This window comes from Enoplosus armatus, chromosome 9 (genome assembly GCF_043641665.1).
Source record: "Enoplosus armatus isolate fEnoArm2 chromosome 9, fEnoArm2.hap1, whole genome shotgun sequence".
Classification (NCBI taxonomy): Eukaryota; Metazoa; Chordata; class Actinopteri; order Centrarchiformes; family Enoplosidae; genus Enoplosus; species Enoplosus armatus.
The window spans coordinates 933,714-1,059,720 of NC_092188.1; the positions used below are offsets into that span (position 1 = coordinate 933,714).

At 44.5% G+C, this 126,007-nt stretch overlaps 12 protein-coding genes across 12 annotated transcripts; 5 read left to right on the forward strand and 7 right to left on the reverse strand.

Annotated features, from left to right (window-relative positions):
* Nucleotides 1-12,424: 12,424 nt before the first annotated feature.
* LOC139289889 (sodium bicarbonate cotransporter 3-like) lies at nt 12,425-37,783 on the forward strand. Its single transcript, XM_070911549.1, has 25 exons — nt 12,425-12,543; nt 15,534-15,615; nt 16,139-16,279; nt 16,370-16,508; nt 17,028-17,188; nt 17,405-17,593; nt 19,160-19,278; nt 21,035-21,192; nt 21,572-21,659; nt 22,531-22,677; nt 22,771-22,874; nt 23,746-23,920; nt 24,010-24,143; nt 31,578-31,823; nt 31,953-32,058; nt 32,520-32,681; nt 33,558-33,671; nt 34,708-34,869; nt 34,969-35,220; nt 35,706-35,774; nt 35,864-36,037; nt 36,124-36,255; nt 36,337-36,428; nt 36,510-36,617; nt 37,012-37,783. The coding sequence occupies exons 1-25, from the start codon at nt 12,487-12,489 to the stop codon at nt 37,091-37,093; spliced, it is 3,393 nt and encodes a 1,130-aa protein (XP_070767650.1). The 5' UTR covers nt 12,425-12,486; the 3' UTR covers nt 37,094-37,783.
* Nucleotides 25,650-28,095, reverse strand: LOC139289683 (complement C1q-like protein 4). Its single transcript, XM_070911293.1, has 5 exons — nt 28,043-28,095; nt 27,699-27,787; nt 27,336-27,386; nt 26,298-26,426; nt 25,650-25,933 (listed from the first exon to the last, which is right to left on the reverse strand). The coding sequence occupies exons 1-5, from the start codon at nt 28,093-28,095 to the stop codon at nt 25,650-25,652; spliced, it is 606 nt and encodes a 201-aa protein (XP_070767394.1).
* LOC139290028 (complement C1q-like protein 4) lies at nt 28,101-30,081 on the reverse strand. The gene is made up of 4 exons (XM_070911717.1): nt 29,943-30,081; nt 29,333-29,383; nt 28,855-28,983; nt 28,101-28,384 (listed from the first exon to the last, which is right to left on the reverse strand). Exons 1-4 carry the CDS (start codon nt 30,079-30,081, stop codon nt 28,101-28,103), a joined length of 603 nt encoding a protein of 200 aa, XP_070767818.1.
* A 1,263-nt stretch (nt 37,784-39,046) lies between the features above and the next one.
* On the reverse strand, nt 39,047-44,342 carry LOC139290694 (ectonucleotide pyrophosphatase/phosphodiesterase family member 7). The gene is made up of 5 exons (XM_070912533.1): nt 44,096-44,342; nt 42,317-42,462; nt 40,886-41,509; nt 40,149-40,371; nt 39,047-39,120 (listed from the first exon to the last, which is right to left on the reverse strand). Exons 1-5 carry the CDS (start codon nt 44,340-44,342, stop codon nt 39,047-39,049), a joined length of 1,314 nt encoding a protein of 437 aa, XP_070768634.1.
* Nucleotides 44,343-45,873: 1,531 nt separating this feature from the next.
* Nucleotides 45,874-47,522, forward strand: mrps12 (mitochondrial ribosomal protein S12). Its single transcript, XM_070912457.1, has 3 exons — nt 45,874-46,023; nt 46,817-46,867; nt 47,073-47,522. Exons 2-3 carry the CDS (start codon nt 46,819-46,821, stop codon nt 47,453-47,455), a joined length of 432 nt encoding a protein of 143 aa, XP_070768558.1. The 5' UTR covers nt 45,874-46,023; nt 46,817-46,818; the 3' UTR covers nt 47,456-47,522.
* Nucleotides 47,523-47,667: 145 nt separating this feature from the next.
* LOC139290050 (zinc finger protein 420-like) lies at nt 47,668-54,434 on the forward strand. Its single transcript, XM_070911742.1, has 10 exons — nt 47,668-47,680; nt 48,037-48,124; nt 49,717-49,808; nt 50,242-50,936; nt 51,140-51,424; nt 51,730-51,862; nt 52,496-52,797; nt 53,286-53,348; nt 53,453-53,639; nt 53,833-54,434. The coding sequence occupies exons 1-10, from the start codon at nt 47,668-47,670 to the stop codon at nt 54,432-54,434; spliced, it is 2,460 nt and encodes an 819-aa protein (XP_070767843.1).
* Nucleotides 54,435-56,747: 2,313 nt separating this feature from the next.
* Nucleotides 56,748-63,989, forward strand: tmem116 (transmembrane protein 116). The gene is made up of 11 exons (XM_070911743.1): nt 56,748-56,828; nt 57,885-57,931; nt 58,549-58,612; nt 59,155-59,286; nt 61,605-61,709; nt 62,217-62,266; nt 62,389-62,472; nt 62,727-62,862; nt 63,060-63,204; nt 63,326-63,405; nt 63,819-63,989. Exons 1-11 carry the CDS (start codon nt 56,748-56,750, stop codon nt 63,987-63,989), a joined length of 1,095 nt encoding a protein of 364 aa, XP_070767844.1.
* A 3,398-nt stretch (nt 63,990-67,387) lies between these two features.
* On the reverse strand, nt 67,388-71,143 carry LOC139290682 (cyclic AMP-responsive element-binding protein 3-like protein 4). The gene is made up of 9 exons (XM_070912522.1): nt 70,966-71,143; nt 70,135-70,275; nt 69,766-70,039; nt 69,349-69,473; nt 69,183-69,272; nt 68,831-69,006; nt 68,468-68,552; nt 68,019-68,112; nt 67,388-67,695 (listed from the first exon to the last, which is right to left on the reverse strand). Exons 2-9 carry the CDS (start codon nt 70,270-70,272, stop codon nt 67,388-67,390), a joined length of 1,290 nt encoding a protein of 429 aa, XP_070768623.1. The 5' UTR covers nt 70,273-70,275; nt 70,966-71,143.
* Nucleotides 71,144-75,796: 4,653 nt separating this feature from the next.
* On the reverse strand, nt 75,797-77,224 carry LOC139290052 (uncharacterized). The gene is made up of 4 exons (XM_070911744.1): nt 77,146-77,224; nt 76,606-76,750; nt 76,019-76,127; nt 75,797-75,922 (listed from the first exon to the last, which is right to left on the reverse strand). The coding sequence occupies exons 1-4, from the start codon at nt 77,222-77,224 to the stop codon at nt 75,797-75,799; spliced, it is 459 nt and encodes a 152-aa protein (XP_070767845.1).
* A 1,062-nt stretch (nt 77,225-78,286) lies between these two features.
* Nucleotides 78,287-88,418, reverse strand: LOC139290053 (gamma-aminobutyric acid type B receptor subunit 2-like). Its single transcript, XM_070911745.1, has 19 exons — nt 88,170-88,418; nt 87,359-87,496; nt 87,070-87,270; nt 86,852-86,953; nt 86,565-86,630; nt 85,637-85,825; nt 85,051-85,293; nt 82,892-82,952; nt 82,614-82,694; nt 82,326-82,476; nt 82,100-82,232; nt 81,540-81,642; nt 81,270-81,385; nt 80,774-80,884; nt 80,230-80,457; nt 79,946-80,056; nt 79,734-79,836; nt 79,082-79,187; nt 78,287-78,488 (listed from the first exon to the last, which is right to left on the reverse strand). The coding sequence occupies exons 1-19, from the start codon at nt 88,416-88,418 to the stop codon at nt 78,287-78,289; spliced, it is 2,694 nt and encodes an 897-aa protein (XP_070767846.1).
* Nucleotides 88,419-89,280: 862 nt separating this feature from the next.
* Nucleotides 89,281-92,073, reverse strand: rpp25l (ribonuclease P/MRP 25 subunit-like). Its single transcript, XM_070912387.1, has 2 exons — nt 92,011-92,073; nt 89,281-90,912 (listed from the first exon to the last, which is right to left on the reverse strand). The coding sequence occupies exon 2, from the start codon at nt 90,910-90,912 to the stop codon at nt 90,235-90,237; it is 678 nt and encodes a 225-aa protein (XP_070768488.1). The 5' UTR covers nt 92,011-92,073; the 3' UTR covers nt 89,281-90,234.
* Nucleotides 92,074-96,505: 4,432 nt separating this feature from the next.
* On the forward strand, nt 96,506-121,187 carry LOC139290271 (collagen alpha-6(VI) chain-like). Its single transcript, XM_070911996.1, has 38 exons — nt 96,506-96,581; nt 96,907-97,494; nt 97,735-98,292; nt 98,642-99,256; nt 99,527-100,081; nt 100,776-101,327; nt 101,956-102,534; nt 103,512-104,066; nt 104,156-104,532; nt 104,634-104,712; nt 105,041-105,186; nt 105,466-105,558; nt 105,941-105,994; nt 106,438-106,509; nt 106,997-107,023; nt 107,182-107,226; nt 107,788-107,841; nt 108,396-108,458; nt 109,913-109,978; nt 110,474-110,527; nt 111,167-111,202; nt 111,330-111,392; nt 111,985-112,047; nt 112,752-112,814; nt 112,903-112,965; nt 113,062-113,112; nt 113,573-113,608; nt 113,719-113,781; nt 113,874-113,936; nt 114,100-114,135; nt 114,222-114,258; nt 114,460-114,471; nt 115,484-115,977; nt 116,446-116,542; nt 117,568-118,221; nt 118,309-118,390; nt 119,821-119,906; nt 120,251-121,187. The coding sequence occupies exons 1-38, from the start codon at nt 96,506-96,508 to the stop codon at nt 120,424-120,426; spliced, it is 7,383 nt and encodes a 2,460-aa protein (XP_070768097.1). The 3' UTR covers nt 120,427-121,187.
* Nucleotides 121,188-126,007: the final 4,820 nt, after the last annotated feature.

Below are 126,007 nucleotides of genomic sequence, written 5' to 3' on the forward strand. Positions count from 1 at the left end.
TTGAAAATGCACAAAAGAACAGGAGGATGGAAACACACCTATTGAGTCATAACTATCAGAAACCGTCAGAATTACTGAACACATAAGAATAAGAAACTTTATCAGAAGTTCCTCTTGAGTTTGATTACGTTTCTCGTGAGAATGTTTCTTTAGGTCTTGTTTGCTTCTTTCTTCTTTCATAATGAAGAGAAATTATGAGATTTATACTGAACATGTAACATTTTGGGAAACTGCCTTGTGTGGTATTTTCCTGAAGAAAAAACATTGAATAAAAGACTCTGGGGGGAACCAGAGGAACCTGTGCTGCTTTGTGGGAACAACAATGACTTTACTGTAATGAAATAATCTGTCAGGATTACAACAGCAGGAGGGAAACGCCACACAAACATGAAGCTGCTAATCACAGATAAGCTGTTTAAAAGGTCACTTTACTGTGAAACCGTGTCACCGGCTTCATGTGGCTCCTACAGCGTGATTTAGTCCAATTTTTAACAATTCTAATTTTCTTTCCCATCGTCAGCTGAAAATGCTCTCAGTGTTTCCCACAGGACTGGGACTGTGGTGCATTCAGGGCCTGTCTGACCGAGTGGGAAAAATGACCTCCCTGCTTGTTTTCATAGACATATTAATACAATATTCATATTTTTCAAAATGTTTGTGTTCGTTTGATTTTCCTTCAACTTACGTCTTACTTACATCTGCTTCACTTAATATGCTGTATTGTAGCAGGAGACGATGGGATGTGTGCATCAACATACATCATTTAAGTGGTTATCCTGGATATTTTATGTATGTGTGTATAAATGACAATGTGGAAACAGTGTGGCAGTGTGTTGGTGTCTCTGGTAGTGAATTATCAGCTGAGTCTGCAGCTCTTCTCAGCTCCTGGTCTACCTGTACTGGTTCACTCTCAGCTCCCGGTTTACCTGTCCTGGTTCTCTCTTGGCTCCTGGTTTACCTGTCCTGGTTCTCTCTCCGCTCCTGGTTTACCTGTCCTGGTTCTCTCTCAGCTCCCGGTTTACCTGTCCTGGTTCTCTCTCCGCTCCTGGTTTACCTGTCCTGGTTCTCTCTCCGCTCCTGGTTTACCTGTCCTGGTTCTCTCTCGGCTCCCGGTTTACCTGTCCTGGTTCACTCTCAGCTCCCGGTCTACCTGTCCTGGTTCACTCTCAGCTCCTGGTTTACCTGTCCCGGTTCACTCTCAGCTCCTGGTTTACCTGTCCCGGTTTACCTGTCCTGGTTCACTCTCAGCTCCCGGTCTACCTGTCCTGGTTCACTCTCAGCTCCCGGTCTACCTGTCCTGGTTCACTCTCAGCTCCTGGTTTACCTGTCCCGGTTTACCTGTCCCGGTTCACTCTCAGCTCCTGGTTTACCTGTCCCGGTTTACCTGTCCCGGTTCACTCTCAGCTCTCACAGCGTCATGTTCAAGGACAAAGCTGTAAGAATCTTGTCTTTGCTGGTATCCAGTGGTTTAACTTCTCACCTTGCTGCAGTGATGTAAAGGTGTACTCCAGGACCCTGTGACATCACTGTTGGGTGTGGTTACTCTCTGAAGCACCTTTGCTGGACTACACACCGTTTGTAATTTGAAAACTTCACCAAAAGCAGGTAAAAAATATTTCTCATTTACTTTGTAATATTTTTATGAGCACCAGCGTGCAACAGGATTTTTAAATTTTTTTGCAGAGCAGCTCTTTCATTTCTGTTGAGCTTTGCATTGTGGGACAACAGTGTCCATGAACGCCACTCTCTAAAGTCCAGTGATTACAGTCTGCACTTCATTTAGTCTTTTTTCCTACATACATGGAGAATTAATTTGCAATTGGAGCCTAATTCAACGCACATTTTATGATTTCTGAAACAGGAAACACTCAGTTTCGCTTCGTTGTTCTTGTTTAGCTGACAGTCTATGTGTATCTTACTGAACATTGTTCTTGGAACTGTGTGAAAGTACACTGAGAGCCACTAAACTGGAGTCAAATGAGTGGAATGTATAAACATACTTATAATATAGTTTGAGGATTCAGAAACATTTAAAAACACAAAAAGTTATGACATGATTCTGCACATTGATTCTGCACTATTTTTAGGTCAGCAATCAAATTTAAGTAAATTTGTGGCATCGAACAACTGAACTCCTTCGTCCAAAAGGTCAGATGTCTTTGACTTTTGTCCGTCCATCGAAGCCTGCATTCAGATGACTCTCAGGTGGATCTGATCTCCTCATCGGAGGCTCGTTCAATGAACTCAGCTTGCAGCCGGTGTTCACCTGTTCTAAATATGGCTGCGCCTCAAGTTTCCAGCAGGTCATTGCTCACTAAGCAGCATTGTGATAGTGGGAAACATGGCGTCAGAACTAAGTCAAAGTGTAAGAAGTCAAAGTGTTATTCTGAGCAAAGAGGGGCTTTCTCAGAAACACTTTGCAGAAACGGGATCAGTTGTATCCAAAGCTCGATCAGGCAGACCAACAGTGACCACACCATCAGAAGATCAATACGTCAAGCTTAGTTCCCCGAGAGATAGAAAAGCACCTTCATCACAGATACGCAATCTGCTAAATAAAGAACGCCACACTCCAATCAGCAAAAGGCCTGTCAAAAGAAGGCGGTCTTGTAGTGGTCTCAGAGGACCAGCAGCAGTTTCTAAACCACTTCTCAGAAGGGGAAACAAGGCCAAACTCTTGGGGTGGGCTAAGAAACAGCAGCATTTTACTGTGGATGAAGAAAAGTCCTATTTACTGATGAATCCAGGTGAGAGACTTCTGGCAGTAACAGAAGGGTGTATGTAAGGAGACGAGCAGGAGAGAGAATGATACCGCAGTGGATCAAACCAACAGGGAAACATGGTGGTGGGAATATTCAAGTCTGGGGGGGTTTGCCTACTCTGGAGTTGGACCCCTGCAGTGAATCGACTACACCCTGACCAAGGAGAAGCACCACTCCATTGTTCAGAGACATGCTGTACCCTCTGGTCTGCATCTTTGTGGAGAGGGATTCATACTGCAGCAGGATAAGGACATGACATGAACATGAGCTGATATTATCATTTGTAATGAAATAGAAAATAGAAGTATCTTGAGTTTTGGACCCCACTGTGTGTGTGTGTGTGTGTGTGTGTGTGTGTGTGTGTGTATATATATATATCAGAGTTTGTATCAGTCACTTGATTATATTCTTTCCTCCTTTTAAGTATTTTAAATGTTCTTATCAATGAAATAAAGCAATATTGGACTGTTGGACATCTGGAATGACAAATAATTATTAAACGTATATATTTTTATATCTTATTATTTATTTTTCTTTTATTTAATGTAATTTGTAATATGTAAATACAATGCAGCATGTTCTAAAAAAAAAATTATTTGTCGTGTATGCGTGCATGTGTGAAAAATATAAATTAGAAAAAATAAACAATAAACAATAAAAAATAAATATATGTAAAAATGTCAAATGTACATATGTGACAGTTTAAAATAAATCTATACAACATAAATATTTAGATTTAATTGATAAAGACTGGCTTGAATGAGAAAAAACTCTCGTGCATCGTTACCGGTTTAGCTCCGCCCATTACACTTTCCGGCTCGAGGATTGGTAGAAGTGAAATGATCGCTGCCTCATCATCGGAGAACTGAGCTGTCAATCAAAAAGAGGCGGGCTTTGCAGCTGGAGTTAATATATTCCAGGCAGCAAAGTAGTGGAGAGAAACGTTGAAGAAGAAAGGGAGCCGGCGGCAGCTAACCTGGATGAACTGTCACCTCCTCGAGGAGAGAAGGAGGACTTTTCACAACGTTTTGTGAAAATGGCGGAAGACAGCAGCGAACAGATGAGACCGCTCCTCACATCTGTAAGTTCCCACTTTCCTCTCAAGTGTACCTGTTAGCCGGCGGCTAGCGACTCTTCAGCGGGCTGTGAAATATCTCAGAAACGGAGACTGAGAAGAAACTGGAGGCTTTTTCCTCAGATGGTGTCTGCTGTGAGAAAAAGCTCTGTGTAAACTGATGTTTAAAATGTCAGTTTGTGGACGGAGAACTTCTCAACCCGGTTGGAAACAGCGGTTGGCAACCGACTGCTTTTGTTTTTAAGGCACCACGCTTATGCCAGGAAGTGAAGTAACGATGCGTGCTTGTTTGTCGTAAGAGTGCATCTTACGGTACCCCGTTATAAAATGTGCTGATTCTTGCTATCGATGCTACTATTAAATCTGTGTAGGTTCTGAAGTACGTTGAAAAGCTAAATTTGACTCCTAAGTAGCTACCGTTACATTCGGCATGAAGCATATCCACCCAGCAGTATTCTTTTTGATAATATTTCAACTTTTCTGTTTGCTTGTTTGTTTCCATTCCTATCACTCTCTCTACCACCGAAGTACACCGGTCTGGGTGGTAGCAGCGCCTAGTTTGGCCTATTATTAAAGTTCTTATTTAAATACGGGCTGATAGAACTCTTGTTTACTTGCCGAACATGAGATTTGCCTGTAATTGATCAGACAAGTGATTTAAGTTGTTGTACAACGTTTCCAGTTTTTCCAGTAAGCACAAATACATGAAATTAGCAAATTAACTAATGGAGTTTCGATTAGATTGTTAACAATATCACTTCTAGGGTGTTAAAGAAGACGACCCAGGATTAAGACACTTTAACATCAGCTTGTTGAAGTGTCCTTGAGGAAGGCTGTAAAGCCCCCAAAAACTGTAGGTATAACACGTGGAGATGAGTGTGTGTTGTGACGGGATGGAGTGATTCACATCATCCCTGGACAGCAGCGTGGTCTAGTCAGCAGGGAGAAGCTGGGTTGAGACTCTATCAAGCAAATGCCCCATTAAAGTGCCTTTGAGCAAGGCACCTGTTCTAATGATGCTGACTGAGGCGGTCCTCGCCATTATGCTGGATGCTGCTGTTACCATGGAGACAGAATAAGAGTCAGTTTAGTTAAAAAGCTCTGTGAAGTTTTATTGAAAAGGTTACTGAGTAATGCTCACTGAATAGAAAAGGTGCTGTTCACAGTGACGACGAGTTACATGGCAAACCTCAAACAGATCGAAAGCTATTTAATGTCCCTTTCAGACATGGGCTCTCTAACACTGCTTTCTTTTTGGCCTGTTAAACATACATGTAGGTCTCCGTTACATCATAATAACTCTGTTCAAACATGTCTGCACTGTTACAGATTGAGTATTTGGCTCCTGGTATACAAGACTAGCATTGTGTGATTTGCGCCTGCAATCAATAGTGTGATTAATTGTCACATTTACCTTGTTAAAGATAAATTGAAGATATCTTTTTAAAGACACCTGTGTATTAATACACCATTAGATTCTATGTCCTTGCAGTGGAGGATGTGGCTGAAGTCGGATCAGCAGTTAGACCCTTTTTAAAGTTTAAGCAAATTAAAAACTACTTGCAGAGGACAGACTGAATGAACCAGCTGTCCTGTCAATGTGGGAACACCAGAGCCTGGAAGTGTTTAAAGGACATTAAGGATTTTGCTCGTTGGATGCCATTTAAATAACATTAGGTGAGAAGGACATAGGTGTGTTTTGGTAGAGGTCTGTGTGTGTTTATAAAATGTGAAACATGCTGTTTCTGATAGTTAAACCAGAGGAGGAATAATAGAGATGTGTGATGTGAGCAACACTGAATTCTGACATCCAGGTTGGAAAAATACATTCACATTCACACGAGTCCGACTCTCTTCTTTCTCACTGAAGGAGAGCAGAAGTGTAGAAAACATCCAGGAAGCAGCTTCTCCTGTTCAGCCGGCACTGACTTCACTTTCACAGGTTGAATATGACAAAAGCCTCCGGCTGCAGACGTTCATTCAGTGAGAAACTTGATGGCAGAACAAAATGAAACTTGTTTGTTTGTGTGTCTGAACTCGACCAAAGATCCTCTGTGAGGGAAGAAGCTCCACTCCGTAACACATCTGTACAATCTGCAGTGTTTCTAGCTCGATGTACCAAAGGTGTACCAAAGTCAGTAGCTACAGCTGTTGATTCATTATGTGTAAATATGATATCGGATCAGACTCGGTCTCAGCAGATACTCGATGGAGATCAGAGCCAGAACAACTTTATCAGACCATCCCTAAGAAATATGATCTTGTTGTCATGGTGTTTGTGTTTGCTGTGGGTGAACAGGGCCTGTAAACAAAGCCTGTGATTACTGGCTGACTCTTCTGACAGTTGCTCACATGAAGCAGTCTGAGGAGGTTTAGAGGGGCAGAAGACTCTGTGGTGGAGCTCAACTCGATGCAGCTTGTAGGTACAACAGAACAATTACAACAGCATGATCCAAATTCCCCTTTAAGTAGCTTTCGGCACGTTAAACTTGGACTCTGATTTGCAGGTTTGTGACTCCCGACTCTCTCTGGTCTTGTTTGTTGGTCTTGTTGCTGGTCTACAGTCTTTATCACTAGCAGATGTGTCTTTGTAAGCAGGCAGGATTCCTCTGTAACACCGCTCACCATTTAACTTCCTGTCTGTAAACTGAGGTGAAGCTTTTCACTCTCTCCATTCAGATCGCTCGCGGCTCTGAACAATGCGACGCGCTGATGGAGCGGGTTATTGTTTGGTGCAGATGGAGGCGGAAGTGGCAGCTCTCTGAAGGTTTTCAGCTCAACAATAACACAACGTTTATTAGGCTCTTTGATCCAAAGCAGTAGCGTCAGGTCAAACATCGGTACAGGTGGTCCTCAACCCGGCAGGGTCAGGGCCTTTTGAGTTCAGTGGCGTTGAATGTAGAGCCGAGGGAATGAGTTAGTCATTACAAAAATAATCAGCATTTACATATATGAAAGACAATCAGAGTGTGGGGAACCTGCTTCACACATCCAACAAACCACAGACGGTCCGCACACAGCTGATGATTTCATCCAACAGCAGCGTTTGGATCGAACAGAGGTCTTCGTCCGCAGAACAAGCCACATACAAACACATTCATCAATCTCCTCTCAGACTGGACCAATCAGAGCAGAGCTGTCTGATACTCCATACTCACATCATCCCATTGAAGGGGAAGGGGGGGCAGGTTGTGTTCTCCTACCATTTATTTCCCAAATGTCTGTAATAAAAGGGAAGACACCTGTAGAATACTGCAAACTCACACAGACGCCACCTCAGTCAAAGGAATAAAATCCCATAATTCACACCGCGTAGATAAACAGATAATAAAGTGGATAAATATACAAGTAGCCTATATGAGGGGATATATGTCGGGGCATGAATGTAGATATGACCATCTGTCAACTAGGACTGCAATTAACAAGAACTTTCATTATCGATTAATCTGCTGATTATTTTCTTGATTAATGGTTTGGTCCATAAACAGAACATAGTGAGTAAGGTCTTGTTTTGTCCAACTAACAGTCCAAATCCCAAAGATACAAACTCTCATGGAGACACTTTCGATATGACCTCAAACCTTCACATTTCTCTACTGATATCTGCTTGTACTTGTACTACTTATATGCAAATAGCTGCAACAACAGCTACATCAGACATCAAGGAAAAGTATCCAAAAAGACTGCAGTCAAACAGCGTGCAGTGTAGCACCAGAGCGTCTATATTTAATCAGATCCTTTACTTCAGTAAAAGCACTGATACCACACTGTGAAAATACTCCACTACAAGTAAAAGTCCTGCATTCAAAACCTTACTGAAGTAAAAGTATGTCAGTAAGTAAGTATGTCCTATAAACATGAAAAGTAAATGATGGTTTTCACTGGACAGGACGGGGATGAAAAGTGACTGAAGCTATCAGATAAATGTAGTGCAGTAAAATGTACAGTATTTCCCTCTGAGATGTAGTGCAGTAGAAGTAGAAAGATGCATAAACTGCAACTGCAAGTACAAGTACCTTGACCTTCTGGAAATCATGATCATCATGTTTAACATGTTATCGCTCACCTGTTTGAACCCGCCCACAGTGTTTGATTGACAGGTGCGGTGGCTGGAGGCTGAAATAACAGGAATGTGCCTCACTGTCGCAGGGGTGTACAGGTGTGTACAGGTGTGTACAGGTGTGTACAGGTGTGTACAGGTGTGTACAGGGGTGTACAGGGGTGTACAGGGGTGTACAGGTGTGTACAGGGGTGTACAGGGGTGTACAGGGGTGTACAGGGGTGTACAGGGGTGCACAGGTGTGCACAGGGGTGTGTTGTCGAGGTGTCCCAGGTGACTCGTGTTGACGTCAGCAGACTCGTCCTCAGGTGGCCCGACGCTCTCTGGTGGGCTGTTAGACTGGATCCTGTCAGGATGGAAACCCGGTCTGCAGGGAAACAGAAGAAGAAGAAAGTGTAGTGAAAGGACGACTGGTTCACGTCATCGTGAGAGTCTTCCTCTACTATTTTATTTTACAATATCCTACATTAAACCAGTGAAGCAGTTTGAATGTGTTTGACAGCAGATCAGCTCTGAGGTTTCTATAATAATTAATATATTGTCCTCTGGTCTTTGTGTGAAGGATTAATCTTAATGATAACAAACGATTCTCTCCTCATTTAGTAGCCTTCAGATTCTAATGACCACATGAACCTTCTGGACAGACATGTGTGTGGTGGGGGGGGGCAGTGGGACAGTGGGACAGTGGAGTGTCTGTGGGTAGTTCACTGTCTGTACTGCCAGCGGGACAGTGGAGTGTCTGTGGGTAGTTCAAAGTCTGTAATGACAGCGGGACAGTGGAGTGTCTGTGGGTAGTTCAAAGTCTGTAATGACAGCGGGACAGTGGAGTGTCTGTGGTTAGTTCACTGTCTGTAATGACAGCGGGACAGTGGAGTGTCTGTGGTTAGTTCAAAGTCTGTAATGACAGCGGGACAGTGGAGTGTCTGTGGTTAGTTCACTGTCTGTACTGCCAGCGGGACAGTGGAGTGTCTGTGGGTAGTTCAAAGTCTGTAATGACAGCGGGACAGTGGAGTGTCTGTGGGTAGTTCAAAGTCTGTAATGACAGCGGGACAGTGGAGTGTCTGTGGTTAGTTCAAAGTCTGTAATGACAGCGGGACAGTGGAGTGTCTGTGGTTAGTTCACTGTCTGTAATGACAGTGGGACAGTCAAGTGCCTGTAACAAAACAATAGATAATAATAAAGTTCTTTTGGTGTTTTTGGCATCAGCACCTCCTTCTGGATTGGAGGAGGGCCGGCCCTGATTTACATGTGGCCCAGAAAACAAAGACAGACTAATTAGATTAGAGACAGAGAAGCAGATATGTCACTGAGTGTAAATGAAAGTTTTATCGGGATGCAAGACTCTTGAAGTTTAAATGGGGTCTATGTTTAAGATGTCCTGATCTGACACATCTTTGTGATGTCCCCAACTTTAGACCCGTATGTGTGTTGTGAGAGGTGGTGTGTCATGTGGAGGCTGTTTGCCTGCAGCCGACCTGCTGTATCCCATGATCCAACAGCTCTGCTGTCTGATGCAGCCAGTATCAAACACTGTAATGTCATGGTGGCAGAAAGGTGGGCTCTAAGTGTTGCTTTAAAGTAGTAGTAGTAGTAGTAGTAGTAGTGATTCAGCCTGCTTTAGTGATTAATTCCTACAGTACCCAGAATGCTTTTCAACAGCTCTGACATAAGAGGTGTGAAGAAACATATAAACATGCATCACCAACAGCTGCTTTATGGGATTTTTCTTTCCTTTCTTTCTTTCTTGGATGTTTTGTCTGACTTCCTCCTATAGAGGTCACACTGTAGCAGCAGGAAGGAGAGACACCTGGTCTCATTATACATCTGATCCACATCATTGATGCACTCATAAACAAAGACACATGTTGTAGGCTGATATGATCAGGTCATATGTCTTCCCTCAGTTTTATTGTCTGGATTTATACGGACTTTGTTCTGCCAGAACGGATCAACACTGGCTGATAAAAAAAGGAAAGTTTGAACTGAGCACTGAGAGCCCGCCGCTGCTCTCTGATCAGCTGATCTCACAGCCAGTTAGTCTATTGTTGACCAGTGACCTGAGCTCACTCTGGTTAATCTTCCCACAGTTCCTGGTGTGTTCAGTAGACGCTGCTGCAGTCCAGATGTGGTTTCGTGTGGTTTTTCCTCTCTGCTGGTTCTCCTAATATGGGAGCGTCGCCACAGACTGGAAGATGTCTCTGCTCTCTGGGGAGTCCTGGATTATACTGTGTGTGTGTGTGTGTGTGTGTGTGTGTGTGTCCATGATATTTCAACAGCATTCGGTTCTTATAATACTGCTGAAATAAAATTAAATAAAAAATAACCCTAACCCTGCGCAGCTCCAGGTGTTCTATCCCAGAACGCACTGCTTCCTGTTTCCCTCCTCAGATCTGTTCCACCTGCTCCGAGGACCAATAAAAATGGTTTGTGACTCGATTGTTTGGACAGATTTTTATCTTTTTAAAAAAAATGTGAACCACCTGCTCCCTTAGAGTGACCTGTGGTGTCAAAATAAAGCTCCTCACATGAGGCTGTTTAATGCGCCCTGATCACAGTACTATGCTAAACGCCCAAACTCTGAAGGATGTTGGATCATCCAATCAGCTTGCTTGACACGCAGGTCTTCGCTACGTGTCGTTGAGATTTAGAAGGTGTGTGCGACATTTACATGCTTCTCTCAAGAAACATAAATGTAGTTTGTTCTAGTCGCTGCCTCTCAAACTCATCACCAACATTTTAAACACGTTCGATGTTTCTGATTGGAGCGTTGACGTCACATGTGCGAGCAGGAGGAATAATGAGAGGGAGTTTTCTGCACCTCTTCATCTGTCTTGTTGAGGAAGCTGCAGGTGGAGTTGAACAGTTTTCAGCTTCTTATCGCTCCGTATTCTCATGTTTGATGAGCTGCACCCACTTTTCACCGTTTTGATCAGGCGTAAAGTGAGACACCCAGAAATAAGAATTACAGGAACTAAAGATGTTTCTGAAACGTAGAATCGGGGTAACTACTGAGGGTGATCAGGACAGGTTTCCAAGACTGATGCAGTGTGAGTTTGAGTGGATGGGACAGGTCTAGTTGTGGTCACTGTTTCATTGGTTTTTGATTTTGTGTTCATCATCCAGAAGGACGTCACCACCACTAAAGACTGCTGTATTTAATGAGCCGTGAGCTTACTTCCTCTATAAGTCACTCCATGTGTAGTGTCAGTTTGAGGTTTGGCTGTTCTGCTCAGATTAGATCTTATGTTTTTTTAAGTTTGCTCAAAAACCAACAAACTGAACTAGATTACAAATACTGAACCATCTGAATGTCTGTTTCCCCTTTTTTTGCCGCACTGGCATTCTAACTAAACCTCGTCCCGTTGCACTGGACTCTGCAGCAGGTCGCACAAACTGTTGTACCAGTTTGTGTTCTGATTTATATTTAATACGAGTGAGAGTGAACCAGAACAGACAGCTGAAAGTCATTAGAGACTCGGCTGATGATTCACTACCAGAGACACCAGCACACTGCCCGTGAATACATTAGTATTATATAAACATCTTCACAGCCCTCCAGGCCTGTTGAACCTCTGAGATGCTGCAGGAGCGAAGTCGGACTGAACATCAGTCACATGACATTTACAGTTTTTCTTGTTCCTGTTGTGAGCCTTTTAGAGAGGAGGAAATGTAAAGCCTCCTCCTGTCATGTGTTTAGATGCGCTCTGTGCTCATGTTGTGGCTTGTTGTTGTTTCTTATTAGAATTCCTGAGCCGAGCTTTCATTAACTGTGAGGCACGAACGGGGAGGGACGAGGATCTCCAAAGAACTGTTGCTGTGAAACCCAAAACTGCATACTTTCAAATGTTGGAACAAACAGAAGCTACACAAGCAGAGAAACATGACCGTTCCCACAACTTCACTCGTTTATGTGAACTTGGTTCATTTTTTGTTGGACTTGGGACTTGCTGCAGGATTTGTTCCTGACTTGTGGATCTGACTTGGGACCTGTTGGTCTTGACGTGTTCTTGACATCAGATTTCTGGTTCTTGACTTGGGATTTTGTTCCACCTTTATAAGATAATACTAGTATGAGTTGCTGTGAGAGTGGAGAGCCTTCTGTAAATGTACCGAAGTATCAGAAGTATCTGAGGGGGAAGTGAAGTACTAGTTGGAGTAATTCAGAGTTATCAGAAGTATCTGAGGGGGAGGTGAAGTACTAGTTGGAGTAATTCAGAGTTATCAGAAGTATCTGAGGGGGAGGTGAAGTACTAGTTGTAGGAGTATTTCAGACCCGCCCCCTGCTTTTTGTTCTGTTTTTTTCTTGCTGTGTCTGCAGACTTCAGGCTCTCTGGTCGCTCTGACAGTCGCTCAGTGAAGCAACAGCTCTGCTATAAATACATGAATGATAGTCGAGGCTCAGCTGGCTGCTCAGCGTCTGTATTTACATACTGAAGCTGCTGTCGACAGTCGCTTTGTGTCTGAAACTCACAGCTGCTCTTCAGACTTCAGGCTTTCTCTTGTTTTGGACCTTTTCTGTTTCCGAGTGCTTCTTGGAATCTGAGGAGAATTCATTTGACGCAGTCGGCTGAGTTTTGGACAGAGCAGCTATGGGAGAATTTTGGGGAGATATTGCCAGTCAGAGGGTGGCCAGAGCGATGTCGCTGGTATGTATCTGCTGACTTTGTGTCCCATATTATCGGACCGAAACAGAGGCTGTGAAGTTTGTGGTCGGGGCCTCATGTGGCTGTTTTGTGGTAATAACTGCACACAGAGGAGTTTAAGCAGCGTTAACATGACTGACGTGTTGAACTTCATCAGGCTCATGAAACATTTGAGGAAATGAGTGAAACAGGAAAAGAGTGACGGATCACAACTGAACCCACGTGTGCAAAGACGAAGTAGATCCACAAGGCAAACCCTCATGGAGATCCTGCCTCTGGCAGACATCAATGCAGAAATGATAAATCTGCCAATTCTTTTTTGATTTATTAATGAATTAATCATTTGGTCTATCTGAAATATGCCGGTCAGTTTCCCAGAGCCCAAGGTGACAGTCCAACACCCAGAGATGTTCACTTTACTGTCAAAGACCAAGACCAAGAACACCACCAGACTGTCTGTCAGTTGACTTATTGATTAATTGACTCATTTCAGCATTTCAGCTCTACACAGATCTGCCACAGAGCTTTACAATCTGTGCAACCTGCGAACAACATCAGACCCACAACGGACGTACAATACATGTCAAATATACAAAGTGGACAGAAACGGTGATAATATTAGGTTAAAAATGCACAAACGTTACCAAGTAAATATTACGAGTAAAGAGTTTTCTGTAAGTGTTAAAATCCTATTAAATCTTACGGATAATAGTAACATTTCTTAACATGTTAAAAATATTTTTAAATTTAACAGATATTAGGACCTCAGTAGTATATTATCACAAAATAACCCATATTAACGCTTCATGTTTTGTCTCTGTAACAGTTGATAGAAATCACTTTCCATAATTTATTTAAACTCTATCAAATAAAAGTGAACTGGTCTTAAACTCTGTAACGTCTGGTGTGATGAGACCTGAGACTCGAGCAGAATCAGCCTCTGGGCTCCGGACGTTTCCTTCTTCTGCACGTGGAAACTGTAAATCTGAAAGCTGATCTTTGAGTCCGGATCTTCCTCTTCATCAGATTCCTCCGGGCCAAATGTTATTTTTGGTATCTTTTCAACTGAATGTCACACCACGTTATCTCTGCTGGTCTCTTCCTGCTTCAGCGCTGGAAGAAGTACTCGAGTCCTTTGCTTAAGGAAAAGTGACAATACTCAACAAGTTTCAAGGAAAAGTATAGAAGTATTACCTGCCAAATAGTACTTAAACTACTTATCACAAGTATTCACTATGCAAAATGGCCCCTTTAAGAGTGTTGAATTATGGGTAATGATTTATACACACAAGTTATTATCGTGTTCAACAAGTTAAAAATATATTTTCTGGACTTCAGGGGCTCCTGTTAGTACATGATGACCTCACATAAACCCCAGCAGAGCTTCAACCTGATTGGTCTAATCAGCAACGTGACCGTAAACACCTGTGAGGGTCTGTGGGGCCTTTAATCTGTAACAGTACATCAGATTTCATAAGTTGTCAGTAACTATAGCTGTTAAATGTAGTGACGTAAAAAGTACAATATTTCACTCTGACATGTAGTGGAGTAGAAGTATAAAGCAGCATAAATTGTATACTAGTTGTAAGTACCTGTTGTACTTGAGTAAATGTACTTTCACCGCTGCTGTGGTCTTTGTGTTAGCTTCTTTATTTAGTGAATTATTGTCGACACATGGACGTCCTCTTCAGACAGCAGGTCTTATTGTCTTCTTCAGTCACAGGAGAGAGAACAGGACTCTGTTCAAACTGCACATATTATATGATATTATAATATGTTTTCTTTTTTTAACAAAAGTGTGAACAGAAAGAAAATGTGTTGGGTTGAGTTTCAGTTTCTGCTGCTGTGGGTTTCTGCAAACACGGTGAAATGCAAATTAAGTTGCACACCAGAAAACACGTGACTTGGTTTTATAGTCAGCGAATCCCAACAGTCCGATTGTCACGATGTTCGTCCTGTCAGACACCTTCAGCCAAAGACATGACTTCATCTGTTTATCGATTTGTCAAAATAGTTGCTGATTAATTCATCAACTAAAGCCCCACTGGGGCGGGATGAACACCCCACAGACAGGGACTAGATGAGGTCATGATTATGGGGGACAAGGTCCAAGTCTGGAGACCTGTAAGTCTAAAATGTGTGTTGTGTTTTTGTGTACACACTCTGATTAAAGAGCTGAACTCAGATCAGTTCATGATCACTGAATAGTGTAAAAGAAGTGAAGCAGCAGAGCACACGTCTCTCCACTTCCTGTTGGTCGGCGTGGCGTGTGGTTGCTACGATAACAGACGCTGTGATGACAGGAAGGGAGGAATCCTCTGAGTCCACCGCGGCGTGAGATCTGTATTTGACCTGGATGAACCGGGTGGATCCGTCACTCAGCTGGTTTGGACCTGGACAACACTGGTTCCTTCTGTCATCTCATCAAAGTACTTTTCCATTTTATTTAGACAGAGTCCTTGTATGGCTTCTTGTGGTGAGACATTTAACATAATGTCAACAATAAATTCCTCAATGTAGTGTGTTGTGTTGATGTTGGTACTGATATGTAGTTGTGATCGACCCTGAAAGTCCTCTTGAAGTCTAATTTCAGTCCTGAATCACAATCTCTGTCTGTCCGGGTTCAGAGCCAGAGCTGTTTCTTTAGGGTTGTGTGTGTGTGTGTGTGTCAGTGTGTGTGCGCGCTCTGTCAGCATGCTGCTGTACAAACAGACAGCAGGCTGTAAGCTCAGATTTACAATCAACCAGCGTGAAGCTGCACTTCCTGTCTGACACAATCCACACACGCCAACATCGCAGCGCTCCGTGTGTGCGTTTCTGACTTAGGCTACCTTCAGGGACACATTTCAGACTAAAGACCAGTTCTTTGGGGACAGCTGGAAAAAGCAGATGTTTTGGTCAGTGGTTAAGGTTAGAGTAAGTCTCCAGAAAATGAATGCAAGTCTATGTAATGTCCCCAAATAGACCTAAGTAAACGTGTGTGTGTGTTGCAGGGGAACGATGAGGAGGCGGTGCTGGACCAGGGGAAGACCAGCTCCACCCTCTACACCAACTTTGAGAAGGAAGAACTGGAGAGTGAGTCTTCTGGTCACACTCAGACTCACACACTCTGTATCTTCTGTCTGTTTACAGTCAAACAGAAAGTAGCAAAGACGACTCAGTCTGTGTTTATACACCTGTACGAGTCAGCAGGTGAGTGTATTCACAAAACACAGAGGCGTCATGTAATATGAAAACACGGGGTGATCAGAAGCTGTAATGAACACTAGCGGGACTCGACAGGACTTGGTTTTAGTGACCGTTACAGCGGCAGCACCAACACAGTTGTCGGTGCATGACACTCGTTTGAGTGTGAACAGAAAGTACAATATATATAATGACAAACTTTAACCTTGAAGTGTGTGCTGATCCTAACCACTTCGTGAAGATCAAACTAACCTAACTTTTGAGTGTTTGGGAGTGATGAGGCCCTTTTTTTTAACTGTTGTTCCCACTTTGGACAAGACGTCTTCTGACTGTACTGTTCTGAGGATCCAGGTGGATTCGGCCTCCTGTGTGTTTCAGACTGAGCTGTTTGCTGACTGTTCCTCTCCGTCAGGTCACAGAGCGGTGTACGTCGGCGTTCACGTTCCTCTGGGCCGACAGAGTCGAAGGCGTCACCGTCACCGAGGACACAGACATCACCGGAAACGACGGGACCGTTCAGACCGGGAGGACGGGCGAGAGTCGCCCACATACGGTCCGTCCAGACTCGGTGACGGGGATTAATCACACGCTGATTATCACATATTGATTATTCCATTAAGAGTTAGCTGTCGTGTCCCTGCAGACACGCCGTCCCAGAGAGTCCAGTTCATCCTCGGGACGGAGGACGGCGACGAGGAGCACATCCCCCACGACCTGTTCACCGAGCTGGACGAGATCACCTTCAGAGACGGAGACTTCCAGGAGTGGAAGGAGACGGCCAGGCGAGGACACACTCAACACTTGATTTACATTTATATATTCAGGATCCTCCAGCCTGTCTCGTTGAATATTCTTCCAAACTTAATCCTGTTTCCTTAATCCTTAAGATCCTTCTCCTCTGTTCAGAATAACACACAACGTGACTTTGTTGTTATTGGTAATCCTCTGTTCTTTGTACAGGATAAACCTTTATTTATTCAGGATTTATAATTTGAGCCTTGAATACGTTTCACCTTCCTCCAGGAGTCTTTGTCAGTTCTTGAAAGGTTTCCCTATAAACCCGGTGGATGTTGTTCTGATATTTTCAAGTCATCATGTGTGACTAAATCATCTTTATTTTTTCATGGCCTGATTGTTTTAGAGCAGCAGTCAAACTGAACTGAGAAACTTGTGTTTCTGGATAATGAGAGTAAATATGATCTGAGAGCCCGTGCAGCAGAAATCAGGCTGAAGAATTCTTTAGAGGCTGGAAATGTTTTGTGCTCTGTGAGGTGAAGTTAAGTCTGTATTTGTCGTGTCAGGTGGCTGAAGTTTGAGGAGGACGTAGAAGACGGCGGTGAGCGTTGGAGTAAACCGTACGTGGCCACGCTGTCCCTTCACAGTCTGTTCGAGCTGCGTTCCTGCATCCTGAACGGCACCGTGCTGCTCGACATGAGGGCCAACACCATCGAAGAGATCGCAGGTCAGCATGCTAACGGACAATGCTGTCGCTGCTGCTGCTGCTGACTGGACCGTCACTAACTCTGCTCTTTGTATGGCCGTGCTGCCGAGTTATTTAATCACATGTCAGGGAAGCCGAGCAGGAGTTATCGACGGAGTAAGACTGATGTACGGTGTGTGTGTGAGATCATACATGTAGCGTGTCAGCTAACCTCATGTCGTCCTTCCTCACCTGCAGACATGGTGATTGACAGCATGCTGGCGTCGGGTCAGCTGGAGGAGGGCGTTCGAGAGAAGGTGAGGGAGGCCATGTTGCGGCGTCACCACCATCAGAACGAGAAGAAGCTGAGCAACCGAATCCCGCTGGTTCGATCCTTCGCTGACATAGGCAAGAAACACTCCGACCCCCATTTACTGGAACGCAACGGTGAGACCACAGCGCAAAGTCACCTTTAAAGTGTTCATCGTAGATCTGCAGGAAGGCTCAATATGAATTCATCGTTGCAATGAATCCCAGACGTCATCCAGCAGGAGGAGAGGCGGCTGACTCTTATTGTGACCTTTGATTATCAGGTCCAGCTGAAGATGACAGAAATCATTTAAATACATGAAATCAATGAATTACTGACGGAAGTTATGAGAAAAGATATTTGAGCATAAACAAAAACATGTTTTTAATTATGAAGCTTCATTGGTCACAACAAAGATTTTCACTTACAGTTCGTAGTTTAGTAATTTTGGACTCCTCTGCTGTCACCTCTAAAGTAGTTATAATAAAAACTCTGATCTTACTCGTGCTTCCAAAAGTTACCATGAGCTGTGTCATTAACCATAGCGAGTTAGCGGTTCAGCTAATGGTAAAAATCATCTTTTCAACAGGCTCAAACTAGATAAAACCAAATGAGCTTCGATGGCATTTGAAACTGTGTTCAGTGTCGTCTCTTTCTGATGGTGATCGTGTTTCCAGCTCTTTGGCTTCAGCCTCGGTAACGGACCAATAAGGCACATCGGAGAGGAACGTTGGAGCTATTAAGTTTTCCTTTTTGAAAAGATGAGGCTGATGATGCATAAATGAAAACGCACAGAGGAAGTTAACTTGTCAAAGAATAGTGTCGTGTGAATACCTCATTTCTGACTAATGTTCTCTCATATTTTAATGTTTTCCTGTTAAATCCAAGTGTCTCATGTTGATTTTGTTTTCAAGAGCTCCTTCAGTGTTTTTGGTTTCAGAGGTCGTCTCCCCTGATCGGTTGAGGTAACCGTGACAACGGGTCTCTGATTGGTGCATGGCATCGTGTTGGCATGGTATCGCTGTAGACTGACGCGAGGCGGGTCTGCGATCTGAGTTTAGACTCAGTCTGACAGTCGACGATCGTCTGCTGCATGAGTGTGTTCCAGTTTTATTCCACTAAAACAAACGTTGTGTTCTGAACGTTACTTGATCCTTGAACAGAGACTAATGTGAACTGAACAGTTAATTAATAATACGGTTTAATGTTTACCGGGAGTCGTGTTGTTGTCCTCAGCAGTCGTCCGGTCTGTTTCCTGCCGGTCAGCACTAACCCGCACCGACCTGCTGAGTCAGCCAGCTAATAACCAGCTAATGATCAGCTAATGATCAGCTAATACCATGTGGCGAGTCTGCGTTTTAATATCCTGTGTGTGTGTGTGTTGATCAGTCAGCTTTGACAAACAGGAAACATTATTTAAAAAGAATCTCATGAAACTGATTAAAAAACCTTCAGTCAACCTTTGTGCAGATTGTAGATTCTGCCTGTTGGATCATATTTAAAGACTCAAAATAATTCAGCATGAGTGAAAAGTCGTGACAGTTCACCTGAGACCGGCAGCAGGTGGTCTCGTGGTCCGGAGGATGACTCATGCTTGGTGCTGTATCTGAAGACACCATCAAGATTTAGTCAACAAACAAAGCGGAATAGTTTCTCCTCATTTGTTCCTGTCCCATGTATGAATTGACTTCCTGTCTCTGCAGGTCTGCTGGCGTCCCCTCATTCGGCTCCAGGAAACCTCGACATCAGCAAGAACGGCGAGAGTCGCATCAACGGCGGCAACGGAGGCAGCCGAGAAAACAGCACCGTGGACTTCAGCAAGGTAAAGACTGCTGCTGTCTCACGTCAAAGATCCCGGGGGGGGGCGGTCTGACTAAAGGATCATGAGTTTGAAGGTGGATCTGATAATCTGGATCACACTGGACAGGGTTTCACAGTGACGAGCTACAGGAACTACAGAAACTACAGGAACCAGCGCGATTAGCAAGTATTCTGATAATCGATCGATTGGTCGTTTAAGTCACTTTTCAAGCAGAATGCCGAATGTTTGATGGTTCCAGCTTCTCAGCTGTCAGATTCTGCTGCTTCATCTTTTCTTACATGAAACCCGTTCAGACTGTTGGTCGGGCAAAACAAGACATTTGAAGACGTCATCTTGGGATATTCTTTACCGTCTTCTGACAATTAACAGGCCACTAATCAAGAAACGAATCAGCAGATAAACACAAATAGTCTGATTGGCCTGTGTGAATCGTGTGTTCACTTAATGCTCTCAGATGTTGCTAATACGATGCTACATCGCAGTGACTGTAGAATATGTATGTATTTGTTAATATGTTATGTATTTTCTAACCTGGTATCTCCTCCGTCCTCTTTAATGTTTTTTTACCAGAGTCCATGTGGGATCACAAAGTACAGCTGAAAAACTGAACTTACGAAAGTCATTTCTCCTCCATGTTTCTCTACAGTGATGTCACAGTGATGCGTCTGAGGTGTAAGCATTTGAGGTCAAAGTTCAGTTTGGTTGAAGTGAACAGTAAACCTGGTTGGAAACCAGCGCAGATGCGTTGCTGTGGTTCGTGTGGCCGCTTTGTTCATCAGAGATGTCCTTGAAAATGTAAAGAGAGTAACTTTAAATTATTAGATAGAGAAAGGACAAATGGATCTCATAATATGGCAAATTAAAAGGAGCAAACTGAAACTGAAAAACATGAAATGTAAAATAGACATGAGTAATTCTTCAGTGAGCAGAGCCGATCAGTGTCCAAGTTATGTTTATTTATTCATTTACAATCTAAACAAAATCACAGCACAACAATGTTGTTCTCTGAAGCGTCTTTAAGTAAGGAAAACTTGAATTTCAACTTGAGCTAAAGTTACAGAAAACCAGTAAACGAGCTGCTTTCAGTCATGTGACTTTGAGTCTCGTCAGCTTCTGATTGGCTCCTTCAGGGTCACACTGACCAATCAACAAAACTCTGTTTGTGTTTTGGAGGAGGACTCGTTTGTTTCTCAGCAGGACTGCGACTGTGTTTGTTTGCTGCCGGCGGCCGGCAGGAAGCCCGCCGTAAGTCTGTTCACCTGTCAATCACCGGCTGTCGACCAATCAGTGGCCTCTCTGTGTTGTGGCTCATCGTGGTGCTGCTCTGTGTTCATGCGTGTTTGGATTCTGTTGTTGTTCAGTGTGACTCCACCATCAGCTGTGAAATATGTTTTGTGATGAAGATTGGCTGTTGTCATGATGTCATTATTGATGATAACCAGCAGATTAATCGATCACAATCATAATAATTAATTAATTAATAAACAGCCCTAAACTGAACAGCAGACTGAGGTCGTGGTCTGTTAGAGAGAGCAGCAGGTTTGATTCCTCGTCTCTGTGTCAGATCAGAAGAAACTCAACCTGCTGCTGTTACCTGAAACCAGCGACTCACCTGAGCTGAGTGACAGCAGCACGTTCAGTGTTTAGACTGACGCTCCAGACTGCTGCTAGCGCCCCCTACAGGCTGCAGTGTTCATTACAGCCACAATATGAAGTGATGGGCAGGTTCTAGAGTCAGTGTGTGTGTGTGTGTCAGGTGGACATGAACTTCATGAAGAAGATTCCTCCTGGTGCAGAGGCCTCCAACGTCCTGGTGGGTGAAGTCGACTTCCTGGAGCGGCCGATCATCGCCTTCGTCCGGCTGGCCCCCGCCATGCTGCTGACCGGCCTCACAGAGGTCCCAGTGCCCACCAGGTGAACAGCACTCACACCTGTTGTTAGCAGCTGGTTCTGGATCAGAACTGAGTGTATGTTTACATGAGCTCAGGATCCAGTGTTGTAAAGTAACTAAGTACATTAACTCAAGTCCTGAAGTAAAGTACTGTCTTTCTAAGGTGTTGATATGAGACTGTTGTGTTTCAGCCTGTTCTGCTGTTTTAACAGAAACATGTGATTATGTGGCCACGAACAGGATCCTTCAAAAACGTGGTTAAAACAGTTCAATTACATGTTTTTTATTTTCCAAACATTTATTCATTCATTTTGATGACTTTCCTGATTTTAATGTGGTCACATGTTCAGCTCTTAAACTGACGTTTCTGTGGATCAATGTGTGGACTTCTTGTCCGTCCAGGTTTCTCTTCCTGCTGCTCGGTCCCTTTGGAAAAGGTCCACAGTACCATGAGATCGGACGCTCCATGGCCACCCTGATGACGGACGAGGTGAGACCAGCTGAAGGTTTAATCAGACCTCTTTCACAGAGAGCTCTTAGACTCTTGCTGTTTATTATTTGTTCTGTAGACATGTTGCGCCCCCTCCTGGAGGAGAATCACTCAGACGGTGTTAGTTGTTGAAATATTTTGATCTGCACCAGAGTGTTGCAGGAACAGACAAGTCCAGATCTGTTTTTTAAACTGTCCATCCTGGCTGGTCCTTTGTCAGCGCTCTGAATTCAAGCAGAACATGAAGACTTTAATGGAGATTTATTGAAAGAAAAATGTATTTATTTTCCTACTTTAGCGTTCTTTTAATGGTATTTCAGTTACTCTTTGTTCAACAGGATCTCCTGTCTTTGCACAAGTGGTTGCAAAGTTGTTTACAGGCGAGCCGCTGCTTGTTTACATGCTTGTTTACAGACGAGCCACTGCTTGTTTACATGCTTGTTTACATGCTTGTTTACAGGCGAGCCGCTGCTTGTTTACATGCTTGTTTACATGCTTGTTTACAGACGAGCCGCTGCTTGTTTACATGCTTGTTTACATGCTTGTTTACAGGCGAGCCGCTGCTTGTTTACATGCTTGTTTACAGGCAAGCCGCTGCTTGTTTACATGCTTGTTTACATGCTTGTTTACAGGCGAGCCGCTTCTTGTTTACATGCTTGTTTACATGCTTGTTTACATGCTTGTTTACAGGCGAGCCGCTGCTTGTTTACATGCTTGTTTACATGCTTGTTCACAGGCGAGCCGCTGCTTGTTTACATGCTTGTTTACATGCGAGCCGCTGCTTGTTTACATGCTTGTTTACATGCTTGTTTACATGCTTGTTTACAGGCGAGCCGCTGCCACTGACAGACTTCTTCTCTCTCTCTGGTAGATCTTCCATGATGTTGCCTACAAGGCGAAGGACAGGAACGACCTGCTGTCGGGGATCGATGAGTTCCTGGATCAGGTCACTGTGCTTCCTCCGGGGGAATGGGACCCCAGCATCCGCATCGAACCCCCAAAGAGCGTCCCGTCTCAGGTGAGACCTCCAGCGTGGCAACACGAGACTACAGTGATGATCCCTGTCTGACCTGAGTTCAGCTCTGTTTCTTCTTCCTCTGTCTCTCTGCAGGAGAAAAGGAAGATGGCGTGGGCCCCTAATGGCTCCGCCCACTGCTCTGACATCTTCAAGGAGGCGGAGCATCAGACAGGACCAGAGCTGCAGAGGACAGGGAGGTCAGTCCTGCACGCTGTCTCACTGTACAGGACTGTGAGAAGGTCACGTGCTGTAAAAGGAAGTGGAGCTTAAACGAATCGTCAGCTCATCCACGAAACAATCAACAGAATATTAATCAGAAACGTTTTGATTAGTGGTTAATCAATAAAAACTTTATATCTTACTGAATCTCTTCAGTCTGTTAGTTCACGTGATGAGTATTTTTCTCTATTTGGACATTTTACGAGCTTCTGTGTTTTAACACCTGACTGTAGATTAACTGTATGTTTTTCACTAACAATAATACTCTCTTCTCTTTTTATTATTGCTCTGCATGCTTATTAATCAGCTCAATAACTTTGAACGTTTGATCTCATATTCTGTTTTTAACATCTGTCAGAACAGCTTCTTGGTTAACGCTGCCGCATTCACAGTTTATTAATGTGCTCTGGCCCTGTCAGATCAATCAATCAAAAAATCTATTAACTGATCGGTCTAAACAATAAATCTGAAATCAATCATTAGTTGCAGCCCTACATGTAAGAACACATGCATTGAGATGTGGCGATTATAGTTTTCACTATACTACTACAACTATTATTATTATTATTATTATTATTATTATTATTATTTTCTAGTTTAGAAACAGGAAGTGATTCAGAGTCAAATATTCTGACTACCATCAGCCAATAGCAGGCCTCCAAATCTGAGTGTCAGAGCGGCATCATCACAGCTTCATGCACGCTGTGTCGTCACTGAGTACGAAGCTTTAGTTTTCGACCTTTTCATCGACTTCTTATCCGACGTTTCCTAAATGAAGTGTTTCTTCTGGGTCAGAAAACGACCGAATGTTAAGGCGGATATTTTAAAACGCGTCCGTCTGTCCGTCAGGATCTTTGGTGGTTTGGTGAACGACGTTCGGAGGAAAGCTCCCTTCCTGTGGAGTGACATCAGAGACGCCGTCAGCCTGCAGTGTTTGGCGTCCGTCCTCTTCCTCTACTGCGCCTGCATGTCGCCTGTGATCACGTTCGGAGGTCTGCTGGGAGAAGCCACCAAAGGAAACATAGTAAGGACGCGATGATGAAGAGCTGAATGTTTCCTCTTCCAGCAGCCGTCCAACACCAGTGACTCCTCCTCTTCTTCTCTCTCTGGTAGAGCGCCATCGAGTCTCTGTTCGGGGCGTCTCTGACGGGCGTGGCCTACTCTCTGTTTGCTGGTCAGCCTCTCACCATCCTGGGCAGCACTGGTCCAGTTCTGGTCTTTGAGAAGATCCTCTTCAAGTTCTGCAGGTGAGTTTTAGATTGTTGTATTGGTACTTCGTCGTAAATATATATATATATATATATATAGCGCCTTTCAACCTTCACGGTTCCCAAAGCGCTTTACAGCTAAGTCTCATTCACACATTCACACACATGCAAGGCATGTGAACTTAGGGTTCAGTGTCTTTCTCGACATGACGGGGGCAGCCGGGGATCGAACCCCCAACCCGCTCTAACCAGCTTCACCTCCCGTGCGACACCCAGTGCTAACCACTGCGCCACCATGCCGCCCTCGTACAGTCGTGTTGCTGCAGGCGGCCTCTGTGTGCAGCTCTGACCCCCCCTGCAGGCGACGCAGGTGGGAATTAAAAGTGAAGCCTCTGCGATGTCATTAATGACCCAGAAAATGAGATTGTGTGTTTTTAGAAATGTAGTTAAATAAGAGCTCAGAACAACCAATGAGGCTTGAGCAAAGCGGCACAGATTATCATGATTTATGGGATTTTGGATCAGATATGTAATTGGCTTTAGAGGGATTGTGCACTTGTTTCCGGGAGCTTTCGGAGGGGTGGAGGAGTTTTCTATTGTTTTATTTTTCTGTCTGAGGATTAAAAAGGCTTTTTCTGACGAAAAAGTTTTGTAACACTTACATAAAATCCTTTTTTTTTTAACCTGCTCCATTTCCCACCAGATTATATCATACTCCATTTTTTTCTGTATTTTAAAACTCAAATATTTCCAGGAAAATACGTCAGTGTCACAGTTACTAAAGATCACAAAAACACAGTTAATGATCTTGGAACTATTTCCATTTAGACCCGAAACACTCGATCAACTGGAAAATAATCCGAAACTAAGCCATTAAAGTCAAAAATAGCAAAGATGCCCGAGTTGCAGCTTCTCGGATGGATTTGCAGTTTTTCTTTGTGATTTATGATGATAAACAGAATATTTTTGGGTTTTAGACATTTTGAAGACATCATCCTTCACTTTAAGTAGTTGTAACACATTTTTCTTAAAGTAATATTGGTGGATAAAACAGGACAGACAGCTGAATGTGTACGTAGGAATATAATTGTTTTGTTTGTAGAAATGTTGGTGCGGTCTGTGTGGAGCTTTCAGCTCACACATTCTTCTGGGACACTGAACAAATATTATAAACTCATGTCTTGGCTCAGTATTGTTTAAACTCACAGAATAAACTGTCCAAAGACACCAAACCTGCGAGGCTGGATCTTTGGGAAAATGTGTGATGTAGCGCATGTAGATGCCATTTGATTTAATGGTGCAGCCATAAAAAACTGTCTTTGGGTTTGAAATATTCAGAGAGCTGGAACAAGCTGGTTTCTTTTTTTATTTGAACTTCAGATGTAGTTGTCGAGGTCTCATTGAACTCCGTTCAGTCAGCAGTGATGTAACTCGTACAGGCTTTTACAAGATAAAACGGCCTGTCAGTTGACGATTAAAGGTCTTCACGGTCGAGTTGAGGTGAAGGCATCAGAGTCCGTCAGAGAGTCCGCGTCGTGGTGGTCCTCACATGGGGAACAGCAGGAATCCGCTGAAGGTGCTGTGGTGGTTGCTGTTGTCCCAGATCTGAGTGTTCAGCCACAGCTGCAGGGAGAGTTTGTCGCCCTCCTCCAGCAGCAGGGTGGCGCCGTTGGACGCCGTGTCGCTGCCCTCGCCTGACGGCTGCTCGTGGACGATCAGCTGGATCTCAGCGTCATTTTTGTAAAGGACGGCGCTCATGGGGAAGTCAGTGGGACTGTTGGCTGTGAAGCGGATGTAGTAGACTCCACGAACAGGTGCTGTGAACACACCTGGAGGAGGAAGGGTTAATAAACAGTGAGGTATGGCAGGTGAGAAGGGACAAGGAAAACACAAGTCAGTTTGAATTCTAGACAGGCTCTTATTATTTGGCCCCTTTGGGGCAGCAGAGCTAACATCTTCAGTCCAGTATTTACACATCCAGCAGTTAGAGTCCAACGTTCGCTCTCTTTTCTGTTTTGATGTCTTTCAATGTTTTGGATGCTCCAAAATTAAAATTATATATATAAAAAAAAAGTGTTGTCACTGTAAAATATGAAAACTGATTTTCATATTATGTATTTGTTTGATGTGAGACACAGGGACAGTTAACTGCAGTGATAGTTGGACGTTGTGTGTGAGTTTGTTTTTAGTGACCTGTCTCAGAGCTGTACGCCTGTCCGATGTTGGTCAGGACGTCTTTGTAGACGAGTGTTTTGCTTCCCGATGTCGTCTTCTGGAGGCCGTTACCTCCGAGAGAAACTGCAAACGCCACCTTCGGTACGTCTGAAGACAAACGGGAACAAATGAAAACAAAGATTTAAAAGCCTTTTAATAGTAACTATAAGGAAACTGAGGACCAGTTTAACTCAACAGAATAAATACTTAAGGGTTGTTATCCAGCCAGAAAACAGTTTTGAGATAAATGATCTCACTTATATAGCACTTTTCAACCTTCACGGTTCCCAAAGCTTTACAGCTAAGTCTCATTCACCCATTCACTCACACATTCACACACCAATGGCGACCGAGATGCAAGGTGATCGAACCCCCAACCCGCTCTAACCAGCTTTACCTCCCGTGCGACAGTGCTAACCACTGCGCCACCATGCCGCCGAGATCCATAGACTTTTAATTTGAACTGTTTTCCACAGAAGAAATAATCCCAACAAGAACTGTTCGTAATGTTTTTCTGGATTATCCAAATAAATTAGTTTACATTCACTTCTATTGTATCAGATGGAGGCAGAAATCCCAGAATATGGACAAATGGAGAGAAAAACAGAGTGCGTTTTTAAATCTTCCTTTTAGGATTGAATTAGGACAGGGTTTATTGGGCATATTAAACTATATATTAAAAATACAAAGAGTAAAATAGTAGTTTTAGTTTTGCCATTATTGTAAGAACTGATGATGTCCACAAGATGGCGCTCCTCCTCCTCCACAGTTGACACCCAGTTATTAGTGCCAGAAAAGGAAGACCTTGGTGCAGCCCTCTGCCCACCATGAATTTATTGCTGCTATTAAATCCCAACAGTATCTTATCTAATCGTGGCGGCTGGTGGAGGAAGCAGAGCTTTTACAGCAAAGAGGAACAACGGTAACAGGTTTGTTGTTGGTCAGAGAGGATTACAGCTAATGCTGCTACTTTGGTTTAGACAGAAAACTGTTCATATATTTAAAGGAGTGACTGACCTCTCATCGCCTTCAGCTCCCTCTCTGTGGACTCCAGTCTCTCTTTGACACCTACAGACACACACAGAAAACCGAATCAAGTGATGAATTTATTTATTACATATTATGCAGTCGTGTTTTATCAAATCCTCTTAGAAAATAATGTGCTTTGAAACTGCATTTAATCCCAGAAGTAGCAGTAACAATTAGTAATCCAGTAAAACCAGACCAGGCTGACGAGGACCAAACCAAAGAGTCGGATATGTTTTTGAGCATTTCATTTAATCCTTTATTTGATTTATATCTTTGTGTCTGTCACTAATGTAATGAGATAAGTGTGGGGTACAACCAGTGAGGAACAAAGCAGGGTTCATTGAGTCTTACTCAGGTTTTCTGTCTGAAGCTGCGTCAGTGAAGCCTGAAGAGTCTTCAGCTCAGCTTCAACATCAAACTCTGTCGGAGGCTCGTCCACCCTTTAACACCAAGAAACAAAGACAAATGTAGGAGGCAGTCTGGAGTAAATGTTGAAGGGTCGGCTTTGGTTTTACTTGACCTAAACCTGCAGTGACTGATGTTTTTGGCCACTTGGAGACAACAGAAACAAACCTTCTGTTTTGTATTTGCATGCTGCCACTTGGCTGAATAATCATAAGATTTATTGTCTTTATATATCTGTAAGATCAAGAACCACCAGCAGCCTGACGTCCTTTAAGAACTGTCCTACTGACAGTTTGTTCATGACTTTTAAAGACGGCTGCCAGCCAATCAGAAACACTTGCATGGTCCTCACATGGAGAACAGCAGGAAGCCGCTGAAGGTGCTGTGGTGGTTGCTGTTGTCCCAGATCTGAGTGTTATGCCACAGCACCATCTTCAGCCTGTCGCCCTTCTCCAGCATCAGGGCGGCGCCGTTGGACGCCGTGTCGCTGCCCTCGCCCGATGACTGCTCGTGGGCGATCAGCTGGATCTCATTGCCATTTTTGTAGAGCACGGCGCTCATGGGGAAGTTGGTGGGACCATTAGCTGTGAAACGGATGTAGTAGACTCCACGAATTGGTGCCGTGAACACACCTGGAGGGAATAAGAAGAGTATTGAGGAGGAACTGAAACGATGTCCCATTATCCTGAAATGGAGAAAAATGGACTCATCTTTCTTACTGAACTATCTTGACAGGTTTGTGAGACAATGGTGATATTCCACAGGTGTCATTAAGTGTTTCCATCCACCTGTTTTTATTTGCATTTTCAATTTACGCAAACATGAACCTGAGTGGAGACGCCGGAAACTAAAGTGTCACATTTCCATCAGGTTCTCCACATGGTTTTCCATCATTTCAGCTTTGACTGGAGCTCGTTTAATCTCGTTGTGTCCTGTTCTTCCTCTTCTGTGATGTTTTAATGGCAGCGACTGGAGAATTGGCTCCACCAGCAAAATAGTGGATGGAAACGTGCCTTCATTTCCTTTTTTTTTTTGCCAAATTTCTGAGAATTCTGAAAAATTTGTGCTACATCTGGATGGGAACTTGAATATTGTGTCTCACCTGTGTCTGCGTTGTAAGCCCCGCCCACATTGGTCAGGATGTCCCTGTAGACGAGGTCTTTGTTTCCAGACGTCGTCTTCAAGAGGCCGTTTCCTCCCAGCGAGGCAGCGAACGCAACTTTAGGCGTTTCTGTACAAAAGAAATTCCTCTGGTCATCTGTCTTAAGTCAACGTGGAGTTTTCAGGCGCGTCACATTTACAGATATACAGGTATAAATATCACAATCTCTTTTTTTCACCAAATCCAGAACAGGATTTGTTCTTTTAACATTTACATAACATGTTGTATGTTATTCATTATCTCCATTTATGGGTGTCCGCAGAAGGATTATGGTTGTTAACATACATTAAACACTTATATATCACATCTGTTTACAACTAGATTATAGTCTGTTATAAACCATTTGTTTGACGTTTATATACTGCTTGGAAATGCTACCTGGGGGGTTAAGTGTTTGCTACTTCTTGAAGTTTCTCACCTTTGACTCTCTTCAGTTCTCTCTCAGCCCCCTCCAGACGCCCACTCATCGCTGCAAACAGTTAAAGAGAAGCACATTTAAAAACCAACTGGAACATCTGAACTCAGTCCAGCAGTCAGTGAACATCTGCGTCTGGTTCAAGACCACGTGTTCACAAGGATCCCACTGAGGAGCTCCAGTGCAGCCCGACACACTCTGAATACAGAGTTGAGGTCTTTCAGACGCCCCTGGGCTTCTGCAGTAAAAGTCCTTTTCATTTTCCTCATAGACAGATGAGATGTGACTGATGGTTCTCTCTCTTTAAGTCTTTGAGGGACATGAAACTCTCCTGGTTGAAGTCTGTGGACGTAGAAGTTAACTACGACTCTCGGGGAGCATTTCGGCAAGAAACATCCTAAGCACTGAGCTTAAAGTTCTGTAACGTGCGCCGCTAACTGTTAGATATTAAACATTAGCGGCTTCAGCCCAAAACTTCAGGTTCGGGTTATCTTGAGGAAAGTATCCTGTTACTTCGAGTAAACTTGAGACGAATCATTTCGGTTTGTTCATGTTCGATGAGTAGAATAAATATTCAGAACAGGTCCAGGTGCGAGCAGAGACGCAGCTTTACCTCGTCTCTCGGCCTGCAGCTCCTCCAGGGCGGCCTGAAGCTTCTTCAGCTCAGCCCGGCTGTCGACAGGCTGAGCTGAGCCGAACCGAGCCAGGCAGGCCAGGGTTAACAGCAGCAGGATGGGGAGACACCGAGACATGATGAGACAGGATGAGGAGGACGGAGAGGCTGCTGCTGCTTCTTATAGAGACCCTCTCTGTGGGTGTTGGTTGACGTGCTATAGTGTCTCCTGAGTCAGTGTTGACTCTGTACATCAGTGTTGACTGAGAGCTCTGAAAACACTGATAAATATGATAGTGCTGCAGGCTGAACCCAGGTCAGCAGGGAGACTCGGGTCTGCAGAGCTGCATCTAAATACCATTTTAATTTTCATGCCTTTATCGCACACGTAAACATGACACGTTGCTAACGGGACAATAACTATGAGACTCGCGTCTCGTCACTGTCTGTAATTCATTGGTCTGTTGAGGATCAGTTTTTATTCCAACAAGATGAATAAAACGTGGCGGTGACGCACAGCTAAGCTACGATAGCTTCCTCTATACTGTACCCCCCCCTCCCTCCCTCCCTTCTGTAATGCAGCAGGCAGAAGAAGATGTCTGATGATGTTTGTATTTCTTGAATTTCTGCTCTCTGAATAGTCGTGACCTGTAATGTCTTGACTCTGACCTTTGACCTCGTGACTGTATGAGATGTTCAGTCTCTTGAGCTTTTGATGTCCATCCTCCTGTAGATCACTTAGTGTTACTCAAACACGACATAAACAATAAAAGCTGATCTAATCATCTGAATCACAAATCATCCACCAAAGGGTGCTCTGACTTTGGTTACTGATTGGTGGAGCATTGATCAGGTCAGTGCGCCGTTATTGGTCTCTCTGCTCTCTGATTGGTTATTTTTGGAGGTCAGGATGTCTTATCTGCAGCCTGCAGGTAACGGACAGACCACTGGACCCTCTGAAGTTACTGTAGATGTTTGTGATAAACCAGGCACTAACAGAGACATCCTGTGACTCTGTGGGGAAACATGTTAATGCCTTCATAGCCTTTTCATTCTCTGCTCACTCGGTTCAGTTAAATTAAAAAAAACTTTTAGAGGAAACGAGTGCAGCAGCAAGAGATGGTGACAGCTTTCAAAATAAAACCACCTCATATTCCTGCTGATCATTTTCCAACTGATGGATTCGTTTTTAGATTGACCCTCCAGGGAGATGATCCAGTCGACGTTTAGTCACCTTCATTTTTCATCGTGTCCCTGTTCACAACTACATTACCACACAAAACCAAGTACGGTACAAAGATAAATAAAAAACACCTCGTGGTGCATTGAAGTTCCACAATCCAACATTTGAGTCAGCTGCTGAAAAGCATTGTAAATGTAAAGTTAGCCTATTTTTTGTTTTTAAAAAAATGTCCTGGTAGGTGAAAGATGATGACTTTCACAAGAACGTTTCAAGTCACAGCGAGTTGATTTAGTTAAAAAGTGAAATCTGAAATCGATCTAAAAACTGATGCATGATTTGGAGAATGATGAGCAGTGAAGTCAGCTGTTTGGGGTTATGAAGTTAATGTGGCTCCTTCTTTAAACACTGATGTAACTGTTCTTGTCTCATTGTCCCCTCCCGTCTGTCCTCAGTGACTACGGTCTGTCCTACCTGTCCCTGCGGACCAGTATCGGACTCTGGACGGCCTTCCTCTGCCTGCTGCTGGTCGCCACCGACGCCAGCTCTCTGGTCTGCTACATCACCCGCTTCACCGAGGAAGCCTTCGCCTCCCTCATCTGCATCATCTTCATCTACGAGGCTCTGGAGAAGCTGGTCCACCTCGGGGAGGTCTACCCCATCAACATGCACAACCAGCTGGACAACCTCACCTTCTACACGTAATGCAGGACCAGCAGCAAACTGGTTTCTGATCTATTAGCTGCTGTGAAGCTCATTAAAGGTTCAATGAATCGATCAGTGAAAGAAGTGTGTGTGAACCCGACTCACCTGTTGCTGCTCTGTTGCAGGTGTCGGTGTTCTCCACCTGCCAACGCCTCAGCTGAAGTCCAACAGATGTGGAGCAACAATAACCTCACCTTCGAAAACATCCAGTGGGAAGAGCTGAGTGTGAAGGTGTGTTTATTACTCCTCTTCATCAAACTGTGTGTGTGTGTGTGTGTGTGTGTGTGTGTGTGTGTGTGTGTGTGTGTGTGTGTGTGTGTGTGTGTGTGTGTGTGTGTGTGTGTGTGTGTGTGTGTGTGTGTGTGTGTGTCTTCTTTGGGCACACTATGACTTTCTGGCCTCAGTAACTGACAATGAGGGCTGTGGCTGCAATAGGCTGAGACACCTGTCAATCAAGGCAAACGTACCTTTCTTTGCTTGAATTCCTCCTTAATGAAACAGTAATGTTGAACGTCTCCCCTCAGACTGACATGTGAAGAAGCTTTGATGTGTGAAACCTGTAAACCCGACTTTGTATTTGTAGCAAGAAGTCGGAGGTTTTCTCATTCACTTCAGTATAGTCAGATTACAGCAGCATCTAGTGGACATTAGAGGAACTGCAGCCCTCGACCTAAACGCTTCTCTGTCTCCAGGACTGTGTGGATCTACAAGGCGAGTTTGTCGGCTCGGCCTGCAGCCATGGCGGCCCCTACGTCCCCGACGTCCTCTTCTGGTCCGTCATCCTCTTCTTCACCACCTTCTTCCTCTCCTCCTTCCTCAAACAGTTCAAGACCAAGAGATACTTCCCCACCAAGGTCTGTGAGGAGGAGGACGTCTGTCAGCTTGTTAAAATACACCGACATGTTGTCAGCAGCTCTCTGAACTTCTCTGATGTCCCTCAGAGAAACTCCTCCACATTTATAGAGCTGCTGCTGACACGGGTCACATGTCGGTCATATATCAACAATTATGTTGTGAAATGTACAAACTTGAGTTTCGTGTTCTGAACAGTCTTTTATATACACAAGTTATGATCTTGTGCGCAAGATAAAAACTATATAATCATTCAGTATTTTGGGGTGAAGATGAAGTTAGGATGTTGGATTTTGATATGAAATGTAAAAATAACCTTTTGGCAAACACAAATACAAACATTCACACAAGATAATAAATAATATTAGTTTTTTGGATTTTACCAAAACTGAAATTATGCAAATTATATTCTTAATGTTCAACTTGTTATTCAGTTCTGCTGAAACTCATCTGATCACGCGTTCAGCAAAGGAGAGAAAGAACGATTAAACATTGTTTAGATTGTGTTCGACAGTCACATATTCTGTGTCAGCTTGTTCCAACAATTCACTGATCTCTTTTTCTTATATCTGAAACATTTGCCTAAACTTCAACTGAACGTGTTTGGTCTCTGTAGGAAACAATGAGCTTTTAAAAAGTGGAACTCTGTCGCGTCCAACGGGGATTAAAGCTCCTGTGAAACGACTCTGACATCATCATTTTCTGCTGTAATTACAAGTTCTTTCTGCACAAAACTGAATTTAAGAACAGGACTTCGATCATAGGGAGCTCGCAAATACACCAGCACCCGAATAAATAAGTGTTTGGTTGGAAATGATCACATTTTATTTAAAGTATAAAAGAGGGAACGTGTTGATAAGAATGTTTTGTGTCTGCAGGTTCGATCCACCATCAGTGACTTCGCCGTCTTTCTGACCATCATGATCATGGTGTTGGTGGATTATCTGGTCGGAGTTCCTTCACCCAAACTCAATGTACCCGACCGCTTCGAGGTAACACCTGACCGACCTGAGTGTGTTTCTGTAAATTGGTAGACAGTATATTGATCTCATTTCTGTGTCAGGATTAACATTAAAGAGGATGATGATGAAAGAATATGAAAATCTAATTACTTTCTTACAATTCTAGGTTTATAGTAGTAGATTGTGTTTCCTGATGAAAAGCTGATCAGATTTAGTTTTGTTGAACGAGAAGCCTCCTCAGCAGCCGTTTGCTCGGTGTGTTAACAGGTCAGAGGTCAGCTGCTTTATTTGAGTTTTCGGGTACGATGGTACATTACATAACATGCACAGCTGTGACAGTATGTTTGTTTAGGCCTGTTTCTTCAGTTACTGCAGAGCAATGAGCTTCAGTACGATCACACACAAAAACGTTTGTGGCCCCAAATACTCACTAGAGCACCAAATGTGGATTCATCCGCTGCTGAAAGTAGTCCCCACAAATGCACCATTTCCTTCTGTTTGATTAACGTTTGTTAAAAACTCCAGTGAGCAGCTGTTTGGATAAAATGACTGAGCCTTTTTTTTTTTAAATGAAGCTACATATTTGTGAGATGTTCAGCAGAGCCACAGACAGGAAGTCAGAAAGTACTGAGGACTCGATTGTTGTGGAAATTACAACCTGCTGGTGGCGCTAAAGGGAATGTTATAGAATCACCAAAGTCATTAGAGTTCATCCTCTGAACACTCTCCTGACATCTCAATAAACAAACAGTCTGTTGTCCCCTAGAGGCTGCACCTTGTATTACAGCCACAACAAACAACACACTGACTGCTGTGTCTTCAGGTTGCATCCGGGACAATAACTCCGTGACGTAGCTGTTCTTGCTGATGGATGACAGATAAAAGAAGGGAGTGTATCTTACTGCTCACAGAGTGAAAGAACATGAGGTTCAGATTGAACGGATTCAGTATTACACATCTATCAGCTGGGATGCTAACAGTGATGGAGCGACACCACTCCTGTTCAAAACAGTTGTTATAACAGTGTTGTTATAAAGTTCTAACGCTGCTGTCTGTGTCTGTTCAGCCCACGTCCAACACTCGAGGGTGGCTGATCTCCCCGCTGGGGCCGAACCCCTGGTGGACGCTGCTGGCCGCCGCCGTCCCTGCTCTTCTCTGCACCATCCTCATCTTCATGGACCAGCAGATCACCGCCGTCATCGTCAACAGGAAGGAGAACAAACTCAAGGTCAGGACGAGTGACGGCTCGTAGGGGACTGCAGGAGGAGAACACAGACAGGTTTGTCTCTGACAATGAGAAACGTCCCTGTGTGTGTTTTGGTTGCAGAAAGGATGTGGCTACCACCTGGACCTGCTGGTGGTGGCGGTGATGCTGGGCGTGTGCTCCATCATGGGCCTGCCGTGGTTCGTGGCTGCGACCGTGCTCTCCATCTCCCATGTCAACAGTCTGAAGCTGGAGTCGGAGTGCGCGGCGCCGGGCGAGCAGCCCAAGTTCCTGGGCATCAGAGAGCAGAGGGTCACCGGCTTCATGATCTTCGTCCTGATGGGCTGCTCCGTCTTCATGACCTCCGCCCTCAAGGTGAACATCACACCTGTGGTCCTCACAGAGATAGAGAACACCCAGAGTGTCCATGTTTGTCTGAGGGTTCAACTGCTTTCAGCACTGCTTGACGAGAAGTTTTCAGCTTTTACATTTTAACTTTTTAGCAGTTACACTTAAACCTCTTTCAGTGCTTCAACTCCAGTGTTCACACTTTAAATGAAATGGATTTTACCGCATAGACTTCAATTAATAGTTGGGCTGCTGAAAGGAGTGGAAGTGTCATCTGAAGTGTAAACACTGAAAAGATTACCGACACTCCATACAGTTTTCATACTTAACCTGCCATTTTAATGTATTTACTTATTTACAGTATTTACTTGTAACTGTCCTGACACGTCACTTTAATTCATTGTTTACACTTTATCTGCCACTTTAACTTCGTTCAGGCTTCTACTCCAGCTGCTCCATCAGTTCTCTGTAGAAGATGTTTCCCTCTGACTTTAAGTTGTGTTGTCCTTCAGTTCATCCCGATGCCGGTCCTGTACGGAGTCTTCCTCTACATGGGAGTGTCCTCACTCAAAGGCATTCAGGTCTGTCTCTGTGTCCGTCTGTCCTGCTGCAGCTTCATCAGTCTGTGTTTCAGTGTCTCTGATGTCTTGTCCGTCTGTCCGCCCCGCAGCTGTTCGACCGGATCAAACTGTTCGGCATGCCGGCCAAACACCAGCCGGACCTGATCTACCTGCGCTACGTCCCTCTGTGGAAGGTCCACATCTTCACGGTGGTCCAGCTGTCCTGCCTCATCGTCCTCTGGACCATCAAGGCCTCGGCCGCTGCTGTTGTTTTCCCCATGATGGTGAGACAGACAGAAAGACAACCAAGAGAATATGTTGTGTTTGAGTATTAATAAAACACAATAACGCATCTCTTCTGCTGCTGCAGGTTCTGGCTCTGGTGTTCATCCGGAAGCTTCTGGATTTCTGCTTCACCAAGAGAGAGCTGAGCTGGCTGGACGACCTGATACCAGAGAGCAAGAAGAAGAAGGAAGATGACAAGAAGAAGAAGGAGAAGGAGGTGAGTGGCTAAACTGAAATCTTAAAACCAGTGAGACTCTGCAGCTCACTGACACGACTGTGTTGTTTTTTGTTTTTCAAGGACGCTCGGCGGATGCTGGAGGAGGCGGAGGACGATCAGCCGTACGATGGAGGAAACGTCCTCAATTTCCCGATCAAAAACCTGAAAGGACGGTGAGTCGATAACATGAGAACACTGAGCCCTGTTAACACACTCTGCAGCAGGTAGTAATGTGTGTGTGTGTGTGTGCGCAGCGTGGACCCATCAGAGGTGAACATCTCAGATGAAATGGCCAAAAGCGGCATTTGGAAGTCCGTCTCCATGAACTCTGACAGCAGCAAAGCTCTGAAACGCAGCAACAGGTAAACCTACTGAGGCTCTCTGTGATTGGTTCACTGACTCTGAACTGAAGTGTGTTGCACAAGACTGTAGTAAAGTCCAGATCCAGATCCAGATCCAGCACACTGCAGGTTGACTGGTAGAGAAATAATTAGAAAATCGAAGTCTGAACAGATTCTACATCAGATCTGAGTCACAGTGTTTCGTAGCATGTTTCGGGGGGGTTCCTAAAATGTTAAGAGGTAGTTGTCAGGTTGTCAGAGGTGGTTGCTTGGTGGTTGGTGATGCTTGGTTGCTCGGGTAGGTGTAGGTCTGTGGTTGTTCAGGTGTTTATGTGTTATGTGTTAGAACTGGTATTTTTGACAGATCATTGATCAATAAGATGTCTCAGCTCAGTCGTTGTCTGGTGTCTTCCAGCCAGGAGAAGCTGCCGAGCGTCCAGATAAACGTGGAGAACGAGGGCGGCCGGAGAGTCGTGGACGCTGAGACGTCGCTATGATCCACCGCCGCTCTGCACCACCAGGCGGCGCTGCTGGAGGACGAGGAGGACTGTGGCCCTCCGTCTTCTCTGAACTGAGGTCAAAGGTCGTGGGAGGACCAATCAGGTGTCACCTCGGCGCGTTGTACTTCTCATCCTGCGTTTTCTCGGACGAAGGTGAACGTTTTATTTTCTCATCGTTTTATGGTGAAACACGGAGACTCCACCACTGAGAGCAAATATGGCCACCACTTATGGAAACAGCTTCCTCAGGTTTCTTTGGTTGGTTTTCACTCTGGCGGTCTCCTCTGCTGCGCTGTGATTGGCTGCTGAAGCGTTGAACGGAAACACAGATTCAGTGGACGCCTGATTTTCCAGACTAATGATCTGAAAAACACCTGAAGTTTAATTTTATCGTTTTAAATGTTCTGTTTCTGCTTTCATGAAGCAGGCGAGGCTCTTCACCTCCGACAGGTCCAACGCAGGAAGGCGTTTTTATTTAATCCATCATGCTGATTTAAGTTGTATATGTGTCTGTGAGTGTTTCTATGTATGTGTGAGAGTGTGTGATCACTGTTGTGCCTCACCTTGTTGCCTTCAGTGGCCGACTGAATGATGTCACCGCCGCTGTCTTCATAGTTTCCTCTTAAAGTTTCAATAAAATCAGTTTGGTGACGACGATCAGAGTCTTTAATAAACAATGAAATCTGACTTTTGTTTGTTGAAACTGTGAAAACTTTCTGTCTGAGGACCAGTTCACTCAGAAGAATCACTTTTGTACTCTGTATATTTTAATCAAAGCATTACGGGCGTCTAGTGGAGTTGCAGCAGCACTTCATTTGCTGCAACACAGCTGCATGTTTTTGTGGAAGCGTGAAAAGGTAAAAGCACTGAGCTCCTTTGCAGTCTTCTGCGTGAACGATTAGATGTTTCACTGAATTCAAAAAGGCATCATTTCCACACACTATCAGCCTCACTGTATTTACCACGTTTCTGTTCTCGCGCCGTTGTCAGTAAAGTTCTTCCTCAGCAGACGGAGTTTACTCAGTGACCTAGTTAGTAAGTGGACCTTGAGCACTGCAGTAAATATATATAATGCTTCATATGTGGGCTCCTGCATTTTCCTCAACAGATCCACTGACACTCGTCTCAAAAATGAAATACAAGAGGAATATTATGGAAGAAAACATTTTTAATTTGCAGTATTATTTACTGCAGGCTTACCAAGTATTTTGCTGTGCAGCTGTATTATATAGGAAAAAAGAACCAAAATATAATGTACACTTTAATATTATACTATCTTACTACTATAATACTTTAGTAATACATAAATTCAACAAAATGAAAAACAGATTCAGATCTTTTACTTAAGTAGAAGTACCTCAGTAAAATGACTCCATTACAAGTGTGTTAGTTTATGAGTCATATCTTTAATTTGTACACAAACAGAAGCGTAAAAACTGTAGTTTTACAGAGTGTTATGTGCCAGACTGTTACAGGCAACCAGCATAGACTCCAGGAAGTTACTAGTTAATAGTCCAACACATAACCCCCCCTGTAATTTTTACACACTTTATGAATGGATTAACAAGATACAACATGTTAGTTTGTGAGCTTCAGAGGTGCTGGGACAGAGCCAGGCTAACTCTTCCTACTTGTTTACAGTGTTTATGCTAAGCTAACCGGCTGCTGGCTGTAGCTTCATGTTTACCGTACATGAGAGTGGAATCAACATCTAACTCAGACACTGAATTTGATTTGTTTCATAAATCTGCGTCAGTATAAACCAGTAAATTACTCGCAGCAAAATAAAATAGACAAACATACGATCATAAGTTAGTATAGTGTATAAATATTACACAGAATAGTTCACCTAGATAATGTTGTGAAGTCGGACCACTGTGATGTAGACGAGATTAAAACCCATAAAAGCAGATGTTTCAGATAAGGTGATTGAGGCTGATCCTGGATCTGTTACATCACAGTGAACATGGAGAGCAGCATCGACAGCAGCAGAGCGACAGACAGTCGAGCTCTCTGTGATCCACCTGAAAACAAACAGACACTTCAGTGTTCACGCTGCGCCACATGAAGTACTCATGAATTCATAGTACTGATTACTATTGTTACTACTAAGTGAGACGTGTTCCCGGAGTTTGCTACCTTCATTCCAGTATAAATCTATCACAGACTCTGATATTATCATTTAAACCCTCCACATTTTTAATAAACAGCTATTTATTTGTTAGCATACAAAAAAACTACAGCTCCCATGAAGCTTTATTTGTAAGCAGCATTTTACTGTTGAAGCTGCTCAAGGTGGCGCTAGTTTAACTATTTAAATACAGTTAGCTAGTTTTAACCACTTTATATACAGTTAGCTAGTGTAACTATTTTATATACAGTTAGCTAGTTTTAACCACTTTATATACAGTTAGCTAGTTTAACTATTTTATATACAGTTAGCTAGTTTGAACTGCTTTATTTACAGTTAGCTAGTTTGAACTGCTTTATATACAGTTAGCTAGTTTGAATTGCTTTATTTACAGTTAGCTAGTTTTAACTACTTTATTTACAGTTAGCTAGTTTAACTGCTTTTTTTACAGTTAGCTAGTTTTAACTGCTTTATTTACAGTTAGCTAGTTTTAACTACTATATTTAACTACTTTATATACAGTTAGCTAGTTTAACTGCTTTATTTACAGTTAGCTAGTTTTAACTACTTTATTTACAGTTAGCTAGTTTAACTGCTTTATTTACAGTTAGCTAGTTTGAACTGCTTTATATACAGTTGGCTAGTTTGAATTGCTTTATTTACAGTTAGCTAGTTTTAACTGCTTTATATACAGTTAGCTAGTTTTAACTACTATATTTAACTACTTTATATACAGTTAGCTAGTTTAACTGCTTTATTTACAGTTAGCTAGTTTTAACTACTTTATTTACAGTTAGCTAGTTTAACTGCTTTTTTTACAGTTAGCTAGTTTTAACTGCTTTAACTGTTTGAACTCTCATAAGACTAGTTGTTCTGAGGACACCTCAGTATAAAGTATTTCTGACCTCGTGTCAGACTCACCACTGTGCAGCAGCAGGTTCTCTGTTACAGCCAGTGATCCGTTGTGCGGCGCCGGTTCGATCTGCAGCAGTTTACACATCAGAGGGTAGATGTGGATGCTGTCGAACGGCTCGGACAGGAACTTATTCTTAAAGTCAGGTCCGAAGGCCCTGAAGATGGTCTTCATGTCCATCTCTCCGTTATGGAAGCCGTGATCGCCTTTGTTGACGTAGACGATGATTCTCTGGTGGGAAACAAACAGATGAAGAAACAGAATTAGAAAACGTTGGCTGCAGTTTCTTCTTCCTTCTGTTCTTCCTTTGTTTTGTGGCTTCTTTGACCTCTGACCTCACTGACAGTTGCTTATGTTGCTGCTGATCTACAACTTGTGCCACCTTCAAATGGAGCTCTAAGGTTGAGTTCAGTATATGATGGTGTTTAAGTAATTTTCCAGGAGAATTCCCGTGAATGTGAAATTTTAAAGTCAAACTGAAAGTTTAATTGACTTTGTTTGGTGGCCTATCGGTTAGGACGGCGATCATATAACGCAATGTTTCCGGAATCCGGTCTGGGACCTTGTTGCTCCGTGTTTCTCTGTCCCCTCTCTACTGTCGACTCAATTATAAAGACAAAATGCCCAGAAACATTCTTCATCAGAGAATCAAACTGAGAGGATGAAGACTAAACCAACATAAATCATTTGAGGTAAAATGATCTGATGCTAAGCGAGGGTTCAGGGTAAAATCCAGGAAACTCACAGAGTTCAGGTTGAATCCCAGATCTGCGATGATCACGATGGGAGGCAGGCGCTCACTTTTGGCCAGATGGAAGCTCTCAGGAAGCTCGTTTTTCTTGTAGACTGTCAGATTGGGCGCTTTGGACAGAGCGTCGAACACCTCCTGTTCCATCCCCGGCCGCGGCGTCAGGATGCCGAACCCACCATAGTCAAGGATCTCAAAGCTGGCGAGCTTGAGTAAGTTCAGGTATTTGTTGAGGATGATCTCGTCCACCTGCGGTCGCTTCTTGACGGTGGTCATGCCGTGGTCAGAGGTGATGATGACGTTCAGGCTGTCGGTCAGGTGATGGCGATTGATGGCCTCCCTCAGGTAGCCAATGGTGCGGTCAATCTGCTGGATGATGATCTTCCTGTCCGGGTGATCCGGCCCCTTGGCGTGGCCCACGTTGTCCGGCTCGCCGTAGTACAGCGTCACCAGGTGGAAGTCTTCGTCTGAGAACCAGCTCATCACCTTGTCGATGTTCTGCCGCCACTCGATCTCGTCGTCGTCCGGGTGGCCAGGCTCCTCCACCAGCACTCGGTTGACCGCCTGGCCGCTGTAGTTGGCTCCGCCTCCCGGGTAGTAGAAGGACGCGGTTTTCAGACCCTGAAACCACAAGAAATAGAGAGGAACAAGCTGTAAACACAACACTGGCATGTTGCAATTGTTTAAGTTAACACGGGGCAACATGATCCTTCATGTGGAGTGGTGTTTGTGTCACCTGATGAATGGAAGTCCAGTATTCTCTCTCTGTTAGCTCCTGACGGAAATATCTGGCTCTTCAGCTGTTAAATCATCCACCATGTTCTCCACAGGAGTTGCAGACACTATTTGGTTTATCTCCAACCTCTCAAACGGACAGTTACTAAGAGTAAGATCAAGAACCGCCAGCAGTCTGACGTCCTTTAAGAACTATCAGACAGCAAATGTTGGATGTTTTTAATAACTTAACTTCAACTCAATGAAGACAAAAACAGAACTTTGTGTTCGGGACATTGAACTCATCAGAACTTTAAGAGAAATTTGATAACCTGGTTTGATAACCTGGTTTCCTCCATTAAGTAGTCTAGTGATCAATTGTTAATATAGAAAAATTGACATGATGATGATTCACAGCTGCTTTCAAAATATATAGTTTAATGTTTAAAAAGGCTCAGTAATTTCTTAAAACAGCTGCTGCTGTAGTTTTTATCAAACTAACAGGAGGAAATAGTGCCTCTGTTGGGGACTATTTTCAGCGGCGGATGAATCCACGTGCTCTAGTGAGTATTTGGGGCAGCAGGACGGTGTGTGCGGGACTGAGTCCAGATAAACTGCAGTGTTTATGGTATTCAGTTCACTCATTCAGTTGAGTTTTAATAATTTTATTGTTTTAAGATAAGTTTAAACTGATCATCCTGATCGATGACTCACCTGGTTCTGAGCTGTGATCCATAACGGCAGAGCTCCCTTGTCCCACCACTCTGATCTGCTCAGAGTCTGTTTGTGAGGAACTTTTAGGTTCGTCTTGGCGTTAAACATCATGTTGTGGACGACTTCGTGATCCTCCACCCATCTGCCTAACAAACAGGAAACAAGACAGGAAGGGTTTCATTTCAAAGTAAAACTTCTCCCAATGAAAAGCTCAAAATGAACAAAGTCATTAATCAAATATAAGTTCAGTCCTCTGTGGAAAAGATATGAGCCTCTGTTTGAGACATTATTAAAATGAATGATGAACTTCCTGTATTGTTTCTAGCTCGTACAGACGGTTTAGGTCTCCATCATACCAAACAAACCTCTGAGATATCGGTCTGGTTCCTGCCTCCACCTCGATACAGTGGAGGTGAGTGGAATTCAGTTATTTAGAATATTTAAATTACATTTAAATATTTAACAGCAGCCCTTTCCTGGAACACTGTCCCTGTTACTCTGAGTGTGACTTAATAAAATAAACAGCAAGATGAGATGTGATTTCAGGACAATAAATCATATTTTGCTTCTAGAGGACAAAAAACAAGTGAAGGACATAGACACGGTGTGGATCTACAGACTGATCTGGGTTGTGGGAGGAAGTAAACTTGTATTCACACACTTACATCATATGTCTGTTAGCTTTCAATCGTATCACATAGTCTTCCTCCACAGACTGAAATGCTGTTTCCAAGGTCGAGAACGAGTTTCAGTGTCAACATAGGAATTGAAATTTGAACATCTACAAAAGATGTTGCTGTTGAATTGTTGGCCGTCTGTTAGTCTGTCCACTTCTTTTTCTTTGCTCCAGACTGAAACGTCTCATCAGCTGCTGGATGGACTGTGATGAGATGTGGTTCAGACCTTCATGGTCCCCTCAGGATGAACTGTAGTAACTCTGGTGATCCTCTGACTCTTCATCAGCGCCACCATCAGGTCAACATGTTCATGTGTCCAATACTTTGGTTTATGACCAAATACCTGTTAGCATGCTAACACGCTAAACTAAGGTGGTAAACACACGCTAAACATCTTCATGTTGGCATTAGCATTGTGAGCATGTTAGCATTTAGCTCAAAGTGCTGCTGTGCTGTCGACATTTGTTAGTATTATTATTACTATCTGCCTCCACCTGTGAGTATGAATATATTCTGTGTGAAGTTAATTATGTTTTATGACGGAGTGGAGATCAACATCTTCTCTCTGGTTTTCTTGTTGTTTATTTTATTATTATTTATTTATTTTGACTGTATTTAGTTTCTGACCTTCCTCTTGTTTTTGTGTTTTATGAGACTTGGCTGCTGTAAGATTGCAATTTATGGAAGCAATAGAATAATACATAGGAAAAAGATTAATAAAATCAATACATTCAATTCGGATCCAAAAATTCAAGTTGAGTCAAAAATATCCAGCTACTTCAGTGCAGTAAATGTAAAGGTATTTAAATTTCAGCATTAAGAATTCAGTTGTTTTGTAACGTTCACAACGTTGTGGCCACGATTTGCTTCCATAGACATTCCCCTCGGGAGTAAAAACATATTTACAGGTAGTGCAGTTCAAATTTAACATAAATTATATCAGTAGTTGTGGTAGTGCTACTGCGTATATTACAGTTTCTAATTGTCATTTTAATTGTAGAAGTGTAGATTATTATTCAATAGATAATAGTGATAACAAAAGAAAAATCATACATCATTACAATTATTCATATTAATTACAATAGAAATGCTGCAGTGTTACCGGTGATGGTGGTGAAGTGGGACGGGGAGGTCATGGTCAGCATTGGGGGGGTGATGTATTTGGCCTTGACCCCGTCCTCTACCAGCTGGTCCAGGTTCGGCGTGTCCACGTCCTGGTCGTAGTCCCACCTGAAGCCATCAAAGGAGATGAGCAGCAGCTTGTTCCTCTCCGCTGCCTTGCTCAGCGGCTTGCCGGCAGCGCAGGTCACCGCTGTGAAGACCAGGAAGAGCTGCAGCCTCATCTTCATCTTCACACTGACTGACTGCAGCTCAGCCAGGCTTCACCTGTCTGCACACCTGTCTGCACACCTGCAGCTCCTCCCAGTTTAATGTGTAACTGTGGTTCTGATAGAGATCTGCTGATCTGCTGTGAAGGACGAGACCTTCGACTGGAAGCAGAGCTCAAGGGGATCCTTATCTGGGTGATTTCATCCATCATCATCAGTAATCAGTGGACACGGCTGATAGCTGACCTGAAGTCTGACTCAGTCCGGCCTTTTATTAATGTGATACAGCAATAAGCAGCTGACACATTACAGGACATGATCCACCTCATAATAACGCTTCACGTAAGGTTTCCTCATAATACAGAACTCTGATGAGGCTGCAGCCAGAGGTCACTCTGAAGTGTTCACATGATTGTCGTGAACTACGTCTGGGTGAAAACTAAATGAAATGGTGATAGACCAACTGGTCAGAGTAAATTCTTTTAAGGACAAGTCAAAGAAAGCTCTGATAAAACCCAGTAAGAGTACCTTAAGTTCATTTTTGACTTCTGATTTATTTTTTTTTGTCAAAGTTCAAGAGGTTCATTCAGTGGATCTGACATGTTTTGTATTTTTCTGGTTAAACACAGCTGTTGACTGAAGCAGTTTGAATAGTAAAACTTCATATTTCAAAATAAAAAACTAAACTGTGCAACCCTGTCATACTTTTGTTTCCTGTTTTATGATTTTAAACTGAAGTTATCTGATCATAATATGATGACACTGATAAACCTTGATGCCAGATTAATGACCCTGATTACACAACTCATTAGCAGTTTGAAGGCAATAAAACCTTGAAGGACAGCTGATGGAGGGCCAGCCGCCTCATCATTGTGTCTGTCTGATTCAGAATATCAGGCCTGCTTTGCAGCCTTATTGTGCATTTGTCCGGCTAAACTGCAGATTTATACTTTATCAGAAGTGTTTTCAAACAGTATTTTAGGACTAACTGGTTGGTTTTGTAAATGTACGTCTGGTCAACTTCCCCCGCCTGCAGAGCTTTTCTACGGAGACTGTCTCCCACTCAGGATGGCCTGGGGGGGGGGCACCTCCTCCTCTCCTTACTGCCCCTAGAGCTGTAGCCAACCAGGAGCCCCCCTGTAAGAACTGAGGGGCTCTTTATTATTCAGCTAAAGCTAATGGGACCATTCAGCTTTCTGAGTTGACAACTTCAAGTGGATGTTAATTCTCCAAAATTATGGAAGCATGTTATAGATGCTTGCTTCAAACAAGAGGTGATTTATACAGTTTACATTTGTGTAAATATTTGAGGTAGAAACCTGTTATTTACAAGATAATCAACCTGTGAGTCCTGCATTTAGAGTCAAACAATACTATTGCTGCTGTGGATCGTTGTACATTTGTTTTCAAGTAAAACCATAAAAAAATTCAATATCTGCATTTAAAATATTACATTTAATTAAATGCACGCTTCTTATTTTGGTGGGAGAGGACAAACGGAAGCACTTTTGTATTGACGGGGTTACTTCCGGTACACAGGAGTTCATGTTGCTCACGTTATGATGTGAAGTCCATGGCTGGTTTTTCAGTCAAAGTGCGATAAATATCTTCAAATTAACGAGTTATACATTCCGTTTAATCTAACCGGATATTCTGTGACAGTCTGACGGTGGCGGCTGTCAGTCCGGGATCCTCTGAGCCGGTATGTAGAGCGATAAAATGTCAGGTCACCTCTGTGTTGGCTTCTGTCGGTTAGCTAACGTTAGCATTAGCATGTAATCTTTTAACTTTCGGTAGATTTGATAGTAGCTGCACATATGCGGTATCTTGCAGCGTCCCTGTTTGGTTCAGTTCTCATCAGGTGACACCAGACTCCATTTGCAAAATCTGGAATTTCAGACCATCTTACTATAGAAATCATCAGGGGTCACCTTTTATTTCGGCATGCATGTGCTACACCAAGAACATCTTAATTCACGTCATTTTCACATTTTAACACAGTGTCACCAGTGTGAACTGTGGATTATCATGCCGAATAGTGCTGGATGACGTTCATTTATATTATACATATGTATATGTTCCACCAGCCGTTGTACATTTGGGTACAGTCCAGAAAGGGTTTTAAAGAGAGTTTGGTGCAAATCCTCAGCATGGATTGCAGTGGGGATGGTAGGAGCTGATGTGTATTTTGGGGGCCTATCAGAGTGCTATTATTGTCCGATTTAATTGTCAGTAAGAATGTCCTTCCTTCCTGTGTTGGTGTCGACTTTATGGCAACTAGACATTTTGGAAACTGTTCCAAGCTCTTGGAGACTCTACGGTGATTTTGCAGTTTGTAGTCTTTAGTGGTTTTGTAGTCTTCGGCAATAACCTGCAGTTGTTGTGAAGTTCTCTAAACACTTGACTTGTACAATGGGAGCAGAAGCTAATGAACAGATTCCCTCTGGCTGTTGTCACATAGTTTAAGCTTTATAATCTCTGCTGGTTTGTTTCAGGAATGTCTTCATTATGGAGCCTGAGACCAGTGCTGACATCACTGTTTCAAGGTAAGTTTACACACCTGCACACTTTCACAGAGTCTGCCTCAGGTGCAGAACCATGCAGGTGCATGCTGGTCTGTCCTGGCTGAAGGTGGAGGAGAGGCTCAGGAATATCCTTTACTATTACAAAAGTAGACAAATGACAATTGATTATATTAAAATCTTGTTTCTTTAAATGTTTAACGTGTAAATGACTTTTCTCTCTCTGCAGCGTCCCAGCATGCCTCTGCCTGGACGGGTCCCATCCTCTCCAGGACGATGGCCACCCTCAACCAGATGCACCGGCAGGGGAAGCCCAAAACACCTCCTAAATCTGTCGGTGCCACATTTAGCCGTCCCCAGCTGAAGGCAGTGATCCTGAAGACCATGATCCGAAAGCCCAAGAAGCCCAACTCTGCGAACAGGAAGTGCGCTCGAGTACGGCTGTCTAACGGGAAGGAGGCGGTGGTGTTCATCCCCGGGGAGGGACACAACCTGCAGGAGCACAACGTGGTGCTGGTGGAGGGCGGGAGGACGCAGGACCTCCCCGGAGTCAAACTCAAAGTGGTCAGGGGAAAATATGACTGTGCTCACGTGGTGAAGAAGAAACAGTAGACTGAGAGGACGCTGGTGCGATGGAAATGTGTGCTTGTCTGTTGTTTAATAAATACATGTGTTCTTACTGACGCCATCACGTGGGTGACTGTCTCAGAAGGGAAGTCAGATTTTTACTAAGCAGATACATCACGTACAATATATGGCCAAAAGTGTGTGGACACCTGAATAGTCCACCCAAGTTCTGGCTCACAGTCAAGTCAACTTCCTATATGGAGCTGCTTTGTGCACGGCGACATCGTCATGTTGTAAGAGGAAAGGAACAAACACAAACATTTTGGTTTATTATATTTCAAAACTGGCCATTTCCCCTCTGTATGATTGTAATATTTTATTCTGACTTTGGCAAAGGGCTGGGTAATTTTATATTATAATACAGTATATTGATATAAGTGGCATTATATCATGATAAATTAATACATATTAATAATTCTAATTAAAAATACATAAAAAAACTAAATGGGTTATTGAAGGTTGAAAGTGATGAAACACGCGGCCCTGTAGAGACCTGAGTGTGTGGTCAGCTCATAACATCCACAGAAACCTCTCAAACCACCAAACTGCCCCCTGTGTTGTTGCAGTGTATCTTCCGGCCAGCGGCGGCAGCACTGAGCGCAGTGCTGAGCCGCTGCTGGGCGAGGAAGACGTGTGCGCCATGTTTGATTCTACGTAGAATTCACCTGCTTTTTATCGGAGTAAGTTGTGTTTTTGCTACTTTAGCTGCCCCTGACATCGACGTGAATAATCCTGACAGGCCGATGTGGAGTTCGTGATTTCTTCGGCGGTTCAATATTTTCAACTTTCATTCTAAAAAAAACCTCAATTAGCATTTAACGACAGAAATGAGTGTTTCGCCGGCGCAGCCGTCCAGGACAGTGTTACGTTGTATGACGCCTGCACCACAGCTAGCTAGCATAGCTAACATCAGCCAAAGTCAAAGCAGTCGTCTCCTCCTGGAGGATTTAGGAGACGTCAGTTCTTTGGACCGTTTTGGCGCGTTGGTCTGTCGCCCTTCTACAGGACACTTCGGTAATAACGGTAAGTGAGTGTTTATATGTTTTGATGAACGTTAACGCTTTAGTTTACGGTTAGCAAGCTAGCTTAACTATTAACGCTAGCTTCACAGGGAAGAGGTGTCGAGTAATTTAACGGTGCCTCTCATCCCTGATTGGCTGAATCGCTGCAAAACGCAGACATTAGGTCAACATATCCCATAGACGCACCAGCTAACTTCAATTAATTCAACATTATGTGACAATAAATGGTTGATGTGATACTTAATGTATAATGCAGTGAGTCTTAATTAAAAATTGATTAATCAACACACAGCTATGACGGCACAGTAATAAACCGTTAAAGCTGCCACGTTGCTTAGTAACCACTTAACTCGTCAGTCTTCATCAAATACTGTAAAATCCTCATCACATGTACAATAGTACTACATGGCCAGTAAAGTGGACGCCCCCTGGTACTTGAGTCCTTGTGTGCTGGCTCCTTCTTAAAGCTGCAGGACAGTTCAAGGTCCACTTAGTAGTAAATCTGCACATTTGTACATATTTATATATGTGTATATATCTATTTTTGTTCCCCATATTTTTTATATTTGTATTTATTATATGTATATTGTTTTTTTTGTTTTTTTAAATACTTCTGGTTTTTATTGACACAGTGCTGTCTGCTGTGTGTTTCTGCACCTTTCTGTCTTTGCTGCTGTGACTTGTAAATTTCCCCACTGTGGGATTAATAAAGTCTAAGTCTAGGTCAGTTGGTCCAAGATCAAGGAGGCCATTCATTTCTGACACCAGAGAGGGGGTCCTCCCCTTATAGAAAACCATCTGTTGTCACCTGACCAAAACCCCACGCTTCACTCATGGAGGCCACAAGATGTGGTTGAAAACTCCAGATAAACTAAGAAGGTGGACCTTGTGACAACAATTATTTTGTCAAACCTTCACAAGTTTTAGTGTCAACAGTTTGTGTTTGTGTTTTCCTTTTTGAACATGGCACAAAGCAGCTCCATAAAGAAATAGCGTTCCCAGTTTGCTGTGGAAGAACTTGACTGGCAACCCCATCCAACGCCTCTGGGATGTGAACTGGAACCAGCCTTATGTAACTGTTTATTGTAGAATGGAACTCTCCCACGTTATTAAAACCTCCAAATTCCCAGAAAATTCCAAGGACATGACCTTGCTGTCCTCAGTGGTGGCTACAGCCCCGACCAGGACATGATTTGTAACTGTGTCCCTTTGCCTTTGTTTCAGAGGCCTTGAGGAGACCAGTCCACCTTCAGAAGGAGCAGAGCATGAGGAGATGAATGGCGTGGAAGTGGAAGCAGAACAAAGAGGAGAGGAAGGTCAGGGACTCTTTCTTTGACTACGTCCATACTTAACCAGCTAGTTTTTAAACACTGTTTACATGTGAAAACAATGTAAAAACCCCATTTTGTTGCTTTTACACTTCAGTTTTTGTACAGATTAAACAAATAAGATGTAACATGTTAATCAGTGAGCTTTAGAGGAGCCGGTAGGTGGATTTTGTTACCTTTGGACAGAGCCAGGCTAGCTGTTTCCAGTCTTTATGCTAAGCTAAGCTAACCAGCTGCTGGCTGTAGCTTCATGTTTCCTGTACAGACATGAGAGTGGCATCAATCTGAACATCTGACTCTCAGTGTATTTCCCAACATGTTGAACTATTCCTTTAAGCATATGACAGTTTAGATTCTTGATATTTGGATCATTCTTTGAGAGGTTATTTGTATAATTTTATTATTATATGACTTCCTACAGGAGAGGGGACTGCCCCCGACATCGAGACACCAGAGGAGCCTGCATCAAAACAAAGCAGCCGTCAGTCACCAGGCCGTCACCGCTGTTCAGTATGCAGCAGGGAGTTTTCCCGTCCGTCTCGGCTGGCGGATCACATGATCGCGCACTCTGGCGAGAAACCGCACAGCTGCTCCGTGTGCGGGAAGCGTTTCACAAAGAAGATAAACGTGTTGGTGCACCAGCGGGTTCACACCGGTGAGAAGCCGTACTCCTGCCCAGACTGCGGGGTCAGCTACGCCCAGCTGGGCTGCCTGCGGAGGCACCGGCTCCGACACGCCGCCGAGAAGCCCCACCACTGTTCGGTGTGCGGCCGCGGCTTCATTCAGCGGCGGTACCTGGTACAACACGAACGGACGCACACCGGAGAGAGGCCGTTCTCCTGCCCGCTGTGCCCCAAACGCTTCGCCTCCAGGACGGGCCTCACCGACCACCAGAAAAGCCACACAGAGGAGAACCTGTACTCCTGCTCGTTCTGCAAGAAGGTTTTCTCCACACCGTCGTCCTTCAGGGATCACGTGAGGCTGCACACAGGACAGAAGCCTCACCCCTGCTCGCTGTGCTGCAAGAGCTTCAACCGGCCCGGCCTGCTGAGGAAACACCTGCAGAAACATGCAGAGGACAGAAATGTGGTGACAGCTGAAGGAGCAGCTAGAGAGGTGAGTGTAAACATGTTCTCGTTTCTGAAACCGACAATCTACCATTAACACCAACTCTGCGCTGTGATTGGTCAGCTGTGCGGAGGCGACCTTTACCTGAACCTCAGGATTCAAATGCGTTAATTGAATTTGTGAAGGTGGCGTGTTGAAGCTGAAACAGAGTGTTACTAAATCAAACAGTCATACACTGTCTTAAACATCAGGAGGAAACGCCTCATCGCTGCTTCCTGTGCAGCAAAGATTTCTCCACCGCAGAGAAGCTGCAGCAGCACCAGCAGCTCCACCAGGGGGCGCTGCAGTTTGTGTGCGACATCTGCGGCCGAGGTTTCAGCAGAGCGTCCCGGCTGAGGGAGCACGAGAGGTCTCACACCGGAGAGAGACCGTTCCAGTGCGACGTCTGCAAGAAGCGGTTCTCCATGCAGAGAGTGTTCCGGAAGCACCAGGAGATCCACAGCAGGGGGGGGCGCAGCAGCTCCACGTCAGACCAGGTGAGGACCGCACCTGCACCACGGACACATGCCAACAGAGCTGAGACAAACAGTTGATTAATTACTGATTAGTTGATCTACAGAAAATGAATCAGTAATTATTTAGAAAATCGTTTGATTTCATTTTCTAGCAGAAATAAAGAACTTAAATGTGACCTTAAACTTAACTAACTAACCCTTAACTAACCCTTAAATGTGAGGATGCACAAGAAAAAGACTACAGAAGTTAAATTAAGCTGATTCAAGACCAGGTTCATGAGTTCACTCCTGACCGAAACACATGATCTCTCTGCTGTTTGTCACAGACATCAGATGAGCGGCTCGGTGACGGTCTGGACGACGAAGAGGAAGATGAAGCGGTGCATTCAGTGACTGGTCCGAACATCAGCTTACATCAGTTCATGTTTGTTGAACCGCACACAGTTCAAAAGGCTGATGGTAATGACATTATGCACACGAAGGTGCAGAGAATCATTTATTCACGTCACAAACGGGTTTATAACGCAGTCACATCTGAATATTTAGACTCACTTTTTCCATCCAGATGTGTTTATTAAGTTTAACATTTTCCATTTAAAACAGACGAGAATACACCATTACCAGCAGCGATGCATTCAAACTTCTCGTTCCTCGCCGACTTCACACACAGACAGGAAATATTCAGAGATTCAGTACGAGCTCACAGTCTACAGTGTTTTACACAGAGGAATACGATTATGTCCCAGTATTCCTTTGAAGGAGACAATCAGGTTTTGTTTTTTTAGTTTTTATTTGTAGTTGAACATGTTTCTGTCAGGCAGGTAAATTAAACAGGTACCATTATTATAAAATGTTGTTCTCTAAATAACTGCAACTATTTTGTGAAATGTTGATGACAATAACAGAAGTATTGAAGAATGTCCATCTCAAGTTTTCCAGACCAGAGTCAATAACATAAAAATATGCTTTTAACAAAGATTCAAACATTTAAATCAGCGCTGAAGAACACAGACTCCTGCTGTAACATCCATTAAGGGACCACATCCTGTCTGAGTCCTGGTCCTGAACTTTAGTCCCGTGTTGTATTTGCAGAGGGGGGTCCCGGCAGCGTGAAGAAGCTCCACAGCTGCTTCGTCTGTGGGAAGAGCTACCCGAGGCCGTCCAGACTTAAAGAGCACTTCAAGATCCACGCGACGGAGAAGCTGCACCGCTGCTCGGTGTGCGAGAAGGCTTTCACCAGCACCACCAACCTGAGGGCCCACGAGAAGATCCACATGGCCAACAAACCTCACCCCTGCAGCATCTGCCCCAAGAGCTTCCTGAGGCCCTGCCTGCTCCGCAAACACATGAAGATCCACATCAGGGACGGACTCATCTCCGACCCCGCTGACAAGGTGAGACCAAAGTCCTCTGGACACCTGGGCACATTTTTACTTAGCTGGTCTGGAATCTGATTTATCAACGTGAACTAAAACACATCTTTTCTCCCAGAGATGTAATATAATATATATTTTATTGATGATATAATTGAATGATTAGCTCGTGTCACAGATAAACTGGACTGTGTGTAACAGTGGAACCAGCTGATCCACTCTGATCAATACATCACTATTATAACATGAGCAGCTGATCCCAGAGCTGTGCAGGAGAACTGCTGTAATGATCAGCTGGACGTTAGATTATTAAACTGATCAGATATTTGATCAGATGCAGGTGAAGATGATGTCAAACCACAGGGCTCTTCCCCACTTCCTGTGTAGACAGGAAGTTAAAACATTCAGCGTCACTTTTCCCGCCAAAGTCAAACTGTAAAAGAACAAAGTGGACGAAGCAGCAGATGAAGACTGAGTGGAAACTGATGAAGTGATGTCGTCTGTTTCAGGAGTTCTGGTTCAACATGAAGACTGAGGAGGAGGAGGAGGAGGAGGAAGGTCTGAACGAGCAGGTATGAAGTTCATCTCATTATCGTCGTGTGATTTGATGGAAAGCTCCAGAAGAGTTTGGACCTTGAGGAGAGATTGTAGTTTATCTGTCTGACGATGTCTCCAGGAGTCAGAAGACCTTTCTACCTCCCCTGAGTCCTTCATCACCAAGTCCAGACCTCTACCTGGTAACCATGGCGACCAGGACAGCTTGCTGTTGAAGGACGACAATAGAGAAGAAAAGGAGGAGGGAGACGTCAGCGGTTTGATCAACTCTGATGGGGAGGAAGAGGCCTGGAGGCCGGCGCTGATGGGTACGTTGAGGAAGATTCACTCTCATACATCGTTGTAGAGAGTTAGATGTTTTTCTATTCTATAAACTAGTATCAGGATAATATTACTGGGACTGTGCAGTCTCTCCATACAACAGATTATTAAAGGATAGTCAGAACAAACCCGCTCTGCCCCTGAAGGTCTCACTGATGATCCCCTTCATGTCTCTGACAGAACAAGATGGCCGCTCAGAGATCCAGGCAGACAGCGGCGGGAAAAGGAAGCACTGCTGTCCTGTTTGCGGTCGAGACTGTTTCAAGGCGTCGGCGCTGCAGAAACACCTGCGGATCCACTCGGGCGAGCGTCCGTTTCAGTGCCCCACCTGCAGGAAGAGCTTCACCCAGCAGGTCCACATGACGGAGCACCAGAGGATCCACACCGGGGAGAAGCCCTACACCTGCGCCGAGTGCGGCAAGAGCTTCACCTTCTCCAGCGCCCTGCGGCGACACCAGCGGCTGCACACCGACGCCCGGCCGTACCAGTGCTCCGTCTGCCAGAAGACCTTCAAACAGCAGAGCTCGCTCAAGAGCCACCAGCTGACGCACTCGGGAGTCCGCTACCAGTGTCCGCTGTGCAGCAAGAGCTTCAGCCGCGCCCTCGAGCTCACCTACCACGTGGACGTGCACTCAGACAGCCGGCCGTACTTCTGCAACATCTGCAAGAAGAACCTGAGCGGAGCCAGGATCTTCCGCAACCACATGAGGAAACACGAGTCGCCAAACTCACCGCTGCCGCGAGCTGGACCGCAAGACACCGAGACCTTCTCAGAGGTCTGACGGTTAAGAGACGTCTCTATAAAGACCTTTGACTTGTCAGCAGCCAATCATGTGTGGACAGCAGTGAGCAGTGGCCAGGTAACCAGTGAGGTCACTGGAGAAGGTGTCTCTGATGGACCAGCTGACACTCGCTGACTGAATGTTTTAATAGTAGCATCAGCACAGAAGTTTCTGTGGTGCTACAAACACAACGATTGTCAGAATGAAGGTTTGACACACGGCCCTGGTGGCTAAACAGCTAACAGACAAACACATCAGCCAGATGTGACTTTAGTGTTTGTTGCATGTGTCAGAAGAACTGGATACCGGAACCACTCAGTCCAATAAGAGTAAACTTTCTGTCTTCCGGGTTATGCTGCGTTTCTCCCGCTCGGCCCATAGACTTCACATTGTGATGATGTCACAGATTTTTAAATCACTTTTCTCGGCTCGAGGAAAGTTTAACAAATATAAAACCTCCATGGATTAAAAAGTCATAATAGAAAGAGTCATAATTGATCTGTCAACAGCTTTACAGGCGTCTCTTTCATACTGGGGGAATCTTTCACTGCAATACCACGAGTGGCCACTGGGCTGAGCGGCTGCGCCGTATCCAGGTCTTATTATACCTCCATGCTTTGTTGACACCACTTCCTCCATGTGAAGGTCAAAGGTCAGCCACAGAGGTTCAGTGCCTGACACTTTGTAGGGTTGATCAGTTAACCCAAAGACGGTTTGTGTTGAGCCTCGAGGCCGCTCTGCTGCTGCTGACTGTGTTGGTGTCTGTCGGATGTCACTTCATTTATTTATCGTAGAAATCACTGAAACGACTGCTGTCAACGTGTCTCTAAAGATCAATAAAGAGACTGAGACACGAAACCTTCTGTCGTCCAGTCTTTTAGACAACGTAACTGAATTAAAGCTGTGAACGTCTTTAATCTGTTAACAAAATAATAAAGTTTGTGACCGCAGCTGATGAAATATTCTCTCATCACGTACTTCACATTAACATGAATATCCTGTGACTGAGAAGCAGCACACGTCCGTGTCACAGGATAAAAACTGCTTTCTGATGATGGAACAGAAGCAGGTTGATCATGAATCAGGTCGTCTTCTGTTAAGTGAACATAGGAGGTCACCTGTTGATGCTGTCTGGTAACGAAACAGAAGACACAAAGATTTAATAATCTGTCAATATATGTAAAAAAAACATTCAATTCCAATGTGATTCAAATAATAATATGTGCCAAGTAAAAATCTGAATATTTGATTGGCAGATTACTCTACAACAAATTTAATAAGCACATTTTGTTATTAAGCAAAAATGCCAGAAATTCACTGGTTCTGGTTCCACACGTAAATATTTGTATTATTTATATTTTATATACATTTATAAATACTTCTATAAGCGGAATATCTGGATTTTGACAAAACAACCAGTTTGAATATGTCAACTAAAAAATGATGAATCATTTTTACTACTGACATTTAATAACCAAACAATTCAATCAAAACGACCATCACAGATTAATTATTTGAATTAATTCATATTAAATAAAGTTTAGTCTCACTGAACATAATCATTTTGATATGACGGTGTTCTGGACGGTCATGTAAGAACGTCACATTGAGAAGGTGGAGGAGGAGGAGGAGGAGGAGGAGGAGGTGCACACACAGTGGAGGACAGTAAGAAATAGAAATATATATATATATATATATATAAAGAAATATAGCTCTTTCACTCCATTGTTACAGACTAAACCACCAGTTCTGCAGTGAGTTAATATTTAACTGGTATAAAGTCGCTTTAACAGAAAAGGTCCAAACCTGAGCAGCAGAGGAGGAGACATCCTGACTGCTCCTCAAAAAACACCGCATACATTTCCCATAATGCCACTGGACAGTGTCTTTTCATCACACTGGTTTACCTGCTGGCAAACCAACTCCACACCTGCAGTCTGTGACACATAACCCTGATGACATCACTGTGACGTCATCAGGTGCAGATGATTGATCATTTTATTCTTACAGATGTATGAAATTAAAAACTGAGATCAGCTGCGCAGGTTTATACAGAAAGCTGAAGAAAGATTCAGATTTAGACCTGCAGGTGGCGCTAAAGGGAAACGTCAGGAGCCCTGCTCTGGTCTCTGGTCTCTCCTGGTCCAGCTCTTCAGGGGGCGTGGCCATGTTGATACAGGAGGCGGAGTCTGTCTGTGAGCTGCAGGACAAAACCTCCTGCTGTCTCTCTGACAGTCTCAGGTCCAGGCTGCACCCTGATCTTCACCTTCATTGATTTCAGCTTTAAATTAAATGAATTCAGGAGACTCCAGCATGTGGCCTCCTCAGAGACCGCAGGAGGTTTTCCTCAACAGCTCAGAGAGAAACACCACCGGAGCCGAGGACTGGACTGAGGTGAGACTTCAGACTTCACACTGTTATTAAAGAAGTATTCAGATCTTTCATGCAAGTAAAAGTAGTAATACCACAGTGTAGAGAGAAGACCAAAAGTACTCATTATGCAGAATAACGACTTTATATTCTGCTCGGTGTTTAATCTCTAATAATACATCATCATTTATTACTTGATTATATTTTGTATTGATAATCAGAATGTAGTGAAGTAAAAGTACAATACTTAAATGGAAATACTCAAGTACAGTACAAGTACCTCAAAATTGTAAAAGTACAGTACTTGAGTAAATGGTTACTTTCCATCACTGGTTAAAGTATCAAAAGTAGAATCAACATTATTGTCCTTATTAATATATTACAGGATTATTATCATCGATGTTGAGCTAATTTGAACTGTTGGCAGATGAACTCTTCTTCTTCTTCCTCTTCTTCTTCTTCTTCTTCTTCTTCTTTGGCATCAGTGGAGTTTTTGTTTCTCATCTTCTTCTCTATTTTAACACTTTCACTCTCCAACATCTGCATCTGCTATAAACCTGACCTGAAGTCTGCTGATATTCTGTTTCTCATGTTGTCCTCAAAGCACATGTGGATTCATCCGCTGCTGAAAATAGTCCCCAACAAATGCACTTTTTCCTCCTGAGTTTTTGAGTGAAGCTGCAGGTTTTAGTGTCTTTAGTTTCACTTCATTTCTAGTAAAAATGACCTTTCAGAGTTCAAACTTGCTGCAGAGAAAATCACAGTTGTGGATTTTATTCTGCTGACATGATGTTTTCTCTCTGATGGTCCGTAGAAATATTTATATTCATTTGTCAAATGATTTGTAATGTTCTGGTTTCTGTAACTTCACCTCCGTTAAATACTTCAAGTTGTACTTAACTTGTATTTTCTATTTTCATATCTGTATTTGTATATGAGTTTCTATTTTCTTTTATTCCCTTTTAAAGTTCATTTGTTTTCAGTTCTCTTTACTTAAAATGTAAATTCCTCGGTGCTTCACTCGTCCTCTGTGTGTTTTTAATGTGAATGTTAAACTGATCTGACATCTGCTGTCTGCAGGTGTATGAAGCAGTCAGGTGGATCCAGCTCGTCATGGCTGTCCTCAGGTCAGTGACTTCATCGCTTACTGGTTTCATTCCCCTGATGGTTAAACTGGTTACTGCAGACTCAGCAGTCAAGTCACATTTGTTCAGTTTTTACAAACTGATTTCTGACAAGATTTTGACTTTTTTATTATATTATATACAGTCAATCTAATAAAAAGTTGGTTAGATATAGAACATTAGTTATCAGAGACATTACATTTAGTCTGAATCCATGTGTGTATATTTCAAGATATATTACAGGAATATTACAGGATAATAATTACAGTACAATATTACAGTGAGGTTCTGCTGAGTTGGATTATTGGTTTTGTAGAAATTGTATTTAAGAAAGAATTTACATTATACGCATTCAAGTTAAGTGAATTTAACATATTCGTCTCCTCCAGAGACTCCGCGGTACATTATGCTTCAATCTCTGGTTCATCCACACTTTAATTGCCAGGGTTAGGAGGGAGGTCAAAGGTCAAAGGTCACTGCAGTCAAAAGTTCCAGTCAGCATGAAATGATCTGATTCGAGTTCCTCGCAGCAGCATGAAGTCATTGGATAAAAGGTTTACTGATGATAAACATTTTACCCATGAAATGCCTGTGATTATATATTGATTGTATATCTGCAGTGCTGTGGGTTCAGGCTCCATCATCGTCTGTGTGATGCTTCAGAGACTCAGCCGGACGCCGGAGGTCAGTCGCTTCTCTTCTTCTTTGTTTCCTGTTTCTGCAGCTGAGAGGACTGTTTACATCATCAGTTACATACGGCGGAGTCAGGTTTTTGTAGTTGACCCACAGTAACATTCACCGGTAACGTGTTTATGTTGGACTTTGAGTCTCACACAGTTTCCTGTTTGAATCTCAGATGTTTACAAAGATGTTTTTCGGCTCATTCATAAACGTGAACTCATCACGCAGAGCTTTTTTTCTACAAACGGTGAAATCTTTTCGACCCTAACTGAAGTCCAAGCAGCAGCAGTTTGTAGTTTGTCCCTGAAAGGTCTCGGTGGGAATTTTGTTTCTGCACTATTTTTGTATTTCCTCTCAAAACTTAATGTGAAGGAACACAAAACAATTTCAAGAGAAACATTTCCCACCACGACCTCTGAGGAGGAGGAAATACACCGGGAGACACACAGGACTCTGAATTCATTCAACCTGCAAAATCAACAGTATACCGTGTGTGTGTGTGTGTGTGTGTGTGTGTGTGTGTGTGTGTGTGTGTGTGTGTGTAGCTGCAGCCTCTCTTCCTGCTCAGTGTGTCTGACCTCCTGCTCGCTCTCTGCTGGTTGATCGGAGCTGCTCTGTTCTCTCAACGCTGCAGCAGCCTGAACACACACTGTTACCACCTGCACACTGTGGAACAGGTAACACACACACACACACACACACACACACACACACACACACACACACACACAGCCTGATATATCTTATTGTTATTATTATTATTATTATTATTATTATTATTATTATTAATAAAACCCATCAGTTAGCCTCACTGTTGTTTCCTTCATCACCATGAACACACACACTGCAGTTTATCTGGACTCACACACACACACACACCGTCCTGCTGCCACAAACACTCACTAGAGCTCCACATGAGGATTCATCCGCCGCTGAAAATAGTCCCCAACAGATGCACTACTTCCTGCTGTTAGTTTGATAAAAACTCCAGCGAGCAGCTGTTGGAGGGAATGACTGAGCCTTTTAAACATGAAACTATATATATATAAAATACTGCCTCTTGTTAATCAGCTGTTTATATGATGGACTCTGACATGAACACAATAGTTTCTACCAAAGTTAGAACCATCCTGGAGCTCTTCCCCCTGGTATAAAATGCACATGGCCCTGGCGAGTCTAACTTGAGTATTTAGTCACAAATATCTAATATTTAATAAAGAAATACTCAGGTTCTTCAGCAGGCAGCAGGTCAGCTGCTGCTGCAGCACAAACATTTGATCCACTGTTCAGAAAGATTCCTTCAGATTTTTGGGGGAAACTTTTGTGCTTTTTCACTATTGTTGGAAGATATTATGGGATTTCCTTCTCCTCAAAACAAAACAATACATGTTTCCTTAAAGTCTACCAAAATAAGGAACCTTCATATGAAGATGGCCCTGCATCCTCCTGAACCAGAGAGACTGTTTACAACTAGAAAACCTCAACTTCCTCCTGAGACAGCAGCTGAGACATGAAGTTTAACCACAAACATCAAACCAAACTCCCAATCAAACAACCGACATTTAAACACAAAACACTTCATCTCACTTCATCCCACATCATGTCACTTCATCTCACTTCATCTCACTTCATCTCACATCATGTCACTTCATCTCACGTCATCTCACATCATGTCACTTCATCTCACGTCATCTCACATCATGTCACTTCATCTCACATGTCACTTCATCTCTCTTCATCTCACATCATGTCACTTCATCTCACTTCATCTCACGTCATCTCACGTCATCTCACATCATCGCACTTCATCTCACATCATGTCACTTCATCTCACTTCATCTCACGTCATCTCACGTCATCTCACTTCATCTCACTTCATCTCACGTCATCTCACGTCATCGCACTTCATCTCACTTCATCTCACTGCATCTCACTTCATCTCACATCATGTCACTTCATCTCACTTCATCTCACATGTCATTTCATCTCTCTTCATCTCACATCATGTCACTTAATCTCACTTCATCTCACATCATGTCACTTCATCTCACTTCATCTCACATCATGTCACATCATCTCACTTCATCTCACATCATGTCATTTCATCTCACTTCATCTCACATCATGTCACATCATCTCACTGCATCTCACTTCATCTCACTTCATCTCACATCATGTCACTTCATCTCACTTCATCTCACATCATGTCACTTCATCTCACTTCATCTCACATCATGTCACTTCATCTCACTTCATCTCACTTCATCTCACATCATGTCATTTCATCTCACTTCATCTCACTTCATCTCACATCATGTCATTTCATCTCACTTCATCTCACATGTCACTTCATCTCACATGTCACTTCATCTCACTTCATCTCACATCATCTCACTTGGACACGTGTCCTGCAGGACTCCTACTTCAGCTCCAGGACACCGAGGATCAACTGATGTTTGTCTTATTTGACAGTAAAATGTGGTTATACTCGTTATAATAATAATATGCTTCTTATAATAATAATAATATGCTTCTTATAATAATAATAATTTTCTCACATGCAGGAAGAGCAGAACGGTCCTTTAAAGTCGTCTGAAAACACTGTTCACTTGGCTGAATATTGAAATACTGATTCTACAGTAAACAGACTGAAGAGATCCTGTCCTGGTATTTTGGGCGGTTTGTCCTAGACGACCCGGTCCAGAAAAGATCCTGAACTGGGTCAGTCAGGGATGAAATAGAGCAGCAGAACCAGGACAGACCACAGAGTGGACGTAAGGAGGGAAAACACCAGAAAACATTCCTGACCTACATGTATTGTTCAGAGGCATCGAGCCCCGGGTCAGCTGCTGGTTTTATCTCTTCATCTTCTCACTGGGGGACGTTCACTGTTCAGAAAGTGTTGCACACAAACAAGCTCCATATGAAAAGTAGCCATGATCATCCTGTCAGGTGAGATGTTACCAAACTACAAACTCTGTTGTTGTTCTGTCAGGTTCTGTACATGGCCTCCTTCTTCTACACACTCAACTACATGTGGAACCTCTACACAGGAATCAGAGAGAAGTTCTACAGCTGCAGTAACGGATACCCGGTCCAGGTACATGAAAACCACCACGCAGCACTACTCACCTACACAAGTCCAGTGGTGGAATGAAACTAAGTACATTTACTCAAGTACCGTACTTAAAACCTAAGCCTCAAAATGTCCGCCTGGAAATTACCGTAATGACACCACATGCGGCTGTAAAGCGCAACGTCTCAGCTTTCAGAAATGACGATGACGTGATTATGGTGATCCAAAGTGCGCTTGTGCAAACGTGTCTCAAATTCAAGGTACTTTACTAGAGTATTTCCATTTTGTGCAACTGTATGCTTCTACTCTACTATACCTCAGAGAAATATTTACTTTTTACTCCACTAAGTCTGTCTGACAGCTTTAGGTACTTTTCAGTAACATGCTGTACAGCAGTGACACTCCACTTGTGGCCCGGGGGCCAAATCTGTTATGTTAATGTTTGTTTATTAACTGGCCCCCGGGCAAAGCAAGCTGTCCATTTAATCTTATTTCTGTGTGAATTTGAATGTTTCCCATCTTTTTGTCCAGTTTTCCAACAGAGTGAGCACCGCCGGCAAAATCACTGCGCTGCTTTCAGGGTGAGAACAAAGCGTGTGGTGTCTACGTTCCTGTTTGTTCTCATCCTTCTAACTCGAACCTGCGTCCAATTTAAAAAACATGGAACACCTGTGTAGTGACATGTATCTGACCTGGTCTGCAGGCTGTTTCCTGTGCTGCTGATGACGCCTGTATTCATACAAGGAAACATCAGCCAATGTCAAGCCAACTTCAGCGAGCCCTACAGGTGCTGAGAACACCAAGACATGAAGACACACCACACAACATTAAACTGATCCAAACTTCTGCAGCCAATCAGGAAAAAGTGTTAACTTCACCTGCAAAGTCAGAAAGAGATTATATCAAATATTTCATTCCACTTAAAATAGAAGCTACGTGAACATTCAGGTTTTGTTTTGATGATAAAAATGTGTGCGATGTTTGAATGATTGTATTTGTTTTTGTTTGTTTTGACCCTCACTGTGCACCGTACCAAACCAGGTGTCTGCTGATGCACACCGGAGCGCTGTATTTTACCTCCCAGCACCAGCAGCCAACGGCAGCCTGCAGCCTGCTGCACACCTACCGCATCACCATCTTCCTCACCACCTTCATCTTCACACTCCTCAGCATCATAGTGAGTGACGTGACATGAAGTGTGACAAAGATCTATCTAAACCCCTCCATGATAGATAAAGAACTTCCCATATGGGACATAAAGTGTTGAATAAACGTGATTTAACATGACATGAAATAACAACACGCTCGTCTGTTCAGCTCTTTTTAATGGCGTTGATACAAACTGGCCTCTCTTTGTCTGGACCTCCTCCCCAGGTGCTCGTGGCGAGAGCCCGCCGTATTTACAGGCGAGTGGTGACGTCACACGGTTACCTAGGCAACCAGCAGCGGGCCTCCTTCCGCGTGATGGACAGACGGATGCTCCTGTACCCGCTGATCTTCGTCCTCTGTTGGGGTCCAGGTTTGCGTCGTCATTAATTCAAATCACCACGGTTACCGGCCAGACGAGACAGGAGGTCAGGGTCTGATGAACGACAGGGTTTGGATCCGGATCTGATGCTGTTTCTGTGTTGGTTCCTCAGCAGTGGGTCTGGCATTTCTTCGGGAGGTGAAGCCCTCGGCAGGTCAGGGCGGGGCCGGCGTCGTCCTCTACATATCACAGGTCAGTCTGGGCCTGTGGTTGTTTGTAGACCTGCATGTGAAAACCTGTTCTGTGGTCTGATCTTCATATTTTAAAACTTGCAGTGTGTGAATTTTAAGTGCTGAGTTGAAACAGCAGCTCCCAACCTGGGGTCAGGACCCCCCCAATAGGTCACCGATGAAAGTCATTTCTTGGGTTATTTTCTGAAACACTGGAGAATGTGACCTCTTCAGGCCTCTAAATCCAAAATGAGAAGGAACACGACCACCCTGCTCACAGCTCAGAGGCCTGTGACGAGGGCTCGGGGGGGGTCTTACGTGGCTATGAAGGGTCGGATAGGTTGGGAACAACTAGCATAACATTTGCAAAATCCTTTAAACGTGCAGGAAAAGAGAGCTTAAGGTTTCTGACGTTAGTGTGTCTTCTGTCCTCAGGCTTTCACCTCGGCCTCTCAGGGTTTCCTCAACTGTCTGGTCTACGGTTGGACTCGTGCACGTCTCCGCCGAGCCGGCAGGAGGGTTTTATCTCGAGACGTGGACACTCAGACGCCTCTGCTGAGGTCACAGAAGAAGAGGAGCTACCAGACGCTGCGCACCATCGGCTGAAACAAACCGAAAGTGAGACGGAGCAGGTGCTTTCTGTCGTCTGAACTGTCACCGTCACCAAGAGGGAAAACACCGCGGCCGGGTCTCTGCAGTGGACCGAGACTTCCCCCTCTGATCCTGAACCACTGAGGCGAGAAAAAGGGAAGAAGAAGAAGGAGGGGGAGTTCACTACGAGAGGAAGAGCGATGCAGAAAACAGGATTTGAAAGAGACGTGGCTGCATTCACTCGGTGCTGTCAAACCTCACGGAGGCTGGAAGTCATTCTTCAGTTTCTAAACTTTAAGCTTTCATATTAACACCAAGATGAAAAGTGCATTACATAAGAGACTAAAACTGGTTCTAATATTGTTGCGCCCTCACTTTGCAAGTTCAATTCAAGAGATTTAAGAGTTGAAACTCAAGATTTTGGGATAACTGAAGCACCTGAAGCCTTTGTTAGTGACCGAGTTTGACATTTGTTTACATCCTAAACGTTTACATTCTGCATTTTGAGCAGTTTCATTATTTTCTGTCAAATTATAATTAAAAGATCTACAAAGACAAACGTGTTTTGTGTGTGTGACAGCAGATCTGTTCTGACTGGATGTGAAGAAACGAGTCTTTAAAGCGTCAGACGAGTAACTGAAGCAGTGAATGAATGTGTGACCTCAGGGTCTCTGTACGCCCCCCCCCCCCCCCTCCTCCTCCTCCTCCTCCTGCGTTGCTGCTGACCAATCGTGCAGAAACTCATGACCACATGACCAGCGCTTCATTCACAGAGACGCCGCCTGACGCAGGAGCCTGAACTCATTATGTGATGCCCCCCCCGCCCCCCCCGGCTCTCTGCTGTGGGCGTTTCACCAGAATCTGCTGAAGAACAATGACTTTCCTTTTCAATCAGACCTCAAAGTTCTCTGAAACACTAAAGTTCAGAATGTCGCTGCAGACAAATCAGACCTGAGATCAGTGAAATGAAATGTCAACTAGTTCTGTTTCCTCCACAAACATTAAACTGATTTGATTTTTGGAACAAAAACATAAAAAGCAACTAGGTGATATGACCAGAAACTGTAGACAGTGAAACGTTTTCATAACTGACTGAAGATGATGGAGTCGTGTTTTTATTGCACATTTATTAGTCTGAATATTATGAAGCTGCTTTGTTTTGTCGTTATTTCACTTTCTATCATTTATTTGTCACTGAAAGAAGACATTAATCAGCAATAGTCTGAAGTTTTGTCTCACGTCCCGTCTGCAGGTTTGTGGTGAAGCCAGAAGAAGAAAACACAATTAGTCCAAACTCACAGAACTTGATTTGAAGTCGAGTGGATGCAGCCATCAACAAGAAGAATGTAAAGTTAAAGAGGTGAAACACTGAACAACATCAGCTGAAGAAACAAGTTCTGCTCAGTCACGTTGCGTAATCTTTGTGTCGTGTGTGACCCGCTCTGCACCGACACATGACGTCATCCGTCAGCTGATTACACACCTACAACCAGCCGTCTGTTCTTGTGCATAAACAGTCCTGATGGGACGTGAATGAAGCGCGTCGAGCTTCATTCAGAGAAAAACTACAAAGAACCGAACAGACAGCAGCAGAGTGAGAGGAGACAAACAGCCATGATGATCAAATAAGATCAAATACTCCTTTATTGATTATTGGGGGGGGGGTTCAGATGTTACAGCAGCACAAAGAAATAAGTCCAGATAAACAGAGAAAAGTTAAAATATATATAATTAGAAATATATAAAATAGAAATATATGAAACTACACAACAGTAATTCAACTCAAAATCACAAGGCAGCAGTATAAATACACACAGTACCCACGACCAGTGTTGTACAAATACTGCTAGTACTGTTTGCAGAGAGGTGGTGAGATGAGTACATGTAGAGTATCATGATACAATCTACTACAACAGCAAACACCAGAATATTAATACTCTGATTAAGTTATGACACTCAGTGTTTTATTTTTTATCTTCATATTCAGAGCGCTCGCTCATTAGTAACTGCTCACAATGTTTGACGTATTATAATATATGTTACTTATTATTGATAAATCATCACTTACAGATCATCAGACGATCAGATGCAAAAGGAACTGGACTGCAACATGCTGAAAGATTGAAGTGAGCTGTTTACTGAAGTAAAAGTACTTATACCACACTGCGAAAATACTCTACCACAAGTCAAAGTCCTGCATTCAACACTTTTCTGAAGTATGTAAGTATTGTGAGTATCACAGTAACAGTATGTAAGTATTGTTTGTTTGTTTGTTTGTTGTCATAAATAATACCCCGTCTCAGATCAGCATGAAGTCACACTAGTGTGAAAGTGTCTCCACCTTGTGGTCAAATGTAGGAAAGACAGACAGGAAAAGACACTGACAGGGCTGCAGCTCCGACAGGTTCAGGACTGCTGGGACACCCCGACACTCATAATGATAATATCCAACTGTCCACTGAGCGGCTGCATCAAGCAAACTGGTCACTGTCATAATATAGCAGTGCACCCGGCGATGGCCACGCTGTCTCAGAAGGAAAGAATCAATCGATCAGACTCCGTCTCCGTGGATTGTTCCCTTTAATGAAGTCAGAATGAAAATAAAGCCTGCGAGGCAAACACACAAACACAACACAGCTGTTAGAGAGAGAGGCGGCGCTCCACTGCGGCGTTAATCATCAACACCGTGAAACTGGGCCGACGGGGTTTGATCTGATCTGCGTGCTGAACCGGTTTATCTTGGATCCAGTAAAGGCCAAAGGCTGTTTCTGAATCAGCTGAACACAAAGCTCCAGTTTCATCCTGTAATCCAATTTAAAGTCAATAAATAAACTCAAGAATAATCAGAAAACCAGCATCAACAAATCTCTAACAAAGAAGCCCCCCCCCCCCCCCCCCAGTGAGTCTGAACGGGATCCTGGTGGGTCACTGGAATCCTCCAAAACAAAAGCTTTCTCAAATGTGAATCCTCAGATCCTTGAAGAGGTTCCAGAGAACAAAATCACAGTTTAACTTTGCTGTCATTTCGTTTTTAAACGGCTCTCTGTTCTGCAGGATCGAACCTCTGCAGGGTCACTTACTGGACCTGCTTCTCCAGTGTGTGGAGTCCTGGACGTGGAGTGGTTTTGACTTTCTCATCTAACTCTCTGCAAGAAAGCACATTAGCATATTTTAAGCTGAAGTTAGGGTTAGCTAAAGGTTGTATTGTGGTTAAGGTTTGAACGAGAACGTGGTCTTCGGTCTCTGAAATCCATTAGAGGACCGGCGGCCAGGTCTCCGTCACGTTTTATGATCCGTTTTCTCATCTGGACATTTTAAAAGCACCACCAATCAGTGACTTCCTGCCGAGTACGGGCTGATGCTGATCGATTACTCAGAGGGTCCATCGCCGGTCGACTTCATCGACCGCTCGCCTACATCTCGTCAGCGTGCGCAGGTTTGGCGGGATCGCGGCTTCCTCCTTTTCCCGCCGTGGACCTCAGACCCGCCGCCCGCGGCTCAGTCTGCCCGGCGACAAGAGCTGAGCCGTTCCCCGATTGGCTCCCCTCTTGGGCCGCCCCGTCGAAGCCTGTACTTTCAGGGTTTTCTATTGGTTCCTGGAGGACCGCGGCGCCTTCCGGAGGTCCCGATCGGCTGAGTTCAGAGGGCGGCGGCAAGGAGTCGGCATCGTCTGCTGTCGGCCGGGAGGAGGAGGGGTCCGTCAGGATGTTTCTGGAAATCACTAGAATGATGAAGAATAGATTATTTCTTCTTCGTGTCTGTTGAATCAAACGTAGCAAAACATGTGAAAGGAGGAGATCACGAGTCTCCAGCAGCTGATGAAGCCGCTACGTGTCGTAACACAGCTGGAACAGATGTTTGTGTGGGAGACCGGATCTGAATCGTTCTGCTTTCTTTTCTTTGATAAATGCTAAATGAAAGAACTTCCCAGTGGAAAGGAAGACGCCACGATATGTTATAAACTCTGTAACTCTGAAGATGATCTGAGCTTCAGGGGATTAAACACAGTTTAAAGAACAGGAAGTGACGTCGAGAGGGACCGACCTCCGCTGGGTCTGTAGTCGTCGTCTGCAGACGAGTCGCGGCTGAACGGACTGAAACTCGGCATGATGATCAGACCCAGAGAGACCAGGATGATCTGAGGACACAAACACATGTCCATGAATACACTCCGGCCGTGTGTTCACGGTCCGCTTTGAGTCGGAAGATCCAAATCTATAAGAAATGACAATTTATCTAATAAACACGTTTCAATTCCCGAAAACCTCCTTTTTATTAGTGGATTTTGGACAGCAGGGAAACACTGAACTGTGCATTTTGTTCTGTCCCCTGTCGAAGACATAATGTCTCCGAATCAACTGAAGCACAAACAAATTAAAAACAGACCAAAGTGTGTTTGAACCAGAATTAATGATTAATCATTAATTAATGATGTCTTAATGAAACCAAACAATAACACACACACACACACACACACTCTCAGTGTTTCCTACCAGTAAGCAGGTGCTGGTCTGGGCTCCTTTACTGACCGTCTGTTTAATCAGAGACTGAAGCTGTCGCAGCTGAGCCAGCAGAGACCTGAACAGCAGGAAGACAGCAGCATGTGTTACATTAAGAGAGAAGACGGAGACAACAGACAGAAGAAGACAACAGACAGAAGACAACAGACAGAAGACTCATCTGATCTGGTCTAGAACTGGAATGCAGCATCGAGGTGTCTTTCTGATTTGAGCCTGAAGACTTTTGTATGAACTCCTTTGACACAAAGCTGTTAGATTTAATAAACGTGTGGATCCACATGTATTTATGGACCAGTCAGCATTAAATACACGATGTAATAATAAATGCGGTCGTACGTGTTGCGTCTCTCCAGCTGCTCCACCGTCCTCTGCAGCTCCTTGTTCTGCGACGAGCAAGCCGCCGCCCTGCTCTCCAGCCCGTCGACGTACTCCTTCCTCCTCCGCCGGCTGTCCTGAGCCGACTGCTTGTTGCGGATTTTCCTCCGAACTCTCTTCAGGATTCTTTCCTCCGCCTGTAAATAAAGGTTCAGTCATCGTCTCTACGCTGTGATTCACTCTGTCAGCTCAAAATGAAAGTTCCTGCGGTGAGTTGAAAAGACGAGTTGCTGCTGCCGTCGCTCTCTAACCGGAGCGCAAAGGTTTAAAGACTGTGTGAGCAGATCTGAAGTCAGTGTTTCAGCAGTCTGACCTTGGTGAGAGGAAGGTTGTTGGGCAGAGAAACTCCTTCCTGGGTCAGCAGCTTCTGTTCCTCCTCGGTCAGCTGGAGATCTGGGTACAGCTGCAACAGCAGAAGAAGAGTCAGTCCTCCGGCTCAAAGCTCAACTCTGAACGTCAGCAGGAACACAAAGTCTCACCAGATCATCGTCGGGACTGGGAGGGTCCGCCGCGGCCCGACCGCCATCGAGGCCAGCCGCAGAAAGCGCCGGCAGCTCGTTGACGATGCACGAGTCTGAAAACAACAGCTGAGAGCTCCATCCATCTGTACAGGACAGGAAGTGACATCACGGTTACTGAATCGACGGCAGCCGAGCGCGTCCGAACAAGTGACCGGTCGGCTCCGTTAGATTAGCTGTGTGATGCTTGTAACCGTGGCAACAATCCGACCAGACCTGCAGACAGCAGCTCTTGACACCAGTTACAGTTTGTCACAACAGAAATAAACTGATGCAAAACCTTTCTGTCTCAAATACTTTCTGCATTCAAAGCACCAAAGAAATACTTATTTCACTTTCTCGCTTCGAGAACAAACATTTGCGTCAATAAAACCTCACCGAGCTCTATGGAGATCACGTTCTCTTGTCCGGGTTCGGTCTTCACGCCGCGCAGGCCGCTGATGTCGTAAACCACTTGGTAGACGGTCGCCGGGGCCGGCTGGGTGGTCGCCGTGGTCCCGGCTGTCACCATGGTGACGGGACTCTCAGCTACAGGATCCTCAGAGACGCCGCTGTCGCTCTCAGTCGAGGCGTCCGCGGGCGGCCCGCTGGGAAACACCTCATTTGGGTCGACGGCGTGAAGGACGTCCTCCGATTCGCTGTCATTCAGCGTCTGAGACAGAGTCAGAGGGTCGACCGATTTAACAGACCGCATCAGGCGACCTCACCTGTGCTATCCATCACACACATGCTGAAGCGCGGACTCACACAGTCGGGGTCTACTGCCCAGTCCTGCAGGGGTTTCTCTGGGCCGCTGAAGACGAGGTCGGAGCAGGAGAAAGGAGCGTCCAGCTGCCAGCTGTCTGCCGCCACGCTGAGAAACAGCTGGTCGCTCTCTGGATCCATGACCTGAAACACATGAACACAGTCCGGTCTGAGCCTGATCACCGGTCTGAGCCTGTTCACCGGTCTGAGCCTGTTCACCGGTCTGAGCCTGTTCACCGGTCTGAGCCTGATCACCACTGATCACCGGTCTGAGCCTGATCACCGGTCTGAGCCTGATCACCGGTCTGAGCACCTGCAACACCTGAAAGTAAAGTAAGAGAGAGGAAACACAAACAGCAGAACAAAGAGTCTGGAGACCAGGACAGACCCATGATGCAACACTGGAGGAGGATATCCTGGTAGGTACACACCCACACACACACACACACACACACACACACACATATACACACACACACACTGTCATCGTGTCTTTATCTCTAAGTATCAACAAGTACCTGATAAATGTACTGCAGTAAAAGTACAATGTTGCCCTCTGCAGTGCAGTGAAGTACAAGTACAAAGCAGCATTAAAACACTGCAGTAAAAGAAAGTAACTGAGTGCAGTACTCGAGTACATGTACATATTTGGGTTTCTCTGGAATCCACAAACTTTCCCGGATGTTCCAGGCCCGCGTGAAGCCCGCCAGCACGTGTTTCTAACCTGTTTGTGAATCAGCTGTTAGTTGTGTGTTGGCTGTGTATCAGAGCTCAGACCTGATCCTGGTTCAGCCGGATCAACAGAAGAAACCGCACATTAATATTGATACTCACCGTGAAGGCTGCTGACAGACTCCTCTTCTTCTTCCTCTTCTTCCTCTTCCCGGTTCAGACCCTCCGGTTCTTCATCACCGAGCGGCCCCTCCGCTGCTGCAGGAGGACCGGGATCACAAACCAGGACGACACGCTGCTTTCTTCGGGTTCAGAGTCAACACGGAGTCCAGCTGGCAGCTCCGGGTCCAGCCCTCCTGCTCCTCTTCCTCCTCCTCCTTCTGCTCCTTTGGAGTTACTGTCGGACATCACGTGTATGTCGCCACCTGCCGTACGGGAGGAGCCGGTGTCGCGCCATCAAGGACCTACATGTGAAACCTGAATATTAGTTCAAGATGGTCGGGACTTTATGTTCACAGCATCATTACTTTTTCTCTAAACACGGATTTATTTTGTGATGTTGTGACTTTAAACGTCCTTCATGCTCTGATCTCTCAGAAGATTATTTTAACAAATATTTCACATTTCTGGTGATATTACAGCTTTATTCTCAAGAAAAAACAGCTTTTATCAAAATGTCGTGACTTTTCCTCATGAAACCTTTGTCATAAAAAATGGGGCGGTACTGGAGTATTTTCAGTGTGTGATATTAGTACTTTTACTGAAGTAAAGCTGAATGGAGTTGGAGGAACCAAATAATATGAGCTATGATTTATTATTTATAATAACTCCTTGGACATCCAGCACTTCATCTGTTCAGGGCAGGTAGTGACACTGAACACTGATATTAATACCAAGTGTTACTGGTAAATACTCTGGCTGGGGGGGCGGGGGGGGGCAGTGAAATAAGCTGTCAACACAACACTGACAGATCAACAGAGACAGAGACACAAAACGACCACAAAAAGACATAAAATGTCTATAAATAGACACAAAACGACCACAAAGAGACACAAAACGACATAAAATGTCTACAAAGAGACACAAAAAACAAAGAGACACAAAACGACCACACAGACACAAAATGTCTACAAAGACACAAAACGACCACAAAGAGACACAAAATGTCTACAAAGAGACACAAAATGACCACAAAGAGATGCAAAATGTCTACAAAGAGACACAAAACAACCACAAAGAGACACAAAACGACCACAAAGAGACGCAAAATGTCTACAAAGAGACACAAAATGACCACAAAGAGACACAAAACGTCTACAGAGACACAAAATGTCTACAAAGAGACATAAAGAGACACAAAACATCTACAAAGAGATGCAAAACAACCACAAAATGACCACAAGGAGATGCAAGACGTCTTGTGTCTCTTTCAGTCTGGGTGTCTTGATTCTAAGTAATTCTGTAAAGTTTGCTGTGTGTAAGTGTAATTTAGCTGTTTGCTCGTGTTCCCAGTCTTTGAGCTAAGCTAAGCTAAACATTTGATGGCAGTAGCTTCATATTTACTGTTCAGACATGAGTTTGTTGGCTGTTGGCTTTATCTTTTGAACTATTGTACCATTGTACGTGTTTGTGGCATTAATCAACCTTTCAACTGAATAGATTATTTGAGTTAAGTGGAAGTTGGTTTTACATTTGGGACAACCTAAAATAATTGGTTTGCTCCAACCATAAGGAAAGCATAAACCTTGAACCATAAACGAAAATAGTTTTACTTAAAATGAATCCTTCAGTGACCCTGTATCAATAAAAACATGAGAAATGATTACTTTAGTTCAGTTTTTTATGATTTGAATGCTCTATTATTTTCAGTACAAAGAGATTAACAACTTCACAATAAACCTAATCTGCATGTGTTGGGACTGTGGGAGGAAACCAGAGCACCCGGAGGAAACCCACGCTGACACGGGGAGTACATGCAAAGTCCACACAGATGTGAGGCTACAGTGCTAACCACTAAAGCCACCGTGCCGTCCTGCCTTCACGTGGTTGGTCTTTCAAAATCTGGGAAAGAGAATGATATTCCCTCTCTTTCTCTAATTAGTGTTATAAGACTTTGAGGCGTCCGACGCCACAAAAAGACGATGATGCGTCTCATTATAGGGTACAAGAAATGCAAAAGTCTTAGTAGTACCCAGTCAAAAGCGTTGTTGCTCGTACCACAGAATGAAAAGGTGCAGTTCTTGTTTGGGCCTCAGGAGAAGCAGCTGCAGCGTTTCCTTGTATCACAGAACTAATGCGTGCTGTTTGTGATCGCACCATAGAGATCACAGCTTGAACTTTTGACTTTGTCGTGAAAAGACAAGATGAAATGTTGAATTCTGCAGTGGAACAAGCAGCTAGGGTTATTGATCCTGCCTCAGAAGGAGCAGCAGGAATTTGTGATTGCGTTGTGGAAAAACTGGCTGCTCGGACACGAAATACAGCTCGGATGATGGAAAACACAACACTGCGCATGTACTTTAGACCTGAAAGTCCTGCTCGGACCACATGAGTTAGACCTGAAAGTCCTGCCCGGACCATGGAAAGTCCTGCCCGGACCACATGAGTTAGACCTGAAAGTCCTGCCCGGACCATGGAAAGTCCTGCCCGGACCACATGAGTTACACCTGAAAGTGCTGCCCGGACCATGGAAAGTCCTGCTCGGACCACTTGAGTTAGACCTGAAAGTCCTGCCTGGACCATGGAAAGTCCTGCTCGGACCACTTGAGTTAGACCAGAAAGTGCTGCCCGGACCATGGGAAATACAGCTCGTACCACGTAAGTTAGACCTGAAAGTCCTGCCCGGACCATGGAAAGTCCTGCTCGGACCACATGAGTTAGACCTGAAAGTGCTGCCCGGACCATGGAGAATACGGCTCGGATGGTGGAACAACAACCTGAAAGTGCTGCCCGGACCATGGAGAATACGGCTCGGACCACTTGAGTTAGACCTGAAAGTGCTGCCCGGACCATGGAAAGTCCTGCTCGGACCACATGAGTTAGACCTGAAAGTGCTGCCCGGACCATGGAGAATACGGCTCGGATGGTGGAACAACAACCTGAAAGTGCTGCCCGGACCATGGAGAATACGGCTCGGATGGTGGAACAACAACCTGAAAGTGCTGCTCTGGCCAAGTACAAACCAGCAGCACGTCCTCCGTGCACTATGGACAGAACGCCCGAATGTCCGACTCGTCCAACTGAAAAGGCAGCTGCTCGGGCCCTGGGACACACGGCTATTAGTCCAACAACAGTGGCACCTGCGACAACAACAGCAGTTCGAGTCTGCATCCTGGAAAACAGTCCTTTGGCTGGAGCGTCCTGAGGGCCGAGTGGACCGCCTGACAGCGAAGTCTCTGGTTCACGTCCGGTTGGGGAACCTAGTTGGATGTCATCCTTTTGCGTGTCCTCCTGGGGGGGAATGACGGGGCTGCTCAGACACATTAGGACAGAGAGAGGTTTGGACACGGTCCTCTCTGGTCCACGATCAGTCTTGTGAATGACCGGCGGGCCGCACACAGCGGTGACATCCTGTTCTAGTTGAAGTTCGTCACTCTGGTGTCTGACCTGAGCTGTCGGGGCTGCAGGCGATGGACCAGGCTCCTCTTCCAGCAGCGACCCGGGGGATGCAGGTTGTGGGGGGTAATCGTGGGTCGACCCCTCACTGGCTGACTTGAAGAGCCTCCGGACTGCTGTGGTAACCAGTTTACCAACAACCATACCTAGAATGAGGACGGGCATTTTTGGTGCGTTATGAGTTTGTTCAGAGAGATGAAGGAAGTGATGATTTCTCCAGAGAAATGATGGAGGGGGGGCGGGGGGGTCTGTTCCTCTGTGTTCTTCCTCACTTGTAAACTAACTGCAGCTCAAATGACTTCCGACTGCATTCGACCGCTTTGTTACGTCACGACTGAGTTCCACATCAAATGGTTGTTGTGACGTCAGGCGACGTTCCAAGCGCTCGAGGACGCAGCAGGTGTGGACCGTAAAGTAATGACGGGGGGGGGCGGGGGGGGCTGTGCGTACTGAGCAGGCAGAGCAAATCACTCTAATAATTAGGATCAGTGTTCGCTGGTTCTGTATCACGGCCCGGATCCGGGTCCAGTTTTTGGGAGACTGAATCCTCGGTCAGTCCGTCAGGGTTCAGTCTTTCCAGCTGACGTATTGGTCGTTTAAACCCTGTTAGGGAGCGCCAGGTGGTCTCTGGGCTTTCACTGTTATTAATAGTTCACTTTGAAATCAACAATTTAAATGAATAAGGTTCTGCAGCCGCGTGCGTAAACGGTGCCTTACCCGTGCGCGACATATTTGGCACCAGCTTCAGAGTGTGTCCGCCCTCCCGCCTCCACCCCCACCACCCCCACCACTGGTCTGCTGGGAAACTTGTTGTTACGTTGAACTGATTAAAAATCAGCTGACTGCCCTAAATGAGAGTTCAGTACGTGCTGTTGTTCTGGAGAAGAACAGATCTTCATCCTCATCTTCAGCTTTCTTTCGCGGTTTCTTGCTTTTCCTCTTATATGACTTTTGCTTTGGTCTTTTAATGGAGACTTTTTAGAGATACGCAATGTCGGCCAGCGACTGGATCCTCCTGACATTTGGTCACTAATTATGTTGTTGAGCTCTTTGAGCTACTTTCTATCCTGTTGGGTGCTTTAATGTACAGCGTGCATCATCTTTGCAGTTTGATTCTTTCCAGATGAGCTTGATTTTAATGTTGGGCTTCCACAGCAAGAAAAGCAGGAAACAGTGAAAGAAGCGTGCCGTATGAAACATTATGCAGGTGAAAGAGTTGAATCACAAGCAGGTTTAAATGTTGGTGAACTGTGATGGAGGTGGATTTCCCCTTTTCTCCCTCCAGTGGAATAAAAAGCACATGACACCTTCTATGAGGTTTCACCTTTATTATCTGATCAGCAGAGAGGAAACAAACTGCAGCTTCCACCTTTCACGTTTACTGATTCATCATTCGACGAGATCCCAGGTGACAGTTATCAAAGATGAGGCTGTAGTCGGAGCCGCCGGCCGCCACAAAGTCAGCAACCGTCTTCGTCCCCTGGAAATCCAAAATTTGAACAACCTGCAAAGAGAAAACACACAGAGCAGAAGAGTTTGACCCACTGACAATATGTTCTGCAATGACACCAATGTGTTTTGGAAAAGCTCCCAGATTTACCCTCCAGTCTGGGCTCATGTGGTCGGCCCTGGTCACCACCGTCTGAGAGGAGACGCCGAAGTTGCCTCCTTTATGGATGAGCCAGCGAGAGCCGTCAGCCAGCGTCACTCTGAGAAACAAACAGCAGGATGAAGATGTTTCCACCACAAGTTTTTATCAGTTTTGAATGTGGCTGCTGCATACAGGAGACACTCTCTTTACAGACATCAAGAGTTTTTAATGTTAGCCTCTAATCAGTGCCGAAAAACAAAAGTGTGCTGCTTTATTTGAAGCAAACCTGTTGAAACTGATCTCGACTCTTTCATACTCTCTTGGTCTATCAGACCTCCAGTTGTACTTGTTCACCTTGTAACGTCTCACTTCCTCTATTAAAACGTCTCGTCTTCTGATGGAGCTGCTGTGTTTTATGATCAAACATGGCAGAAAAAGGAGCTCTCAAATAATCCCTTAATAAACAGATTAATATATACAACCTCAGCTCAATCTACAATACAATGAGCACGAATATGACGGGACGTTATTGGTCAGCTGATAGCCGACCAGACGTCTGACTCTGAGCGGTCACCCGCGGGTGCTGCTGGACCCACCTGACTCCAGAGTGGCTGAGTGGTCCCAACACAAAGGAAGTTCCCTCCAGCGGCCTCTTCATCCTCTCGGCCTTGAAGACTGCAGAGTTGTAGAGCCTGGTCAGGTCCGACCCCGACAGGTCGTAGCTGTGGTTGGGGGTGCCGCCTGTCGGAGCAGCGGACTTTCATTTTATATCCACACTTATGTTACCTGTGCAGAATTAGCATGATGCTGTACTGAGACAGAGACGTCCTGTGTGACTGTGGTCTGCTGGGGAGCTACAACAGCTCATAATAATACATCACCATTTATTTATTGATCATTAATGTATTATTAATCTGAATCCACAAAGTAACTAAAGCTTTAAAAGAAGTAGATATATTTCCCTCTGAAATGTTGTGGAGTAGAAAGTAGAAAGTAGCAGAAATGGAAATACTTAAGTAAAGTACAAGTACCTCCAAATTGTTCTTAAGTACAGTACTTGAGTAAATACTTACATTCCACCACTGGAAGCAGAACTGTATTTCTACATTTTCAGACACAACAGTGAATTGACTCACCGCCCCCAGTGGAAGAGTCCACGACAGCAGCCAGCAGAGTCAGAGCCACAGCACAGAGCAGCATCCTGCAGGAACACATGTCTTTAATCGTCTTTAATCTGGTCTTTGTCTGCCAGTCACAGCACAGCCAGACATCCAGGAGACATTTTATAGAGCCCTGACTCCTCCCTGTTTGGACACAGCTATTAGTTAATGAACAACATCAGTGTTATTTCCACACTGCCGACGGTGAAAAGCCCATATTTCATCACATCAGTGGAGATAGCGGGACATTCTGGGGAGAAACAATTCTGAGAACAAAACTTGTGAAACTTGTGAAATTTGAGTACAAACATCAGAGCAGACCCCCGGCTGCAGAGCCCCGGCTGCAGAGCCCCGGCTGCAGACCCCCCGGCTGCAGACCCGATCAGAGCCACGGGACGTGTGACACAGCAAACTCTTCTTTCAGCGGTTTCTTCTTCTCTTGGAGAAAATACATCTGTTCCTTGGACTCCTGCCTTTGTGCCTAACCCCGACCTGGTGAAATCGGCCTTTGTTTACCTGCCTGGTCTCTGGGTCCAAAGTTAAAGTCCACCAGCGTGAACCAACATGGATGCTGATGAACATTTGGTATCTTTTATTGATAAAATAATTGACCTTCCCTGAAGTTGTTGTCCACATGGCCGGCGGGTCATGAAACAGGCTCTGATAACGGACTAGTTTCACGTCCTGCTGATTCTATTGTGGGGTTACATAAACCTGAGAATAACTTCAGATGCACAAAGAGTCTCATCATTTCTAAAAGGAGGCTGATCTGCTCTGTTATTCAAGAGCAAACAGACGACGCGGAGCGGCTTCTCAGAACGATTTTACCTCTTCGTTTTCCAGGGATATCTTGCTCACATGATTAAACAGGAATAATTCTAGGACATTCAATAAATTATAAAACGTTTTAATGGCAAAAGATGTGATGTAATGTCTGTCTTCTTCAGATTTTTCATACAAATCAAGTTATTAATGAGTTAATGAGTAACAGACTCAGCAGTTACTCTGGGTGGAGAAGTGCTCCTTGGTGTATATATGGTCCCATATATATTTTCATGTCTTATAATATATATAAAAATGAATACGGGGCCAAAGTCCTCTAGTTCAGGACAGGCGTTCACAAGTGAAGGTGACAGCTGGAGTCCAGTTGTGAGCCGTTAAGTGTACAGGAAGTTGTCATCGTGGTGATCAGCAGGTCGCAGTGAAGGAAGGCCTCCCGGCTGCCGAACAGACTGGAGCTGCTGGCGCTGACGCCACCGACGGCGGGGAGGTAGGAGTGATGGAGGATCGGCAGCTGCACGGACAGACGCCGCCGCACTCTGAGAGAAACCACAGGAAGGAAATGAAACTACTAAAAGTAAAAACATTACGACACTGTGAAGAAGCACAACACAGCGAACATCGTGGGTGTAAATGAGTCCAAGTTCACGTTAAAGTTCTGTGTTCTGTTAAAGGTTTGCCAGTAATCCACGTATGAAAACAGGCTGTATTTTCAATGCTTTATTACCTGATCATTAAGACATTAATGCGTGTGTGATAATGAATTATTTCTCTGGATATTTTGCCTTTATTTGACAGCGACAGTAGAGAGAAGACAGGTCCTGCACTGTTTCCAGAGAATCACCTAAAGAAAACCTGACCTGCTGCTTGTTTCCTCCACTGCTGCTGTGTGAACATGAGTTCACTGGTTGGTGGAGCTAATAAACAGCTGGTGGAGCTAATAAACAGATGTACGTCATCAAGTCTGTTTCTGGTTTCATCCACAAACACATTTTCCTCTCAGACAGCAGGTGGATGGAAACACACTTGTGCAGATTCACTGTGCACTTACATGTTGGAAACTAAAGATGGTGCCAGTGTGATGACATTATTGGGCAAATCAAGAAAATGCACTCCACCCGTTTGGACTCACTGTTCAGGAGAGTTGACGCCGTCTGGACTTGCAGGTGTCCTCCCTGAGTTTCTGTCCTCAGCACAGACCTGAACCACATGAGTGGACGTCACAGATCTGACTTCACCTGCTGGCAGAAGATACAGTTTCCGACATGAGACGCTGGAGACTTTTGTAGTTTGTAGGTTAATAATGTTCAAATATCTTCTGTAAACAGAGTTAAGTGGAGCAGCTTGTTGTCGTCTAGTCCAGTAGATTTCTTCCACATGGTGGAGTCAGATTGACCCATTATGTACTAATGCTGGCAGAGTACTATATTTTGCACTGTACACTGTACTCATTGGAAGGTTTTGTTATCATTTTTGGCTTGTTTGCCTTTTTTTCTCTCTCTTCTGATGGAGCTAGGCTAGCAGTTTCCCCCTGCTTCCACTCTTTGTGCTAAGCTAGGCTAACACATCCTGAACACAGAGAGATTAAAGACTTGTATGCTTGTTTGTAGTTCTTCATAATCCTTGTACTTGTTCTTGTTGTGTCACAATATGTTTGAGACATGAGAACCAGGTCAGTGTCGGGGTCCTTTACACTTATGGAACTTATATGCAGTATTTTAAGCAGTTTTTGCTCAGTTTTACACCTCTTTGGATTCACAGCGTCTCTGAATGATTTTGTTCACCGTCATTTTTTTGTCTCGTCGTGTGGTGAAGCTTCGGCTCCGGAGCTGCTGACTCAGGTGTTTCCGAGAGTTGCATGGTGATGGTTTCTATTTCTACATCGAGCTGTAAGAAACAAACAGCACTGCGGTTTTACTTCACTTAAACATCTGGTCTAAAGTCCAACACACAGCATGTTGTCATGGAGCGTGGGGTGATGTTTATGTGTCCTCACCTGTGCGGTTTGACTCTTCAGCTGCTGGTTTAAGCTGCTCAGCTGGTCTTCATCTTCTCCCTCTGCAGCTTCACGCTGCAGCTCGCTGCTGTGCAAACACACATACAAAAACTGCAAAGAAATGAAACCACAGGTCACATGTCAGAGAATTCTCCCTGATAACTGAGAGGGAAGACGTTGAGTCTTGAGTTAACGTACATCTCTAACTTTACAGTCTGCCGCCCCAGTATCCAAAAAGACACTGAAACAATTAAAGAAGAGAGAGCAGAGAGCGTCACACTGACCTTTGGTCCAAACAGCCAGCTCAGGGTGAAGATGTTACAGCAGAGGATGAGGACGCTGGTCACACAGAACTGAACAGGAGGATTGTGGGACGTCAGCAGAGATCCTGACACTCCTGACACACTGAACACCGTCACAGCAAACATCGTCAGGGTCAGGTGTTTACTGCTGACAGCAGGATGATCCACCTGCACGGTCCAGATGTTCCAGGCCACGAAGCATCCAAGACCCTAAAGAAACAACATTTTATTCTAATGACTCATCTCCCAGTGTCGATGTTTCAGTTGAGTCTCTAAACTCCAGCAGTGAGCCTGGAGGACATTTAGCAGATGGATTGCAATGAAATTTGGATTTCTGATGAGATCAATAATTGAAAATCTGCCAACAACATATCAGACATTATTAGTTGTCTTTTTTCTTTTTTAGCAAAAACACATAAACAAAAATACTGAGCAGGAACGTTACAGAGTAAACTGCAGACTTCCCCATTTGAAAACAGATGGCAGCGTGATATCACATGAAATGACTTGTTGTGTCAGTACTGACCAACAGAGGTCCTTTGTATCCGTAGACAGCAGTGAGCCACAGCTCCATGTTGATGCTGCTGCAGTGTTCAGAGTACGGCCGGACAACAACGTCCTGATCAGCAGCGTCGCTCTGACAAAAAACAACAGAAAAGTGTTCAATCCTAAAGCAGGTCGCACGAGAAACAACTAAAAATAATACTGTGACATTTTGATGCCCCACGTAGTCTTAACTCTTGTTGCCCTCCGCTTGTGCCGAACAAGTACTTTTACTGGTGATACTTCAAGTACTTTTACTGGTGATACTTCAAGTACATTTTGCTGATGATACTTAGACCATCGCTGGAATGGACCAAAATTAGAATGCTGGACTTTTACTTGTAATGGAGTATTTTTACATTCTGGTATCTGAAAACCTCCCTCTGCCCAAAGAGGATCAAGTCTCTTTCATCAGTCTTTCTGTCCTTCCAGCATCCATCAACACACACACCTTTGTGAGATCATCCTGTTATTGTTACCTGTAAGCTGTGCTGCTGCACCACCCGTCTGAGAGGGTCCAGGATTTGCCAGGAGATTAAAACAAACACGTCCAGCAGGAACATCCAGAGCACCACCCGGCCTACAGTCTGTAACAGTCACATCTACACTTAAAGGAACATTCTGTGTTTTTACAACCTGGATTATGTTTTCATGGTTTTGTCCATCATTCCCATCAGTAACATGTTACTGTTGAAGAAGAAAAAAGAAACGAAATGCAGAAAGTCAAATGAGACTTTGGCGGTTGTGATTTACCTTCTGTTTGATGCTGCAGAGTGAATAAACCCTCCATGTTTTGGTGAACAGCACAGCGAAGCTCACAGTGTGTCCCACAGAGAGAGTCCACAGACGAACCTGCAGGAGCAAAGAAATCCAACATGACTGAACGTGTGAAACAGTGCAGGGTCCTCCGGACTGCAGACGTTATTTAAAGTCACCATGCGTAGGACTTTTATGATTATAGCATCTTTGAAATGATTTTGAAGTCAGAAAACGGAGACGATCCTGGTGGAACGCCTCACCCCTCCCCTCCACAGATCTGACCCCAGGACAGTGTAAGTTACTGCTTTCTACTACACTGTCTTTTTTAATGCTACAATCGCCTCGGCGTGTGTTTTCAGCCACAGCAACAAAACAAATGGCCTCAAATGTTATTCTAATGGTAGAATATTGAAAAACTGCAGCCAGAAAACATTCTGCAAAGGCAGAAAATGTTGATTATGTATGTTCATATTTACAAGTTTTGCCCTTGTATGTAGGTGTATATACATCTACTCTCGTCTCCTACAGCCTACAGTGTGTCTTTACTCACAGAGCAGAGGAGCTCAGCTGTCCGGTCGGACAGCGAGGCTCCATCCAGACCGGACATCAGGACCGAGGAGGAGGAGAGCAGGATGCCCAGCAGCAGCAGCTCGTCCTGGGATCCACCGCTCCGTCTCTGCAGCCTGCAGGCAGACAGAGACAAACAACAACCAGGGTTTCATTTACCGGCCGACAGTTCGGCGCCTGACTCTGAGCCGGATCTATAGAGGCTGTACCGGTGTCTACGGCTGATGACAGTGAAGAAGAGGACGGTCAGAGTGATGACGATGGTCACAGCTGCAGCTGATGAAACGATGCTGTACAGAAGGAGGCCCACATGCTGCCGCTGCACAAGGACCAGAGTCTGGTCTCTGGCTGGTCCTGGACCTGCAGGACCGAACATTCAACATCCATCCAAACATTATGATGACCACGATCAACGTGCTGCAGTTACGGTTTAATACATCAATACATGTCATCATAAAGTCTAATACATCAATACATGTCATCATAAAGTGTCTCACCTTTAAACTGCAGCAGTTGGTTCATCAGTCGGAGCTGTTGGGTGGAGGTACTGAACTCCCCCACCAACACACCACTGCTGCCTGAGGACACACACACACACACACACACACACACACACACACACACACACACACACACACACACACACACACACACACACACACACACACACACACACACACACACACACACACACACACACACACACTGAATGTACACGTGCTGATTAACAAGAACAGAGAGACTTCACAGCAGAGCATCAGGTGATTTAAAGCACCTTGAAACTGGAACAACTCGATCGACGTCATTCTCTCCCCGTTCCGAAAGGAAACTGGACCCTGAAAAACCACAGCGAGGAGGAGAGTCGTTACCGCTCACAGCACCAGTACTACCAGTGTTAGTACTTCACTTACAGCACCAGTACTACCAGTGTTAATACTTCACTTACAGTACCAGTACTACCAGTGTTAGTACTTCACTTACAGTACCGCCAGTGTTAGTACTTCACTTACAGTACCAGTACAACCAGTGTTAATACTTCACTTACAGTACCGCCAGTGTTAGTACTTCACTTACAGTACCAGTACAACCAGTGTTAATACTTCACTTACAGTACCGCCAGTGTTAGTACTTCACTTACAGTACCAGTACAACCAGTGTTAGTACTTCACTTACAGTACCAGTACAACCAGTGTTAATACTTCACTTACAGTACCGCCAGTGTTAGTACTTCACTTACAGTACCAGTACAACCAGTACAGTACCAGTTGTGTGTTACAGGTGTGTGTTACAGGTGAGTGTTTCAGGTGAGTGTTTCAGGTGAGTGTTACAGGTGTGTGTTACAGGTGTGTGTTACAGGTGAGTGTTTCAGGTGAGTGTTTCAGGTGAGTGTTACAGGTGAGTGTTTCAGGTGTGTGTTACAGGTGAGTGTTTCAGGTGAGTGTTTCAGGTGAGTGTTTCAGGTGAGTGTTTCAGGTGAGTGTTACAGGTGTGTGTTACAGGTGTGTGTTACAGGTGAGTGTTTCAGGTGAGTGTTTCAGGTGAGTGTTACAGGTGAGTGTTTCAGGTGTGTGTTACAGGTGAGTGTTTCAGGTGAGTGTTTCAGGTGAGTGTTTCATGTGAGTGTTACAGGTGAGTGTTACAGGTGTGTGTTACAGGTGAGTGTTACAGGTGAGTGTTACAGGTGAGTGTTATGGGTGTGTTACAGGTGAGTGTTTCAGGTGTGTGTTACAGGTGAGTGTTACAGGTGAGTGTTACAGGTGTGTGTTACAGGTGTGTTACAGGTGTGTGTTTTGGGTGTGTTTCAGGTGAGTGTTTCAGATGAGTGTTTCAGGTGTGTGTTACAGGTGAGTGTTACAGGTGAGTGTTACAGGTGTGTTACAGGTGTGTGTTTTGGGTGTGTTTCAGGTGTGTGTTTCAGGTGAGTGTTACAGGTGAGTGTTTCAGGTGTGTGTTTCAGGTGAGTGTTACAGGTGAGTGTTTCAGGTGTGTGTTACAGGTGAGTGTTACAGGTGAGTGTTACAGGTGAGTGTTACAGGTGAGTGTTTCAGGTGAGTGTTTCAGGTGTGTGTTACAGGTGAGTGTTACAGGTGTGTGTTTTGGGTGTGTTTCAGGTGAGTGTTTCAGATGAGTGTTTCAGGTGTGTGTTACAGGTGAGTGTTACAGGTGAGTGTTACAGGTGTGTTACAGGTGTGTGTTTTGGGTGTGTTTCAGGTGTGTGTTTCAGGTGAGTGTTACAGGTGAGTGTTTCAGGTGTGTGTTTCAGGTGAGTGTTACAGGTGAGTGTTTCAGGTGAGTGTTACAGGTGAGTGTTTCAGGTGAGTGTTACAGGTGAGTGTTTCAGGTGTGTGTTACAGGTGAGTGTTTCAGGTGAGTGTTTCAGGTGAGTGTTTCATGTGAGTGTTTCATATGAGTGTTACAGGTGAGTGTTACAGGTGTGTGTTACAGGTGAGTGTTACAGGTGAGTGTTACAGGTGAGTGTTATGGGTGTGTTACAGGTGAGTGTTTCAGGTGTGTGTTACAGGTGAGTGTTACAGGTGAGTGTTACAGGTGTGTGTTACAGGTGTGTTACAGGTGTGTGTTTTGGGTGTGTTTCAGGTGAGTGTTTCAGATGAGTGTTTCAGGTGTGTGTTACAGGTGAGTGTTACAGGTGAGTGTTACAGGTGTGTTACAGGTGTGTGTTTTGGGTGTGTTTCAGGTGTGTGTTTCAGGTGAGTGTTACAGGTGAGTGTTTCAGGTGTGTGTTTCAGGTGAGTGTTACAGGTGAGTGTTTCAGGTGTGTGTTTCAGGTGAGTGTTACAGGTGAGTGTTTCAGGTGTGTGTTACAGGTGAGTGTTACAGGTGAGTGTTTCAGGTGTGTGTTTCAGGTGAGTGTTACAGGTGAGTGTTTCAGGTGAGTGTTTCAGGTGTGTGTTACAGGTGTGTACATGTCCTCACTGTGACTCCTTCAAACTGCGTCTGCTTCACGGCCTCCAGCAGCATCTTGTGAACCTCCTCCTCGCTGACGCTCACGTTTCTCTGGATGCTGTACTTCTCTCTGTGTTTCACGGCCTCCATCACCTGACTGAGAGCTCTGGCAGCGACCCAAACAGCGTCGTAGGCGAAGGTGTGGAGGGGGCTGACCTTTGACCCCTCCTGGGTCAGCTGTCTGAGGTAGGAGTCCTGGTAGTCCTGAGGAGTCTGCAGAGACGGGAGTCAAAGTCATTAGTAAAACACAAAAAAATCTTTTTATTAGCTTGTTCCGCAGCTTTCAGCCACATCTCACGGTCTTCATCAGTGGGTGGAGTTTGCTCAGTTGTCATGATATAACAACAGAGGAATGTTAGTGTAATAAAATAGTCTGTTATGAATGTCCAAGGATCCAGTAGTTGAGATATCTCAGTCCAGTTTCAGACTCTGCTGCTGGAACTGGACTCCACACAGTCTGTAATTTGACACACATATTCTGATAAACCTCCCATGAAATGAGGCTCATGTGTAACACAACACAGACTTCAGTGGGAATGCGGTAGTGGTTTCTGACCCGTCCAGAGACTCCCGGTGTGTTTGTGTAGCTGAGCTGTCTGATCTGTAGCCTGATGGATCCGTCTGCAGCCATCAGCAGACTGTTGGCCGTACAGCCAGAAACCTGCCCGTCCAGCCTCCATCCAGCTGTTCCCCCATCAACAATGATCCACTGGTACCGAGCTCCAAACATGTTCAGTCTGTAGGCCTGAAAGTCACAGAGAGAGAAACATCATGGCTGCTTCGCTGCTGACCGTCATCATGCAGCTGAAGAAGGCAGCTTCAGTCTGACTTCCTGTTATCAGACAGTCCACGGTGGTAAACATCACACATATTAATATCAGAATAAGAAAGAAAGAATCTTCTGGTTGTTATCATATTCATTTTTCTCCACCCTGACCAGCTGCACGGTTTGAAACCCACTTATCATGCCTCGTCTTTGGACGGTTTTGTGTTGTAGCAGTGGGATCATCTTCAACACAAATGCATGTTGCGTTGACAAACACTGCTAAAACTCACCAAACTTAACCTTCAGTCCTAGAGGGGGTTCAAGAGTTGTTAAAGACATAAACATGTACATTTTTGATGCCATCCAGCTCTTATCTTTATTGAGTTTGAAGCAACTTCCAAATGAATGTAATGTTATAAAACATGAGTGTACTTTCTGTATATATATCATATAGATGGAATTATTTAAAACTTTAATGTTTAACTAAAATGTTTTTCTGCTGGCTCACAGTTGAAGGACATACTGGGGACATTTTTGGAATGTGGGGACAGTTGTAGAGAATAGGGACATTTTTGGAAAATAAAGACATCTTTGGACTTTTGGACTTTTGGACTTTTGAGAAATGGTGTGCTGAAGCATTAAGATTTGCCTTCATTAGATCTAAGAGGAAAAAGGGACCATAGGGGCGTCCATACTTTCGGCCATAGAGTGAACTTACACAGCAGAAAACCTCAGAGGCAGAATCCTCTTCAAACTGTCCGATGATGATCCGAACATCACTGTCCTGCAAAACAATGAAGCCACAGTGGAAAATATATCATTGCTGTTCGAAGTGCTGAGTGAATCATTGATGAATCATTAACTCTGAATGCAGTTTTGGATCTAAGAGCTAGAATGTAAACAGATGAGTATTTTATATATCTTGGCGTTTTGTCCAGATGCCGCCTTCATGTAAATCTACGTGTCCAACATTCAACTAAAATCTACTGTAAAATTACTGAGAACCTTCAGCTTCCTCAAGCTGCTGCAGACGTCTTCAGAGAGACTTTCAGTGGAAACGACCTGAACATCAGCCTTCAGCAGCTGTCTGAGCAGATCCTTCTTCATCTGCACAAACACAGAAAGTCAGATAGAGAAGACAGGAACCGGTTTCTGAGAACCTTATGAAGCTACAAATACAGAGAAAAGGTCATGAAAACACAGTGTGGCCCCCTGCAGGTCACCAACACCATCTTCAGTATCAGAATTATCACCTCTGAGAGTCTGGCTCCCTCCTGTGTGATCAGACCGACTCTGCTCCACCTGTGGCGCTGCAGCAGCTTCACCGCGGCCTGGTTCAGAGCTCGGTCTGACGGAACCGCGCTGAACAGGTTCCCGTACCACTTCCTGTTGGACAGGCTGGGGGCCGAGGCCGCAAAAGATACCTGGGACATCAGAGGACATGAAACAACGTAAATATACCTGTAATAAGACATAACACAATAAGAAGTCTGAAGTGGACTAGACGTGCACCTGCACCAGGTTGAGAGCTGGCAGAGAGCGAGCGATGAGCGCCGTCACAGATGGACACACCCCTCCAAACACCAGCAGGTACTTCGGCCCCGCCCACATGGCGTCAAACAGAGCTTTGAGTGATTTAGCAGGGTCGCACTGTGAAACATGGGATGAAAACATGAAAAAAACACTAATGTGAAACCTGGAGGGTCAAAGGTCAACCAGGTGAGGGAGCGGTCCAACATCTCAATCTACAATCCGTACAAACAGCAGAGGTTTCATCTTGTTTTAAAGTTGTCTTCACTGTCTGGTCCCCTGAAATGTTCCAACACTGGTTGTACTGGTTCCACTTCCAATAACACGCTAACAGAACATCTGAAGAAATGTCACTTTCCTGGTTCCTGTCCTCCGTTTTATCCTGTCAGACATCGCATTTTTCTTTCAACCACTTATAGTGATCAGGATGCACTGCATTAAACGTGTTGTTATAGTTACAGTAATATTAGAGATTGTTTTACTGTTGTCTGGTACTCTGGAGCCCAGAAATCAGTTGAGAACAGTGGTTTCCAACCTGGGGGTCAGGACCCACCCAGAGGTCACACAATAATAACCCTGAGAAAAAATGGACTCTGCAAAGAAGAATGATGTTATTTTTTTCCTCTTTGCACCTCAAACTTAGATTCAAACGAAACTAAGAGGAGAAAATATCTCCTTGGTTGAACAATATTCAGACCTTTGGCAAAGAAAGTCTTCGTTGCTGTATCTGAAGGGTTCTTACAGGACCAGCTATCAGTCGTCTGTCAGGCTCTCTGTACAGTCTGAGACCAACCTGTGAGTCCAGCAGCTGGAGCTGGATCTCATAGTTTCCCAGCGGAGGTGGTTGTCTCTTCAGGTCCCGCAGAGCCAGTTGGACAGCCGGGGCCACAGCAGCGGTCAGGTTCTCCCTCCCCGACCCAGAGCTGACGGGCATCATCCACAGCACAGGCAGAGGGTGGCGGACCTGAGCCAGCGCCGGCCCGACCACCAGCCAGCAGACCAGCAGCAGCCTGAGCGCCTCCGTCCGTCCACGCCGCTCCATTCGCTGCTTCAACACTTTTCCTCTCCGCCTGATGCTCTGATCCTCCTGCAGGGAAACTAATCCTCTTGTGCTGTAAGCAGCTGAGCGCCTGAGGAGGCAGACTGAGGAGATAAGGGGATCAACATCCACACAAGATGTCACCAGGCTGCTCAGCACAGGCTGCTCACTGGTTCTGCTCTCTGAAAACACACAGGAGGGGCTTTCAGCAGAAAGACCACTTCCTGCAACATCGGCATGTTCGACTCATCGTAACTTAAAGGAGGGAATTATTCACAAAATGAGATGATGAAAACTAAAGACTGCAGCCGCACATCTTCATCACACTCCAGAAAACTACACTACACATTCGTTTACAGAGAATATCTAACGATCGAGTCTTCACCTGGTACATCCTGATCATTTAATAATCGTATCTTGGTTAAGGTCTTCTTTGTTTAAGGGGCCACGTATAAAATTAAATAAATACATTTTAAAGAAGAAAAATCAACTGCTGAATGGATGAAAAATGGAGAAACAACTTTTGTGTTCTTGGCTCCTATAATCAATAAATAAATAAATCTAGATAGATAGATATTATGTAAAATAAACACCATCAAATAAGCCACTTTTGCATTATGGATACTTTTACTTTAGTAGGATTTTGAATGCAGGACTTTTACATGAACTTTAAATGAAGTATTTTTAACAGTGTGGTATTACTACCATAGTAAATACTCTCAATACTTCTTCCACCACTGAGTGGAGCATGCTAACATGCTAACATCAGCTCAAACCTGAGTTGAGCCTGATACTGTCCACTGATTCATCCTCTGAACGCTGAGCTGATTTAATTAACTCTAATAACCAATACGCAGGACACAACTTCAGAGTGAAACAAAGAAAATCTCTTTAATTAACTTAAAAAAACATGTTTTCACAACTCAGAGGGACACGTAGAACCTGTTTCTAGATCCACATTTCAGCAGATGCAAAATAAAACACAGGGCTGGTGGTGCACGTTTAGCCAATTACTTACAAATCAAACGTCCCATTCTTGCTGAAAATCTTCCACATCATATCATCAGTCTTGGCAGATAACTAATGTTAACGGCTGTGTTTATATAGCAGCGATATGCAAGATGCTGGTCTGACCATCGGGAACAGTCTGGGGTTCACTTCCACATGTGGACAGGACCTGGTCTACCTCCTGAGCCACAGGTGCCCCAGTCCATCGCAGTCAGCATTTAGCTGATTGTCAAAGTTACGAAGCAGCCGTATGATAAGAGGTCTTCGTGGGTCTACTTGGTTCCTTGTAATCATGACCAGACATGCTGCCGGTGTTAGAGTTCTCTGTCCAGGTTTTAGATCAGATCTAATTAACATAAGAAACATCAATCAAACTCTTTTCAGCAGCTGACGCTCAATTTCTAAATGTCTCAGAAGCACCAACAGGGAGGTTTCTCAACAGTCCCTACTCAAGTTGTTTTTGACAGTAAAAAGAAACGTTGACAACACATTGACTGACGGACGACTCTGGACATCGTCAGCAGTCTTCAGGTTGATATCTCAGGAGATGATCTGACACTAAAGACTCCCTGAAGGGAGGAGCATCCAAACACTGATGGAGGATTTGGAAAATGAATGATCACAGGAATATAAAATCTATTAAAGTTGTAGTTAATGTGCTCAAAATGTTCAAACCACCGCTCCAGCCCTCTGAGTGTCCTCTGAGTGTCCTCTGAGTGTCCTCTGAGTGTGTCCTCCGAGTGTGTCCTCTGAGTGTCCCCTTCACAGCGTTTTAGTCTTCTTTATGTTCATGCAGTTTGTAAAAGCCAAATCAACTCTGTCCTTTAGGTGGCTCTCTGGACCGCCCAGTCTGACGGCTGGATCCCCTCCCTCTGCCACCACCACCTCCGCTACCTCCTCCTCCTTTCTTCCTCTTGTGTCCTGGTCTCTGTCCGGTGACCCCTCCACCCTCCTCCCTGTTAGCAGACTGAGCCCACAGGGAGTCGTAGCGGCCCGGTGCCTGGTATCCGGGCTGACTGCAGTCCAGCGGTTCTCTGGAGAGGAGGATCCAGATGGTTGGCACGTTCCTGCTGACCGTCAAGCTGTCGAGGCCGGCGGCGGGCTCCAGCGGCTCCCACACCTCCACCACGGTGCTGAACAGCAGCCTGGTGAGCTGGTGGAGCCCCTTCACACGCCGCTTCACGATCTCAGCGCACGTGATGGCTTTAGACACACCCTTACCACTCGCCGTGAAGACGATCTGTTTGCAGAGCGGCCGGCCCGGTGCTTCCTGCTGTCCCTCCGCGGCCTCGCCGCCTTCCTCAGGTGTGGGTCGCCCCTCGTCCTCAGCTGCTCGAGCTTTGGCCTCCATGCGGCTCAGAGCGTAACGCAGCAGGTTGCGGATCTTGCTGCTGTCTTTGACGCGGACCTCTGGCGTGTCAGGGGGAAGGCCGGGGAACGGACAGACAGACGGCTGCTCCACCGTTCGCGCCTTACTGTAGTTCTCCATCTGCAGATAGACAGAGGACAGACACAAGGAACTGATGTAGAGTTAAGTCACAATATTAATATAAATATTTTCAAATATCAAAATCACATAAAATGATCAAACTGATGTTCAGATGATGACCTGTGTGCCACTGTTATACATTACATGAGTTTTCATATATGTAAAACTCACTTTGTTAGTGTTTAAATGTAGCTTGATCTGAAGCATTGATTCGGACAGCACGACTTAGTAGAACAACACTGAAAGATCCAGACAGATCAGGCAGCTGTAGGTGTCCTCACAGTGGGGGTCCACATGCACATCCTGAATGATGATAACAGGACCTGTTTAGGGACACCTTCACTGGGAGAGCTCTGTATTAACACTATGGAGGCTATACTGCCAAATTAGGTAAAGATCTCTACAGAAAACACAGACACCAAATTCCATGCGAAGATTACAATGCCACTTTAACTTTAGGCACTTTTTCCTTTGCATATTGTTAAGTAGTTGAACTTGGAGGAAAATTACGTTTTTTTAACAATATGTTAGAGTCTTCCATGGTTTCTTGCTTCCACGGTGATAGGTTTGGTGAAGACTAACGTTACAGTTAGTCAGCAAATTATACAATAAAACTAAAACCAACGGTGCTTGGTGTACTGGGTGTATGCCGATTTAAGAAAAGCGTCATAATGATACAACAGCTTGTTTAGATGTGCTCTGTCATGACTGTAGCTCCACCAGTGACAAAGAAAACCTTAAATCTACAGTGTTTTTAACGAAGATCGGCGCGAATACTTTTCTTAATTTTACAGGCGTTTTGAGGCTGGACACACGTTAGAATGATAAAGGAAGGTGAAAGTAAACTTTCCTCAGCAGAGTCTCTGAACTAACTTTACAGACTCCATGTACTTCAGCTAATGTTGAATAAACCGACAGAAACCTGAACCGACTGCGTTTTCCGTAATGTTAGCAAGTGCGGCGAAGCTACAGGCTAACAGCCCGAGTTTCTGTTCACGGAAATGTGCTGGATGCAAAAACACCAGAGCCATGATGAAAGTGTGATTCCTTTGTTGTAGTGTCGACTGACGAATATGAGCTATACGTTTAAAATCTTACCAGGTGGGGTTTGTTGACTACTGGACTCTCCACATGTTTACTTTACTCCTGCAACACTTTACGTTACCGTATCACGATGACAACTGTCGAAAACTGGGGTTTCTGTCGTTTTCTTAAGCTTGAGTTCAGAATCGGAATCTGAAATACTTTATTGATCCCCGGGGGGGGATTGTACAGTACTGCTGCTCCCATTCAAGAGTAGAAAGTAGCATAAATTTAGATCTAAAAGTATGTGCAAAATAGAAAAATAAGAAATAGAAAATAAAAAATATACACATTTACAATATTTTAGTGAGAAATAGAAGTAAAAATATACACAACAATGTACATGTATGTATATATATATGTGTGTGTGTGTGTGTGTGTGTATTGTACTGTTGTGTATGACTATATATGTACTGCACTGAAACGTTTAAAGACTAAATAATAGTGAGGTAGTGTGTGTAGGAGTGTCAGTGAGGGAGGAGGTGAAGGCTGTTGTCCTGCATCAGCTTTTAACTAAACTAAATCCATAACACATGAGTGGGGGATGACCACCGGGGAGGCACGGAGGGGTACGGTTACTATAACTGAAGTCCAGTTTGGGTTAGTTTTATTCATTGAGCTATTTCACGTTTGGAAACCACCGTCCTTTTCAACCGCCGTTGTAATGAGTGTTTCCCTCCATCAGCCACTGGGGGAAGCAGTGAGCCCGTTCCCGCTGAGAGAAGGAGGCGAAGAAGACGCAGCGCTCGAAAACAAACATGGACCAGAAACACAAAGGTGACATTTATGCTTTTATAGAAGTGTTAGAGAACTCTTTGTTTCGTTTTAACAAGAGAAAATACTTCTAGGGTGATGACCAACTCACCAAACGGCGCGACTTTCTGGACAATATTTCAAACCTTCACACCTGTGGCTACCTGTGGCTACCTGTAGCCCCACGGCCACACCAGCTTCCGTGGCTTTGTGCAACACTATTTTTGAACGAATTCATATATATATAGAGTGCTTAACAAATTTATTAGACCACCTGTCATAAAAATGAGAAAACACATATTTTAGAAATCTGTCAAAAACTTGTTTCAAACAAAAACTTGTATTGTTATTTATTAGGCAAATAACAAACTGGAACAACTTAATAGTCCTTATTCACACATATTAACCAAACATCTTCGGCCCTGATAACAGCTTGCATTCTTGCAACCACAAAACAAATGTTTCTGTCATTGTCTGACATTTTATAGACAAACGAAAATCAATTAATTGAGAGGATAATTAGCAGATTAATTGATAATAAAAACATCTGTTATTTGCAGCCCTAATTAAAACACAACTTAAAATAAACACATTTAAGTACATATATGTTAGAATTGAAATGCAGTAGATGTAAATATTTTACCAGAATTTCTAAAAATATATTTAATAGCATTAATAAAGCTTTGACAAACCAAAAACTATTCTTTTTTGTTCTCATTTAAACATGCCTTTATTAGTACAGTGTCCCTCACACTCAGTCCAGCTGATGGAGCCAACAAGCCTCACGTGTTGTCTGAAGGCGAACGCTTCATTCATCAACACCTGGTACCAAAGAAATGAAAGTGTCACCCAGACAGGCTACTAAATCCTCACATCATCACATCATCACATCATCACATGACAGATACCAACAGTAACAGCGTCAAAGCTTGCAACACCATGATAGTCAGTGGAGGAAGAAGTACTCGGATGTTTTACTAAAGTAAAAGTAGCAATACTGCAGTGTAGAAATACTCTGTTACGAGTAAAAGTCCTGCAGCCGGTGGAGCTCATTTTAATGACTTCATATCCTGCTGGGTAGTTTTTATGTTCTGTTCTGTCTGACCTGAGATCAGCTCCTCGTCAGTCCAACAGGGGGCAGTCTGTTCCCACTAACACCCCTCACCACTGGGTCTCAAACTGGGGTCCTGGGACCTGCTGGGGTTCCAGAGTCTCTGGAAGTTTCCTAAAGAAACAACATTGAAGACATTTTAAATCTTGATCTTCCCCTTAAATTTCTTCTTGAGTACTTTTAAAATATATATATGTATTAATTTTAATTAATTTTTGTTTTTTTCCAGCTCCTCAGACTTTTTTTATGGAAATATAATATAAATATAAAGGTCTGCTGCATCATTTTACACACATTTCCCCAAAATTCAGCCTGACAGATTTGAGATCTTTGGACACTGAGATCACAAGAGCTGAAGATAAAGTTCTGTGGGTTGAAACAATCATTAAAATTCATGTTTCAAGATTCTCGGTTACACTCCGTTCACACAATGCCAATAAAAAGCGATTAATACATGTAAATTAAATACTGTAAATTGTCACATATTGTACCTTTAAGTTTTAATCGTGTAACCTGATTTAGTAAATCTCTAGTTTGAAAATAGCTAGTAGTTACTGACCTTACTGAGGAACTTAGGAAGGACACAAATCCTGAAGTTGAATAGAGACTCTGTTTCACGTACACAAATAAAGAAATAATATGCCCCTTCTTCAGAAAGTGGCAGGAGGTGGAGGAGGAGCCTGACAGCTGGTCCTACCCTTCCCCCTCCTCCTCTTCATCCTCCAGGAGCAAGCCTGCAACTCGCTACATGACCGTGGGACTCCTCTGTTTGGGTGCACAGTGAGCGGATCCAGCAGCAGCAGCTCTGTAAGTAACTTTGAATGTCTCTTTACTTGTGTGCAGTGATGTACAGAAATGTGGATTTTGCCAGTTCAGTCTGGAGTGAAGGGCTGAAATTTGACTCACCTTTAGATCTGGAGGTGCTTTCAGGTGTCATTAATGTAAGGGAAGACTTACTTTCGGCATGGTGGCGCAGTGGTTAGCACTCGCACGGGTTAGAGCAGGTTGGGGGTTTGATCCGCCCCCGTCATGTCGAAGTGTCCTTGAGCAAGACACTGAACCCTAGGTTGCTCCCGATGGAGACCAGCACCTTGCACGGCAGCTCGGTCGCCATCGGTGTGTGTGAATGTGTGAGTAAATGGGTGAATGAGACTTAGCTGTAAAGCGCTTTGGGAACCGTGAAGGTTGAAAAGCGCTATATAAGTGAGATCATTTACCATTTACTTTGGTACGTCGTCAGTAGGAGCCAATGGGCTGTGAGCTGAGAGCCACAGACAGGAAAGGAGAAGAAAGTATTGAGAGTTGGACTAACACAATGTGTTGTGTTGTTTGGCTCTGCATATAGGATTTTTTGACAATAAGAAAAAATATGGAATAACACCTGACCAGACTGATCCGTTAAGGTAGTATCAGAATCAGAATCAGAAATACTTAATTAAGCCCCGGGGGGAAGTTGAACAGTACCGGTGCTCCCATTCAAGCAGCAAAAATCGGAGGGGGGAGTTGAACAGTCTGATGTCCACAGGCAGGAATGATTTCCTGTGTCGCTCTGTTGGACATTTGGGAGCAATGAGTCTCCCACTGAAGCTGCTCTTGTGTCCGACCAGTACGTCATGGAGAGGATGTGAGACATTGTCCAAGATGACCTGCAGCTTGTTGAGTCTGTTGGAGTCCGCCACCCTCAGCCTGCTGCCCCAGCATGCAACAGCATAGAGGATAGCACTGGCCACCACAGACTCATAGAACATTCTCAGCATAGTCCAGCAGATGTTGAAGGACCTCAGCCGCCTGAGAAAATAGAGACGGCTCTGGCCCTTCTTGTAGGGGGCATTAGTGTTCTTTACCCAGTCCAGTTTATTGTCAGTGTGGACTCCCAGGTACTTGTAGTCCTCTACAATGTCCACACGGACCCCCTGGATGGAAACAGGGGTCATCGGCGCCTTGGTCCTCCTCAGATCAACAGTCAGCTCCTTTGTCTTTGTCACGTTGAGCTGCAGGAGGTTCTGCTCGCACCATGTGACAAAGTTGTCCACAGAAAGTAACTAATAGCTGTGATGGGAGCAGCTGAATAAAATCTGCTTTCTCTCAGATCCAGACACACATGCAGCTCTGCTTGGTGTTACTTAACATCTCAGTCATGACTGAAGTGACACTGGAGCCAAACAGCTGTAGTGAATCTGTGAACTTTTCCCCAAAGAAAAATGACTGATAAGGAAATGAAAATATGTCAGTGATATTAATATATAGACATGCATATTTGGGTCAGCCCACCCAAGCTCATTTTACAGACATGACACCATCCTACGCCCACTTTGGCACCTAAGCCTAACCCAGATCCAGTTATTTTCTGGTGCCGTGTCAACCAATCAGGGGCCACCAGGGAGAGCCGAACATATCACACGCACACACCGCCGTCGGGCGGAGAGAAGCGTGTCCTTCAGCACACACAGACTGTAGGCAGCGCCTTTTATTAGTCATCGCTTCTGTTATAATGTATGATTTATGTGAGAGTAACAAATGTACACACACACACAATAACATTAACGATTTTTCATTAAAATATGTATTTCACAGTTGGTTCACTAGAGCTAACTCCTGTTCTATGTGTGTGTTGTAGGAAGAGAGAGACTCACGAGCTGTCCCAGCATGAAGGACAGGACGAGTCTTCTGTTCTGCCTCATCATAGCAGCGTCCTCCTGTGGCATCGCTGCTCTGACAGCAGGTGGGTGTCGAAACTGAACATGAGAGGTCAAGTACAGTATTTCACAGTTTACATGTGGTTCGCTTCGTAAACAACCCTGGAACAATAAAGTACATTTTTTACAATTTCAGCATCATGTTTACAATCGAGGAAAGAGTCGAGCACAACAAAAGAAAAGATATTAAGCATTTAAAAAAAGACTGGTGAAAGTTATCAGTTCAATCATGTTTCAGTAGTTCATTACAGTTTGTGACATTGAGACCTTTAATGGACTCTGAGACTTTCTAACATTTTCCCAGAACTATTTTGGTGCATACAACGCTGACTGTATCCTTCCCCTGTCCAGAATGTGAAAATGCCACCGTGGCCGACATCGTCTTCCTAGTCGATGGCTCCTCCAGCATCGGCTCCGATAACTTTCGAGAGGTCCGGTATTTTCTCAGCAACATCATCGAGGCCCTCGACATCGGTCCCAACAAAGTTCGGATTGGCGTGGCGCAGTACAGTGAGGAACCTCACCAGGAGTTCTTACTGAAGGATCACATGGACAAGAAATCCCTGCTGGCTGCAGTGGAAAACATTCCGTACCGACAAGGGGGCACACAAACGGGCAAGGCCATCGACTTCCTCCTGACGCGGTACTTCACGGAAGATGCGGGGAGCCGATCCAGCCAACGGGTGCCTCAGATCGCTGTGGTCATCACAGATGGTGACTCCACGGATGATGTGGTATTGCCCGCCCAGCGCCTGAGGCAGCACGGAGTCATTGTGTTTGCCGTCGAGGTGGGACAAGCCAACCGGATGCAGCTCAAATCCATCGCCAACTGGCCTCCGGAGCGCTTCCTCCGCACCATCGATAGCTTCGAGGCTCTGCCGGGGCTGACGGAGGGTCTGCTGCAAACGGTCTGCGTCTCCGTGGAGGATCAGAGGCAAGGTAAGGCAAAGGATTCGAGGACACTTTATACAGTTGTCAATTTGTAAATTTTGCATAAAAATATCAAAGCAAGTATCCAAAGTCTGTCATCTGTGGCTGCTAATGAGGTTTTAGTCTCTTAGGTTGAGATCCTGGGTTTGTTTGTTTGAATCCTAACGAGGTGTAGTTAAGGTGTCAGTTGGGTCATCAGACTGTGCTGTAATAAAAGGCCATGTTTGTTTTGTTTTTGTCGTCTTTCAGCTTTGGCGGACAGGTTTGCAGATATTTTCTTCCTCGTGGACAGTGGCATAGCTCAAGGGCAGTTCTCCATCTTTAGGTCTGACCTTGTGAAATTGATCAATCAACTTAACGTTGGAGCATCTGCCTACCGGGTCGGTTTGGCCCAGTATGGTCAAGATACCAGGGTCGAATTCCTTCTCAACGCTTTTCAAACTAAAGAGGAGACCCTGGTTGGTGTGAAACGTTTCCGCCTGCGCTCACAACCCAACCAACCACGTAACCTGGGCAGTGCTCTGGAGTACACCAACACTCACTTTTTCACCCAGGAGGCGGGGGGCCGTGCACACCGAGGCTCCCGTCAGTTCCTGGTCATTGTGACCGGAAAAGACTCAGATGATCGCGTGACCGAGGCGGCTCGTATGATCCACTCAGCAGGGATAACTGTTATGGGGATGAGCGCTGGTGCGACAATGGATGCAATGGAGTTATTTTCCAGTGCTGGTTACACGTTTGGATCCCCCAGAGTAACTATTCTGAAGAGTCTCTTCATGACTGAGATAAAGGAGAACGTTACTGAAGGTGAGAAACATTATCCATCACTATCAGTAACCAGTAGTTAGGTGGGTGACAAGAATGACATTCCCAGTTCTATTAAATTCATTCTGATTCTACTACATTTTGAAATATTATTGAATGCTGTTAAAACAAGTGTTAAATGTAAAGTAGATTCTGCAAATGACCAAAATCATGCTTACTGTGTCGGCCTATTAGACGCTCGTATACCCATAAGCAACAGGTTTGCTAGTCTGTTATCAAGAAATAGATGACAAAGTAGAATGAATATTCCTGCAACAGATTTCATCTTTATATATATTTAGATGATTAAGTAGCAGATGGCTCAAGTTACCTGATTACACTCCTTTCACAGATTGCAAAGGAGCCAATGTGGCAGACATCGTGTTCATCGTTGACGAGTCGGGAAGCATTGGACCTGACAACTTCCAGCTGGTGCGCACTTTCCTGCACTCGATGGTGAGCGGCCTGAATGTCCGTCCCAGCAGAGTCCGAGTGGGCATCGTCACATACAGCGACGAAGCCACAGCACAGGCCTACCTCAACACGTTCGGTCACAAGGCCGAAATCCTGCAGTTCATCCGGATGCTGCCTTACCGTGGAGGTGGTACGAACACTGGAGCTGCCCTGAGCTTCGCTCGGAAAAAGATCTTCATTAAGGAAAAAGGCAGCAGGGAGGGTGTCCAGCAGGTGGCGATTGTGATCACTGATGGTGAATCCCAGGATGCTGTGAGGGAAGCGGCGATCGCTCTCCGTCGGGCTGGTGTCACCATTTACTCACTAGGAATCAAACATGCCAACATGGCTGAACTGAAGGAGATGGCGTCTCACCCCCCCCATCAGCATGTTTTTAATGTGAGCAGTTTCACCAAGCTGAAACCCCTGAAGCAGAGCCTGCAGAAAACCCTGTGCAACAACATCATCCGCCAAGTGATCACCGTCAATAAAAGCAAGAAAGACATCAAAGAAGGTCTGAACCAGTGTCCTCTGGTGAACTTCATGTTGTAACATGCAAATGAGATGAATGTAAAGAGTAAAGATGAGAAAGGGGCGTGTGGACCATTAAGTCATTTTCATATAACCTGAAAAACCTAAAATGTTTTTGTTGAATGAATGAACAGTGAAAGCCAGAAATCTTTGGTCATTTCCAAGTTCTTGTTGGTCATAAACCAACCTAATGTTTGTTTGTGCTATGAGGTTGTTAAAAAAACTAACTCTTGTAGTTGCTTTTCCTCTCCAGCGTGTGCTCAAAAGGATGAAGCAGACATCTTCTTCCTCATGGACGACTCAGGAAGCATTGGTAATGAGGACTTCAGTGACATGAAGAAATTCATCATCAACTTTTTTCATACCTTCAGCATTGGACCAAAATATGTCCGCATGGGGCTTGTGAAATACGCAGACTCGCCAACTTTGGAATTTGACCTGATGACCTACTCAGATATTGATAACCTGGTGAAAGCTGTGGAGGGTATTAGACACCGAGGAGGTGGGACAAATACAGGACAAGCACTGTCGTCCATGGGACGCTACTTTGAAAAAGACACTCGTGGTCAGAAAGTCCCAGAGTACCTGATTGTCATCACTGATGGAAACTCTACCGATGAGGTCAAGGGTCCTGCAGAGGAATTGAGGGCGCAGGGTGTCATCATCTATGCCATTGGGGTGAATGGGTCAGCTGAGGCCGAGCTGGAAGAGATTGCCGGCGACCCAAAGAGGACTTTCTCTGTCAGTAATTTTGATGCACTGAACACCATCAATAATGGCATCACCACAGACATCTGTTCTCCAGACGGTAAGGAAAAGTGAACCACACTGGACTTTAAAATGCATGTCTAGCATATGGAGAGCTGAAGTGAAACTGGGTTTGCTTTAGAAGTAAGAAAACCTCATTTAAAATCACATTGACATCTATATCATCGCAAAATACTAAAAATACAGCTTTGAAACATAAACATAGTCAACAGTATGTTGTGTGTTTCACTTTATGTCTGGATGAGAATGGTAAAACAAAATGCTTCTATGGTTGTTTATTTAAAATGTTGGCTTTTGGTGTTTTTTTTACAAGCACCATCTCCCATAAGCCCTCGACCAGAGGAGGCCAGTCGAGTGGCTGCAGCCAGTCCAGATATGTCTGTAGCAACAGAGAGGCCCAAACAGTGTAGACGTTTTTCAGAATATAAGACAAACCCACTTACAATGATGGAATGAAAGTATGTGGGCTGCCAGCTGGTACTTTTCCAGAGGAGCTCAGGTCTTTTGAATCCTAACAAATGAATTGTAACTTTGATCAAAAAGCTTTCAACTTCAGGTTCTGTTGGTGAAGCTCATTTATCTCAGAATATGAAAAGGAAACGGGGAACAAGTTTACTTTGTTCAGAAAGACTGATAGTAACAGCTTACCATGCAGTGTGTTTGTGCGTGTTCATGTAAGGCAAGAAAATGGGGAAAACCCCCCACATGAACATTTCTGTATTGTGTGTCCACAGCTTGCAAAGACATACCAGGCGACCTCTTTTTCTTGATTGACAGCTCTTGGAGCATCGGTTCAGAAAACTACCAGAAAATGAAAGACTTCATGAAATCTGTCATCAGCAAGTCCGTCATCGGGCTGAATGAGGTGCATGTTGGTGTCATGCAGTTCAGCACCAACCACAAACTGGAGTTTCCCCTCAACCGCTACTACAGCAAAGAGGAAATATCAAAAGCCATCGATGATATGCAGCTCATGAATGACCGCACGCACACAGGTGAAGCCATCACAGAGGTGTCAAAATATTTCAATGCAACCAAAGGAGGGCGTCCTGACCTGAGGCAGTGGCTGATAGTGGTAACAGACGGCGGGGCCCAAGATGAGGTCAAAGGCCCCGCTGAGGCTCTGAGGGCCAAGGGAGTGGTGGTCTACGCCATTGGAGTGGTGAAAGCCAACAAAGCCCAGCTGGTAGAGATCAGCGGTTCAGCGGAGAGGATGTATGTTGAGAGGGACTTTGATGCGCTGAAGGACCTTCAGAGCGAGGTGGCCTTGAAGCTCTGCGATCCAGGTAAGAGCAGTACGGGAATATCCCAAAAAATACTTTGAGTATGTCAAAACATTTAACCATTAGGTTATTTTTTTCAGTCTGCAGTTCAACTTAGCATTTACATGTTTTACAGTTTGTTCAGCAACATGTGCATGTAGTACACCCATTCATATCCAACCACAAAGGCTATGTACTGATACGATTGTATGCAACGTGTATGCTTTACATGTTGTATGAGTCTTACACAGTGTAGATTCAGCAGTTAGCATTGGAGCTATCTGTTGACCAACAACACTTGGGCGTAGTTACTGCATGTCGTATCTCAAAGGTCCTGTCCCCATAGTGGGATTGTCAGGTTTGAGGAGTCTGCTCAAACCCAACTGTAAACAAACCCGGCTGACTACAGGATGGATTGCAGACCAGCTTTCCACATAATAAGTCTGTGTGCTAAGCTGGGCTAAACACGTCTCTGTACTCAACACACAGAAATGAAGTTTTATCTTGTCATCTGACTTTGGATCTGACAGCAATCACATGTGGTCTTTGAAGGTACTGATGCTTTTTGTCATAAGAACACGCTGAGCACTGATCCGTTCTTCACTTTCCCTGCTAACCCCCCCTTTGCTCCTTGTCTTTTTTCTTCAAACAGATTGTAAGAAGACACAAAGCGCTGACATTATTTTCCTGGTGGACGGCTCTACAAGCATAGATTCAAGAGAGTTTGAAAGCATGCAGACGTTTATGCAGTCGATCGTAAACCAAACCACAGTTGGCAAGGACATGACTCGTTTTGGGGTCATTCTCTATTCCAGTGAAGCAAAGTCTAGTTTTACTCTCAACACCTATGACTCCAAACGAGAGGTTCTTAAAGCAATAACAGAGGTGAAGGCACCAACAGGAAACACCTACACGGCCAATGCCTTGAACTACTCATTAGAGTTCTTTAAGAGTCAACATGGCGGCCGGAAAGCACTCAAGGTGCCTCAGATTCTCATGGTGATCACAGACGGGGATGCCCACGACCATCGTGACCTGAAGGCAACATCTGATGCACTGCGAGACAACGGGGTCACCATCTTAAGTATCGGAGTGAAAGCAGCCATCAGGGCACAGTTGGAGACCATGGCTGGTGGCGACACATCCAAAGTTTTCTATGTGGACAATTATGAGGCCCTAAAAAATCTGTACAAGAATATTTCTTCTTCCCTCTGCATTCCCAAAAATCAAGGTAAGAGTTTGTGGTGCTGACACACACAGTAGTTCTAGATCTTCACAGTTAAGATGTAAAGGTTCATAGTGCCAAGAGGGTGTCCCGCATCTTCTGGACTCAACTTTTGCTGCAAAATTTAGCCTTCTGATAAATCGGAAACTCAAATTAATAATTTTAGTGCTTATTGTGTTCCATCAATTTAATAGTTCATTGCCCCCATCAACTCCCTTGTGGACAGCAGCAGATGTTACTGCACATCGTTCTGTTTCAACGAGGAGCTTCCATAATATTTATAATATTATTACAGAGACCCAACAGTTCCCACCATGAGCAAGCACTACGGAGACAGTGGCAAGGAAAACTTCCTTTAAAGAGGCAGAAACCTCGAGCAGAACCAGACTGTTGGTGGGCGGTCATCTGGGAATTATTTATCCCAACGCCAAACCCTTCTGGCATGATGATACTTCGTACACATATGAATGTGTAGTTAAACAGTATTTATGTTTGGTCTCTCAATACATTCAAAAGTTCAGAAATTACACATTTTTGACAAAAAGGGGCCTTCTAGATGTTGGTTGGCTGAACACACCTGATTCAGCTCATCAGGTGTGGGTAGGGCAGGGAAGGATGGAGAAGATCCTTGCATGCCAGATTACCTGGAGACCACAGGAAGCACATATTGGTCACATTTTGTGACTCATGATTCTCTGGTGAGACATTTCAGAACATCCCTCATCGGCTTCCCACCAGTGAACATTGCCAATTTAGTTTATTGGAACAGACGACCAAGTCGGAGCTACCGCTACCGGTATGTGCACCTGTGTGTGCACCTGTGTGTGCACCTGTGTGCAGTATGAAGAGACCTCAAACAGTAAATGAGGGAGTTGAGAGTGTGATGTGGCCAAACACACTTTAGGCTATACAGTGATAATTTTAAGGCACACTTGTTTATTAGTAATGAGGACAAATGCCTTTTTCTTGCTTTGCTTTGGCAGCTTGCAATAATGACCTGGTCTTTCTACTCGATCAGTCTACCAGCGTCGGCGAAGGTAATTACCAACTCATGCTAAACTTCACGACAGACGTAGTGAACAGCTTTGAAGTCAGTGAAGAGCGTGTGCGTGTTGGACTTGCACAGTTCAGCGACGATCCTCAGCTCGAGTTTTACCTCAACAAGTACTCTAAGAAGGACGACGTTATCAGACACATCCTCAATATGGCATACCACGGTGGAAACGCCTACATTGGAAAAGCCTTGAATCACGTTGAGGAGTACTTTGAGGTGTCACGGGGCAGTCGTAGAGGGATCTACAAGAATCTGGTGTTGATCACAGCTGGCGATTCTCGTGATGAAGTGAAGGACGTGGCTTACCGTCTCAGGGCTCTGGGGATTAGGGTGTTTGTCATCTCTGTTGGAGACGTCCATGACGTGGAGCTCCTGCAGATCACTGGCACCCTGGAGAGGCTGTTCAGTGTGTGGAGCTTCAACAGCTTGGCAAACATCAAGCAAAAGTTGGGAGACGCCATATGCGACTCCCCCCCCGAAGATGGTGAGTTTAAAAGTGCGACTTTGTCTCTCTGTCTGTCTCCCCTTCTTTCCCACCATATTCCTCTGTGTCTATGACTGCCGAAGGTAAAGACATATTTCCCTTTGCTGCAGACTGCAGCATTGACATCGCCATGGGATTCGATATTTCTCGAAGAACCGGAGCTCCTGGTGAGATGCTGATCAGCGGCCACACCAAGCTCCAGACCTTCCTGCCGGAGATCGCCCATTACGTTTCCTCGGTACAAGGCCTGTGCTGCGTCGGCCCCGCACCCATCAAGACCAACATCGCCTACAGAGTGGTGAGTCGTGATGGACGTTCCCTGCACGACTTCAACTTTGAGGGCTACAGCGACGATGTGGTGAAGAAAGTCATGACCTTGAATTTGGCAGAGCCCACTTACTTCAACACCGCCCTGCTGAAATCCTTCGGGGACAAGTTCACCGCCGAGTCCAGAGCTGGCGTGAAGGTGAGAGTGACACAGCTTTCAACCCTGCACAATCCTTCGTTTCCCCACTGTGAACCACTGTGACTCCAAAGGTCTAACACGTGACCAACCTCGTCCATCAGGTGCTGGTGATCTTCTCAGACGGACTCGATGAAGACGTGATGAAACTGGAGCAGGAATCAGAGCTGCTGCGACAGTCTGGTAAAAACTGAGAGAGGCAGAGTTGTTTCCAATCTTCTGATAAGTAGAAATATAAATGAAGTTAATATTTAGTATCTGTCAATCTCATATTTATTTTCATTATTTTTGAAAATATTTCTCTCCATAAAACAGCAGTGGTGTGCACACTTACAGGCTCAAGCAAGGATCGAAAAAGAATCAGTAAATCCATCACTGCTGACCTACCCTAACCCAACTCCTTCATTTCAAATCCAACATTTCATGCCTCGTGGGACTTTGTGGAGAAATAACACACGAGCTCCGCTCAGACAGGAACCCCACAGTCTGTTGTTTTGTTCGTTGTCTGCAGGGGTCAGCGCTCTGCTGACGGTGGCTCTGGAGGGAGCGCGTGACCCCGCCCGGCTGCAGATGGTGGAGTTTGGCCGAGGATTCGGCTACAAGCTTCCTCTCAGCATCGGCATGCAGAGTGTCGGCAGCACCATCCTCAAACAGATTGTAAGTCATTCGTGTCTCTGGTAACCGCGGGGAGAACGGCCTCAAGGTCTCAGTCTGCTTCAAGAAACTAGTTCTTAGGCCGTCGAACTGTTTCTACCCGTTCTGAATGGCCACGCTGGAAGTCAAACGCTTAGTGAAATAGTCTCACAGCCTCTTTTATTGCTGTATACACACATGTTGTCTGTCACTGTCTACTTTTAAAACAAGGACCTCAACATGAAACTTTACGCTTTCCTGATTTCTTTTAATGGTTTTCTCTCTCTCTCTCTCTCTCTGCAGGACACGGTGTCAGATAGGGAGTGCTGCAACGTCATGTGCAAATGTTCGGGACATGAAGGCGACCGTGGGTCACCAGGCGAACCGGGGACAAAGGTGACTGCAATACACACACCTTTTAACCTCATACATGACGTTAAGAACATTTGTGTCAGAAGCAATGAGAAGGCTGGTCTGGGCTGACAGCAAGCAGACACTTGCAGTGATTCCATTAAATAAGCAACAGGCCTGATTCAACTTATATCTTTCAAGCACTCCAGGTTAGCCTTAAATGTCCCCGGGGGATGATATTTTATGTATTCAGGAAGTGATAGTACAGGAGGTCAACAGTCAGCCTCATTGTCCTCAAGGACATTGGTTGGTCAGATGCCGCTGTAGGAGGGAGACAGACATGACTTTGGCTGTGTTACTTGATGTTTGACCCTTTGAGAGTTTCTGTTTCTGCCACTGATGTTGTTGCTGTGTGTTTTATGAACAGGGACCTCTTGGACAGAAGGGTCTGCCAGGCTTCCTGGGAGAGGAGGGAGTCGCTGTAAGTGCTTCTTCATTTAGTTTATTTCTCGGTTTATTCACAGTCTATTTACACTTACTCAGTCATCTTATATCCACTTTGGTCAAGATGAAACTAGGAGGAGTGGTGGAAACACTGGAGGCTTGTGGGTGTGTTTGTTTAATACGATCTGCTCCTTTAAAAGTCTGAGTATTAAAATAAAACACAATTATCTGCTTACTTTCCACCACATGGCTTTGTGTTAACATGTTGTTGAGATATCATGCTAACTGACTGACAGACCAATGGCACCAAATGGGCAGAACCACGAGGTACGTTTCTAATCTGAAAACGTCGCTGTTACACACAGACAGGAACACACGTTTGAGATTGACAATATGAATCAGTGTTAGCTGGACCTGTTGGGACCCTCAGCACTCAGTGTGGCCTGCTGTGTCTCTGCTCACTGTGTTTGGTTGTTGCAGGGTGAGCGAGGGCGTCCAGGAACAAGTGGACCTCAGGGCGTCCAGGGCTGTCCTGGAACCAGAGGACAGAAGGTACAGTGGTGGAGTGACAAAGTGACACCTTCACAACATTATTAACAATACATTACTAATTATTTATATGGTGTTTGGTCGTTAGGTCACTGTTCCTACTTCTACTGTAAACACTGAGCTGTTTAGCTGACCTGGCACATTTACATTCATTACTACTAGAACTGCTTCCCCTACGGTACTGCGACGGCTGTGTACTGTTACTGTAAACGCTGGTGTTGTCAGTAAACGTTTGCTTTCATATCTGGGGCTGATCATCACACCTCAGTACTTTTCTGTGTTCATTGCATCGAATATTGAAACAACCAAAAGTACCAAAAGGTGGCACTGAATGTCTGTTTGCTCTGAAAGATGATATTAACTTGTGCACAAACAACTGTCTTGTTTGCTGCGAGACCAGGCTGAAAGGTGCTCGTCAGGATAGTGACGGCATATAAAGCAGCATGTCGTCAGTGGCCGTCAGATCTAATCCCAGTGTTTGTCTCCGCAGGGTTACAGAGGAGTCTCGGGCAACAGGGTGAGTGACTCAACTGCGAGAATGTAAAGTCAAAAACCAACCAAGCAAGAAAGTGACCAAGAATATTTGGACAAACGCTAACGTTTGAGTTTGGATAGAGTCTTTTTAGCAGAGGAAGGCAGTGAGATGTGACAGTAGATTCTCCTCCAACGCTGCAGGGTGAGAGCGGACAAGACGGACACGACGCAGTCGACGGAGAGCAGGTACGACGTGTCGCCATGGAAACGTCTTATCAGCAGTTTTAGTTTGAAGGACGTCATTAGATAAACCGAGGCCTGAAGTGATATTCTCCTTTTCAGATTAGGTCTTTAGTCATTTAACTTATTCACATTTCGCTTAGAATTTTCTCATAGGTACGAATGAAATTCTTCAGTGGTCATGAACAGACTGTCTTTCTGCTCAGGTGGAAAAACGCTCTGACTAAAGAATTATAGTGCCTTAAATATATACAGAAATTATAGCACATTTTGAATGCCAACTTCCATACTTTTGAGGACAATTCTCTTAACCTGACAGCTGAAACATCACTGGCAGAGGTCATCAGCTGTAGCTAACTAGCTCATTACACTTAGCTCTGTGAGTCGGCTGAAAACATAAGAAAAGGGTTTAAGGATGAGGACTAACTGGTGTGTTTGACAGAGTGGAAGCCAACAACAAGCCAGTAAAGTCAGAGTCAGTGTTTTACTTGGTAATGAGTTGGAGGGGGTTTTGTAGACTCTCTGTACTGAGCTGGGTCTCAGTGGTTTCTGGTTTTGTGTCCGCAGGGACTGACGGGACGAGATGGAGCTCGAGGAGAGAGAGGACACTCAGGAAACCCAGTAAAAAAACTAAAAACCTGTATATTTTATATCATTTTTATTGAAGATTATTGTCTTCATGTTCATCAAACCTGAAAAACATTTATCTCTGTTCTGTGATCTTTGACATAATTGTAGTTACACAATTAATCAACCCTAAAGATGTCATCTTAATTCATGAGGAAATAAATGATATATTCATTTAAATTCTTCATTCTTCTGAAAGTGTAGGCAGGTTCGAGCGAGCGCCGGTCACAGCCCCGAGCTCGCAGCACCGTATACATGAGATCAGAGATGCTCCCTCGTTCTGCGAATCACGCCTGGTTTTTAATTAAACATCACAGCTATGGCTGTAATTTATTATTAATTATTCATTATTATTTCACATCATGTAGCCGTTTGCATTTCAGTAAAAAGGAAAAGTCCCTCCTTGCTGTTGTTGTGATGTCTACGTATATTTTAATTGTTGTGTTTTTGGAGCAAAGTGATACAGATCAGCTGGTTCCAGTGAAGCTCGGAGGCGTTGACCTCTGACCTGCGGCTGGTTGATTGACAGGTTGAACTGTCGTCCTCAGGGTATCCCAGGTATCAGAGGGGAGGCGGGGCCGGAAGGACAGCGAGGACTGAGAGGAGATCCGGTGAGTGCCAACAGTTTCTCTCTCTCTGTGTTTTCTCACCGGAGCAGGCTTCAGTTTCTCATTTGGAGAAGAAGTACATGTCACCCCCTCCAGGTCCCACCCCCCTCCAGGTCCCACCCCCATCTGTGAGTCGCGATCCCTCACAGACTTCCCACTAGCAAGCGCTTGCAAGGCCCGTTTACATAGAGCGTGAGGTTTAGGGTGAATCATTTGCAGGTCATTTAAAAATATGTGTTACTGAACAAAACACAACACATACAATGCAAATGTGTTTCAGCTGAAATGCAGCTTTTATTCGCTCTTTGGACCATTTTCATGTTTTCATCCGTGATAAGAAGACCAATCACAACAAGCAGCGCCACACATGTCCGTGTAACTATCTGAACAGATACTGAAAAGGTAATAACTTTCATAATACTATTTTAATCTAGTTATCGTCTAGTTTTTTTTCTTTTTGATTATGAAATGAACATTGGCACTGATGTCTTATTAGTTATTAGTACTATTATAATATGCTGTAAATTTCACCAAACTCTTTTTCTAGTGTTTTCCTTTTTATTTTACCTTCCTCCTCTCAACCTGCTTTGTCCCTTCGTACTGTTTCCAGCTGACTTTAGTAGCTAATATTTAGCCTTTAGCTACTGGAATTAACTGCCCTTTAGGATTACTAGAGTTGCTGTCAGATCTTCTTCTCCTCATCATTGCCAGATGCTAAAAACCAAATAAGTGTATAGAGACTCCAGAAACTACATTTGAAACATATATGAATGCATGTCATACGTGTGCTGTGGCTCACCAAGAAGGTGACGACGGGCTTTGACTACAGCATTGATGATGCAGACGAGAGGACGCACGTTGCCTCCCAGCGTGTGAGCTAATAGGCCTCCGCTCTGAGCATTTTAGCACCATCAACCACCAACAGCGAGGGGGACGTGTGAAGGATGTGAAAATGGCTGCCTTGTTGCTTCAGACTGAAATTAACTTACTTTTATCAGATAATCTGAGAGCTTCCCCGTCCAGTAAAACAGGCCAAGTCTGTATATTATAATAGTATATATGTATATTTGAATGTTGCTGAGAAAGGAGGACACAGAGTCTGCTCTCCTGGCAGTTAAAAACAGAAGACTTTAATGGGCTTGTATCCAACCAGAATCCAGAATCCCCCCTTCCAACATATCCGATGAGCGAAGGCCTGCAATCCTTTCATCCTGCAATATCAGCCAAAACATGACCTGCTGCCTCTCCACATCTGTCCTACAGAGACACATTCGCTCCTCAGCTCAGTCACATCTCACGTCATCGTGTTTTATTCAATAAGAAACTGTAATATCAGCTCTGTCTGCTGATAGAAAGCAGTGCAGCCGGTCACAGCTGGAACATAGCTGGAGGCTCCGCTTTAGGAAACCTTATCTGTTAGGACGGACTGAGTGGAGACGCTGTGTTTTGTCTGATAGGGTGAACCGGGTGCTGATAACTCCGCCCCAGGAGCCAAAGGAGACCCCGGGAACCCAGGTTTACCGGTAAGAAACGTCGCAGACTGGACTGATGCTATGAAGTCTCACTGCTGTAAGAACAGCCAATCAGAGGCAGGGAATATGATCCTGTTAGCCTGTTATCTCGTCACACGAACACCTGAACAAGTTCGATTCGCTGAAGAAGGTCATGTGACACGGTGGGAAGCTGTGGCTAATAGTGGTTCATAGTTAGAGGTTGTTGGAGAAATCATCGATTTGAATGAATTCACTTTTGGATTTTGGATCAATTTTGGATGCTGGGTACTGTAGTATTTAGAATCTAAATACTGTAGTATTTAGAGCCATTCTATTGTACATAACAAACATAATCCTATAGGTCTGAGTTTTTATTAAAAGGTAACCTGTTCAAAATACAAATGTAATACTTTAATAGAAATACTGCCAGAACCGTCAGCACCAATAAACAACTCTGCATCCAGGGTTTTAATCTGTCATGACTTCCTGTATTGATCCTTTATCACGGTGTTATTCAATCCACAGGGCGCACCTGGACCGGACGGACGGCCAGGTGAGGGTGGAATCGTTGGAAACTCGGTGAGATTTCTACATGAATACATATATGTCTACACACATCTACAGTATACTGTATATATGTATCCTACGAGTACAGCTTTAAGACACTTGTGCTTTACTTCAGTATTTCCACTTTTTTGTAGTAGTAGTAGTTTGTAGTAGTAGAATTTTGAATGCAGGAGTATTTTGACTCTGTGTTATTACTACTTTGGGTAAAGTAAAGTGTCTGAATACTTCTTCCACCACTGGTGATGATGATTTCAGTTACACAGGCTTTTACTACGTAGCAGCGGCTTTGAATGTATGAGTCATAGATTAAAACATCTTCTTTCTGTTTTTGAATTGGAAGTACTGTATTGTTCGTGCAAATTGAACCACTGGACTGCTTTTGAAGTCGGTGTTTATTTGCCCCAAACAGCTGTTAAAACAGACTGCACGGAGCTCTGCACTGTGCATTTAGTCTGAACACAAAGGAAATCTAATATCAAGATATAAAGAGCTGTCAACACATTTCTGAATGAGAGCAGGTTCCAGTCCTTTAGTTTTTAGTGAAGGGGCTGTTACACCTTTAATCCAGTCTCTCCACGGCAGAGCAGACATGTTAATACTGTCGTAGTGAACATCTCCAAATATCAAATGGACTGTTTTTCTGCTGTTCAGGGTCCAGATGGAAGGAGAGGCCCAATCGGCCAGAAGGTGAGAGAGGAACTCGAACAACAGACGATTCTGTAGGCAAAGGTTTATATATCTGTTACACACTGAGATACTCTTTTTAAACTGTGTGTGTGTGTGTGTGTGTGTGTGTGTGTGTGTGTGTGTGCAGGGGGCACCTGGACAGCCGGGAGCACGAGGACTTCAGGGCAGCCCAGGTGCTTCTGGTCCACAGGTGAGTGATCAGACAACATGTCCAACATGTTCTCTCTCCTCCTGATCTCTCTGTGGGGTTTGTAGTTGTTGTTGTTGTTGTTGTTGTTGAACTCATCAAGCTTTTCCATCTGTTTTTTTCCTTCTTCTGTGCAGATTGCTGCAGGAATGTTTGGATGTAATAACTGGCTGACTTCAATAGACTTTAATAGACTTCGATAGAAATTCAGTGGAACTGTTTAGGAAAAGAGAAAGCATGTGTGTGGATCTTAAATAAGGATCTTATGAAAACAGGGAACAATGATGCCAATTAAAGTGAATGACCAGTGTTCCTGTTGTGAAATCATTGCTTTCCTCAGAAGAACTAAACATTTAATGGACTGTATCTGTGAAGGCATGTGTGTACAGTGTCTTAAGAGGAATGGACAATAATAGTACAGCTCCAGCTGGCCGTCTTGGCACCCCCAGGCTGCCGTACCTTGATGTGAGGTGATAACATGTATTCTGTGGTCTAGTGGCTGTCACAATGGACACGGAGAGAAACGTATTGTTGAGAGTCTGCAGCCATGTTTGGGGAGAGCACTGTCCTAAACCAGGCTATGTCGTCTGTGCAGGGAGGCAGAGGGGGGAACGGTGATCGTGGACCAAAAGGGATCTCTGGCTTTCCTGGACCTCAGGTCGGTACATCACCTCAACATCATCCGACTTTATTTGTCCAACTGGGTCTGCTGAAACCCTTTGAGTGTACATGTGGGCATGTCAGTATTGTTTTAAGATAGACTTATATGAACCTATCCTTTAACATCCGTGTTGTGTCCATGCTGGAGAGGCTGCATCATACAGACCTGAGACCTGCAGCAATACAACAGGAGACCCTTCCAGACCTGATTAGACTGGCTGTAATCTGGACTCGGGTCAGACAGGCAGACTGAACAAACGTCTTTAAGTGCAATCAGAAAACATGTTTAGTAAACGCGCCATTTACGTTTCCATCAACTGGTGAAACACATCATTTGAGGTCAGCGGTCATTAGTTTTTGTTTTATCGTCACTTGATTTTATTTCATCTCTGCTAAAGAGAGAGTTCAACAAAGTTTTGTTTTGTTTTTTGGCAGTTTGACCTCATGCTGGATCTGTGATTACAGCACTGCAGTTTAGTCGTGGTCCACTGGCCTGACTGCACACAGCCAACATCATTATTTATTATTCATGAGGTTCAATTATCAACTCATAAATGGTTTGTGTATCGTGTCTGAAGGTCACTGAAAGTGTTTGTTCCTGTTCTGACCTGAGATGCGTGACGCTGAGCTTCAGGTTCAGTGTTCGCTGTGTCCGTAACGAACTTCAGCTTTGCTCTTCCTGCTCTGTTGGTCTTCCTGCAGGGGGCACCGGGACCAGTTGGAGACCCGGGATTAGCCGGACGCCGTGGAGCTAACGGACAGAAGGTGTGTGACATCATTTCCTGTGCCTGTGTGTGAACATTGTACACAGTTTGGTTGGTTGTTGTTGAAGGTTTGGTGGTTGTTGTTGAAGGGCCAACCAGGAGATCCGGGTGTTAAGGGTGCTCCAGGATCACAGGGACCCAGAGGACTGCCAGTAAGGAGCCGAACCTCAGCTGTGTTTGTAATGTATAATGTAAACTGTGTATTTATAGTTCAATCAGGGACTCAGACTGCCTGTGCTCTGTTTCAGGGTCAGGATGGCAAAGACGGTTATGGACCTTCAGGACCCAAAGGTGCTAAGGTAGAGCCGACCTTAATACAGGCTGTGTATTACGTGGATGTAGACTGAGCGTTCTGATGCTTTCACAGTGTAGATATCAGCTAGAGCTGCTTTATAATCAAACAACACGTGGACATCTCACTTTCCACAATATGGGACCTTTGCTGTGAGGAAGGTTACAGTCTCCTCATCGCTGTTTTCAGCTCTTCTCTTCGTCACAGCTTCATGTGCGGTCATCAAGGCATTTTGGGGTTTTTTTCTTTTCCACCTCAGTCAAACCTGAAAACTTTAAAACGATATTTCGACTTTTTTATTCATTTCCATTTTTGTAATTGAAAATGCACATAAAGAATTCTGTTGTCGTATTAATACATCGTATACTTCACTGACACAAATTTGTGTTTTGTTCTGTAGTAAAATGAAAAGCATAATAAAATGCCCTTGATAACTCCGATTATTACTTCCTACCTTCTCTGTTCAGGGGGATCCTGGTTTTCCTGGTTACCCTGGTCTACTGGTGAGTCCATCCATTTTCTAAGAATGGAAATCTAAAAGATACCCAACCCTACTTCCATGTAGGAGTCCAAACTGTTGGCATGAGCGATGACACTCTTTTCTTGTGTTCAGGGTGAGGACGGTCAGCGGGGACCCAGAGGACATCCAGGACGCAAAGGGAACCAAGGTCAAGGGGTGAGTGACAACGTGCCTCTATTTTTATTTTCTTTTTGTTAATTGTGTTTTTGCTTCATCAGTGACTTTAATTTCTGGTCTGATTGATTCAGGGGAACTCAGGCCGGTCGGGAGAACCAGGCGTGTCTGGAGAACCAGGATATACAGGACACAGGGTGAGTGGGCAGTTTAATCATCATCTTCATCAATGAAATGAAAGTATGAAGCCCTACGGAGAGCAGCAGGGGACATCAGTCAGTAATGATTTGTTAGCTTATACTCAAGTCTTCGATCTGAATATCAGGCTACTCATATGACCCCTGTTTTCCCTCCATCCAGGGTCCCAGAGGTCCTCCTGGAGGCAAAGGCATGACTGTAAGTCCACCTTAAATTCCCTTCACCTGCCAACATGAAGGGAGATATCAAATATATTTATATGTGTGTCTTTTCTATTGTCTCAGGAGTGTGAGCTGACCACCTACATCAGAGACAACTGTGGTAAGATCTCACTTTAGCCCAGGAGACGTTTGTTCTTGAGTGTTTTCATGTACAAATTCTACAAGATATAAAATATATTTAATAAAAACAGACTTTTTGGATCTTGCTGAAATGGCAAAGTAAAAACAAATACAAGTTGATCTAAACTTAGTGCAAATAACTCCAGTTGAACTCTAAATCCTGTTTTTCTCCTCCACACAGTGTGTTTCCACGGTATGTATATCTCCATTTTGTGCCTCAGCACAGTGCGGTAAGTACGAAACAAAACTTCAGCTGTAAGATTTACTCCACAGACTGAGACCATCAAGCACAACAACACCTTTAAACTCACTTTTCATGTCTGTGTTGATTTTGGGCTGAGGTTGGCAGTTACATAATGCCGCAGCCTCCTGCCAGAGGGGAGGGGGTTGAACAGATAAGGTCCGGGGTGGGAGGGGTCGGCAGCGATCTTCCCTGCTCTCCTCAGGGTCCTGGAGGAGTACAGGTCCTGAAGAGATGGGAGGTTGCAGCCGATCATCCTCTCTGCAGAGCGGATGATACGCTGCAGTCTGCGTCTGTCCTTGGTGGAGGCAGCAGCGTACCAGATGGGGGCGGGTGGGGCTGCGCTCTTCCTGAAGTCAACAACCATCTCCACTGTCTTTGAAGCGTTAAGCTCCAGGTTGTTGCTGTTGCTCCAGGTCACCAGATGGTCAATCTCCCACCTGTAGGCAGACTCATCCTCTCCAGGGATGAGTCCGATGAGGGTGGTGTCGTCCGCGAACTTCAGGAGCTTGACGGACTGGTGGCTGGAGGTGCAGCTGTTGGTGTACAGGGAGAAGAGTAGAGGAGAAAGAACGCAGCCTTGAGGGGAGCCGGTGCTGATCTGTTGACAAATGACTAGCTCCAGGCTAGTAGTGGTTGGACTGATCAGGGATCAGATAAACAGCTTGTACTTGATTTCAGTTCCTCTCTATTGCCTCTTGAATACATTGACCCTTATTTGTAAACTGTGGTAACTTAATTAGAATTGAAAAAAAGTTCAGTGTTTTCAGTTTTGAGCTTTGTTTGGCCAAATCAAGGTGGAACTCAACTTGTGGTGCTCAACTACATACATATACAAGTGTGGAACATCTAAAATCTGTTATGTGCTCAGTCTGAACACAGCCTTCCAGTTTGGGGGGTTGGGGTTGTGTTTGTGTAGTAGTGTTACTTTATTCTCCACTTTTGTCAACATGAACTCCTCTAGGTCGATCAGAGTGCCCGGCCTACCCCACAGAGCTGGTGTTCGGTCTGGACATGTCCGAGGACGTGACCCCGGCGGCCTTCGAGAGGCAGCGCTCCGTCCTCCTCTCCCTGCTGGAGGACATCGCCATCGCAGAGAGCGACTGTCCGACGGGCGCTCGAGTCGCTGTGGTGGGTTACAGCGCCTACACCAAGTACCTGATCCGCTTCCAGGACTACCGCCGCAAGACACAGCTGATCGAGTCCGTGAAGAACATCGCCCTGGAGAGGACGTCCAACCGACGCCTGCTGGGGGACGCCATGCGCTTTGTGGGTCAGAACGTCTTCAAACGCGTCCGTGCAGGAAAATTGATGAGGAAGGTGGCCGTCTTCCTCTCCAACGGGTCGCCACAGGACGTTTCTGAGATTGTTACCGCCACGATGGAGTACCGGGCCTTCAACATCGTCCCGGCGGTCATCTCTCTGAGGAACACTCCGTCTGTTGGTCGAGCGATGGAGGTAGGTTTGGTCCATCAGCAGAGTTCACAAGCTGGGGGCAGTTTGTGATCACTCAGTGACCTCATGGGAATCAAACTAGAAGCTGTCGTTTCAGTTCTTCAAAGTGGCCCAGAGTGATCGACCACTTCAAACTCACCTGTTAGTCTACATGTGGTGTGTAAAGTTAATGCCGAACGCCAATGATCAGACTACACAATATTTTTGGCCTTCAAGATGGTCCCTTTGTTAGATTAGAGAATCACTTGACTGAGAGACATGGCAAACTACATGTTGGTCATTTAACTTGAATCAAATCGTCTTTATCGACGATCAGGAAGAAGGTGCCAGGGACCGACTTCACTCGTCTTCACTGTCAGTTGTAGGTGGTTGCGTCTTACCAACACTCTTCTCAGCCACTGAAACTCTCGCAACTCTTTTTGGCAAGACTAAATTGAGCGATGAATAATGACAGCTGCTGTTTGTTGTCAGGTTGACGACACAGGAAAGTCCATCTTCACAGTGCTGGGGAGGCTGCAGGACATGGCTGCTGACCTGAGGAAGGTCAAGAACTGTGCGGTCTGTTACGGTAGGCACTGACCCTCATTCTTGGATTAACATTAAATATTTGCATGCTTGGCTTTTGTAGGTTGTACAAACAAATTGTGAGATTAAACTGAAAAGAAGGTTGAGCCCAGACATCAGACAAGAAAACTCAGATTGTTTGTGTTGAATTGTCGGATCATCACACATCTGTACGCAGAGGTGAGAAAGCAAGCAGGGTTTGAACTTCTGTCTCAAGCTCTCTTTTTACATATTTAACTCATTATTGCATCTCGCCCCGGCAGGCTTCTCGCCCCTCCTCTGAGTGTCGGAACAGTTCTAAACACAGCAGTCGACTATTTCTAAACTGTTTCGTTTTAAGCATACCCCGGTCTTAATCCCAACCACATGCCCCTGTGCAAGCTAGAGGTCTGGTTTGATGAATTCGACAGAACAGAATTTTTTTTTCTTTTTTTTGGCAGAAAATAGAGACGCATTCGTGCACCCCTTTGGATTCTGTCCCAGAAGAATGCGTTTGACATACTGCTGAGAATATGAATACTCATATTGTGGCTCAGGTAGACCATAACAAAGGCTCTAGCACGCCATATTCCTGCAGGACCATCCACAAACACCCCCAGGAACACAGTCTTGATCCTTCCCTAAGTCCCTAAGCTTTTTGGAGAAAATGTTCAGCACCCTGGCATAAGCTTTCTGGAGAAGCTTAGAGGTGTGATACCCCAATAGTTGGAGCACCCCCTCCACAGTCCTTTTCTGTAAAATGGGAACTACCACCCATGTCTATAGGAAATGTACCTAAACTCCATGTGACATTATATTCAGAGTTTTCTGCATCTCAGGGTGAATCTCAGCTTGTTAACTACGTCAGTGAGCAGAGAGTTGGACAAGGCTTCGCACAGGGCACGTTGCTTTGGATCAGGAGTTCCTGAGGTTTAGTGAGAACTACCATAAATGTTTAACTCTATGACAAACGAAGAACTTAAACAAGGAGAGATATGTGCAGTCACATCAGGAGCCATGTTCTAAACAATTAGACTGTTGGTTCTTCAGACCCCTGTAGGCGTTCAGAGGAGTGCGCCTTCATCCAGGATGTCCCGAAGCCTCAGGAAGTCAATGTGGACCTGGTCATGGTGGTGGACAGCTCCAGGGAGATGCAGGCTGATGAGTACGCCGGCGTCCAGCAGCTGCTGGGCTCTGTGGTGGAGCAGCTGGCCGTGAGCCCGCAGCCCCGCAGGGCCGGCAACCAGGCCCGGGTGGCTGTAGTCCAGCAGAGCGGCGCCCAGGTTACCAAGGCAGAGTTTGGCCTGCAGGCCTACCAGAACCACAACCTGATGAAGAGGCACCTGATCCAGAACATGCAGCAGCAGGCCGGCTCCTCTGCTCTGGGACAGGCACTGGAGTTCTCCCTGAAGGAGGTGCTCCTGAAGGCCAGCCAGCCCCGGAGGAGGAGGGCCCTGCTGACTGTGGTGGGCACCCAGACGTCTCACGAGGACCGAGCCAAGCTGCGCTACATCTCCCAGAAGGCCAAGTGCGAGGGGGTGGCGCTGTTCGTGGTGACGGTCGGCGATCGCTACGACCGGACGCAGGTGGAGGAGCTGGCCAGTCCGCCTGTACCGCAGCACCTGATCCACGTCGGCAGACTGAAGGCCGACGAGCAGGGCTACGCCCAGCGCTTCTTCAGGGTCTTCCTCTCCGCCCTCAACAGTAAGACATAAGATATCATTGGCAACTTTAAATACATTTGTTGTTGTTGTTTCTAAACAAACATGAATGAATCTGTGTCTGTTTCAGAGGGAATGAACACGTATCCTCCTCCTTCATTAAAACAGACCTGCAGCCAGCTGACAGATCAATCGCAAGTATTCATAAACAGGTAACACACACTTTACATACAAACCTAGAGGGAACAAATCAAAGAAAGCATCTGTCACCACAATCATAACATTCACACATGTTTGGTTCATCCAAGGCCAACAAGTCTATAAATGCATCAACTTCAAGCCGAGTGTCTGTATTCCAAATGTGGTGTCAATGATCCTGTTGTTATGTAATCCTGCTCTGTCCTTCACCAACTGATTCTAATCATATACTGTTCACAAAGATGGACGACGCGTCTCCACCTCCTCCCACTGTACAAAAAAGAAGCCAAAATATCCCGGTGCTGCCATCTTGCGGGGTTGAAAACTAAATAAATCAATGAAATCTTAAATAAATAAATAAGGACAGACATTAGAAAAGTGGATTTCAGGTGGTTTCATCAAATGTGTTTCTGTAATATTCTTTTTTTTATAGTTTGTAAGAGCAGTGAGTAACATTAACGCATGAGAATTTAAATCAGATTAAATTAAAAAGAATAAATGGATAGATGTGTCATCACTTATCTGGAGGTTATAGAGTTCACTGGGTGGATTTTATGGAACATTATTGACATTATTTGTTAGGAATACATCATTTATTAGGTAAAACACTTTTTTATTTTCACTGTTATGTGATGAATATGTTTATTAAGTGTCATCATTTAATTGTGAGTGGCGACTGCGGCTAGCAACTAGCTCTCTCAACTGAGCGCTTTTTATAGCATCAAATAACTAAGTTGTTGAACAAACGTCAGCGTGATGAGAACTGCCTGAAATGAAAACTCGATGTTTTAGTTTGGGGAGCTGTCATGTCGTCCGTCCTTACATACAGTCTGTGGTTCTGATACACAAGCTCCGCTTAGAGTGAGCAGCTCAGTGTTTGATGGGAAGATAAGAGCGGTGATGAAGATGATTCGCGGGTCACACGACGTCTAGAACTTCATTAATGTAAAACATTTTAGAAATACTGAGATGATAAATCTGTACCTTTTTAAAACGTTCATATTCTCATACAAATACTGAGTGGCCACCTGGAAGGAAAGAAGTCAGTCTGAACACAGATAACAGATCATTTGGAAAATGATCAGCAGGACACATTCAAAAAGTAGTTTCACAACTACAAGAAAAATCCTTTCACACTACACAAACTTAGACTTTATTAATCCCACAGCGGGGAAATTTACAAGTCACAGCAGCAAAGACAGAAAGGTGCAGAAACACCCAGCAGACAGCACTGTGTCAATAAAAACAATATACATATAATGAATACAGATATACAAAATATGGGGAACAAAACAGAACTTTCGATCCACTGTCAATATAAAAGTATTGATTAGTGCTGCTTTAAGAAGATTTGTGGGTGAAAACATGCAAATTCTTTCACACGGTGATAATACTTTGGATTATCACCACAGTTATTAGTGGATTTTGGCTGCTGTGTGTCCAGTCAGAGGTCGGCAGAGCTGGAGGGGGATTTTGCGGAGCAGACGGGAGGAAAGACTGGGACCACGCAGCTGGATGTCATCCTCAACGGTAGCCCCCACACCACACCTGTAGACACATGTGATGAGTCATGAGAGGAATATAGAATCAGATCCAGATCAGCGGAGCGTTCGCTGGTGTTATCGTTCAGCTTCTGCTGTTCTTTAACTGGTGCGGGTGTGAACTCAGTAAGTGATGAATGAAACCTGCTTCTCCAAACGTGTTGATGATTAAACACCTGGGCTGCCTGGTGGTGCAGTGGTTAGCACTGTGGGAGGCGGAGCAGGGCGGAGTGAGTTCACATGTCGCAGCCTGGGTGAATGAGAGCAAACTGTAAAGGTTGAAAAGTATAAACGTGTCATTTCATTCAGTATGAATGTCTCTGTCCTGTCCAGACGCCTGTTTCCTCAGCCAGGACGCCGGCGGCTGCCAGACCTACGTCATGATGTGGTTCTTTGACAGCGATCGCGGTGAATGCTCTCGCTTCTGGTACGGCGGCTGCGGCGGAAACGGAAACCGCTTCGAGACGCTGAAGGATTGTGAGAACCTCTGTCTGACGAAGAGTCAGTGAGGAGGAAGAGGAGGAGGCGTAAAAGTGAATCTGGAACACTACCACGGCGACCTCACAAAGTCTAGAAAAGAGTTTTCACCACGAGTTGCTTTGAACATGCATGTTTTGTTTTTGCCCCCAAAAAGAAAAAAACACCGTATTTTAGTGAACTCCCCCTTTTTGTTTCATCTTTTCTTGTATTTTGCACTTGAGAACTTTCTGTTGGACGTTGATTCCACTTTTTACTGTCTCTGATGCACGACAGGGACTTGAGCTCCTCTCAGGATATCTTTGCTTAGATCAGGTGCTACTTAGGGAAGAAGATATATATCCACGGATCAGAAACCAGACTTTTTTGGAGCAGCTGGACAAATACCATTGAAATGCAGATCACATGGTTCATCTGGATGTTTGTAACATTTTATATTTTGTACTAGTTTCTGATTAAAATGTAATCAAAACGCAAGCATTGTCTCTCAATACCAATGTTATTAGAGGGTTGAGTTTTCTAGCTCAGTGTGTAAGACATGTATTTAAGACAATATACAGTAGACTTAACATGATGTCTCTCCACAGTAATCTGCAGCTGTCCTTCTGCCACAAGGTGGCGCCAAGTCACTAGATTTGAAATGTTGAAACTGAGAGCAGCCCTACATGTCTGAAAACTAGAGTATCTGTAGTAGTATACAGTTACATTAGTAGATTATGATGTTACATTCAATAAATACGATTCATTTGTAAAGTATGACGCATTGTTAAAGATTAAACTACCCAACATTGAATCATGTGATACAAACTGTGATATTAATTAGTATCAGTAATACTATTCAAACAATGTGATTCACATCTGAAGTACATTTGCTGTGCAGCCACGCCAGCTGAAGACCTCCGCATTACAGCCACTTTAACTTGTCTGCATATCAGAGGGCTTGAACCCGACTGACGCTATTAGAGTTTTAACAAACTGAATTACAGTGTTTAGATGTGTTATAAATAATAATGAGGTTCACAGTCGCTTGTTAAATTCACTGTGGTTGAGAGTAACAGGAGAGAGGCTGGAGAGCTGATGGTACAAATTGCTATTTGAATCAACCTTGTTTTTTACTGGATGTATGCCGACTTATGGAGAAGGTCATAATCAATTTTTAAAAAGTATTCTGCTATGTGACCAACATTAAACTGTTGGTATTTTGAATGAAGTTTGGTGTGGTGAAAGAATGCTACAAGCGTTTCAATGCTCAGCTGGCATTATTTAGCTAGCTATATTTGCTAGTGTGGTCAACTTAAGCTACAGGCTAACAGCAGAATGTGAAAGTCATTGTGCTTTTTATGGTATAGAATTGTTGAAATTATATGAAATTAATTCGCAGGTTATAATGAAAGGTGTTTGGTGTTTAGTGACAGAGTGACTAGTTGGTGAGCCACTGGAGCTAATGAGCTAACTGGTAACAAACTAGCTACGCTGGAATGTGCCATAGCTAGTTAGCCACAGTAGCCTGCCAAGCTAGCTGGTTTCCTCACTGCCAGTTAGCTAGTTTTTGATCAACGGTTCAACTTTAGCTTTGTCAAAGTTCACCAAATGTGCAAATCGGGTATTTTTGACACCATTTAAATGACCTTTTAGGCCAGCAATAATAGATAAACAAATTAAATGATTCAGTATTTCCCCCCCATCATACATTTCTATCAGGGGGAGTTGGATTTACAGTCCCCGTATTTCTAAAATCCTGGCAGTTATTCCATTGAAATGAATTTATTTCAGTCTTAAACTTCCTGTATACATTCTGGAGTGACCAGACACTTAGATTAAAAGTAGTTTATACTCTCTCATGGGTGTACTCCAGCTACTGAACTCCCCCCATCTACCCATGGAAGTATTCAGGAAACTGCATCCCATTTTACAAGTTGGTGCCCCCTTCAGAGGAAACGGCTCACTGGGTGCCAAAAAGGTTCTTCAGTGTCCCCTCCTGGGACACATGGAGGGACAGTAACGTACTAATACAACTCTCTGTGACTTCTTGAATTGTATTGGTCCTTATGGCTCATTGTTATAGTACAAATAACTGTTTATGACACTCACTCATGTTTTCTTTCATTGTGTTCCAGCAGTTTCTTTTGTAATCGATGGGAATGGGAAAAGTCTACTGGGGGTTCAAGTGTGATCACGTCCAAGAATGTCCACCTGCAGACCCGAGGGTCCCGGCACCGAGGGCCAATGGGAGGGCCATTAGGAGGGAGGTAGGTCACCTTCATTAGTTGGCTTTTTTCCTTTGGGTGAGGAGGAACAGATTGAAAAAGACTGCTGACAAACAAGTTGATCTTGTTAAAGTTCCCTTTCTAAGAGGGATTCTGAACTTCAGATTGTAAAAGGAGGCTGGAAAGTGTTATGGTTTTATTTAAAAGAAGTGGGGGCAGACAGTACTGTACTCAGAGTGCAGCTGTTGGTGCCAACAAGGCCCAACTGTTGGCAGGAAACGGACATTTTTGTAATACCAAATCAGTCAAAGTGTTTCTGAGAGACACTGAGACTTATGGTAGTATAAGCTTCAGTTACTAAAACATCAACATCACAAGCAACTAACAATAAAAGGTCAAATAAGTCTGTCAGGCTGGAGTGGAAGTGACAGCAGAGAAGTGCTGCAGCAGCACTAACAAGACTGAAGCTGGTTTTATAGTCGAGGACTTAATGGCAGTCCGGCTGCAGGTCCCTGCAGCGAGGGGTTTGATCTGTAGCTGAGCTCCAGATTTCTCCCGTCAGATGTGTTGTACGCCATCATTATATTCAACATCATGTCACCTGAACTTGTCTTCATCACAGTGTTGATATCAGAAAGTGAAATACTTAACATGTTAAAATAAAGTGCTAAGGGCACCTATTAGAGCCCTCAGGATCAATAATGACAGACAACATTTAGCTTGTAAACTTGATGGTGTGTGATGTGACCACAGAGCGTGTTGGCAGGAGGAGAGAAAAGCATGAAACCGAACAGCTGCAGACTGACAGCACTTGATCCTGCTGGACAGTTTGGACCGGATTCTTGTTTTCTGATAGAGACATCAGGCTTGAGTTGGACATTTCTTGGTTAGTTAACTTTTATGATCATGTATGACATGGAATTTTATGGCTACATGTGTGTTTTGGACAGTACGCTGTGCATCTTAACCCACAGAGCAGGACTGCAGGCTGCGTCAGTGCTCTACTTTTCACCTTCATGCATGTGTGCATGACTTCCTCTTCTGTGCCAGTTGCAGCAAATGTTGGCAAGACAAAATGTTTTTGATGTCCATCCTGTTTTTGGTACAGTCACACGTGAGAGTTCATGTACTCGTGATCGACCTGTCGTCCAGTGTTGTGGTTGTTTCTGACATTGAAGATGACAGATATGTGTGTATGTTTCAGTAATCCTGATCCCAGCGTGGTGTGGCTGTAGACGTGTACTCTTGTTGTGATCCGTGCAGTCGTGGAGGTTGCGGTTTGTCCGACTCTGTGGTCTGATAAGAAGCAGCGGTGCAGCTGCGGGGATGATCATCTCCTCACTCACATGTCAAACCTCTGCTGTATATACTCACAGCTGAGAGCTCCCACTGGTCCACCTCCATGATGAGGAGGAGCTGTGGGTGCTCAGGGAGAGCTGGCAGAGATGTTCAATGTAACCAAGAACATTTAGTTTTACAGTCTCTGAACATGTGGAAATGATCACAGGTACGGAGTTTGAGATAATTATGTTTTACTGTACACATGTATTGTATTCACATGATGTCATGCTGTAAGCTGGTTGACCTTTGACCCCCCAGTCATGGACAGTGTCGAGCCATTGGCTGCCATTGACCCCCTCCTTGGTTTTTAATCTGGGAGGAGATTCTGGTTTTATAAGTAAAGCTCAGGACCGGCTGGGAGACTTTCAACACCTATAAAACCTCCTCACAGTTGTTAATGATCCAGAGGGAGAGCTGTTAAACATGGACGCAGAGAGCCGCCGCGGTTGATTTTCTTAGTTCATTATTTTAACCTCAGCTATTGTTTTCAGAGTGTATCGTGGTTTGTACACCGTGGCCACAGACTTACAATCAAGTCATTAGTTTCTTTGTTTGGTCTGTTTCACCAATGAGAGATAATATAGAACAGACAGGAATCAGTCCTGTTGCTGTTGTTCTGCTGTTTAATATTGAACTGATTTAAGAACAGTTGAGTCTTTATTATTCAGTCTGATATATAAAATGTCACTGTGTGTCATTTTATATTGTGTTGGTGATATTCTGGTATTCCTGGAAACTCAAAGGAGGAACTACTAATGAAACCAATAAGCAGACAGGAACGCTTCTCCTGCATTTGAACACGCTGATGTGAAGTCATATAAAAGTTCAAGATTGCCATGAATGAATCCTGCTGTTTGATTAGAAACGTGGTCACAAAGGTCAGTCTCTCCGAGGAATACTTCATGAACTCCTTCAAACAATAGATATGTTAACATGTCAAAAACAGCACGACGCTGTTCAACAGCCGAGACGTGTTGTTAATGTTCTCTGAAGCCTTTACAGGTTGGTTTGTGAAGTAGAAAAACAGACCCATGTTTTTATTTATTATTAATTGAGGGTTAGGGTTAAATTTAATAACTCTTTATTTATACATTTGAATATAACTGTATTTTATATGGGCACAAATTACTGATTGAACCACTAATTATCTGAAAATTGAAATCTTTTCCATGTTAGGTCTTCTGTTAAATGATGTATAATGTTGATGACTAGACTGCCACACACACAGAAGTTACACAATAGTTTCTTCAGAGTTTTCCTCAGAATTTCTCAGCCGCCCCCCCCCCCCCCCCCTCCTCGTGGCCAAACCAAATATCTGTTCACATCTCCAGAAATGACAAATGACAAATGACTCCTCCTCTGCCACACACACACACACACACACTCTCTCTCTCACACACACACACACACACTCTCTGTTTCCAGCCTCAAACATCTGCATCACAGCATATTTAATAGAAAAAACGAATGAGGTTAGCAGTTAGTGAGAAGTGGAACAGGTTGATTTCAGGCTTCTCAAGAAGTAGCAGGCTGCATGACACGGTTAAACACAGTCCCATAACATCGCAAGAAAGCAAGCACAATAATAATAGTAATAATAATAATAATAATAGATATGATGAGTAGCAATAACAATACACAGTTTGTCTTTGTATGACAGGAATGTAAACGTTTCTCCTGTATTATGTAGTAAATTGATGGGCCTTTGTTGACCTCCAGTGGTTTAACGTCTCGTCTTCATGCAGTGATGTACAGGTGTACCTCAGGACACCGTGACATCACTGTTAGGCGTGGTTAAAGGTGCCACAGACGTGAAAGTGAACCAGAGAGGACAGAGGAACAGTTACTAAAAGTAATAAAAAGTGTGAACCTCTTATTGGGAGTTGCTTTAGACAAAATGTCGAATGAATGTCGTGCAGTTCATGAACACAGATGCAGAGTTTGTCTGGACCTGGTCAGTATTCAAGTCTGGGCTGTTATCTGCAGCAGGAACCACGTCTGCTGCCTCAGAGACAACCAAGTATGATACGACCCAACAAGCTTCCTGTGTGGGGCCCCAAGGAAA

Bases quoted from the DNA above. Each gene is read 5' to 3' on its own strand.
- LOC139290050 (XM_070911742.1), top strand. The intron at 51,425-51,729 runs GTGAGGACCGCA...TGTTTGTCACAG, and splicing joins GCAGCTCCACGTCAGACCAG to ACATCAGATGAGCGGCTCGG. The intron at 52,798-53,285 runs GTGAGACCAAAG...CGTCTGTTTCAG, and splicing joins TCTCCGACCCCGCTGACAAG to GAGTTCTGGTTCAACATGAA.
- LOC139289889 (XM_070911549.1), top strand. From the start codon at position 12,487: ATGGGAGAATTTTGGGGAGATATTGCCAGTCAGAGGGTGGCCAGAGCG. The intron at 33,672-34,707 runs GTAACACCTGAC...GTGTCTGTTCAG, and splicing joins ATGTACCCGACCGCTTCGAG to CCCACGTCCAACACTCGAGG. The intron at 35,221-35,705 runs GTGAACATCACA...GTTGTCCTTCAG, and splicing joins TCATGACCTCCGCCCTCAAG to TTCATCCCGATGCCGGTCCT.
- LOC139290052 (XM_070911744.1), bottom strand. From the start codon at position 77,224: ATGTGTTCCTGCAGGATGCTGCTCTGTGCTGTGGCTCTGACTCTGCTG. The intron at 76,751-77,145 runs GTGAGTCAATTC...CTGCTCCGACAG, and splicing joins GGACTCTTCCACTGGGGGCG to GCGGCACCCCCAACCACAGC. The intron at 75,923-76,018 runs GTAAATCTGGGA...TTCTCTTTGCAG, and splicing joins ACATGAGCCCAGACTGGAGG to GTTGTTCAAATTTTGGATTT.
- LOC139289683 (XM_070911293.1), bottom strand. From the start codon at position 28,095: ATGCAAGTGTTTCTGATTGGCTGGCAGCCGTCTTTAAAAGTCATGAAC. The intron at 27,387-27,698 runs GTAAGACTCAAT...GTGTGTCTGTAG, and splicing joins GCTTCAGACAGAAAACCTGA to GTGTCAAAGAGAGACTGGAG. The intron at 25,934-26,297 runs GTCACTAAAAAC...TTCCTCCTCCAG, and splicing joins GGCGTACAGCTCTGAGACAG to GTGTGTTCACAGCACCTGTT.
- LOC139290271 (XM_070911996.1), top strand. From the start codon at position 96,506: ATGAAGGACAGGACGAGTCTTCTGTTCTGCCTCATCATAGCAGCGTCC. The intron at 99,257-99,526 runs GTCTGAACCAGT...TTTCCTCTCCAG, and splicing joins CAAGAAAGACATCAAAGAAG to CGTGTGCTCAAAAGGATGAA. The intron at 119,907-120,250 runs GTAGCCCCCACA...TGTCCTGTCCAG, and splicing joins GCTGGATGTCATCCTCAACG to ACGCCTGTTTCCTCAGCCAG.
- LOC139290053 (XM_070911745.1), bottom strand. From the start codon at position 88,418: ATGGAGCGGCGTGGACGGACGGAGGCGCTCAGGCTGCTGCTGGTCTGC. The intron at 86,631-86,851 runs GTTCTCAGTAAT...ATTGTTTTGCAG, and splicing joins GCAGCTTGAGGAAGCTGAAG to GACAGTGATGTTCGGATCAT. The intron at 79,837-79,945 runs GTGAGGACACAT...TGTTTCTTACAG, and splicing joins TGAAGAGTCAAACCGCACAG to CTCGATGTAGAAATAGAAAC.
- LOC139290028 (XM_070911717.1), bottom strand. From the start codon at position 30,081: ATGTCTCGGTGTCTCCCCATCCTGCTGCTGTTAACCCTGGCCTGCCTG. The intron at 29,384-29,942 runs GTAAAGCTGCGT...AACTGTTTGCAG, and splicing joins GCTGCAGGCCGAGAGACGAG to CGATGAGTGGGCGTCTGGAG. The intron at 28,984-29,332 runs GTGAGAAACTTC...TCTTTTGTACAG, and splicing joins AGAACTGAAGAGAGTCAAAG to AAACGCCTAAAGTTGCGTTC.
- LOC139290694 (XM_070912533.1), bottom strand. From the start codon at position 44,342: ATGAAGATGAGGCTGCAGCTCTTCCTGGTCTTCACAGCGGTGACCTGC. The intron at 42,463-44,095 runs GTAACACTGCAG...CCTGTTTGTTAG, and splicing joins CCACTTCACCACCATCACCG to GCAGATGGGTGGAGGATCAC. The intron at 40,372-40,885 runs GTGAGTTTCCTG...GTTTCCCACCAG, and splicing joins TGGGATTCAACCTGAACTCT to AGAATCATCGTCTACGTCAA.
- rpp25l (XM_070912387.1), bottom strand. From the start codon at position 90,912: ATGGAGAACTACAGTAAGGCGCGAACGGTGGAGCAGCCGTCTGTCTGT.
- LOC139290682 (XM_070912522.1), bottom strand. From the start codon at position 70,272: ATGGATCCAGAGAGCGACCAGCTGTTTCTCAGCGTGGCGGCAGACAGC. The intron at 69,273-69,348 runs GTGAGACTTTGT...CTGCTGTTGCAG, and splicing joins CCAGTCCCGACGATGATCTG to CTGTACCCAGATCTCCAGCT. The intron at 68,113-68,467 runs GTAGGAAACACT...TTGTGTCCTCAG, and splicing joins AGACCAGCACCTGCTTACTG to ATCATCCTGGTCTCTCTGGG.
- mrps12 (XM_070912457.1), top strand. From the start codon at position 46,819: ATGTCTTCATTATGGAGCCTGAGACCAGTGCTGACATCACTGTTTCAA. The intron at 46,868-47,072 runs GTAAGTTTACAC...CTCTCTCTGCAG, and splicing joins GCTGACATCACTGTTTCAAG to CGTCCCAGCATGCCTCTGCC.
- tmem116 (XM_070911743.1), top strand. From the start codon at position 56,748: ATGTGGCCTCCTCAGAGACCGCAGGAGGTTTTCCTCAACAGCTCAGAG. The intron at 58,613-59,154 runs GTCAGTCGCTTC...GTGTGTGTGTAG, and splicing joins GACTCAGCCGGACGCCGGAG to CTGCAGCCTCTCTTCCTGCT. The intron at 62,863-63,059 runs GTGAGTGACGTG...CCTCCTCCCCAG, and splicing joins TCACACTCCTCAGCATCATA to GTGCTCGTGGCGAGAGCCCG.